This window comes from Corvus cornix, chromosome 3 (genome assembly GCF_000738735.6).
Source record: "Corvus cornix cornix isolate S_Up_H32 chromosome 3, ASM73873v5, whole genome shotgun sequence".
Lineage (NCBI taxonomy): Eukaryota > Metazoa > Chordata > Aves > Passeriformes > Corvidae > Corvus > Corvus cornix.
The window spans coordinates 89,585,660-89,725,529 of record NC_047056.1 but is presented as its reverse complement, the minus strand read 5'-3'; the positions used below and the strand labels follow the sequence as shown (position 1 = coordinate 89,725,529).

The 139,870-nt window shown below is 38.3% G+C and overlaps 1 protein-coding gene and 1 long non-coding RNA gene across 2 annotated transcripts; both read left to right on the top strand.

The window, feature by feature from the left end:
• The first annotated feature begins 18,622 nt into the window (after positions 1 to 18,622).
• Positions 18,623 to 121,181, top strand: PRIM2 (DNA primase subunit 2). The gene is made up of 14 exons (XM_039569462.1): positions 18,623 to 18,773; positions 24,770 to 26,471; positions 27,175 to 27,278; positions 27,588 to 27,667; positions 32,238 to 32,358; positions 48,625 to 48,720; positions 49,571 to 49,708; positions 82,497 to 82,564; positions 86,062 to 86,134; positions 87,114 to 87,299; positions 106,832 to 106,958; positions 107,804 to 107,886; positions 115,629 to 115,697; positions 120,587 to 121,181. The coding sequence occupies exons 2-14, from the start codon at positions 25,967 to 25,969 to the stop codon at positions 120,812 to 120,814; spliced, it is 1,878 nt and encodes a 625-aa protein (XP_039425396.1). The 5' UTR covers positions 18,623 to 18,773; positions 24,770 to 25,966; the 3' UTR covers positions 120,815 to 121,181.
• A 12,836-nt stretch (positions 121,182 to 134,017) lies between these two features.
• On the top strand, positions 134,018 to 137,169 carry LOC109144730. The gene is made up of 3 exons (XR_002045649.2): positions 134,018 to 134,125; positions 134,524 to 134,782; positions 136,480 to 137,169. It is a non-coding gene; the product is annotated as an uncharacterized LOC109144730 (long non-coding RNA).
• Positions 137,170 to 139,870: the final 2,701 nt, after the last annotated feature.

Below are 139,870 nucleotides of genomic sequence, written 5' to 3'. Positions count from 1 at the left end.
TGAGACAACTTCCTCCCTTCTAGTTTGTCTTCCCCTTAGAGACCCCCAAAAGATCATGCTAATCCCTCTTGCCATAGCATTTTATCAAGGTTTCCTATTCAGACAGTTTTCTGTACATTATCCTGTGATTACTTCCAAGGGATGTAGCCTGTATTTTTTTCTTTTTTCTTTTTTTTTGCAGGTGCAGAACGGTACAGTTAGCTATAGTGAAATTATTATGTTTGACTGCAAGGCAAATCAATGGATCTGTAACAGGAAAGTACTGCCAACCTTTAATAAAGCCATCTGTTAACAGCAAGCTTTACATGAGTAACGCAGTTCTTGGTGCTCGAGGCACGAGCTCTGGCGTGCCCCAGGTCAGAGCGAGTCCAGCTGCGTTCTTCTGTGCATCGCTGAAGCGACTTCGGCACCAGGAAAAGAGCTGCTGGCTGGGCTGGCTAGCTGGCTTCTCGGCAGAGGGAACACGGCAGGAGCCGATGGGATCGGCTCACGTTAGCTCGGAGACAAAGGAAGAGAGAGGCTGTTCGGGTCTGGCTTCTAACAGATTTATTGTTAGAAGTTCCGCAACCCGAACAAGCTGGAATCCGATGGGATGGGATGAGATGGGATAGTGATGGGATGGCTCTTCGGAGCCTTGTTCTCAGTTTTGCAGGGAATTTGAAAACCCCGGTGGAAGGGGAAAACAACCAATGAGTTACAAGCCAGGGGTGGATACACTGTAACAAGAACCACTCGGGGTGGGGGGAACCAGAGGTTGGAGTTACAACAGAACCAATGAACAACCAAATAACCGGGAATTTTCCCGAACCGGGGGAGGTGGCTTGGACCCGGGCTCCGCCCAGGGGGTGTGGCTTAGGCTTCTGAGCCGCCCCCTGAGTCTGCCTCTTCGGGAAACTCCATCCAGGGGAAGGGCTGGGATTGATTGGCATCTCACTGCCCCAGCCCTACAGTGGGCTGGGTCACCCCAACACATGAGTATCATGTATGTCTGATTAATCAATAGAAATGTTAAATAATCTCTCACAGCGAGTCCTTGGGAGTCCCATTGGTGCTGAAGGTAGTTGATGAGAACTGTCTTAATGATGATAAGAAGATGATATGACTTAGATAGTCATATTTTTTTATTAATAACTAATTCCTTTATTAAATTTTTGTGGGCTATATAGGCCCTGCTGAAGTATTTTGGAGAACACAGTGCTTGCTATGGTCAAGCAAACTATTGGCTTATTTTTAGTTCATTTTCAGGGAATGTTGTTGATTGGAACATTGCATCTGAATTTCTAGAGTCTGGACTGATAGAAGTAAGTTTCAAGTTCATGGTGTTACATATAGGCGCCAGTGTTCACCTAAAACTATGTAAGAGAGGCTATATGCATTTTAGGTATACTGAGGACTTACAGCTTGCCTGGAAATCAGTGGAGCTGAAGAATCTCAGTAACCTAGAAAACTTTATGTGTATATGTACTTACATGCACACACGCACTACATATATATATATATATATATATATACACACCTAGTACTGCAACCCTCAGCCATAGGGAGGAGGAGAGAAGATCCAGCAGGCAGGAATTGTGCAGCAAGATTGATTTATTTAATTATTTTACAAACTCTTTTATAGACTTTTTTCTTCATAGTCTAATTGCACAAAGGATCAGCCACCCCCTGGGTGGATTGGCCAAAATCCTAAAACATCCATTGTCAAAATAGTTTTCTACTGTACCATAAACATAGTTCTACAAGGTCACAGGTGTTCATGGTTTACAGAACTTCTGCTATTATCTTCCGTGAGGGAGAAAAGTATCTCATGGCTTAGAAAGCGGCAGGAAAATTCCTTGCTAACAGAAATATTGTATCCACATGTACCTTACAGTATGTGTGTTGAGGATGAGATCAAATGCAAAGAAAAATCTAAATGTAAAAAAATAAATATATTGGCAATGGGAAACCCACTGATGCAGTGTTATAGTGTTGAGCTCTGCAGTGTTACAAATGAGTGTTTGAGATCCCTTAAAAAATCTTTGGCAAGGGTATGAGGAGAAGACAGGTTTGATATTAAGCGACAAAGCGCAACAAATTCATTGGCACGATTCACTCTATTACTTACAGGACATTTAAGGCACAACAAGGGAAAACAAGCAACAACAAAACCAAACAAAACCCAGGCATTCAAAACAGAAATGAACCAAGAACTATCTAGGTGTGTGTGTGGGGGGAGTGTGTTTTGGTGCCTGTGACAAAAGACAGTGAGGCCAAGGACAAAAAGGAATACAGCCTAAAACCTTAACAGCACTCAAACTTAACAGTACTTTAACTTAACTTATACCTTAAGCCTAACAATTTAACATAGGAAAAACAATTATACCTAACTTAACATATAACTTAAACTTAATTTGTAACTTAACCTTGTAGGAGCCCAGAGTACCGAGAGGATTTCTCTGCCTGTTTTTAAGTGTTCTTACACTCCTGAACAACACTGTTTTTACCTCCAACCTTGGGAAAAAATTACCAACAGTCAGACAGGAACTAGAAAATACAGTGGTGTGAATTAGGTGATAGACTATTAGGTAAGATTGTCACAGGGTGAAAAATTTAGAGGTTTTGGGCTTCTCTTTGTAGTAAATAGATAAGAGTAAAAAATATCAAAATGGAGGATTGTTGTTGTTCTCTAAACCTTCTTCTCCTTCTTCTACTCCTCCATGTTCTGCAGTAAAAGTAGTTTGGAGTGATTGGATAGAGAATTCCGCAGTTCCTGCCCATGTTACTGAATAATTGGTAGGAAAATGAAAATAATATACATTTTTAGTAACCATTGGTTAAATTATCTTTAAAAGGCTGTGTAAATCTTGATAATTAGAGCCTTCACTCCTGCTTTCTGTGCTCTATGCTGTACCTGGGTCATGCTAGTGGCTCTGTTCCTCTGATAAGACTTAATAAACAACTATCCGTCAGCATTGAAATTCAAGGAAAAGTCGTGGTTTATCTTTGAAACTCCTTGCAAGGACTTTTAGAAAATTCTCTCCCATCAGGAGGGATTTGATTTATGGCACGGTTCAGTGTCAAACCTTAACAATTTAACAGAGGATTAACACTTAACAGCCTTTAACCTGACTTGTAACTTCGAAGTTATGCTTAGCAAGTCAGCAGAACAACACTTAGCTTATCACTTACATTTAACAACTTAGCAAAAGAACATTTAGCAGCATTTACGTAAGTTTATAACTTAACCTTACTTACGGGCCCAGCTTACTTAGGTATCCAAAGTACTTAAACATCTAAGAAAGCAGTATTTCTCTCAGATTTGCTACAGCATATGCGCAGGGGCACGCACACAGACAGAAATAGTCAGTGCAAGCAAGGTACCTGTGAAAAACTCCCCTTGGAGGTCAGTGAAATACTTTGAATGCCTTTGCGTCTACTGAGAGGTGAAGGATCGGGCCTTGAGGAGTGAGGGTATCGGCCCAGGACACGTCATTTTTCAGTGGTCCTCCAAGTATAGCAAACCTGAGGGTTTGCTGGCTCTGAGAGGCGTCCCGCTCAGAGGGAGATTGCTGGGCCCGCTGCAGCCCAGGAGAGCTCAAAGGGCCCCGTTTTGGACTGCTGTTTATAGGATCCCAAGAGAGTGGGCTTTAGTCGTAACAATGTTTCATCCTGGCCACAGTTTGGGTCGGCACTTTCTTTGAAAGGCTGAGAATAGCAATGTTATGCCATTCAGGCAAAAAAAGATTCTCCAAGTCTGGTCAAAAAGAAAACAGGAGCTTGTTAGACAACAGCAGTTCCTGGGAGCAAGACAGTGTTTCTGATAAGCTCAGGAAGAGCTGAGCCCAGGTGGTTTCAAGGCCAAAGCCTAACAAGCATTTCTCACATCACACTGCAGCCTGGAAAGGAGGAGGGGGGAATGCACCACCACATGCAAGTGTTTTTTTCTTACCTTCTTGTGTGTCCCTTTGCCACGCGAGCTCCCTTTTATTTAATTTAATTACAGATAAACAGTCGTCTTCTGATTGGTCTCCAGGGCCTCTGCTAATTTTGTAACACACAAAATTTGTCTCAAGCATTCCATGCGTGTGATTGTTTTCAATCACAGTAAGACACACACTCAAATGGTGGATTTTCTACCAAGATAGTTTGCTCACGGCATCCTCAGCAAACACACAAATTAGAAAGGCCTTTAGGGCTAATATGCTCTTGTTCTGATCTTTGTTAGGATTTGCCAGGTGTTTGGCACCATTCCCACAGTGTTCACATGTTGACTTAAAAATTTTATGAAAGTGTGGGTTTTTACTTCTGTGTATTTTGTGAATAAAAATTTTGACAGCATTTCTGGGAAGACTTAAATAGATAAAATAGAAATAAGGAAGGTTACAATAATCCTGTGAAATCAAAAATTCAATTAACTGTTTCCTTAAAACTGTGAAATGTCTAATAGAGAAAAAAAAAGGAAATAGCAGCAGCAATCATTACTGTGGTGAAATTAGACTGCTGTTCAACAGGAGGTCTAAGAATGTCAGAGGAAAGAAGACAAACACTTTCAGTGCTTTTGTCTTGAGAACTTGTTATGAAAATACATACGACGAATTAAAACAAAGCTGCCCAGAGACCTAGGCTATGAAGAGTTTTTCTTGCTATCCAGTGTCATCTGTAAGGTCTGTTCAGACTTTGTGCAGAACTTTATTTTAATCCTTATGTTGAATTAGAGGACAGTGTTCTCATTAAGTATAAAACCTTCCTAATGTTAAACCAGTGCAATTCAGGAAGTGGAATCACCAGAATGCAGTAAGCTATAGTTGAGATTGTTCTCAGAGGCAATTATGGGTTTTGCAAAGATAGTCATTTCCTTCTGTTGTTCATAGTTACACTGTCATTCATCAACATTTAGTTTCCCCCACATTTTTCAAGTTCCCTTTTAAGTCACTGTAGGCTTTATAGGAAATAAATGATTTGAGAAATACCTTGCGTGACCTTATCTATTTTGTGGTCCAGTCTTTACAGCCAGTAAGATGCACCTACCAGTGTAATAGCAGTTGAAACTTGCAGTGGCAGGAATCAAAACACATATGCATGTGGATCCCTGTAGCTAGGCATGTAATATATTTGCCTGGTTGCCATGTCCGTATTACTTGAGAAAATTTTCAGGGACTAGAATAATTCATAATCGTCACATTAGTAAAAGTCGGAAAATCAGTTTTGTGTACAATGAGTCATGTGTCCAAACTATTGTTGAAGTAAGTTAATGTCTCATGTAAGACTGATATAACCTTATTTTAAATATACTCTATTAGATAGAAGGTGTAAATTTACTGTATTAAGTGGTCAACATCTCTGTATCCTTATTTTTGGAAGCATTAGTTCTCCACATTATGAGTCTTGCATTCTGGTGGGTGTCTTTGCAGGCACTTGCTGCTGGAAAGCAGTTTAAATGTGGAACACCACATTAGGGGCATTTATCCTGGACACCTTTGTAAGTATATTTACAAAAAGTAACAGAATCTGTTCTATGAAAATAGAACCTCGCTTATTTCCCTCTTTACACAAACATCAATAAAACTGTTTAAGCCTAAATGAAGATGGCAGAAAAAGATACTCTCCAAGAGTGAAGCTGGATATTTTGCATTAGAGCAATCAGAAAACTCTCAGGCATAATTGTCAAGAAAACCATCACAAGGATAATAGGTCAATTTGCTTTGAAATCGATAGAATTTTCCTTTCATTCACATGGAATTAAACTGAATAAATCTGCTGCAAACAAAACTTTGTATTTGATTTAAGTACTGACAAATAAGTGCCAATTTTGTTATCTTACTGTGTAAAAAACAATGTTAAAATAATGTTGATATTTTTATATAAGGCTACAATTCCTTCACTCCTTCCTTCCTCCTTTCTTTCCTTCTTCCTTCCTTCCTTCCTTCCTTCCCTCCTTCCCTCCCTCCTGCACTTGTGGCTGACAATATAAAAGTTCTTTCTGGGCTCTGCCTCAACACTTTCTAGTGAAGATCTATTTTCTCTGAAATTCCTTTAAACACTATTTATTAGAACACTGCAATCTGGAGCTGGAGTGTGTTAATTCATGTGAGGACAACTTTAAATCACAATTAGACAGTTCTTCCCCCACACTGTATGGCCTGACCAAAGCACACCCCATATAGTCTTACTTCTGAGCCTCTCATGTGGGGTGAGGATGAGGTGGCCTCACTGGATTATGTTCTCTTGTTGGAGCTACTGGAGCAGGGACTCAAAAGCCACAGGGGGAACTTGTTGATACTTTGCTTGGAAAACTGAAGCATGGATGTTTTTGGGAAGCAGAATAGAGGGAGGAGAGCTAGAGAACATATCTTGGCTGCATGTAGTTTAGTCAAATGCTTTGCCAGATGGTTGGGGTACGTATATAGTAAGCCTCCAATTAATAAGGGGAAATTATTTGGGACTAAAAGTGCAGATTGTAACAACTGACAAAATGCAAAAGTATGCAAAGTTGTTAATTGTACTATAAAAATAGCATAACAACTTGTTTTCTTAGATTTTACTTAGCATTTTAATCAAGAATGGCTAAAATTTTCATGTCCCCTGTGAAGGAGCCAAATGTCAATAGAAAAGTAGTAATTTAGTAATAGATTAATAAATATACTGAGAGTCCTGAGAGTAGTGATGAGTCTTTCCATGCCTACACAGTTATTTCTGTTGTTCTCAACATATTATGTGCTATATCTTAAAATTCTATAGGCTTGTTTTAAATAACTGCTGAAAAGAGTAGCAATTATGAGTTATTTGACTAAAGATGTTGATTTGTACATCCCAGTAGCTGCGTACTCCATAATGCTGTGGTTTTTTACATTTGCCTTCTAGTAACTAGATTTTTTTGGAATTTTTTGTTTGTGTTTGTACAACATGATTTATGTGTATTGAAGTTGGTCTATATGTTTAATAATAAATGAATTTTCATAAGGAAATAATTTGCTGTGGGAATGCATTAGTTAAGATATCACTTGGTCAAACTTTGTCTCTCTGCCCAAGTAATCTGAATTGTGTTTTTACCAATATACTGGGAGGACGTACAGGAGGGATAAAAGATACAAGTTGAATCAGTCAGAAGAGAAATGTGAACTAGATTCAAGTTTTCCAAATTATAGCTCTAAGCACTGGGCAAGTAAGCGTAAAGAACTGCCAAGATGCTGCCTCATGCTTTGTGTGAGGTTGGAAGGTCACCAGATGATGACTGCTGGGGCACATGGTGCTCAGTCTTCTTGTCTAACTGTCCTTGGGGGCTGACAGCTTATATAACATGATGACAAGAGTGGGCTGTGGTGTGAGAACTTAACTCTTCACCCTTGCACTATGTAAGTTTTTAGCACATTTTCTGTTTCTTTATCACCAGATTGGCTTTTGCCTTCTGACTGTATCACCATATTCTGTATAAGAAGCCATGCCCATCACTGCCCCTTGGCTTCTAATTTGCTCTTGCTGTGCTGCCCATGAAGCTGGCAGGGTTTTAGCTGTGCACGGCTGGTTGAGGACCCTCAACATCCTATAGAGTAGGGCAGATGACTAGAGTTTGGCATCACAGACCTCATCTTTGAAATAATCTTAGAGCCCTTCAAGGACACATATCACCTCAGAAATGAAAGAAAATATGTACATAGATAGGTAATTAGAATACAAGGTCTATGCTATTACGTGCCATTATCTTTTTTTGTCTACTCCCTTCTTGGTAGCACATATTCAAAAAAACTCTCATAAACATGTTAAGAGAGTTAGATGTTGTGAGTTAAGACCCTGTCCAGCTGCCATATGACTGGAATCCAAGGTTTTCCTGGTCCTGGGTTTGAGTGCTCAAAAATTCGACCTTTATATGAAAGACCGCTGAAGGCAGTTGATTTTTTTAATCCTGCATAAATCATGACACTTTAAAATAGGAATTAGTTTTGGTGCCTAAAGCCATTAAAATAGACCCATACAAGAGAAAATGTTTTAGGTACACCTCTTTCCTTGCCATTTGTGCTTGCCTTGTTCAACCATCTCACTGTGATAGCTGCTCCCATCTGGACTGGGGAGTGTTGCTCTCAGTGTAGCTCTGGATCATTTAATATATAAGATTAGGCAAACACTAAAGTTTGTTTGTGACCTTGATCTTAGAAAAGTTTGGACAGAAAAAGATGAAAGATGGAGGCCCAAGAGAAACTTTGCAGCAGGGCTCTGTGCGCACACTCAGCCCCACGCAACACACTCACCCCCCCTACCAGTGAGATGGGGGAGAGAACCAGAAGAGTAAAAGTGAAAAGACTCATGAATTGAGTTAAAGACAGTTTAACAGGGAAGGCAAAAGCCACACACATAAGCAAAGCAAAGCAAGGAATTCATTGATCACTTCCCATGTTCAGGCAGGTGTTCAGTTATCTCTAGGAAAGCATGTATGACTCGGGAAAACAGACGCCGTGACCCTGAATGTCCCCCCTTCCTCCTTCTTCCCCCAGCTTTATATGCTGAGCATGACACCGTATGGTATGGAATATCCCTTTGGTCAGTTGGGGCCAGCTGTCCTGGCTGTATTCAATCCCAGCTCCTCGTATACCCGCAGCCTCTTGCTGGCAGGGCAGTACGAGAAGCAGAAAAGGCCTCGCTGTGCAAGCACTGCTCAGCAATAGCAAAATATCCCTGTGTTATCAAGCCTGTGTTCAGCAGAAATCCAAAACACAAACCCATATTAACTACTGTGAAAAAATTTAACTCTATCCCAGCCAAAACCAGGACACCTCATTACTACAAATCCTGGGAGATCTCACCAGGTATTTTCTAAAATGCCTGGTGGAGTCAGCTATATAACTTAAACTTTTGAAGGAAAATAGATATTGATAAAATTGATGTCAACTAAAATATCCCTGACAATAGGGGGAAATTACTGCATAGCTGTACCCTGCAGGGCACAGTAACTAGGCAGAGCACTACAGCTTGCCTTGCAGAAGGAACAGCAGTCTGCAGCTGCTGTCAGCAGAGGGATTGACTTTCCCTGCCAGTGGCTCATTGAAATTGATACAGCTCACACTTCACCTCCGAGCTGCGCTGTGAATCTCTGAACTCCTGCTAAATAAGCAGACCATAGCTTCAGAGGTAGCAGTTACTAATATGGGGAAACCCACCATTGACTGACTTGTAAAAATAATTTGGGCTGAAAAAAGTAATCCCACTCTGATATCATTTGGGTTATAAATTGTATTTAGCCAAGCATATGGTTATTTTGCTAGATTAGAGATAAGATTTATTTTGAAAATGTGAAGGTTTGTACATGAGGATATTACCAGATCCAAATTCCAAGTCCATTCCTCTTAACAGTACTGCTCATTTGGGGATACACTGTGCTTCCTGTTTCTAAGTCCACAGGAACACAAATTGTGCTGTCAGAAAGTGAAAAGAACCTGTTCTTTGAGCCCAAGTTTATTCTGAGACCCCCCTCACATACTAAACCTTTTCTTCTGACACAATATCCATTACAAAAGGTGTGTGTCCTATAGGGACCCAGCAATAAAATAAAAGCCTTGTATTTGTTCCCCCCTCCATTCCATACACTCTCACTCCCAGAACGTCCTGAGACTTGATTTCCTTAAGGATTACTTTTCAAGCTTTCCTCCTCATAGGAAGGCTAATGAAACTCCTTAATTCCTGGAGAGGTTAGTGGAAGCTAAACAGGGACCCAGAACTGACATATATTCCTCCAAGTGTGGCCTCACCAGTGCTGAGTAGGGGAAAGATCACCGCCCTACCTAACAGCAGCATTCCTCCATCCTAGTTCAGGATAACAGTAGTCACCCTTGTGGCATGGACACATTGCTGGCTCGTGATGAACCTCATGCCCACCAGGACACTGAGGTCCTTCTATCCAAAAGTGCTTCCCACCTGGGTGGCCCCAGCAGGTACAGATGCTTGTTGTTACAGAATCACAGAATGTTCTGAGTTGGAAGGGATCATTGAGCCCAGCTCTTAAGTGAATGGCCCATACAGGCAGTGAACCCACAACCTTGGTGTTATTAGCACCGTGCTCTCACCAGCTGAGCTAATCTCAAGGGCCTGGTGCCTGGGGTTGTTCTTCCCACGGTACAGGACTTTGCAATTTTCTTTTTTGAGCTTCATGATGTTCCTGTCATAAGAAACATTGAAATAAAATAAATTTCTTATAAATAAGAAACAATTTAGATAACAAAATATTACAGCTGAAGGATGTTTTTGTATTTCTGTCTTGCTTGAACAGAGCACCTGTGCCTAAGTCATTCCTGATAGACATTTATCTTGGTTTTAATAAGCTCCAGTAATGAAAACTTGGCAATTTCTCCCAGGCACTTCTTCACCCAGGGAAGGTTTTTCCTGATGTCTACCCTGAAATTTTCCTTGCTCTTATCATTTCTTTTCCTTCATGATGGTTTTTGAAAATCATCAGGTTGCCCCTCTCCCCTACCAGTCTTCCCTTTACTAAACAACCCCACTTGATTACATATTTTTGATTTTGGATCTTTGATTATTCTTGTTGTTACACTCTCCAATTTTTTTGTATCCCTCTTAAATGTGATGACCAGCTGTAAAACCAGATTTGTGGCCTCAGTTGTGGTCTGGGCTTTTGGTGATGATGGCTCCTACTGAAATTTCACACCCCAGCCCCCTCCCCCTCCAAAACAAACCCACAAAGGAAACTGAAATATCTTGACCTGAACAGCCACGCAAAAGACTCTGTGCTTACCAACTTCATTTAACTTTAAAACTAGCACTGCAAAAGACAGGGACCTGGGCTTTGATTTAGAATAGAAAATTTCAAGTTTTCTTCCTACATCTCTGAAATAATGCCTCAGTTGTGGAGGTGCATCCCTCCTCCTTTCCAGGCTGCTCTGTGACCTTAGGAATTCTCATTAGGCCTCGGTCTTGATTAATGACTCTTGGGCAGTTAAGCTCCCCCTGAGCCTATCAGAAACACTGTCTGTTCCCAGAACTTCTGTTGCCTTAGAAACTTCTGTTTTGTAACAGATAGCCTTGGAACATGATTTTGTCTGAATCATAGCCCAAGTGGAACAGTATTAGTGTTACTGAGGAAAGTTCAGTAATTACCATCTTGGATAGTAATTGCAGCCAGGACGGAGATTGACAGATAATTACAGCCAAACCTTTTGTCACCCTATAAACTGCAGTCCTGAGTGAGGCCCTTTGAGTTTCCCTAGGCTGCAGCATCTCCCTCTGAGTGGGATGCTTCTCAGAGCTTGCCAACTCTCAAGTTCAAGATGATTGGGGAATCATTGCTGAAAGCTGATGATGGAGCCTTGTTAACAGAGCCTGGACTAGTAATACCCATCCCCAACTCTTTTATTATTTGAGGTATTTCACCAAACTTGAGGAGAATTTTTAACAGGTACCTTTGTACATAATTGTTGTGTGTGTGTGTATGAATGGAGGTAAATACCTTATAGCAAGTTTAGTGTGAATGTTGCCATCTCCAATTTGTAGTTAAGCTACTGCTGTGATTATTGTAAATCCTATTGAATCATTCATTGTTAGTGAATTACTAAGGGTTGATAAACCCTTTATAGATAAGCTGTTGACCAAGTCTGAGGTGAAGTTTGGACTCAACCACACCTAGGCTCCATCAGGAGTTTAGAAAGTAAGGGGTCAACTCTGAGCCTTGTGTCTCAGTGGGAGGATCTCCCTTACCCTCTTGCGCTTTTGTGACCCTGGTCTCCATGTAAATTGATCCTAATACAATTTTCCTTTGTGTACTTCATTTATATAGTAAGTAATAGAGTGAAACTTGCCACCAAGTTTTAAGTCATGCTTTTACAAATTTATATTACACTTGATTTTGCTAATACCTTTGATAGTATTCTTTAAGTGACCTAAACCACTCATTCACATCAGCTAACTGTGATTTCAAGCTGGGTCTATGTAATGCCATTTCTTTGCAGTCCACTGCAGGGAACTTTGTAAGTACACTGCCTAACAGCAGAGGTGGGCATCCATTTAAAATTTGCTCATTTTGACTACCTCTGTACTCAGCAGAAAGAGGGAGGACTCCTGGAAGGTGATTCATCTTGGGATAGTGTAAGTATCAAAAATACACTGGCAATCTTTTGCTCTCTGAGACCATTCTCCCTCTGCAGTAAACAATGAGGCAGCCAAGTAAATTAGCTTAAATTAGACTTGGCCTTTAGGTGGTTAAATTGGCTGAGTGAACGTAACTAGCAACACCATTCTGTTGTGGAACTTCTCGTTACTAATGCAAAAAAAAAAATTCATGCAAAAGGTGACCTCATGAAATATTATCCTGCTGACTGCTTTGTCAGTATAACTGAACAAAAATGCTTGTTAAAACAAAATAGACATGGCTGTGGGCTATCTACTCAATAAACTGTACACACACATTGCAGCTGGTGACCTGTGGTGAATCTGCTGAAAATGCCAAGGGTCAAATTGCTGCAGTACAAGCAAACTGAGTGGTAGGAATTGGCTGAGTTTACAGAGATTAAAACAGCACATTGAAAAAGATTTGCCTCAATCAGGTATCTGCAACACAGACTCATAAAGGTGCAATTTCTCCCAGTTTACATAGTCATCACCAGTGTTTTATACAACACATATTCCATGGATTTGATTGTTCAGTAAGGACTAGTTTAAGAGTCCAGCAGGTTTCAGCAATAAGTGCACATCAGTTGTTATGGTCCCTATTTTGAGTTGGATTGTTTGGGCATGTTGTCCATACCCCGTGATCAAGCATGACAAGCCCAACTTACAGGTATTAAGTGAATGCTTATTGACTCACAAGTCAGCTTGGATTTAATGACTTCTGAGGTTAAGGATATACTCACTGCTCCAGATATGGCACCCAGGGTTGTTGCTGCCCAGCCAGGCATCAGTCACGATGGGGAGGGCAGGCTGTCCCACGGCTCCCTGCAATGGATGCCCAGGGCTGCTGAGCTGCCATCTGCCACCAGCTCCACTGACATTCATGGCACTGATGACATGACCAAGAAGCTCCTGAATAGTCCCTGGGCCAAGGAGCCTTCCTCTCTGTTTCAATTCAGGATTATATACCTTCCTGTGCCAATGTTTTCCCTCTTGAGTCCTTGAGCTGCTAATAATCCTGGCACACCATACCTAGAATATTTATTTTCCTTTTTTCTCTGGGCACTCAGCTCATTTTCTGCAGTCTGAGCAGAGGCTGCGCAGCCATGGTCTCAGAGGATCCTTAGTGCACAGACTGCTAAAGCCCTGGAGATGAGGGAAGTAGGCAGCAGAGTACAGAAAGAAAGAGACAGGCTTCACTGAACAGGATATACATTATTGAGGTGACAGGAGTGAATTTGGAAAGGGCATCAGATGTCATTTTTTCAGGGCATGAACCAGCTAAACAGTAAATTTGGGAAGAAACTGTCCTTATCCATCAGTTCTTCCATGACTGCTTACCTCGTGGTTTCTGTGGAAATTTCCTTTGCATCATCTGGAACCAATCACTGTCAAAACCAGATCACATTAAGTAGGTGCTTGGGCTGCTCTTGTATTTGCAGCTCCTGCACTTTGTGCAGATACAGATATCTGTGTGAAAAGAAAACCCACCTGTGCTCTGCATTGCCCTGATGTTAGTGAACAGACAGGGGTAGAAAGTGATTGTAAAAGACGGATCAATGGCTACTAATCTTTTTTGTCAAGTTGTTCAGTATTTCATTTTTCAACACTACAGATGGAAAACAACCCACTTTTTCTTCATTTGTAGAATGAAATACCTGTTCCCATATTTATGTCACATTCTTATATAACTGATGTCCTTGGTGATGATGGCAATGAGAGAATATTGGCACTTTAATCCAACGTCCTAGTTATGGGGTAGTGCATGGTGGTCCTCTTGCTTGCTTTAGATTTATTTCAGTGCCAAGGCTCTTTGTCTCATGACTGGTTATCGGTCTCCTTAGCATTAGTAGGAGTTATTTATTATATTTTATATTTATTATGTTGACTTTGCCTTTAGAGCTTGTCTCTCTTGCATTTGAAAAATAGACAAAACTGATTTCTCTCCTAAAACATCACATAGCTCAAACTTTTTTTGAAAGAAAAATGTCAAGAGGACATGTTTTTGTTACTTAGAAAAAGGACTCAGTCATTAAATGCTTTCCTTCCTGTGTGAATTTGTAGTACTTAAAGCTGCCTTCAAGGTAGAATAATTACAGTGATGCAAAAATGTTGCCTATGAAAGCCAACTGACTGGATCAAGTTAACCTTGACTCACATCCAGGGAGCCCCCTTATTTCTCATTTAGAGAATTTCAGAACCATTTGATCCTCTTTATTTTTATGTGACTTCTCACTTTCCTCTTTGCCTCCCTACAATCAGAAGATATTATTTATTATTTTTATATTCATATAAGAGTAATGAAGGAAATGCCTTCATGAAAATTGGGGAAGACTTTTCCTAGGAAACCTGGAAAATTCTAGGCTAACATATACAGGTGGTGCTAAGGACTAAAATTCCTGTGTACTTTTCTACTTTCTTGAGCACTGCCTTCAGAGCAGCAGCATCTGCACTATTCTGAGATAGCTGGGACATCTGGATATCTTGGATGAAACTCCTAAAGAGTTGCAGACAGGCAAATTAAGGAAATAAAAGAGGATAAACTGTTCAGAAGCTCTATACAACTGAGTTCTGATAGTCATAATTCTTAAGGACCTTACAATAAACTACCTTCTCTAAGATATAAGAGAACTGAGAAAGAAATATCATGACAAAAAGTCTTATTTTTTATCAGAAACAATGTGCTGTAATTTGCAAGATAGGCACCATATTAGCTTACCAGCATTGTCCCCATTCCATGTGACATTTTGTGGTGAAGACAGGGACCCACTATTTGAGTGGCAAATGCTGTCCGTGTGGTTGATATCTGCTGGCTGCCTTTGCAGGCTGTTGCAAATACAACAGCAGCGGCAGAATTTTCTGTTTGAATGGGCAGCTGGTAATGGTAAATTTCAATTAGTATCTATAGATAAACATCTTGGAGATGGTAAACATTCAACATGCCTTAAAACTGACAGTTGAAGTAGAAGAAAGAGACCTAGATGTATGTTCACCCAGGGGCAAGACTGAAATGATCTGTCACTTTTGATAGCCACCACTTAACTACGCAGCGTGCAGGCTGTGCTCACACGTACTGGGATCTTCAGGCAGTGAGGAAGATAAGGAGGACCTAGGAGACACAAATGGGGAAGAAGGTGAGGCTGTGTGTGAAATGGAGCAGAGGTGTGTGAACTGTAGGCAAGCTAGGGGAAAGAAAAAATGGTGATCCATAAAAAACCTGAATATAGAATGGATGCCGTACTTCTAATGGTATAGAGAGTTTAGGAATTATTCCAAGTCCCAGATACTTCAGGGAGATCTTTTTTATCCAGTGACCTGTTCCTGCAGACTGAGTGGGTCACTCTGTATTCCCATCTGGAACAAAGCTACTCAGAAATCCAATCCTCTACACCCCAGCAGACACTGCTAGCTTAATAGCTACACAGAGCTGAAATGAATAGTTTTGTAACATCTGTGTGGAGTAATGGGGACAGAGAGGAACGGGTAACATGACTTGTTATTTTTTCTCCTCTGTTTTTAGTTTATTTAAATTCTCAAGTCAATCTGAAACCCCAGAAATAGTGTTATAAACACCTGTAACAAATACAAGACACACTATTTTGTCAGGTTTACTCTCCTGAAATTTTGGGCTACTTAGTTACAATTATAATTGCAAGGAATAAGCCAAAAACAGATAAGAAACTGGTCAACCACACCAGATTTTAATATGAGCTGAAACTGTTTTAGATACCGTACTGCTGGCAAAATTTCAGCCTGAATGTGAGTGTTGCCTGAAAATGTTCTTTCAGCTGACTGTCAAAGGCTTTTGCTGTTTGAAATGAGAATCTCGGTGTCTGATAGATTTTTTTTTCAGAAATTTCAGTCCTGACTTTTTTTGTGGCTCCTGTTGTACTGTTGTTTTCATCCTGGCCTATGTGTCTGTAGTTCAAAATTGTAATAGCTTGTCTGTACTATTTCTTTTGCTTTAAATGTTCATCTTCATGAATATTATGTAAAAAAAATGAAAAATGCTTAATTTTATTTCAAAACTTTCAGGAATTATTAAAGTGTAAAGAAATTAAAATATGTAAATGATTTACAATTGGGTCCTTTCTTTCAGTCTTGGCAACAAGATTAGGTGACAAATATCCCCTGTAACACTGAGGTTCTTACTTTAATCTGTGAAGAACTTATAAGTAACTCATTATTAGTATGGCAAAAAAAGATAAAAATTACGATAAAAATTATTTTTAAGACGTTAATTTTATAAAATCTGCTTTAAATTCACTATTTAGTTTGGCAGTATTCTGTAAGGACATTTAAATGCCATTTGCCTCAAAATTATGTATTGTTTAAAGGTTAGAACATCAGTGTTTCGGATGTTGGTGAAGCAAGCCTCATAATACAGTCTGGCAATTAAAATATCACCAACCAGGAACAGTTTTGTGCTTCTTAAGCTTCAACCACTGTAAATGCATGCAATAAGAAATAACAAAGCTTTGCCTCCCAGGGTCAGGATGCAGGTTTTTTTGCAATATTAGTCACAGAACTGATGGCCTATCAAAATATTTTTGGTGCATTTTGAGCTGTTGATGCCACACCGTCTTTCAGACATGCCGGTTTGTGCGTGTATAATTAATTGCTTCTCCAAGAGCGTGGCTCTTGCATGCCACTGCAATACTAGCAACAACAAGAAGGAAGAAAGATAATTTGCTGCCTTTATACAAATGTTCTCAGCCAAAAATGTATCCAGCATATATAAAGTCTATTCCTTTACTTTTTTGTAAAAAAGCCAGTTTCAGATAGTTGAAGAAATCTGAGTAAGTCAGCTCTAGTCAGGCTTGAGTAGTAAGCACAGCTGGACTCCAGACACTGACTCACTCTCCAATTACCACTAGCCAGATTTTTTTCCAACAGGATCTTTTCTGCCAATAAATCTTCCAGCTTCCCATAATGTACTGTTAGGCTGAGATCATGTCAATGTAGACAGAAAAACTAAATCTATGTTCACATTCATAAGGAGGAAAATAAGGCAAGAAATTTGGAACTAACTAGCACCAATAAAAGCAAAAGAACAACTGGAAAACATACAGACAACTTTGGAACTTCTTTGTACAGATCACTGCGGAAATATTCTGCCTCTGTGTTTACTGGGCCTGCCTACTGTAAGTCTTCTGTTGCAAGCAGGAGAGGAAAGCAATTTATACTTAAGAAAGACTACTTAAAAGCAACAAGACAATAAAATTTTACTTTGTAACATGTTACAGCCTGACTGCAGGAAAAAAACCCTTACATTTTGGTAAATATAAGGAAAACAAATAGGGGTCTCTACCAACCCCAGTCTTGCTATCGTATGTGGATAAATAATTACTGATCTGAAGGGCTGTTTGCAATGTCTTGCTGCAAATTTCAGATGTATGTTCCATGTTCTTGTGACCACAGCACAAGAACTTTACTAAGTTTTGGCACAACCAGATCTTCCTTTTACTTCAAGTTTTTCTCCAGAAAATCTGGATTGGAGTTTAACTGAAAGATCCCAAGATCCACTCTTTCCTGAACCAGATATTTTAGACCAATTTTAATTGTATGGGTCCATACAGTGGATGAATTCTATGACCTGTTGTATATAGGAAATTTAAATATATTTCCTTCTGGTTATAAAGCCTAATTAAAAAAAAAAAAACAAAGCAGAAAAATTAAATCATAGACCATATTCTACTTTTTCTAATTGTGTGGTCAGTCTCTTTCTGTAGACCACAAGTAAGCACCTTACAGTCAATCTGTCATCATTAGAGCACAACTTAAAATAGACACTGATGGAAAATGATCTGTCAATCACAAAAACAACATAGAAATTGTACTGTTGAATTTCCAGAGCTATCTCATTTTGAAGTAGTTTTTACAGATATCCAAAGATACTAGCCAACTGTCTTCTCAGTCCTAAGCAGCATGGAAAAGAAAATCTCAAAGTAAAACTGTGGCTGACAAACAGGCTAGTAGAGAGTCCCAACAACCAAACCAAATTGATATAAAAATTTGGTTGGTCTAGCAAAATCTCAGCCAGACATTTTTTTCAGTTTGTTCGAAGATCAAAAATATCAGGAAGAATGAGTTCCTGGTCTTTTCTTTGGCTGCTAGTGAAAACTCATCAATATTCAGACTATTACCCTTGAACTTTGAAGAGTCTGTCATAGCAACCTTAAAAAAAGAAGTTAGTGAATCCAACTTCAGTTTACTGAGGGAGACAGAAACCTTATGAGGCAATGCATATATTTTTACACCAAACTCAGGAAAATGCTCAATAAAAATCACTGAAGTAAAACATTATGAAGAAGGATAAATGCAATGAGAAATTAGGCTAGTCTTTTGCCTCCAACACCAATAATTTGTAAGAGAAAATGTATTTTTAATTATCTAAAATGTCATTACCCTCTCTCTCTGCTTTTTACACATAACATAATTGAATGTTCAGAAAAGCCCTTTTTTGTCTGATGAGTTCCTTTGGATTTCAGTACTGTCAGGAGACAGCGTCGGGAAGGTGTCGCTGTTGCCTACTTAGCATATGCCTACATTTGGAGGGGCAGAAGGCTGGGAGATGGGAGGTCGTCTTCTCCTCCTCAGACACTGTAAACTCCTTGGATAGCTAGGCTGAGGTGGAGCCATAGTGAAGAACAGGGTCTAGATCACTTCATCTGCAGCTGCTGAAGGTGAGTGCCTGGAGATGCAGAATCAGCTGGTTAGTAAGTGTGATGCTGATGAAAAGAAGTGTGGGAAGAAATAGGACTGGCTGTGGGGCCGTGAGGGAGGGCAAGAAGTGGACTGTGGTGGTGTGATCCAGGACACCAGGCTGCTGGCATTACTACTCTCACTCTGACTACTGTATTACTGCTGCCTGCAAGTGAGGGATGCCTGCACATGCTTGGAACTGGGCGGTCTGGGCAGGCAGTAACCCAAGTGCTGCCTATGCAGAAGACAAAGCAGGAGAAGGAAATATGGGGAGACACACACACACACACACACACGCACACACATATGGATGGGACCAGAGTGGAAATGAGCTTCATGAGTTCCTGGGGCCCAGAAACTGTCAGAGTGGACTGAGTTGTGCTAAGTGAACTGGAATGGGCAGATGGGGTGACTTAGGAGCTAAGGATGGCAGTGTAACCAGCATACTTCTGAGGACACCTGTGTCTGTCTCTCTCTTTTTGAGACTGCCTGCTCTGTACTCCCCTCCTACAGCTTGGGCTTTCTCAGTGCCCTGTGTAGAGTTTGTAGGCTGCCATGGGTATACAAAGCAAAAACCAAGATACCCAGAGGCCTGTTGATAAATTAACACTCTTGTCTGTTCCCTGAGAGTATCATCTGTTCAATTCTGCAGGGTGATGAGATTAGATGGCGTTGGATGAGAAGGTGCAACACCACACATACTCAAGATGCAGTATACAGTTTCATAGCTGCCATAATTTTTACTCATATTTAACTGTATACAGTTCATTGAGAAGGCAAAACTGCAGGCACTTAAGTATGTAATACCATCCAGGTACCCATGTAAGTTACAGGTCCCTAAAAATTAAATATGTATAAAGATAACGTAGCCACTGTTGAAAGCATTTGTAACACTATATGCTATCTGCTACTATATACTATCTGCTACTCCATGCATCAATACCACCTAAAATACAAAGTATACCAGCTGGATTCATTTAGATAGATTGTGATCCACCCTTGCTGTTTAGCTGTTACCAGATTTGTTATAAAAATATCAAGTCTTCAATATATCTAATAGAATTGTGGTTTTTAAAGCAATATGTTGCTAATAGCTGTGCAACTGATAAACTTGGTTTTCTAATTGGAAATATAAACATATTAAACCCTTGTACTTAGTGTGGCTAAACTGTAGGCAGTTTTAATGGTTATTCAAAAGTTATTAGGATGAGTCTCAGCTTCTGAAACTTGTTATGCAAACGTGCCATGTAGTTTTCAAAATAACAATGTGTGTACCAGATTTCTGCATATTCATGTAGGTGAGCTGAAGAAAGACTGCCAAGATACTGGTGCCAATAGTTATACTAGCTCTGTAGTCTGAAAATAAATCAACAGTTTTACCAGCAAGCCCTGAATTTTAAGGAGCATTACAGTAGGAATTGATTTCCACAGTGCTGGTGGATGGGGTTGGGGTTTTATATTCTGAGGCTATATTCTGCTTCTGGTGAAACCAGTGCAGTTTTAGACAATACTTAATGGGGAGAAGAGCCTTAACTGGAACTTTTCCTAGTCAGTTTTACATCTTTAGCTCAAGTTCCACAAAGTTCCAGCCAAAGGAAATTACAGAGCATGACAAAAGTAACACAAAGGCAAAATAATATGAACTAAGACAAAGTAATATATTTAGTTTACAGTAGGAAGGTGGCTCAAGAATTGGCTGGTATGTTTATTAATCATCTTCATCTCATATGTCTTGCTTAGGCGACTTTCAATTAATTGGAATTTTGCTTACATAAGTAATGTAAGTTATCTCTAACTCCTTATGCTGGAATCTATTCCTAATGGGGAAGAGGACCTCGTATTATATGCAAGGGAGACTTCTTTCCCCTAATTTGCAAAAATATTTAAGTTTCCACTCCTGAACATCACTCATATTTGAAAAAAGACCACAAACCCTATACCCACAGATCAAGCAAGTAAAAAAGCCAAACAAATTTGAGGGAAAACAAATCAGCTATGTAGGCACCTAAATTTAGGCAGTCTAGATGTCCTTTCGGCCTGCAGGATACCTACCTCTTTCCAAGTATTCTCTGGAACACTATTCCCTTTAAAAGAAGAGTTTAAAAGGTAGGTGCAGGTTTAGTGGCTAGATTAGGCAGACTAAATCCCACCCCAATGTTTATTTTGGGGGGTTTCACTTGCAATGATGGAAGTGCTCTGAGTAAGTCTAACATGAAGCTTTCTTAGCAATTGGAATGAGGCTGGCTACTTACAGTTAGGTTGGAATTTTGCAGACTGTTTTACAAAGTGGCTGAGTATTTGAACACTCAGTATGTGTCAGGACTGAACAGGACATTTTTTCATCATCAAGTCATGGGCTTAAACCAGGAAGTCTTCCTGGCCACGTCTCTATTATAAAATACCCCTAATCAAACACCAAAAAGGCTGAACAAAATCCTTCAACTGAAGTGGGTTTCTTTTAAGTGAGACAGAATAATATTTAAAATTTTTCAGACAATAAGAGATTTTCCTTGTAAAAATATTATAAACTTTGTTTTTTTGTATTATTCTGAATCCTGACAAATAATTCTTTACCTGATTAAAAAAAAGTTAAAAATCCTAATTACATAGCTATGTCTAGTTCTTATGTTGGATAGCAATACTTTTGGGGTTAATGAAATGTTTCAATTACCTACAGATTACTTGATACGAAAACATCCTATTCTTCACTGCTATACAGGTAGAAATTTGATTATTCTCAGGAGAGTATTAGAAATGCAGTAAATCCTAAATGTTATATGTCACAAAAGCATTTTCTTCTTGTAAATTAGTTTAGTGGTAATAAAAATCCAAGAAAAGAAAACATCAGTATCCCTTCAAATAGACAGACTTTGAAAAACTTCTATGTGTGTTTCAGAAGCTCACAATTTAATTATGATAAAGATAGACATACTAGAAAGAAGAAGAAGGAGATCCTTATGCAGCAGATTAAATTAAGTCTACAAATGAATTCTAATTTCTTGGTCCTGATTCTGAATATTTCAAACCTTCCCGTCTGTTTGGAGACAATGGAGTGGTGGCTGAGCTCAAGCTGTATTTATGCTGACTGGCCAGCATGTTTCTGTTAATTGTCTTGTTGCTGCTGCTCCACACACAAAAAAGATCGAGTTCTGTTTTTCTTTTTCATGGTAGAAATATGAATCTGCCTCTCTTTTCTTTACTCAGATCTAATTTCTCAGATATATGAGTGCATCTTATCTTTGATACTTCAACCCCTCTCTTTAACATTGCTTCAATGCTCAAAAGTTACCAGAGGAAGATTAACAAGAGAAAACAAAAAGTCAACTCCTCCTCTCCCCCAAGCCCCAGCATGGCAAACAAAATTATTTCAAGTACATGGAGCATCTTATAAGGAAATACAAAGATAACATCCTTTTGAAAAAAGCCTAGTGCAGGGACAGTGCAGATTTTGCCTCTATATGTACCCTGAAAAATTATATTATATATAAAATGATATATATATATTATATAAAATTAAGGAATCAAAAATATTATATATAACAGAAGAAAAATGCAATGAAAGTATTTGCTGCAGCAGCCTAAACATACTGAAGAAGATGCATGCAGCGAGAGGCAGAGGTGAATGACAGACCTGCCTGTCAGGATAAATTTAAGGAGATTGTACAGATGTATCTAGATTTTCTCTGCCTCTGCACTAGAGTCTTGGACAGAGGATTTGGGGAATAAATCTAGGATTTGTGAGGCATATGTAAGTGGAGCCAGAGAGATTCAGAGTGTCCCAAGGGATGTGACTATGTAACTCTCCACTTAAATAAATTAATGCTGAGAGCATATTCCAGCTAAAGCAGCCCTCTGAACTTCTCTTCACTGCATGATTCATGCTTTACTCACTTCAGAACCCGAGGAATTTAAAGGCCAGCTCAGAATATTTACCCTGCTATTTATAGTAAGTACAGAGGTATCTGTGCATTGTGGTCAGAACTGAAATCCAGGTGTAACCTGGATGTCAAACATTTAAAGAAGTAATAAAAAAAATGGAGAACTGTGAAACAGAAAAAATAAATAGGAATTGGGCTAGGAATTACACAAAGATATTACAAGAAAAGATTTCTGAAAAAGTCAGATCAGTAAAGGAATAGAGTTAGACAAGGGGAAAATATGTAAATAAATATTTCGAACAAACAAAAGTTAAAAAATTATTCAAGAAGAACATTTTAAGAGGTGAAAACACTAAAACTCCAAGATATTAATACAATATATTTGAAGATAGAATTATATGATAAGTCAATCAGGCTGATGATACATGCAGTAAGTAAGATTGTCAGTTAACAATAAGAGCTGAAAAGGGAGCCCAAAGCAGAGAAGGGACATTTTGTGCTAATCATTGCCATCCATACAGATCCAAACATCCCAGACATGAGGGATGAAAGGGGTTTGAAAGAGAGACTACATATAAGCATCACCACATTTACCCTTTTATTAGTAGATGTAGTTAAACAAATAGAGAACAACTGGGCTCTGGCAGATTAGCGTTAGGCACTCTGCTAGTTAATATAACAAAAGTGGGAGTAACAACTCTGCAATGATACACATTTAGTGCAAACAAGGATTTTGTGTGTGTGTGTTGTGTATCTGTGTTGACACAGGCAGGCAGCTGGAACAAGCACAAAACCACAGTTAAAATGCAGAGGGTAAATTTATTGCCTTACCTCGCTAACTGGAAGATCCCAAGGCAACACCCTGGCAGAGACACACAAGCAGAAAGGCAAGCACTGTTAGGCTCAGTCCATCTGAGTGGAAAGGCAGGCCTGCTGCTTGCACCTATTTATCAAGGGTCCGTGCATTTGTAGTTTACCAACGTGCTGTGATCTCCTCTGGGGTTTTTTTATGATCTCTGAGCTTTGACCCTCTCTCTCCCAAAACCAAGGAGCTGAAGCATGTCCATGAGAGTGCCTCCAAGTCTCTCAAAACACCGTTATCTATTCACAGAAATGCTTCTCAAAACAGAGTATAAACAGCCATAGGGGCTCCCCACACTTTTATTCTCCACACCCTGACATTCCCAGATGCAAGGTCACTTGAGTGAATCTACCATCCTCCTCCTCCTCCTTTCCCTTCTTCCACTTTTAACCCTTTCCTCCCAAAAGTGCGTAAATTAAGTAGCAGAACAGTTTGGGGTGAATTGCTGAATTTGACTGTTTGCATGGCATGATGGGGACAGTTGACAGCTGAGCATATGGATGTTGTTGTAAAACATTTGTGAGGTGGGTTGTTACAACATCAATTATTCTCTTAAAAAGTGCTTAAAAAATCAGCCCCCAGTGGTAGTGTTACTGTGGGAGTAGTGAAAATATATTTAGAAAAAAGTAACCAAAATATAGTGAGAAATATTACCATCTGTAGGTTTCAACAGATGCATCAGGAAGAAAGTTTGAGTTTTGAATTTTGGGGGGGTTTCACTTGTCTATTTTCTTTTCCCAAGAAAATTATTTTTGTGTGAAAGGGTAAGGTCTTGCATCGTAAGTTTTATTTAAGTCTAGTAATACACTAATTAAGTCTAGTAACAGAGATGTTAATTTTGATTCTTAATTTCTGCTGAATTATTTTTATGTATCACTTTTTGCAATGCTGTTAGTGTCACCAGTAAACTGAATTTTAAAAAACCAAACAAACAGGGTAGATCTTCACCTAACTACAGACAATCTGGGGTTTAGTATTCAGCAAGAAAGGAAAAAAACCCTAGAAGTAAAACAAACAAAAGAAAACAGATGTATACATAGCTGCTGACCTGTCAAAAATCAGCAGGACGTGGCTCAGTGGAATTAGTGACGGACAGCAAACTGCACACCGTGGTTTCCAAAGGTGTGGTGCTGCTTATGTGCCAAAACCTAAAACATGAGCAGAAATTAAAATGAAAAGTAACTCTGGTGTCTGCTGTGCTCCTCAGCATTGTCACACTTCTCCCCCTCTGGTCCAGGCTGGATACAGCACTCCAAGCAAATGTGGGAACTCTGATGGAAGTCCTTGACCTGCCCTGGACAGTGCATTGCCAGTCTCTGTAAGATCTCAAGAGTGTTAACACACTGGTCAAAGCCAAAAACTCCGCCTTCTTGCAAATATTAGGAGGATTTTGGCGGAGGCACTCCTTACTCCTAAGCAGCTCATGCTGCAGCCAGGTGGTGAAGGGAAGAAATTGTGTGGGATGAGCAGTGGGTATTTGAAAAAAAACGTTGCTTCGGGTTAAAGTTTTTTTAGTATATATAAAAAGATATGAACTTGATTTCGGTTAAATATTACAAAAATATGAATGCATAAAAATATATCAATAGCATGTTTTCCCCTGGAAAATTACAGAGGTGTCCTGGAGAATGAAACTTGACTTTCTATCCTGCTAAAACGTTCAGGTATTGCAGTGGCAGAGGTTTGGCTCAGGCCAAAGAGGAGATGCCATAGTTTGAGAATTAGCACGAGCATAGGATTATGCACTGTAGGCAGTTTGGATGTGGCCACCTTGTGTTTGAAGGTGGAGTGGATTATCCCGCCTCAGGTGAGCTCAGCACCACGTTTAATCTGCTAGTACAGAGGCAGGCTGCAGTTCCAGGCCGGCTTCCAGGGCAGTGTTTGTTAAAGCTGCAGTCAGATCTCTCGGGAATGTCCCAGGTGTTGCCCACAAACACGGGACTAGTGCGTGTCCTGATCCATAATCCTTTTGTTGCTCTTAAGAACTTGCCAGCCTAAACTACTGATTTTCCTCACTTTTGTTGGCACAAACTGTATGCCAGTTCTGATTTCCCAGACCTTTACGGTCCGAACTTCTTGCAAGATCATTAACCAACTTCTTGGGTAGGGGAAAATTAGCAAGTAAGTGGCATTTTGTGGCAGGGGCATAAAACAACATAACCCCAGATGCAGCAAAATGGCCAACACAGCGGCAAAAATAGCAAGTCCTGCAGTTCTCTTGGAAAAATGACAAAATTATAAAACTGTAAAACAGTGTAGAACATGACGGTCCCGAAAGCGCCCGTGCCAGGTGTGGACACCTGCCAGCATCTCCCTGCCCGCGCTGGGACCGCCATGCCGGGTGTGGGCACTGCCAGCATCTCCCTGCCCGCGCTGGGACCGCCATGCCGGGTGTGGGCACTGCCAGCACCTCCCGGCCCGCCCCGGGGCCGCCATGCCGGGTGTGGGCACTGCCAGCACCTCCCGGCCCGCCCCGGGGCCGCCATGCCGGGTGTGGGCACTGCCAGCACCTCCCTGCCCGCGCTGGGACCGCCATGCCGGGTGTGGGCACTGCCAGCATGGCCCCGCCCAGATCGCGGCAGCAGCCAATGGCCGATCAGGAGGCGTGGCCATGTGCGGAAGTAGGCGGGGCCGGCGGAGCGCGGGAAGCTGGGGTGCGGGGCCAGGCGGGCACAGGTCGGGGTCCGGCCGGGCCGTGTTGGGCGGTGTCGGTCGGTCGGTCGGTCGGTCGGTCGGTCGGTCGGTCGGTCGGTCGCGTGCCAGAGGCAGTCCCGGGGCGCGGGAGATGGAGTTCTCCAGCCGAGCGAGGCAGAAGCATACGCGGCTGGCTGGAGACCGGCGGGAGCAGTACCCTCACAGCCTACAGTTTTACTTGGAGCCCCCCACGGAAAGCATCTCCCTGCTGGAGTTTGAGAGCTTTGCCATCGACCGCCTGAAGCGTGAGTAGCGTCTCTCCCTCCCTCCCTCCCTCCCTCCGTCCTTCCACTTCCCTCCTCCTCCCCCCTCTCCCCTTTCCCTTCTCCTTCCTCCCGTCCCTTCTCTAGCTCGATGCCTTGGATCCTTCCTGTCATGGCTGTGTGTATTTCTGGCGGGCCTGGATGTTCTGCTCCCCTGACATAAACGGGAGCTGGGCTGGCTGTTCGTGCTGCCATGAGCTCCCGCTAAGGGAAAACGCGTTGCTTTGGGCGTTTCGGAGAGCTGAGAGAGATTTTACAATGAGGGTTCATTGTAGCTGTCGGGACTGTGTAGTTTGGTTTACACCGGGGGTTTTTATGAGCACGTTTCACTTTCTGTAGATGTTGTGACATATTTGATGGCTCAGGACTACATTTCAGATCGTTGTGCCTGGCAGCCAGAGCTTCCCCTGAAGTCCTGAAAACTGCTGGATCCAAGTTTCCGTTAGAGTTGAAACCGATGTTCTGAGACTGATCCATCAGTTAGCTGTCTCCCTTTCCTTGTTGGCAGTATGGATCCCAGAACTGGGCCAGCTGTTCAGGACTCACAGGCTGCACTTCATCCTCCATATTTCTCACCTTTTTGCTCCTCATACCACTAGAAGCAATTCCTGTGCCCTTTCCCAAGCCGTGAGAAATCGATTTCAGCATGTTGTCTCTAACATGGACCTTTTCTTTTTTTGCCCAGTGCTCAAAGTAGTTGAAAATCTTGGTGTGAGCTATGTAAGAGGTACTGATTTATACAAAACCAAGCTGGAGGCTGAGTTCCGGAAACTGAAGTTTCCCTACAGAGTAAGTAAAGATCAAAACATGGAACTCTCTTGCACTTTACTTTCTTTACGCCATTCAACAATGATGACTAAGAATAGAGGTGATGAAATGCTATTTCTAGAACTGCAGTTCGGTCATTTTGTCAGAGGTGTATTTTTTCTTTGAAGGTATATAATTCTTTCTTTAGGGTAACCCCCTTCCTCAATAAGTTTGCATTTTTTGTCTAAAAGATGAGTATTAATACACTGTTGAAGACCAATGGTAAATTGATTGTAAATTTTTAATCTGGGAGAGATTATTTCTCCAAAATAATAAGAATATGTTCTATAGGCTTTGGCTGAGGATGATTATGAGGCAAGAAGAAAAGATCATATCTCCCATTTCATACTGCGCCTTGCTTACTGCCAGTCGTAAGTACTTTTTGGATTATGCTGTACTCTTATTATTAATTTTAAATGTATACGGATACTGCAGTGCTTTATTATAGACATTACAGATGCTTTAGAGTTGCATGGCTACTAAAAAGAAGTAGGCTCAAAGAGGGGTTTTTTTGCTAGGAATCTGATTTCGACTGTGATGGAAAGGGATATGTGGAATCAGAATTAATATCTGGATTTTGTAATAACTTAAAAATTTTAGAAACTTTTGGCTTTTAAACACACAGCATTGATTTGAGTCTCGTGATATGTTTTTTTTTTTTTAATGAAAGCACATCAGTATTAAGAGTTTGTCAGTCATTTGCAGTGATTGATAACATAGTTTAACTTCTGTATATGCTAACTGTTGATAACTGACCAAAGACCTGACTATTCAAACAGGCTTTTTATTACTGTATAGAAAGCACTGTTTCTGACGGACTAAAAATGCCATCTGAGTTTGAGGTTTCCTCTACTGCCTCTGTTTTTTGTCCAAAGTCATTGCTGTGGCTGGTTACACTGCATTTTTTTGTTATGTGAAATTTCAAGCAAAAAGTTGATCCTGTAAAATGCATTGGTTTTGTTTCCCGTGTAGTTTTTGGATGAAATTAGAGGTTGTCAGTTCTTTGTTTGCAAGTAGTTTTGTTACACATTGGTGTGAAGTCTTTACTCCTTATCACTGCAGTTTTTCTAGAATTAAAACTGGCAGATATGAAGTGTGTGCTGTTTTGAACCGTTAATTCAATTGCACTTAAGACTGCAATACAGTTCATTTTAATTAGGTGAATGTGGTAGAATGCATATTATGATACTGTGATAGCTGACATGACTGAAATGCTGCTATGGATACAGACTTGTAAGCAAAACAGACAGGGAAGGTGAGCAGGAGAGATTGTGGTCTAAGCCAGGATATGGAGCTGGAATGGATGGGGCTTTTCTTTGAAATGGCTTTGGATTCCTGCTGCAGACCATCTGATCGGAGTAGGAAATAGCAGAGGCCTCAAAAGCCTGCCTCCAGATGGATGAAACCTTGCCATGACAGGCCCTGGGTGACTTTTAAACACCCTGAAATTTTCTAGATCATTCATGTCCCATCCTGTTGACCTTTCAAAAGACATCTGGGCTGTGCTGAAAACACAAAAGTTTGTCAATGTGTGTGATCAATGAGCCTGCTAGATCCATGATGCATGTACAATGGGGAACGGGTTGTGGATGTGGAGATCAATACCAGCCTTCACTGCAGTGACTCTGATAGTGTAGCTTGGAATCCTGAAAGTAGGGAGCAGATTGAATAACAAAATTGCAACTGAAATCCCTTCTGTATTCTACATGTATAATTTGTGATTGTGTTTAACAAGTGAAATATTGCCTTCTTTCTAGTGCCCATGTTTGTTGTATTTTTATAAACTCCCTTAATCATACTAGTCCTGGTGATTTTCACAAGAAAATATCTTGCTTTACCTGTATTGTAAGTTTAGCAAAACCCCCTAAAAGGTAGTATCCTCAAGTAGTCTGGGGACTAAAAGGCCCCTGAAAACGTAGTGTTTTGTATTAGCGGCATTTTGAATAATCAGTTTGTCTTAATTCCAAAGCCAAAACTTTACTTTAAACATCTAGTTGTTATTTAGATTGTTTAGACCATTACTTTTTTCGTGGGAGATGAGACGCGTTGAGGGTGTTGGTAGTGACACATTTGATGAAAATTCTGCTCTTGTGGAAGGTAGAATTGTCTGATGGTGAGAATCTGACCTGGAATTCAAGAGGTTTCTATTTTTTGGTTGGTCTGTGACTTCAGGAAAATGAGTTTGGGTCAAATTTACAGAAGGCAACACAAGTCACCTAGCAAAAGCCTGAAGGTTAGGTATTGGGCTCAGGAGTGAAATTCCTGAGGCTTTGTCCACTGAACTGAGCAGGGAGGAAGACACTTGTAAATTGACAGTGGGTGGCAGGCTTGAGTGAAAAGCTGCCTCAGTCAGAAATAACCAAGGAGGGACTTGGCTAAACATCTGCCTTTGTCAGTGATGTGATCTTTACCTGCTCTACTTGTCTATAATGGCTCTAGAATCTCCTAGAATTAATGATAGATGCAAGTGCTTACTTTTTCCTCTGCAAGCTGTGTTTTTAAAAGAAGATGCTTGTGTCTTTTATCAGAGGTTATTTGAAGTTCTTGCTTAGTAAATATATTGGAGATACTGTTCAAACCCTGTGTTTCAGGGAAGTATCTTAAAAATAAGCAGGGCAGAAGTGGGCAGCTTTTTGAAGGTGAACCACTGTGCAGAAATGAATACAAGCTATTTTGGGCCACAGAATCAGCAGGAAAGAGCCTGGCTTTGTAATCTAGGGGGAAAGACCTCTTTAGATGGAGGAGAGGTCTTGGGTAGATCCTTGGGGCACCCTTTAAACAACTTGCAAATGCCATTTTGTGTTCCTGTTTATATATACTTGCTGATTTTGATAAAGCAGCTTTTAGTCAGTTTCCGATAGCACTTTTCTTCGAAAAGGTGGATTTAGTACTCACTCATAAAATGGAAAATAGCATTCTAAGAACTATGAGGTGAGCCTGTACCCAGTGTTCTTTATTTTCTCGAAAAGCAACTACTTTGGGGATATTTATATCGTCTGCAATTGGCCTGTTCTCAAAAAGATAAAATTGGGAGGCAAATAGAATATACTGTACTTCAAGTTTCTGTCATACTAGGTCAGAAAAATAAGGTTGGCACAAATCATTGGGTTAATTAAAGAAAGTTGTTAAGGTAGGAGTGACTGAAAAAAATGCACTTAAATAGACATAACTGCAAACTAGGTTGAATTCAGTTCCTGTGGCAGCTGTGTGTACATGTGTGTGCATTTTCCTGTGATAGTGCTTTTTTCAGTTTTCAGTTGGCCAACAGTGCCACCCAGGGGTACAAGTCAATATCGATTTTTCTTTTCTAGTCTGTCGTAGTCCTCACTTGTAAATTGGATTGTTTTGATTTGATTTTCGTATGATCTGAAGTGACCAGGTCCACCATTCTGGTCAGTTAAATTTGTAAGATACCAAAGAAGTGGTTGCCTTTCCAGGGAGTCCTGCTGGGTGATTACCCAATCTCAGCAGACATCCCTCCAGGGCAGGGGCTGGGCATACCCCACATATAAGAGATAAAGTAATATTTTCTTGTTATGGTAACTTAAATGGGTAGGTGGGATTATAGCCTTTGATCTGCTTTCCTGAAGAAAAGGAACAGACTGGCTGGTCTCCAAAGCAGTTGTACATAATCGTGTTTGTGGTTTGCTTGGTTTTTGTGTGTGTGTGTGTGGTGGTGTTGTTTTGTTTGGTTGGTTTTCCCCTAGGAAAACAAATGCAGTGTAAATCTAGGAAAACAGAAAAAATTGACACATCCCAGGATTTTACTACTGTCCAAGATGGCCACAGAAGAGCTGCAACAGATCAGTCATTAAAGCATTAACTTCCATTTTAAGTTGCACAGATTATTATTACATCCCAAGCACTGAAACTGTCCACAGGATTATATTTTACAAAGCGCATTAACAGCCTTTCCATCTGGAATTACTGTGAAAAATAATTACTTTTCTTCAAGCCGTATTTCAAGCAGAGGTTTTGTCACAAAACCACAAACAACTCTGTTGTGATTCACACATTCCCTTATGGGAAAAGATGCTTAAATATTGTAAAGAGAACATATAAGAGTGCAGTATTTCTGTGCTCTGTGAATTCCAGTGGCAGTGGCCCACAGGGTAGCTCTCAGAGTACAGTTTAAGAGAGTGCCCTGTGGTAGTGAGAATGCATTATTTGCATTCTGTGCTTGCACATACAGGGTGGCTTTTGGTACTGGCACTCTGGTACCTACTTGCTGTAGCTTTGAGTAATGTGCTGCTGCCTGGGAATCTGAGCACTAGGATGTGAAGAGTTACATGAGTGCTTAGAGTACTTGGATTGGCTTCAGTGTTGTTTTATTCTGTCTTCTGACTCCTGTTTCTGTGTTCCTGTTTGTTCTCCTGTTCACCTGCAGTTGGTAAACCCCTTTTTCTCTTTGTCAAGAGTTAGATGTGCTATTTGTGTTCCTCACCCAATTTCATTGCCATATATTTTCCTTTTGCCTGTTTCCAGTCTGTTTGTTGCCTAGAACAGAGTGCACTATTGTCATACTATCTGAGATGTATGCGTGTTTCTTCAGCTAGAGATACACCAAAAGTGAGAATTAAAAGAAGTAGCCTTCAAAATATATTTGCCTCATCACATTAATTGTGACATTAATTGTACAATGAAGAAATATTGTGCCATGTTGTAGAAAAAAGCTGTCCTTTAAATACCAAGAGAGCATGTTAACTACAATTGAATATTTTTATCCAAAAAGTAAAAAGTATTGTCTCTCCACAAGTCTTTTCTGATTGAGTGTGCATTACTGAAGCTTTCCTGCTTTCACTTCCAAGCTTCTCAGTTTGTGAGTCACATGCCAAAGTCAGCATCACTGATGTGTTCACTGGGTTTGAGGTCTAGTTTCCAAGCAAAGAAATAATGCGTATTCAGAAAATGTATTTTTTTTTTTTACTATTTTTATTGCAGTGAGGATCTCAGGCGATGGTTTCTTCAACAAGAAATGGATCTCTTCCGATATCGCTTCAATGAACTAACTGAAAATTTAAGGCAGAAATTCCTGGAACATGTTAACTTATCATTTGAAGGTGTAAGTATGTTCTGTATTTATGTTGCACATGCCTGTTGTTTTTTAAAATTCTCATTAAGATAGTTTTAGCAATTGTGTTTGAAAAATAGTGCAGTTACGGTTTTAAAAAAACCCAACCACACAGAACTTCTGAATTTGGAGAATAGTGTGCATGAGGACTGAGTGATAAAATTGATTGAGTGAAAAACAAGAGAAGCTCAGTCTGCTTCAGTCTACAAACACAAGTGAAAAAAGATGTGATTACACAGGTAAGTTAAGGCTTACAAAAGCTGATAGGTATTTTTGAATCAAAATTTCGGGTGGATTAGATCATAGGTCAAAGAATGGTTTGGGTTGGAAGGGACCTTAAAGATCATCTAGTTCCAAATCTGTCTTGGTTTGAAAGACAGGTGTCTGCTAAGGAAGGCAGGGGCCTCCCTTGGAATGGAAAATCCAACCCCCTTCCCTCCAAATTATTATTATAATTTTGAAAGTAAGGGGCTCTCAGGTAAAGATATGAGAAATAGGAATAACAGTTCGTTGCTGGTATATATAACAAGGCAATAATACAGAAACACTGGCTTAAATTGCCGGAGTCAGGATACAACCTGACACGCTGCCGGCTGGGGTGGTGGTAGCAGTCTGATTAAGTGGTGGCTGAAGTCCTGTTTGAAGTGATAGATGTGGTTCTGTTGAAGGGGTGATCCTGTAGAAGGGTCTGGTCTTCCTCAGAAGGTCCAGTGGTAGTTATCTAGCTCTTGTCGTCTGGGAATCCAGTAGGTAAGGCTGACTGTGGTGTTCCAAACCTCAGATTATATCCAGGATGGAATGCTTGGTTGCTCCCCCTGGGTGGGGCATGTCACACTGGGATGATGTAACTTTGAGTCATGCAGTGAAGCTGGATGGCCCATTGACAGAAGATATCTCTCCAGAGGGAGTTATCAGGGATGTGTCACAAAACAGATAAAGAACCCTGCCCCACCTGGTTTTAACGGATGATGATAGAATACATACTTTTGGTTACATTTTACATTGTAACCTAAGACAAACTCCCTGCCATGGGCAGAGACACTGTCCGGTAGACGAGGTTGCTCCGAGTCCCATCGAACCTCGCCTTGAGCACTTCCAGCAATGGGACATCCATGACTCCTCTGGGCAGCCTATTCTAGAACATCACTGCCCTCACAGTAAAGAATTTTGTCCTAATCTAAACCTACTCTCCTTCAATTTGAAGCCATTCCCCCTTGTCCTGTGACCACATGGCCCTTGTGAAAAGTCCCTCTCCATCTTGTAGGCTCCCTTCAAGTACTGGAGGCCACAATTAGGTCACCCCAAAGCCTTCTCTTTTCCAGGCTGAGCAATCCCAATTCTCCCAGCCTTTCCTAATACAAGAAGTGTTCTGTCCCTTTAATCATCTTGGTGGCCCTCCTCTGCACTCATTCCAACAGGTCCATGTCCTTCCTGTGCTGAGGACCCCAGAGCTGGATGCAGCACAGCAGATGGGGTCTCACTAGAGTGGAGTAGAGGGGCAGAATCACAGAACTGTTAGGGTTGGAAGGGACCTCTGGAGATCATCCAGTCCAACCCCCCTCCCAAGTCAGGGTCACCTAGAGCAGGTTACATGGGAACACGTCCAGGTGGATTTTGAATGTCTCCAGAGAGGGAGACTCCACAACCTCCCTTGGCAGCCTGTTCCAGTGCTCTGCCACCCTCAGCATAAAGAAGTTCTTCCTCATGTGGAGTTGAAACTTCCTGCATTTTAGTTTATGGCCATCAGTCCCGTCCCTTGCCCTGCTGGCCACTATACTTTTGATGCAGCCCAGGATACAGTTGGATTTCTGGACTATGAGTGCGCATGGCCGGTTCATGCCCAGCGTCTCCTCCACCAGCACCCTCCGAGTCCGTCTCGGCAGAGCTGCTCTTGATCTGTTCATCCCCCAACCTGGATTGATACCAGGGATTGCCCTGATCCAGGTGCAGAACCTTGCACTTGTTAAACTTTGTGAGATTCCCATGGGCCACTTCTGGAGATTGTCCAGATCCCTCTGGATGCTGTCCTGTTGTTCAGGTGTGTCAACAGCACCACTCAGCTCAGTGTCATCTGCAGACTTGCTGAGGGTGCATTCAATCTCTTCACCTATGTCGTTAATGAAGATATTAAATAACACTGGTCCCAGTCCTGAGGGACACCACTTGTCACTCATGTTCATCAGGACTCTGAGTCATTAAGCACTACCCTCTGCATGTAGATGTCCAACCAATTCCTGTAGGTACAAAAATGCTGTTAGTGAGGATCTTCTTGTTATTTTTCTAAGTCCGTGAGAGACTTTTCTCTCTCACAGAAGAGGTAGCAGGGAATGTAAACAACCAAGCCACCTGCAACCTTGGAAAGTCTTGTTTATGGTATAGTAGAAAATATTTTGATAATGGATGTTTTAGGATTTTGGCCAATCACCCCCAAGGGGTGGCTGGTCCTTTGTCCAATTAGACTATGAAGAAAAAAGTCTATAAAAGAGTTTGTAAAATAATTAAATAAATCAATCTTGCTGCACAATTCCTGCCTGCTGGATCTTCTTCTCCTCCTCCTCCCTATAGCTGCGGGACACGGTGATATACCGTAGGAACCAGGCCTGCGGTAATAAATTCCTTATCCATCTAATGGTTCTCTCATTACATCCAATTCTCTCCAGTTTGGAGAGACAGATCTTGTGGACTGTGTCAAAGGCTTTACAGAAATGCAGATAAATGTCATCTGTAGCCCCTCCCTTGTCTGCTGATGTAGTCACTCCATCATGGAAGGCCACTAGTTTGGTCAGGCAGGACTTGCCCTTGGTGAAGCCATGCTGGCTGTCCCAAATCACCTTCCTGTTAGCCATGTGCCTTAGCACAGCTTCTAGGAGGATCTCTTCCATGATCTTTCAAGGCACAGAGGTGAGGCTGACTCATTGGTAGTTCACAGGGTTTTCTCTAAGCTTTTTAAAGGTGGGTACAATGTTTGCCTTCTTCCATTCACTTGGGACTTCTGACTGCCATGACTTTTCAAATATCAGGGGGAGTGGTGTGGCAACTACATCATTCAATTCTCTCAGGACTCTGGGATGCATCTTACGTCCCTAGTTTGTGTTCTTCAGATAAGAACAGTCTGTGTTCTTCATGTAAAGTCTTATCTGCCTTGTCTGGCCATCTCGGCCAAATAACACTCATGTTAAAATTACCTTGCTTTCTTGGTGAATTGTGTGGTAATTCACCCTAAATGTTTCAGTAATAAGAAAGCAATGGCTGTGTTTGATCCTTACGTCAATTGTATGTGCAATTTGTTCTCATCACATTATTGACTTCAGTTGAAAAATAATTGTGGCCAAAATATGTCTTTGTTCATAAACTTTGCTCTAGGACCTTTACAATCTACTAACTACTTTTAAGACGTGGCTTTTTGCTATAGAAACTGTAGCAAACTACAGTGACCTGGGGACTTTGTACATTGTTCCATTTGTGAACACTGACATCTGGAAAACTATGTGGAAATGGAAAATAAGTGCATTCAATGAATGCTTATGATAACTGTTCAGGACATACTTAAAATTTAATAATTCAATTATGAAAATCCTGTATGGATTGCTCAAAAATGTAGCTTTCTGTGTTATTGTCTCCATGGGGACACATGGTTTACATGTTTGTGCATGCCAAAAACCATTTTGATTCTTCTTGTTTGTGCATATTATATGAGTTACTGGAGCTATAGGTGTATAACCAAGATCATGATTTAGCTTAAATAATGAAAAACTAAAGGCTGGTGTTAAATACAGTAGCTACAAATTGTGGTTAAGGACTTACTTATAATTTTAAGAGAAATGATGTACAATTAAATAAGTTTCATTCTAACATAGACTTTATACATGCACATACATGTAAATTATCCTATTTTCTTTTAATAGCTAATTTGATTTTTGCCCGTTAAATACATGCTATGGAGAATGCAGAATATAAGTTGTCCAAAATTCTGTAAATGCTCTAATTTCACAATTGTTGCTTTCTCATTAGAAGTTAGATTCAAAACTTTTTCCCTTTTGACTTAAACTCATTCTGTTTCTTTTGACAAGTGATGAAAAACCTTGAAAATGCAAAATCTGTTTAGACAACTGTTGTTGGTGTTTTAGGGATATTACAAAAGAGTTCCTGCTGTTATGTACTGCTTTGTTTGTCTGAGTGGATTAAAGGAAAATGTCTAATGCAGTGTCTGCATTAATGATTTTAACAATATTTCGCACTGCAGCTATGAACTGTTTCTTTAGGAAACTCCAGCTTTTGCCCATAGCTCTCATTGTAAACTTGAGTTAATAAAAATTAATGTGCAATCATCACTCTACTGAAAAAGCCTTTCTCTTAAAATACTGCTTATTAGAAGAACTTAAATATTCTAAGATATGTGGCTGACATACATTATATGTTGCTGGATTGAAATATCTGGGATCAGTGCATGTTGGTAAAATAGGATTTGTATGTTAAGAGTAACAGAGGCTTTCCTGTGTCATTGAGAGACTTATTAGAAATGCCATTCTCTGGTTCAACAGACCTTTCAGTGAGAGGTGTGTTTGTGGAGCTGTATTTCTGTTGCTTATTCCCCAGCCTCATATTCTTCTGTCACGGTTTCAGCATTCAGGCTTGTATGGATAAATTAATGTTTGCAGGTTGCTGGAAATAGCTAGGAGTAGGGCTTGGTTCTGTGCTACTGAATGTGCCTTCAATATGTCAAAATGATTAAGAAGGTATTACTTTCTTACTCCTGTTGAGGCAACAAAGCATCATTTCATTGAAAATCTACTTCCCTGCTTCTGCTTCCACCCCCTGCTTCCAGTTCTCATGGGAATTTAGGCAAAACTAATCCTTCCTTGCACTATCATGTATAAAACATTTGAATATTACTAAGGAATTCCATATGTATATGAAACAGGTCTAAATGCTATGGAGCTATGTAGAGGCCACTACGAAAGTAAGGGCACTCTAAAAGCAGTATTCTTTTTCTCAATGTTCTATTTGTAAAAGGCTTTAAGAAGAAAATTAGGATGAACTATTCTTTTTATGCTTCTCTGTTAGAAGTTACAATGTTTTTATGCCTTACTGTGGCATGAAACAAGATAGAAATCAAACTTCATGCTCTACCAATTAGAAAAGGGGATGGTCTTCAGAAACAGGAAGGAAGTTCTGATGTTACAATCCATTTTCTATATGGGTAAATGAATATTATGGAACTTTCAATTGCTTATGATGCACTAAGAAACTTCTAGTTAAATTTCTTCAAAGACAAGAGAGGTGCCTTGCATTTTCTAGATAATTTTTCTGGTTTCAGAACTGTAATCTGAGAAAGGCCAGAGCTGCTAAAGCTTGACCTTGACGTAGTCTGGTGTAGCAATGTTAACAATTTTAAGAACCACTATAAGAAGTGATTCTCAGTATTTATTAAAAGAACTGGTCAGCTCTTTTGTGGGGAGCAGGAATAATTGGATTGCCTTGTACAGTTTTGTCACAGTTGTCTTCATTTACAGTGCTGACAAAGTGAACCTAAAATTGAGAATTCAGTAACTGTCACCTCTCACCTTCTCGTGTTTGTCTACATGCATGAGGAAGTGAGACTTATATAATATTCTGCAGGGGATTTTCAGACTAATTTCTGAGATTTTGTAAATTATGCATTGAGAATTATTGCTTTATAGAATCAAGAAATCTTTGATCCCACCAATGGATAATACTTAAGAAGTTGTTAAGATCTTTATATATTTAAGATCTTTGAATACTTAATAAAATGATCTTGTTTAGCAAATTTTTGAAAGAAAGAAGTTGTTAGCAACTAGAAGGAAAAAATACCAGATTTGAAAGGTTTTTTTTTAATATGAAGGTCAACTGTAGAGAGTTTGATATGATAGTAGCTCTGATCTCATGATTAAATAAATTTTTAATCAAGAGCTTTCTGAAATTAAAAACAGAAATGAAATTTAATGAAAACTAATGTTTTAATTTTTATAATAGGATTTCCTATGTCATGTGGCTGACATTTGTATTGCTGAAGGAGCAAAATATGTGGCACAGGGCTTATTAAAATTAGTAAATTCCTGCTCTGGGGAGTTTTACCTGATGATGAAGATGCCCTTCACTTGAAAAAGGAAGGCTATAAACTTCATGGTACTCAAGATAAACATGATGATTTCAGTATGGTGAAATGTCTGAACATGTATAGGATTATTCCAATTCAAAATTTTTACCATGTTTGTGATTAAAAAATAAGCCTCTCTACTGTGGATACAATATTGCTGCTAGCAAGAATTTTATTGCTTCTTTCTAAGCCCGTGGGATACTTTTCTCTCTCACGGAAGATAATGGCAGAACTTCTATAAACGATGAACACCTGTGACCTTGTAGAACTGTGTTTATAGTACAGTAGAAAAATTTTGACAATGGATGTTTAGGATTTTAGCCAATCCACCCAGGGGGTGGCTGATCCTTTGTCCAATTAGACTATGAAGGAAAAAGTCTATAAAAGAGTGTAAAATAATTAAATAAATCAATCTTGCTGCACAATTCTTGCCTGTTGGATCTCTCCTCTCCTCCCTATGGCTGCGGGATACAGTAATACTCTACATTTAGTATAAATCATGGAAATTTGAAGGTTAGGTAAGTTCTTCCTTGGAAAGTTTTTACAAAGCTGGTACTGGATTAAGTTAGTCCATCTTTAGTATTCTGTAAGAATACTAAAGTATTTAGTATTCTGGGACCTGGATTTCTTGGAAAAAAAAATGAAACTTGATTTGAGTTTGTATTTGAGACACTTTTTGAACTACTAACATATAGATTGCATTTTAATCACTTGTAGGAATAGCTTTGGCCAGTCTCTTCTCTGACAAGTGTGGAAGATGGCTGGACTGGTGCTGCCCAGCCTAGTGGAACATTGCTTTGGTGCTCAAAATTTTACAGTAGTCTGGAATATTGTTGTTTACACCTACCAATTTATGCCAGCATGAGGAAGGGGTAGAGTGCATGGTATTGAATAAAATGTCGAGAAAGGAAGAGGGTAGAAGGAAAGCAAGAATAAATCTCTGCTTTAAGAGTATTTTCCCCTGATACATGGATTGGTTTTTTATCATAGTAAAAGGAGGATAATGGAATAGTTCTGAAGGTATTTCAGAATGTTTTTAGTCTGTTCTACACTTTAGGTATTAAAAAAAAAAAGGGAAGAGAAAAGGTTTTTAAGGGACAGTACTCCCCTCATCCAGATAAATATGGAAGCTTTTTATGTATGGCATGTAATTTTCAGCACTCATGGCCTATTAAATAATCCAGGTGCAAAGTCAGTCACGTAGGGAGCATCGGAAACCCTTAAGCAGCACTCAAGAGGAGTAAATGCTGACATTTAAGGTGACAGAGCCCATCAAAGATAATATGCAAACACAGGTGTGCAGTTGAGATTTACATCAATTTAGGATATTAAAGTATTAAAATCTTACTATAAATGAGTAATTACATCAATGATGCCTGACAGTTTCTGGCAGTAAAAGGTGCTAACAGATTTAAAGATATTTAAAGGGAAATTTGTGAATATTTTAAATATTAAAGTCATTGAAGAAAATATTTTAATCTCAAAGTAAGTTGTTCAGTATATGAAGGAATTATATAAAATAAATGGTTTTACCGGTAAGTGATACTTGGGCTTCAACTACAAAGTTGCTCTTGACATGGTCAGAAATAGCTCCTTTGAAGCCCTTAATCTGAGTTTCAGCCTTTTGTCTGCTTTGCCTTGCATAATTTTAACTCTCCAAGACCTGCCACTTGTTCTTAGACATCAAATGGAAGATCTGTCCTTTCAGCATCTGCAGCTGTAGGTCTGTGATACGTCTTGTTTTGATTTGGAAGATATAATGAGCTTATGGGTCCTTTCCACTTGGTTCTTCTGAAAACTTGCCACAAAACCTGTTCACCTTAACCAGTCACACTTTGTCTCTCCCTGGGGTTGGTCCTAGGGTCTCTTCTGCTCAGGTGGACAAAAATGTTCTGTGGTTGTGTTCAAAGTGCTGTGTGTGGTAGTTTTTTTTTTTGTGGTTTTTTTTTTTGGTTTTGTTTTTGGTTTTGGTTTTTTTTTCCTTGAACACTTTCAACAGCATTTTGAAAATGACAGTCATTTCACTTGCCTTGTCTGTGAAAATGTCACAGCTCTGCTTGCAACGTTCCCTGCAACTCTATATTCAAGTCTCACAGCGGTGGTCATCATTCTGCTGCTTTACTTTCCTTTTAATCTTTTTAAACTAATGTCAAACCTAACATATTTCTTCTTGTTCTATCCACTAGTTGAGAAAGATAGGGCTTTTTTCCTGTTTTTTTGTTTGTTTTTCCCTTCTCTTTGTATTTGCCTTCTATCTGTCATCATGCTTTCTTGTTTCTTCTTTTAGCCTTTCTATGTGTGGTGTTTTGTCATTTCTGTGAGTGCCCTTTGCCATTTTTACAGCCTTCAATTTTAGATCAGATTTTCTTCCCTGATCCCATTCTCTAGAGCTCTTACAGTGCCCTCAGCTTCATGGTATTTCAATATGTGATCTGCTCCTCTTTTAATGTACAGGTTAGGAACTGAAGTATTAAATTTTAGTTTGATTGTAGAATTTGGCTTAAGTCATCCTTCTGTTTTGAGTTCAATTCTTCCATGCATGACTTTTCCAATGGGTTTTGAACCCCGGTTATAGAAGATTCAGTGGAACTGTTTGGAACTGTTTGGTCATTTGCATGTGAAAGTGTCTTTTGGTGACTTCAAGGGCATTTGACAGAATATGACACCTGCTTTTTTCTGTGCCCCTGAGGTCTGCTGCACTGTGATAAAGGCAGTGAAATCAGCTTAACACAGTTGGGTTTTTTTGACAGTCACAGGTGGATTGCTGCTTGTCTTGTGTTTTTTCCTAAGTACTACTGGATGCTTTGATTTGTTGCTGTACCTTTCCAGCAATCAAACTTACATACTGGAATATGGAGTGGAGTAGAATGCAAAATTTTATCCTAAATTTATTTTTTGGTGATATTGTGGTCATCATTTTGGCTGTTCTGGTTTCTTTATGACTGTTTGTACCTCTTTGTTGCTTCCAGAAGAAATGAAAATTAATAGTTATTATCATGTCTTAATCTGTGGTGTAAGGGTGTTGTATAATTGGATTTATATTTCCTGCAATGCTTCTGTTCACTATTATCTTTCTGCATTGTGCAAAAGAAATAAACTTCTAAGCATGGTGTATTTAATCTTGAATACATCTGTGTTGCTGTTTCCACTCCACAGAGCAGAAAAAAAAGTCATGTTTAAATTGAACTTTCTTACCTCTGAATAGCCTCTTGAAATTTAAAAAATATTATGACCTTTTAAATAACTTCTAGTTTAGATGAGTTATTTTTTGGGTAACAGCCAGTTATTGCAGAATCAGATGTCCTAATTTGTAGGTGCTGTTATAAAGCACATTATTTTAATAAATGCTTTGGATCACAGTAATAGGGAAGGAATGGCAGATGGGAATAGTCAGCTGGGGGAGCTAAAGGTCTTTAGTGCATCTGCAGACATTCGAGCGAAAGGAATAAGAAGTGCAAAATAAAATGGAAAGAGCAAAATGCATTAGCGATGGAATTTTTTTCCACAGTAGCTCTTTGATGATGCAGTTGAAGTGCTTTTTTTAGCTGCTTTAAGCACTAGAAATTAAACTTCTTTAATTTCCATTTTTATGATCAGAGTAGTCTTATGAGAGACTTTCTGATATCACTATTATGCTTTCTTCAAAAACATTTATCTTGGTAGTGGGGCAGTTGTAGAAATATTTGTAGTTCAGCTTCTTGAAAAATGCTTTATGACTGCCTTTATTTGGTACAGAAGATCCTAAAGTCAGATGTGGATTAATGAGAATGGGGACTAGTTTTTGTCCCTATTAAGGACAGATATGTTTGAAAGAATACTCAATATCATGTCTAGCCACTGAAGGGCTGTGACTATAATTATCTACTTTGGAACCAGATGTTTAAACCAGAATATTCTTCTGATACAGTTTATGGCTTTTCATTTCAGGGGCATCAAACAGTATTTCTTCCTTTCCCAAACAGGATGGGGAAAATGCTTAAAAGTAGAAACTGTCTGGAGTCTGTATTACTGTGTGGAAACTTACGCCAAGCTAAGACAATAACTATGCAAGTAGGCTATGGTTTGCATTTGCTAAGGAAATGGTTCTGAATTGTATCTTACTTTTCTGCTACTTAGATCTTGTTTTTGTCCCTTTGCTTGAAAACTGGTGATGCTTGTCTTACAGGTGACAGCAAAGGTCATAAGTGATGCATGCCTAAGTGGGAAACGGGCCTTACTGCCAAAATAAGCTAAAAATGTGTATCCTGTCATTTAACTCCATGCTTCAAGTTGTAACAGAAACAAAATTGTATGTGGAAAGGTTTAGGAGTAGGGTGGTTTTTTAAGTGCTAGATTTTGTTAAGACACTGAAACGTGTACTATTAGTGCTTTAAAAAATGTAGTGAGTTACTCTCATCCAAAAGTAATTGGGTTGATTGCCAAGCAGCCTGGGTATTGTAGTGAGCTAACATTTTGAGGGACAGGTAGATGGGATGAGGTTTGATTAAAACATTTAAGCTTAAAATCAGTGGTAATATTCTCTCACACTTTTAAAATTTTTTTTAAAAAAAATTTCTTTTTTTTATGCACTGACAGGATGTATGGGTCTCTTTGTTTACTCTTCTCTAATGGATCCTTGAACTGTAAGCATGACTCTTAGTTATGGAGAAAACTGATGCATTTTGCTGCAGTAATTCTAGTTGCATGTATTTGTTTGCACATATGGTATCGGTGATATTCTATAAAACTGCAGAATTGAGTAATAGATGTGATTAAAGAATATATAGCTACTGGGGATGTCCTCTTTCACCTTCATAAACATAATGAACAACAGTTTGTAAATGATGCAAAATGCTAATTAAAAGTTTTAATTTGGCAATCATCTCAGTTTGATTAGAAACAGATGCTGATTATCTGCAGAAATCTAAATAGACCCTTAGAAGGTCTTTTTTATTGCTTAAAATTGACTTGTGGAACGAAGTCTAACTGCACCACAAAATGTACAGTTACTTATGCCCCTTTAGTGGACTGGGGCACTATGATTCTTACTAAATGGCTTTGTGTGTTTCATCATTTGAGTTAAATAGGAACTTTACAGTCCACTGTAAGGCTGAATCCTTCTGTACTAGGTACTATGTATGTTCTTTCTGTTTTGAAGTACATTCTCTAACTGCTTTGAAAAAAGTTATGTGCTTTGAAATAAAATTGAAAAAAAGGCTGCAGTAAAGATATGATGAATAAAAATATTCTTCCTCTTAATCTAGCTGACAGCTACTAGACAACATTTGCTATACAGTCTGAATCCTGAGGCAGATGTTCTGCTGTAACTCTGGATTTCTAAAGTAAAACTAAAGTGGCAGCTGTGCCAAAATTGTAGTGGAAAATAGGCTCTTCAGCTTAAGGTAGAAGTGGGAAGGGGACCCACGCTGCTTGTGTGATAATGTGCTATAGCACTCAGTAGCTGACCAGGTCATACTTGACTGCCATTTGTGTAAAGGCTTGGAAAGGGTGAAAAGCATAGAAAATCCTAACTTCATCCTAATAGATTTTCGGTTCTTAGCAGTTGGTAATTTTGGATTCTTGGAAGAAACTTAGTATAGACAACCATCAAGTGTCTCCTCTTTTTTCTATATATTCTAGATATACTTTTGGGGAACGAGAAGAGAGAAAATTGGGAAATCAGTAGTGTATTTTTAAAAATGATACCCATATGTTGTCCAAGAAGAAAATATGTTCTTTGAATAATCAAGGTGTTAAGTTCTTTTGTAGTGGTTGAAGTTAATAATGTTCGTAAAATGAATTTATTTTTTACATAGCAGTGAATGCAGTAGCTTTGGAGATGTTTGTATTGATCCTTAATACAGCAGCATAAAAGCTGATAGGATGGTTTCTGCAGGATGTAATTACTCTGCAAGTAGAATTTACTAGCTGCCATTTTGGACATAAACTTCAGAAAATGGTCTGCCGACTTTGGAACACTCTTCCCTGCTAATCTTGGGATTCAGTCTAGAGAAACATTTGCTAACAAGTTTCTTTTTAGTTCTACTTCTATACTTCTAGGTAATTCTGTAGTAATTGTTTTGTTCAGCTTTCCTTTTAATGGATATAGGGAAATTCTTGTCAGGAATGTAGGAGACTGAACCTGTCATTGAGTTTCTCTGTGATTATGGTAACCCTGAGTTAGCCAAATAGTGTGGAAGAAAACATAAAATGTTCTTTCTGTGCCCACTCTTGACTTAAGAAAAAGCCCAAACAATATTTCAATTCAGGGATAAGAATAGATAATAATTCCAAGTGCTGCCCTTTATATTTTTAGGTATGCCAGCAAGCTGAACTTGAGCTAAAATATAAACTTGTAGTACTATGGAAGATAAAATCTTGTTCTTAATTAATTTGTGCTTGGCCACAGTGAAATTGATAATCATCAGGTTTGTGAATGACAGATTTACAAGCCTCTGGAGTGTTTTCTTTAAGGCTCTTCATCCTTTTAATTGGTAGGAGAGCTGGGAATGGTGTCCTTTACTAATCAAGCTAGTATTCATTAACTGGCTGATTACGCTTCAAATTTATATTCTCAAATTTAATGGTATCTAGGTTAATACTTTGGTATTCTAGTGCTAGCTTAGTTTGTAGTGTGATGTGTGACAATGGAGAAGATTGATTAGGAAATGATTGTTTATTCTGCTTCATGCCTAAAGTTGCAATTTAGCAAAGTATTGATTGACACTGCCTGGTTTTGGGAAGGGTGTTGTGCCACTTGAGTACATGGTGCTCTGTGACTTACAGCAAATTTTAGGAAGTTCACTTTCTAAGGACACCAGTGGCATGTGCACATAAATACCTGAAGCTGAGTCTTGGAAAAGGAAAGGACTTGTGCATGGAGTTCTTCTTGCTCCTTACTGGGAGACTTAGAAATAGTGAAACTAGGTGGTTGCACATGTATAGCAGTATAATGTATGCATGCATCTTTATCTCTTCATTAAAACAGAGTAGGGATATCAAATTTATTTTGAAGTTTTTGGACTACCTCACTGACTGTGTTTGTTTAACCAAGCCCTGCATATTAAATTATTCATATTTTAATCTAAATTTATGTGTCTTTGTGTTTCCAGGACAGTTCTGTGATTAAAAATCAATGAATAAACTGCACATAGGAAGCAAGAAAACCAGAAATAATGCAACTTGTCCTGAGTACTTGCTTTTTTCCCTTCCTCTTTTTTTCTATCTTTATTTTTCCTAAGTCTCAGAAACTTACAATGAACAGCTGAATTGTTTCAAGCTGTGCTACCTGACCCACTGTCACTGAAAAGGGAAGATCCTTTTCCTGGTGTTCTTTGCTTGTGCAAAGCAAAGTCTGACATGGTGATAAGCAGCTTACTAAACTGGCTACAAACGAGCAAGACAAAACTAGTGAGTTGTTTTCTGTGAGGTGAGTTTAATCAGTTCTGTGTGGGAGGTCAGATGATCACCACGTGAGACCCTCAGAAGAACTGTATGTTTTGTTTTGGTTTTTTAAAAATATTTTGGGCAACACAGTATTTTATCTGGTGAAGATCACTGAGTTCTGTCAGAAGTTAAGCAGCGTGTTTATCTTTCCAGTCTTGATTAGAATCCTAAAAGCTGTATTTAAGTGTATCTAATTTTTTAATGATTACTGGAATGCATTTTTGCAGGTGCTATTTTAAGATGAAATTGTTAAATATACAAACTGTAGTATTCTTATTTAAATAATTAAAAAACCCAAAAACAACAGTAAAAATAAGCTTTTCTAGCTTCTGTGAACCAAGAAAAATTGGGATACATCTTTCATGATGCTCTGAATGCAGAGGTTCAGGCATGGCCTAACTGAAAGCTGGAGTCTGACTTTAGACTATGAGGAGCATATTTCTTTGCATTGCATCTTCAGTCAATTTTATGTGAAAATGGTGAAATCAGTAATGCCGATGGAAGGTTATTTTTCATGTTTCAGTCTTTAGGGAAGCCAATTTTATTTTTGAATGCATTCTTGAGTAATTTCCCAGCTCTAGTTGGGGGCTAGGATTATTCTTGTTTCTTCTTCCTCTTTCTCTCTATTAGCTGAGAACATGAAGGCAATGTGAATTTAGTGTAAAGGCAAGGAGCAAAGTGTTTCTAGGGCTGCTGAATGTTTGCCTAACCTATAAGAGACTTGAGGCTCTAAGAAGTAAATTATTTTACAGCTTTATGTATTTTATTTATTTATATAATAAATAGTGGTTTGATTAATATTTGTTTATTTAAAAAATATATTATATATAATGCTATTGTGTATTTCCTCTCTCTTCGAAGCTACATTCTTCTGCCTTGCTGGCATCTTTATTATTTTTTAAGGCTGGTTTTCCTGAGAGAGTACTACAGATTACATCAAGATGCAGACGGGGTAACCATAAGCCTTCTCAACATTGCTGCCTTGGCCATTTTGTATGCATATATCAAATCACTGTTTTTCACTAAGCTACTCCTTCAACTTTGAAATTAAAGGGTCCTTCCTATGACTTCCAATGACTACGACTTGTTTTGTTTTCTTGGGTTTTTCAACTGGGAAGGCAAAAATCTTGTTTAAATGTCCATTTAACTGCATATCGGCATTGGTCAACAAATTAGATATTCTGTCCCATTCAGAGAAGAAACCTGCTTAAGCACATCCCTTCCCATGGAGAGAAAAGTCACTGGGTGACTTTATCTTGCATTTGGAGTCTGCTCATCTATTGCATTTGATGGCCTGGGACTGGTTCCTGATTAGTCTCTAAAAGCTACCTTGACTGCAATCTTATATCAGCTCACTGTAGGTATTGGAGCACACATCCAGTTTATGGAGAGCAGTGTCACACGTGTTATGCTTTGGTGACATTGCTGTCCATCTACATTTTTGAGAAGGTATTCTGCGTTCCTTAACACTTTAATTCCTTTCAGTCAGGGACTACTCCCATTACACTTCATCAAGAACGTGTTATGCAAATGCGTGCAGTTTTAGGTGCAGTAGTATAAGAAAGATAAAAAGTTACTAGAGAGTGTTCAAAGGAGGGCTAGTGAGGGTGGTGAAAGGTCTGGAGGGGAAGCCGTATGAGGAGTGGCTGAGGTCACTTGGTCTGTTCAGCCTGGAGAAGAGGAGGGGAGACCTCATTGCAGTTACACCTTCCTCATGAGGGGAAGCACAGGGGCAGACACTGATCTCCTCTCTGTGGTGACCAGTGACAAGACCTGAGGGAATGGCCTGAATCTGTGTTGGGGGCGTTTAGGTTGGATACCAGGAAAAGGTTTTTCACCCAGAGGATGGTTGGGCACTGGAACAGGCTCCCCAGGGCAGTGGTCACAGCACCAAGCCTGACAGAGCTCAAGAAGCGTTTGGACAATGCTCTCAGGCATGTGGCGTCTCTTGGGGCTGTCCTGTGCAGGGCCAGGAGTTGGACTCCGTGATCCTGATGGGTCCCTTCCAACGCAGCATATTCTGTGATTCTGTGATGTGAATTTATGTGTATGCACTATTTAAGATTTTTAATAGGAAATGTAACATTGTGTTTTTAAAATACTTCGAGTTGTTAAATTAGAGCATTGCTGCTTACTTGTTTCAAGAGCTGCAAAAGCACTAACACTTAGAGGACAATAAATATACCATTGTTCTCACTGCTTAGAAAAGTGAAGTTAAATTCCTGAATATAAGGTTGGATATAGTTTTGTTAAATCTGTATTAAATGTATTTAAAAATAAGCTGAAACTGTTTTTTTTTTTTTGTTAAAAATCTGACAAAGTTGTTTAAGTCCTTACTAACTGCCATTTAGTCATCTTGCTTTGTTTTAATGCGTATCTAGAGACAAGCAAGGATTGTCACAAGTTTTATTTTAGAGAGGTTGACTTCTAAAAAGTGTGTTTTACAGTTCTTGTTAATGCTTAAAATTATTGTAGTTTAAAATCTGCTCTTCTACTTCAGAGGGAAGGTCGCTTAACACTGTTGACCTCTAGTGTTTTGCTGGTTTCTGCGTGATTAATTATTAGTGATTGCTTGCTGAATATGTACTTCTTTTTCTGTTTTCAACTAAACCGATGATATTACAGGTTAAGTAATATTTTAACTCATGGTAATAAAATAAAAAAGCCTTATCCTAAAGTATTTAAACAGTTTTAAAACAAATTCTTAATTTTAGATTGGTGAAGACCTGAAAAATGAATTGGCTGATGAGCTGTGTGCATCAACCCCTGGCTTTAATATGTCTAAAGTAAAAGAACAAATGTTCTATAAGGTAAGTAAAAATTGCTGAGTCCCACAGATCTGCATTCATTCTCTCTCAGTTACATGCAGAGTTACTAATTTTAATTTTACCTAATACTAACAGTTAATCCAAGTATCTAAAAGACTAATGAGAGTTCCTCTACTTCATGTGAGTATAAAGGTGGAGGCAGGGACTGGGAAAATGAAGGAAGCTTCAAACTCCTAATAATGTCTTTTGTCCTCTTCTGCCATCCCTGACTTTTGCCACAAAAATGATCTTAAGTTTTAATATTTCCCACACAAATGACTTAATTTACCTGGCTGTCAGATTGTTCAGGATGGAGATATTCTCAAACATCTATTGCTGAAATTAGGTTTGGTCTGATTGTATTAGTCTAAAATTTATTTTGCAAGAGAGCAAGGGGAGAGAAGAAAATTTCTCATGTGGCCCACTATTTCTTTGGAGTAAATTTGGACAGGTTCCAGATCTGTTTACAAAACCTTTTGTATGTTGCTTACATGAATCAAGTATTTCAAGATGTCTGAAACAGAAGGCCAACAGAAACCCATTTTCAAATATTGAATCAGTAAGTGATGCAAAATCATACAATTGGGTCAGTAATCTGACACAAACTTTAAAGTAGCTTTTTGTGCCTAGTTGCATGACTTTTTGTAAGCAAGCAGTATTTTCCCACCAAAATAATGATCAGCTATTCCTAAGTCAACATTTAATTTCACAGTCTTTGAGTTTTGTCTGGAGACAGTGTTAAAAGGCAGAGAATGACTTAAAGCTTTACTGGCCCGTCTTAAATCTTAGGGCTGTAAACATTGTTACTGCATTATTTTGCTATTCCACAATGTGGGTTTTTCTTCTTTCTCAGGTTGGACTTGCAGATGCTGTGGATTTATTTAGAGCCAGAAGAGTATTTATTAAAGATGGCTTTGCCTATGTGCCATTAAAGGAGATTGATGTGATTGTTTTGAATAATTATAGAACAAAATTGTCTAAAGCACTGGCGGTAAGTCAGATAAAGTCTGATTTTTACAACTCTTGTTGTACTGTTTGGTGATGCTCTTGGACAATTAGCCTTTTTGGTTTTTAAATTGATATGCTTCCATCTGGAGAATACCAGAAACCTTACTACAAGTACTGGCAGCACTAAAAAAGTTCATTGTGAGCTGAATGTACATTAATTTTAAGTGGTGTGCATTCTAAAGAAATTTGTGCTAGAGGATTTTAAAATTTGTTTCTCACAGAGATAGTAACAACTCTTTCAATGAACATGTTACCCCTATGCACACAACTGTTTTTTCTACTCGTATCTATCTTTTCTCCCACAGCATTTTGCAACAGTTTTTTGTTGGAACGGGTAAAATAGTTGTGGGTTTTTTTCTCTTTTTTCTGTTAGTAAGAACTGAGATTAGCTCATTTGGTTAGGGCATGGTGCTAGTAATGTCAAGGTCATGAGTTCAATCTCTGTACAGGTCACCCGCTTAAGAGTTGGACTTGATGGTCCTTTTGGATCCCTTTTAACTCAGAATATCCTGTGAACTGAAATGAGGATAAGCCAGAAGATGTCACACAAAGCTAAAGTTTTTGTTGTATGAGTATGTGGGGTATCACATCTAGTTAGGACCTCGATGGCAAACACTGTATGTGAATGGCCTTTTGTTAGTAATTCAGTGACCAACTCAGGAATTGCATTTTTACAGTATGAGACTCTTCACAGGGCTTAAAGGTGGGTGATCATGCCTAATGCATGAAATTTTAGTCCTAGAAAATGCAGCATTGAATCACATGAAGGCAGTTTGCATTGCTTTTTAAAAATATTTTCAAAGCCTTGTATTGTTATGTTACATTGATACCAAGGTAACCACAAACATTTAGTAAACCAACAATGGGAAGTAAAAATGCTTTCCTTTAACAAATTAGAAAATGAGCATACTGGAATCTTACCAATTTTGAATATAACTGGAATCTGTGGAATTGTTTAATGTACAGTGGAAATTGTGATAGTCTAATGTGAACATTTCCATTAGAAGTCTTTAATACAACTGCAGCTAGAGATATCTGTATTTGAGTTGATGCATAATGTTCTTGCTGAAAGCTGATAACACTTGTGTAGGATTTAAAAAAAAAAGAATGTATTCTGCAGAAATGTGGCTAAATATGCAGATTATCTGCATCTATTCAAAATACTTTTGAGAAGCTTTGTGGACTTCTGGAATTTGTGTCTTTTGTGAATAGCTGAGAAGTCTGAAAAACAGTAAGAACTGCAATGAGTAGTCGCTGACTCCTTAGTTCGAACAGAAATCTGAGAACACACACACTATCTTACATATTATTCATTTCACCTGGATTACTTTCTTAAAGCCAATAGCTGCTTTATAGGAAAGAAGTGCTTCTTTATGTTGAACTTTGTAGTCATGGCTTAGAAATTTGAACACTCACGACCTAGGAAAACTATCTTCTACAGAACTGCTGTATGTTATTGCAGTGCTTCAGGTTTGCATTAGTCTTTTAGTATATAAGCTTTGTTTATTAAAGTTCACCATGTTTTCTAGGTAAGGAATAAAAGATTAGTGATTTCTCTCCTATTCCAAAGCTCCTAATTGAACTTGGGAACTTCGCGGGGGGGGGGGGGTGTTGATTGCTAATTTAGTTTGACAAACTGTATTTAGTAAACTGTTTCAGCTAATTTTAGCCAGCCAGCACAGTGCACTGCTGAGAGATGCGAGGAATATTATTAATTTGAGTCTTTGGAAATAAAGGCCAAAGTTCCAGCATGTTTTACAGAGGTCAGTCTAATGTTAACTCTGTTACACCAGAGGCTTAACTGAAGTGTGGTACTTGGTAGCTGGCTACTTAGTGTAGTTTTCACTGAAACAAAACCATAAACATCAATTACATTTCAGTGAAACTGTAAGACTACAGTTCTAAAGAAAGGATTGTGTATATATAAATCCAGAGGATAATCTTAACAATTTCCTCAGCCATATCTGGACTGAAGAGGCAGAAGTCAGGACACAGTAGCACAATTCCAGTATTGTTTGTGAAAAGTAGTTGTAGAAATACTATTTGATCTGGGCCCAAGCTCTGCAAGTACAGCTGGTTTAGCTGTGCTTGTGTAGGACATGGATGCTGTTTTGCATCTGCTGCAAAGGACAACTCAGGCAACAGAAATGTGTTTCATTTTAGGCACTCTGGCAATATAGAGGTCTTCATGACTTTGAACAGAAGTTGTGCATCATGGCCAGACTTAATTAAGAAGTAATAAAGCCTTGAACATCATCACATGTTTTGTTATTTAATTTGTCTCTTAATGAATTACCACTTTGGTAAGCGTTACTTGTGTGTTCTTTTGGGAGTATGTTCTGGTGGTTTTGCAGCATCTGGCTATTTACACTCTTCTCAGCACTTTCTAGTGAACAGTCCTTGTATTAGAATTTGAGAATTAAAGACTGTAATGGTGCAATAATCTGAATGCTATTTCTAAAGAAGGGGTTTGTAAAATAAGGTTAAAAAATTGTATCTCCTGTTGGATATTTTCACTTCACTGGGTTAAAAATTGTCTGGATGGCCAGGCCCCAACTGTGGTGGTGAATGGGGTCATATCCAGTTGGTGTCTGGTCACTAGTGGTGCTCCCCAGGGCTCAGTATTGGGCCCAGTCCTGTTTAACATTGTTATTGGTGATCTAGATGAGGGAATTGAGTGTATTCTTAGTGAATTCATGAATGGCACCAAGTTGGATTGGAGTGTGATCTGCTGGAGTGTAGGAAGGCTCTGCAGAGGAATCTGGACAGGCTGGGTTGATGGGCAGAGATGAGTGGTCTGAGGTTTAACAAAGCCAACTGGCACATCCTATACCTGGGTCACAACAACCCCAGGCAGTGCCACAGTCGGGGGGCAGAGTGGCTGGAAAGCTGCCCTATGGAAAAGGACCTGGGGGTGCTGTTTGACAGCCAGCTGAACATGATCCAGCGTGTGTCCAGGTGGCCAAAAAGGTCAATGACATCCTGGCCTGGATCAGCAGTAGTGTGGCCAGCAGGACCAGGGCAGTGATTATCCTGTACTCAGCACTGGTGAGGCCACACCTCAAGTCCTGTGTCCAGTTCTGGGCCCCTCAATTCAAGAAGGACATTGAGGGGCTGGAGGGTGTCCAGAGAAGGGCAACAGAGCTGGTGAAGGGTCTGGAGCACAAGTCCTGTGAGGAATGGCTGAGGGAGCTGGGGTTGTTTAACTTGAAGAAAGGGAAGCTCAGGGGAAACCTTTATCGTTCTCTACAGCTTCCTGAAAGGAGGTTGTAGCAAGGTGGGGGTCGGTCTCTGCTTCCAGGCAGTTAGTGACAGGATGAGAAGACATAGCCTCAAGCTGGACCAGGGGAGGTTCAGGCTGGACAGCAGGAGGAGTTTCTTCACAGAAGGTGTGATTAGATATTGGAATGGGCTACCCAGGGAGGTTGTGGAGTCACTGTCCCTGGAGGTGTTTAAGGAAAGACTTGAATGTGGCACTCGGTGCCATGGTCTGTTTGACGGGATGGTGTTTGGTCATAGGGTGGACTTAATGATCTCACAGGTGTTTTGTAACCTAATTGATTCTGTGATTCTGTGACTTTGGGCAATACTTCTGGTTTTGACAGTCTGCTGTATACTTCTATGAGAAAATACCCTGATTATAGATATTGGAAAGATGGTTTTTCAAGCATGTAGTTTCTTTCAGCTCTTGTTAGAGGTGCAGTTCTTCAATGTTAAAGCAGCATCGTTTTCCAGTATGGATTGTTTGTGCAGTATTATTGATTATTTGTACTTGATCCATGTTTTTCTTCGTGGAGCTTATTTGGTACTACAAGTAGTCACATGCACAGGTTTTTGGAAGAAATTATGCTTATGCAGGAGTGATACTATGATGAAGGTCTGCCCCGTGTTTTCCGAGGTGCTCTGAAATTGTACACCTTATGGGAATGTGCTTGTACTAAAGATGCTCTTCCTGGATCTCCAAAACATTCAATAATTTGGGTGGTTGCCTAGCCTTGTTACATTGCTCGCTACATTGCAGATGTATGTCACCATCCTGCATGTTAGAGTGATTCTAGTTGGGCTTGTAAGGGAGGAATAGAATGAGAGTGAATTGATGTATTGACACCGAGCTTTGGGAGAACAGTAAATAATTCATAGCACTGACTTTTAAAAAAAGTTTTATGTTGACACTGGCAGAAATTCAGTTCGGTCAGTTATGCTTTAATCACTTACTAGTCAAGCCCATGAAGCACTCACATGTTCTCTTTCATCATTTAAAAACAAGCTTGACATCCCAACTGTGGCTATTTCTTGAGGCTTTATAAAAAGGGGAGTTGATATTAGTCAGGCCCTCTTGGCAGTTCCAAGTACAACTGAAGACGTTAATTTTATGTGCAAAATCAATACTGCAAAGGCCTTCTTTATATATTCTCTGACCCATTTGATAGTAAATAATTTCCTTGTGCCATTAATGATGATTAAACTTTAGAAAGCTTAAACATTTTCTGTGACATGTGAGCTGTAGTGTTAGCTCTACAACTGTTTTATAACTTAACACAATTTAAATTCATAGAAGTTTGCTTAATGTTTTATACATGAGGGTTTCACTGTTTACGCTAACATACAAAATTATGGATATCATGTTTGAGAAAAGGAAAGTAGTTTTAAATTTTGATTTTTAAAAAAAAAAATCAGAAGATTAAGCTTAATGTCATGGCTCAGACCCACAGACCCATATCAGAGCTGTATTGGACTCAGTACTGCACAAAACAGGATTGCTCCAGAGAAATCTACAGTAGGACAAAAGGGGGAGAAGATGGAAGAAGCAGCTGACACATAGATACAGGACAGAAGGAGGCACCAACACTGAAGCAGGTGGAGAGCTCCTGAAGGAACTGCAGCCTGTGGAAAACCAATGCTTAAGCATTTTTTTTTCCTGAAGGACTGCATCCCATGGGAGAAAACCCATTCCAGAGCAGGGGGAACTGTGAGCAGGCAGGAGCTGTGGCGAGGAGCTGTTCTGGACCGATCACAGCTGCCCCTGCTGTCCATGTCCTGCTGCTCAGGGTGGGAGGTGTGAGAATCTTGGGTGAAGGAGCATAGTGCAGCTGATGAGAGAGGGAAGCAAAGGTGTAGTCTTTTTTGTCTTTGCTCCTCACTACCTGAGTCTAACTGGCAGTAAATTATATGAATTTCCCCCACGTTGAATCTGTTTCGCTTGCAGTGGTAATTGTTTATCAATCTCCCTGTCTTTATCAGCATCTGGGTGGGAGTTTGGCCATTAGGTTGGGGTGAGTTATCTATGGCTGTTCTTCTCATATTTTGTCATGAGGCTTGTAGTTCTGCTGAGGTTGGATGCTGGAGGAAAGGAGGCTCAGCACTCTGGTTCCAGCTCACACAGTCATGTTAACTTCTGTGTTTCCTGGGCTCTTCCTCTGAAAGAGCTCCCCAATAAATTCAAGATGTGGGGATCTTAGATACTGAAAAACCTGACTCTGACTGGGATGCCTCCAGTAGTGTTTGAATCAAATAAGTTGAATCATTGTCATTTTACCTTAATGAACATTACATTCAGAAAATGCTTTGTCCTAAAGTTTTAGTGCTTTTTGAACAATACATGTTAAAGCCATAAGCTGATGCTTGAGAATGTGTAAATATTCCTGCTGTGTGAGTGCTTTTGTGGTGTGTTGAAGAGTTTACTTTACAAAGACTTGTAATCACCTAGGCTGGCATAACTGAGCCATAGATTTCTCATACTTGTATTTAAATCCTGCCCCTTTTTTTGCCTAGCAATTGAAGTAATAACTTGGCTGGTCTCCGAATTACTGCAAAAAAGTTGCTTTTTGTGAAAACACTTTGTCAGAAAATTATATAAGATCTTAACTGTTTGCAAATTAAAATATAACTCAGAAATAGCACTAATTGGTGCCATAAGAAATTGATTCTAATATTAATACATACAATCTTAAAAGAACCTTTTTCTTCCTAATTTAATACCTGCACTTTTTTACTTTGAAATATGATCTTGTGTAATCTGACAAAATGTCTACACATAAACCACTACAAGGACCCATTGCAAAAGGAAGACCTCACTGGTGTTTTCTAATTTTGTATATTTTTTCTTGATTATTTTCCTGATTTGGCATGTAATCTTCTAAATAATTAGAAATGGGGATCAAGTAAGTTGCATTACTAATATTTGTAATGATTTGTCTTTTAAAATGAAATATTAGTCAAATAAATATGCTATTTTGGTTGATTTATGCTGTATGTACAAAGAACCTTCTAATTCAGGAAAAGTATCGGTATACATAGCACCATCTGTGAAACATTTTCTTCCTAAAACACCTATGTTTTAAAGCAGTGGAGCAGAAGGCTTTATGTGGTGGCATTAATGTTGAGAAAGTATGATTGATGATGGTCTTGTCACTTGAAATTCATTTCAGGTGTTGTGTTCCCAGTGTTAACTTAAAGTAATTCACTGTAACGTAAATGGATGATTTTTGTAATATGCACATACAAGGTTAGTAAGGTAATAACTTTGGCAGTGTAAGGTAAAATGTGATTACAGTGACTTTGTCCTCTGAATCTCTCAGGTAAAGTTTGCAGTGAGAATTTTGCAGAGAAGCAGCTGGTCTTCATTTCTGAGTACTACACAGTCATTGGCTAAGGCACAGGTCATCTGAATAAAATGGTGATATTTTGAGTGGGAGAATTGATATTAAGGGAAATTATTTAGAGAGTGTGTGTGTCAAGAGAAGACTGAAGCTTGTATGTGGAATTGTTCCTGGACTTCTCTTTGTGGGTTTTTTTTGGCCATTGTCCCATTGCTCTCTGTTTTCTAAAATACTTCCTAACATCCTTCAGTGTTTTATCTCCTCTACTAATTGAAGTACATGTGTTCCTTCTAGAGACCACACAGGTTGGTAGCATAAAGTAATTATGAATAATGTTAGGAGGCTAAATGAAATTGGACTGTATTTGACTGTGTGTTTTTTCTTTCTATTTCTTCTCTTGGCTCCTCGTATCTTTTGTACAGTGCATAAGATTTTGTTAAGCACTACATTTGCAGCATAAACAACTGCTGTGATCTCTACGTGGTTGTCTCTGGTTTGATTTGTGTGAAAATGCTTCAATCTTCAAATCCACATCCATATTTCTTGATAGTCAAGCTAACAAAATAAGATTTGGAGTATTTGGAGCATGTGGAAGGCTTGCTTAATTTAAGTTAGTTGTTCCCCAAATTTAAAAAAAAAATTGGAATTGAATATATTAGTTGCAAGTACAGTTTTATTTCTATGTTGTGTGATAGATGTGATAACCTGGAAACTCATCAGTTAATATGACACCTGTTAAATGTTACTTATTAATATGCTGGTAACAGTAATTTGAGAATGATCCACTTTAGTCAGTGAGAAAGAACTATAATGTCATATGCAGTTGGTGAGTAAACAAAAGTCTGTATCTTAGGATGACACTGTGTTACAAATTTGCATTTTTCCTGATTATTTTCTTATGGCAGCCTGTGACCCACAGCCAGTTGCTTTGTGATAGCTGTAGTAGTATCCATCTGGAGTTAATTTCATCCACTATACTCTGGCTTAGCAAGTTTATGGAGCAGGCAAAAAGAAGTGGGTTGAATCACTAAAAATTGTGATGACTACCTCTCCAATTACATGATTTTTTTTTCACACATTTTGCAATGAAATATAGAGAATGGCTGTTCTCCTGAGTAAAGTGTTATAATATCCTAATGTACATTGCACATGTGACATTATCATGTTCATTGCCATTCCTATTAATGATAAAGATCGGCTGACCTTTGGGGAAGGACTGAATCTTAAATCCTTTTTTCAGTCAGAAGGAAAAATGGGAAATGACTGTCGGCAGATCAAAATCAGAACTGAAATAAATTGAACACCTGGTAGTCATATCAGGTCTTGGTAGATTAATGTAGAGAATCTTTTTAGAGGTTGGAGCGCTCCTTTAAGCTGTGAATGTCAGAGTATGCACAAGTTTTATCTCAGCAGTGCCTTTGCCAAGATGTGTTTAAAAGAAATTCTACTGTAAAACTGATTTTAAAAAAGCCCCCTAATTTTACTGATTACACGACTCAAGTGTTTTGAACTCTTTTTTAAGAAAAAAGTAACAATAGGCTTTTTGAAGTTACTGAATATTTATTTTCAAACTTTTAAATATAGATGAAGTGAGTATTTTTAGAAATGCTAGGCACTGTCAGTATTGCTGCAGCTGATTTCTGGGTGGTGTCATTGTATGACTTTCCATTTTACTGCAGTTTCCCAAAGGATATTTCATCTGTTAATGTATTGTTGTGTCAATTTGCATACCTATGATAGAGAGGAAGTTTTTTTTCTAGTTCTTGTAAATGAAGATTATTTGTCAGAGTAACTTTTTCCTAGTAATAGGAAAGCAGGGTATGTTACAGAGGCAGTATATATGAAATTTTTTACAATAAAATTTTTTACAATAGAGTTTTTGCAATAAAATCACACCCTGCTGTCTTATGAACAGTCTGTACAGGCTATCACTAGAATTCTTGGAGTACTGTCTTCCTGAAATGTTAGAAACATGATTTAATTAGGCTGCAAATATGAGCTAGAGTAGTTAAACTTGGCTGTAGTAGCATTGGGCCTGTTGGTGAACCCTGCACCCCTCTTTCCCAGCTGTGACTTCATTTTGCACCTCTGGATTGAAAAGAAGCAGGTCCTTATTTGGATAATGACTTGGATTATATGGACAATAATCTCCAGGGAGGCATCAGGTGCCTCTGCATTGCCTGTGCTCTGCTGTCAGGCTCCTACTGGATCATCACTTCCCTTCTAGTGGCCAACGACTTACCTGCCTCAGGAGAGTACTGCTGTATCCCTGAATATTTTGACTGCAGGGATGTTTTAAAGTAGGGAAATCAGTGGCTTATGCTCAACGGATTCTGGATGGTCGGTTGATTTGGGGTTACTTTTGATTGGATTTCCTGTTGGATTATTCCATAGATCCTATGTGAGTTATGTATGTTTGATAGTGTCAACATACATAAATATTTTTTATGTTCTCATTGTCTGACGATATCTCATCTGTCTGAGGGAGGAGGCAGTAAAATATAGATATTTTGTTGTAAAAATGGATTTTGGAAGGTGATGATGTATTTGTAAGTCTCCAGTTCCATGTGAAATTTTGTAAAATCTTGCATGTGCTCAGTAAATTTTTGCAGGGACCCTGAATTAGGTGTCCAGTGTCTGAGTTGTAGAAAGGCAGAAAATAAGGTGAAGTATCTGGGAAAAACAGACCAATGAAGATACTCAGTTTCAATTTACATGTAGCTTTGAAAGATCTTTTTAGCTGTAACTTTTTTCTGTACTTATGTAAACAAATTCCTTTTTGTGTAAATACTAGTACTTTTTTGTTTGTAAGGATTGATGTTTAATTTAAATAATCTGTAGTCTTGAACAAATACCAGAAAGCAAAGGTCTTTTTATTACCATCTGTCACAAGTTAAGCAAAATGACATGGTTTATTAATGACTGCAGCCTTTGTTTATATATGTACACATGAAAAAAAAAGGATTAAATTTGGATGTACTGCTTAGAGCTTTTTAAGTAATAGAAAAGCCCATGAGTTTTCCCTGTTATTTTCACAGTTATGATGCCAAAGTGAGGTGAAGGTTGTTCTGTTACCAGATTTCTTAATCCCAAACATTATTTATATTTCTTTTTACTCCATCATTTTGATTTATAGACATTAAAAATAAATTTTAAAAATGTGGAAATCCCAACACACTGCCCTCCACCCTCTCTCTTTAAAACTGAAGTGTGAATCAGGAAAATCCTCTTTGGGGATGGTGGAAATGTAGAATTATTTTTTTTCAAAGTGAGTAGAATGCCACCAGTTGTCAAAGTGAATGAATAAAACTATTAATCACTTCTTACTCCAGATGACAGGCTTTTAAAGTAATTTTTGGAAGAGTTAAGTCTCCCACGCACTATTGTAGAATGCTAGGCATGTGGTACCCCTTGGTGACAGAAAGCAAATATCTGTTTTTCAATAAAAGTTGATGATATCTCATATTGCATGAGCAAGTAAGTAAAAGAAATGTAATAGGAGGATGTAAACGAAAAAATAAGAGCTATGAATTAATTTAGGACATATTTAAATTTAAAACCAGTCTCTTATCTGTCTCACACAACACATTTTGCTGTTAGATATTTTAATAAGTGTGATTTCAAAGGCAAATTACACTATTTCTTTTGAATTATGCTTCTAAACTTTACTGGAATTCTTTCTCTAGATTGTTTCTACTGAACAAATGAAAATATTGGGGTAATCTGCTTTTAAATTTGGTGTGTTCTCTGGTGTTCCTGTATAAAAAACAAAAGGCTTTGGAGAGCAGGCATCTTGATGCCTGTAGTTACCTTCTCTTTCTTCCCTCTCAGTACTTTTATCACTCATAGTACAGCTAGCCAGTTTTAGACTAACCAGTTTTAAATAGCAAGTCCAGTTGGACTTTTGATCTTCAGTTATTTCAGGAGGAATGAAGAGGAGAGTGTAGTGGATCATCTGGTGATGTGCTTTTGCCAAAATTTAGGCTGGGGAATAATCCCTGACTTTCATTATTAGTTCCCTTTCTAGGTGAAAACTATTAGACACTTCTATTCATCTATGTATTTTTCTTATGTCGTAGGATAATGCTGTTAGAGCCTGCAAGAAGAACAGAGATGGTTGAACTAATAATTAGAGAGGCAATAATAAAAAATTCTTCTAAGCTGCATGTTTTTCAAACCAGCACTATGTTTAGACCTGTGACTTTTGGAATTTATAATGGTTCCAAGATAATGGGTAATTCTTGTGACATGAAGTACTTGGTTCCTAAAAGAGTTGGATTTTTTCGTGGGTGGATGTGGGATACTCGAATTCAGTTGTTACAAGGGAGAATACCTCGTACAGAGCGTGAGCATAAACCTGTGCTCTGCTGCTGAGGGATTAAGAAGTAGATGTGGAGTAGTGGAGAACGAAAGCTCCTGGCCTGCTCGGCACAGGGTGCTCTGCCAGCACTGTTGGCAAATCTGTGCAGAAGCTGTAAGAGGGTCATTGTGAGCACTTTGTTCAGGTGGACAACTTTTCCCCAGGCATGAATGTTTATGAACAGGAGAAGGATATGAGATATTTGAAAAAAAGAAATCAATTTTATTTTCTTATATAACATCCTTTGCTTTTGTGACAGTGTCTAGAAGCCACAGAGAACCTCTCAGGAAAAGAAGCAGCTGTTGTTTTTGTGTGTATTGTGTTTTTTTTTTTTTATTTTTAAGACATGATTCACCATAGAAATGTAATACTTTGTGTAGCAGATGGTAACATACTCTTATCTGACAAGTGATTACTCTGAGCTCAGGATTAGTTCTTCAACTTTTCTCCTTAAATTTTTTTTTTTCTGAGTGTTGGGTAGCATTATTGAAATCTAAGTCACAGTCACCAAGGATTTCCTTGGCCACTGATGTGTGTTTCTTCAGCCACTTAAATAGCATAGCAAAAGCAACCACAATGGGATTGTGTGATGCTGTTGTTTAAACTTCTAGTACAAACATTGCAGTTTGGATTTAGTGTAGTTCACATCTAAGCAAACAGTAGGCTCTATGTATGCCAGCAAAGTGCCCTGGCAGCAGAGAAGATTAACAGTACCTTGGGCTGTATCAGCAGAAGTGTAGTAGGTAGGTAGAGAGAAGGAATTACCCCTTTACTTTACACTTATTAGACCACATCTAGAATATTACCTCTAGTTTGGGGCTGTTGTTAATGGATGATGTGGGTTTAAATAAGTCCCTGCCTTTTGCCCAGGCCTCTGGCAGCAGGCAGTCCCATTATTGAGGTGGCCAGCACCCCAAGACCCACTCTCATTCGCAAGTTCTTTAATAATGGCTGATTGGGTGTATTATAGAATGAATTATTCATTAACAGACACAAAACGAACAGACATAAGACTTAAAACAGACTGTTACTACACAGAGATAAGACAAAAGGGAACACTAGTATATTATACATCTGGGGTTAAAGGTACCATGAAATTTACGGCTAGGAAAGAAATAATATAACTTAGGATCCAATGTTTCTTACCATCCAAATCCTGATGGAGCACACATTGAAATCCTTTCCCTCAATTCCCAGGAAAGTAACTATGGAATCTGCATCTAGGCTCTGTGGAGAAGTCTCACACGCTTTCAGGGCATGTGGGTAGAAGGCTTCTCAGGCTGTCTGTAGGAGACTTCTGTCTCTGTGGTAATTGTGTGGGCTTTTATAGACAAAAGAACCATGTCTTTTGGTCAAGAATATTTATTTTTCTTTCATCTCTTCCCACATTTGCTTTGCAGACTAAGATGTTGATTCTTAGCTAGGGGCCTGAGCCCTTTTGGTGCCAGAGATGACTCCATGCTGGGCCTGTGACCCGCCTGGGTCATCTCTTGCGTATGCAGCAACCATCTGTGGTAGAGAGGGGGTAGACACGTCCTGCCACAGGGGACTTGCAGCACAAGAAAGATGTTGATAAACTGGGGCAAGTTTAGTAAAATTCTACCCTCTGTTTTCTGCCTGTCCTCACTTCCGAAGTTGAACCTACTGCTTACCAGATTTTCAGCTCTTTTCCAGAAGAGCTGTTCTCCAGTGAGTTGGCCATCATCCTGTACCATTTTGTCATAGGTACAGGACTTCTCAGTTGTGCTTGGTGAATTTCAATTACAATTAGTCACCTAAATTTCTCCCGCAGCCAAGGAATATGGGTAGCACAACACGGGCCTGAAACCCAGGCTACACACACAGAGTAGCACAGTCCAGGCTTGGATTAGTGAGGTTTACTGTAAATGGAATCCTTAGCTACTTGCTTTATACAGTGAGCAGTGATCTGGTGAGCATCACTACAACCTTCCAACAGCTTTTCAGCCATTTAACTTAACCTGGACTATAAAGTTACAACGTAGATACAGGGAGCCTGTATCAAAAGTCTTGTCAAAGCCAAGGCAAATGACATCCACTGTTCCTTACCCACAGATCTACTTGTTTTTGTCACAGAAGGCAGCCAGGTTGGTTAAAAACAAATGAATTATTAACTGCATTTCAAGAATACTAAGCTCTGTGACTTTCCCAGGGTCTGAAGTGAGACTGTCTGGCCTGTTGTTCCCCACTCATCCTTACTGTTCCTTCAGAAGATGAATGGAGGACTTGCCTTTAAGTCATCAGGAGCCTCTCCTGATTAATTAGAGTGGCCTTCCAGCAATGGTGGAGAGTGGGTTCATAACTTCAGCTCTCAGTACCCTAAGGTACATCCCATCAAGTTTCACAGACTTGCATGAGAGGACATTTCTTGGTAGATCCCTTACTCAATCCTTTTTGACTACTAGGTAGTTCTTTGCTTCCTTAAATAATCTTTATAAAGCGTAAATGTCTGGAAATTTATCAGTAAAGATGAGAGAAAAACGTGAAGGTTAGAATTGCTCTCAAACTTGCATTTGTCTTTAATTTGTGGCATTACTCTTAGAAGCTAAAATACTTAAGATCTAATTGATTTCTGTTTACTTTTGGAAATTTGGAAAGTCAATATGTAATACTCCTTTTTTTGTTTACTGTGTCCTGTCACTTAGCAAACATAATTAAACTATGCACTTTTAATATTACTTGGAAATTGCTATATCAGTTGTATTTCAGTGACTGCATAATTGGACTCAAAAGTTTCCTATATTTGCAGGATTCAAAAGGCAAAGTGTGGGAATTTCAAAATACTGTTGGGTAATTCTGCCAGTTTTCAAGTTAGATTTTTTTGTCTCCTGAAGTCTTTATTCAGCTCTTAAAGTGAGCTCTGTGAATGCTTTGTTTTCTGTGTTGGGCTCGAATTCAAGGAAACTTTCAGGAAAGCAAGCTCAGACTAAATACTTAAAATCAAATGCTTTGTTTGAACTTTCTCTCCAGGCTGCTGCAGTTCCACAACTTACATCATGTGGATGTAAGTTGGACGTTTTGCCCACCGAGTGTGGAGCTTGGAGTGGCTTTATCAGTTTCGTGTTTTGTGAGCTGACTGTTTATAAGCTACGGTGGCAGTTTTAGTTCTGGCCAGCACACGGGTGATGCGGTGAGCTCTGGGAGCCTGCCCCTGCGCCTAGCTGGCTTAGGCTGCAGCTGCCGGAGCGTTTTTCCTGCGGGGCGGCCGTGCCCGGGAGCTCCGTGGGGCGAGGCTGTGGCTGCACCTCCCGGGCGCGGCCGGCGGAGGGCGCGGCGGGAGCGCCCAACGGGAGCGCGGGGAGCGCGATCCCGCAGCCTCCGCTATGGATAGCGACGTCCGCTATGGATAGCGACGTCCTCTGTGGAGGACACGGGACGTGGGGTTCAGCTCTTGATGCTGAAGCAACTTGTGTTGTGTTCGGACTAGTGCAGAATGTATGTAAATGAGGTTGGTTTTATTCCCTTGGTATGCACCATATGCAAATAAGCATTTCACAAAATGTCATTAATTTTTGCTTCTGTGATTAATTTACCTGTATCTGTCAGCATGAACTAATAAGCAAAAGTTAAGAAATAATCAACACTTAAAAATTCTGTTGATGTCTTTAGCAGAATACTCCTGTCATTCACTGGGAATCTGCATGTCATTCACAGTTAGTAGGCTTCTGTGTATTTGTGATCTGTAGCTCCATCTTTAACATCTGCTGCATTCAAAATTTTCAGTGTCTTAGGTAATATTTCGTTTTGTCCATGATGTTAACACTATACAGGTTAATCTTTCAGTCGTTACACTTCATTCCATAAGATTTAGCATCAACTAAGTATCTGACCATAAAAGAGCAATTACCTTTTTCTTTTTAATTATTGTTGAGACTGCTTACCATTGATTTCTATGGTCAATTCCTTGTTCTTATTTTCTTTCCTTAGTGTCTTAATTTTCTTCCTGATGTCATTGTATTCTTACTAAATGGGCATATGTTCCTTTTTAAATAATCTATGTCAAAAGCTTTTTATCATCTTTAAAAGATGAGGGATTCTTTCTCTCTGAATGTTTTTTTACCAACTACGCTGATTTTGGAAAATAATGCTATTTGGATTTGCCAAAAAACCAGAAAACTGTTACTAATTAACTGGCTACTCATTTGGTTTGAAAACTGTTTCTGTTTGCCTGTCTTTTCAGCTTTTTGAGGTCATTACTTGAGCATTTCCCCTCAAGTCCTCTATAACCTGAAATACTGCAGATGTATCGTCATCAGTGGACAGCTAGCTGTAAGAGTCATCCTGTGTTTAGAGCTTTGTTTTTTGCCCTGATGTGGTTATATTCATCAGTATTCTAGTATAAGATCTTTGTGTGTGTTTGATTTTTTTCTTGCAAATATTGTGTATTGGATCTCTGTAGATTCCATTTTACCAGCTGGATATTTAGAGTGTTGTCCTGCATTTGATACTGTAAGAAGAGCACAGCCTATTGCTGGTACTCTGGAGCTACAGTAACACAGGGGTTCAGTCCCAAATTTTTATTCTTGTCAGCACTGCTATGAAATTGCGTGTCAGGTTCCTTGTAGAAAAGATGTGTTTCAGGTTTTAGCTAATATCTCAAGGTTATGTCTAAAACTTTTCAAGGAGAGGATGTAGCATCTTACAATCGTATTCCTCCCAGATTTGTGTTCTAGTTGAATTCTCTTCATTGTCAGATCTAGCTTATGTTGAATTGTGAGTTCCCTGCCTGGCAACAAATCCAATTCTGCAGCAAGCTTAAAAAAACCAAACCACAATTCTACTATAGGCTACAATAAAAGTAAATAAACAAACAATGTTACTCTTTGTAAAGCCATAGCCTTAAAAAATAGTTATGCTAGGTGGTAACTGTGCAGCTCACTGCAGAGATAACAGAATTAGTGACGTGGCTCTATTACCTTCCACACCATATCTGTGTTACGCCAAGCTATGACTGATAACTCTGAGAAGTAGATGAAAGTACAGAGGCAGAGTACCGTGTTAACATAATGCTTTTATCCTTAGGATTTGTGGTGGTATCTCTAGTGAAAGCTCTGTGTGTTTAGCACAAGTGGAGGCAAGTATATTCTGAAAATCATTCTACATATCGTGGCTTTTCTGCATGTGAACTTAAATATAGTGCAAACATAGTTCAGGTGTGCTTCTACTTCAGCTCACATCTACCTATTTAAATGACAGTATAAATTTAGGTTGTCTCACACATTAGGAGCAATCTGAAACCCTGTTACTGTCAATGTTCTAGCTGGTAAACCAGTGAAGAAGTAGAGCCTTGAGTAAAAAAATGTATCAGTTTGGAATGCTTCTGCAGTTGTCTGCTCTTGCAGCAAGATAAAGCAATAAAATAGCTTTGAAAAATATTTGACACGTTTTCTGACATAGTTTGTCTGTAAGCAGTGATTCCTATGTAGCTCAGTTTTGCTGTTTTCCTCCTGTAAAAATGTTTCCTTCTGCAGTTTGCAATGGTCTTTCTCAAAATAATAAAAGTAATAAGAGGCATAGTACTTCCTGAGTAGTAGAGATCTGACTTTATAAATCCTAAGCCGGTTGGTGATACCTTCATGATAAAAATTCTTTTCTGTGTTTTTCCTGGACTTGCAATTTTAAGCCTTGTTTGTGAAGTTTCAGTCAGAATAGCAGTGGTATATACACTTGTGTACGGTGTTGAATTGAAAATATAGTTTAATCAACTCTTATGATCTGGTTATGCAGCATTCCCCACAAATGTTGTTGGTTGTTTTTTTGGTGGGTTTGTTTGTGTACTTGGTTAACCATTAGCACTGCGTGAAAAACAGTTGGATTTTTATTGAAAACACATATGGGAATTGACAGAATCTTGTTTCTGAGTATTTGGTTATATGCAGAAATGAAGCATGCTATTTCAAACATCTTTGCTGTGTTTTTCAAAAAGAACTAGAGATGTTTTTAGGTTTTGAAATGTAACATTTGAGTTAAGAAATGATGTTTTATGGAGACTGTCTTGGTTTTTATTTTAAATTTTGTTGCACCTAGACATGACTGTTCAGCTTGTACAACTTGTGTTCTATCACCTGTTTCTGCCCAGAAGCCCTGATGGAATTCTGTGACTTTCCTTGTGTGTTGCTTTTGATCTCTCTGATCTCTTTTGCTCTCTTCGATGCTTCTTTGGTGCAAGGCTGGCATATCTTACTATCCAGTGGTATTTCCATAGTGGTGATATTCTTGAAAAATGTTGATCTGACCCATGTTAGCTTGACACTGTTCAAAAGTGCGCTAGCAATTGTCACCTCAAGAGCAAGGCAAGTGCTTCTATACAGTATCACTTTGTGCTGTAGATAAAGGGGGACTGGTTTGGTGGAAACTGTTATCCTTGTCTTTATCCAAGTTTCAGACTCAGGCAAACAAAATTATATGGTTCATGCACACATTGCCTTCTTCATCTGGAGCACTTTACAGATACGATATTCAGTGAAGAGCAACTGAAGTGGCAATGGATGTCAGAGACAGAGTTGAAGTGGCTCTTTCTGAAAAGAAGAGGTATTTGGCCTTACTTGGCAGAAAACAACCTCTTGCTGGATGTTACAAAAGAGCTGATTATCTTTAATACTGCTTCACTGGTAGTAAGTTTTCTGTACTTTTTGTTTTTATATAGATTATTTCATTGAAAAATATAGCAAAAGATAAATCAATTGGCTAATAAAAACAAAAAGTACAATTGAAAACCTGCATGACAATTTAGTATGTCTTTTTGAGCATATGGTTAAGAACATTGCAATCTCTTAAAACAATGCACACTGTTTTTGATTTACTCTCTTAATTTTCCATTCCACCTATACCACTTGATAGGGCTGGGTAATGAAATTGGGAATACAGGAGTGAAACTGAGCCTGGGAAGAAGAGGAGCGTCAAAGAAAGGTTGTGTTTTGGTTTTTTGTCTTTGTTTCCCACCATCCAGATCTATTTTAATTGTCAGTACATTAACTTTTCCCTAGGTTGAGTCTCTTTTGCCCATAATGGGAATTGATAAGTGATCCATGGACTTGTAGATCTATTTTCTCCCAACTTCCTGTTGAGGAGGGGGAGTATGCCAATGGCTGGGTGGGAGTTTGGCCCTTAGCTAAGGTCTACCCACCAAATGCTTCTATGACCAGCTCTCACATTCTGTGATGAAAAGTGAGTCACATCAAACAACTCTCCTGTCAAGCTGTGACCGGTGCCATGGATGCTGAACAGGGCACTCCCAGCAAGGGTCAGGTCTTCGCTTGGTGGCTTGGCTTCTATGCATAGTGGTTCCCTCTTGGGGTCAGTCTTTTGCAGTGTTGAATGTTCATGGGTTAGTCACCTCATTCAGGGCTATTATTTTTTATTTATTTGTTGCATTCTAATTTAGACACTTGGCATAAGCTGTCAGTGGCCTCCTTGGTGATGTTGTCTTTTTGACCTTCTCTGTATCTAAAGCCAACCTGCTGTTGATACCTGAGGTGCTGTCATTGTTCTGCATTTTGGCCCAAGTGTTGCAAGAAAGTAAAACTCTTATGAGTTCATCCATTCTTGTTTTTGTCCTGCCCATACCTAAACCATCAGAAGGAGGCAGATGTTGTCTTTTGGACAAGCTTACACCAGTCATCTGTGCTTTCCTCATTTTAGCAGTGTATACTGGTATCATCGGAAGAGCTAGAGCTGGACAAATGTAGTCAAAAGTCTTATTTTCTGAGCGATACCCTTGGACAATACACAGTTGTTTCTGTCACTTGTTGAAGGCATTAGGGACAGAAGGTTTGAATAAAGGAAAATAAAGATGTTTTGTTGCATGTGTTCTTCTATTTTGACTTAGTGAGTTGACCTTAAAGAGAAGAGATAGTATTTTAGACAAATAATTTCTCCTTTAACTTTGCTTTCTAAAACAATGTTCTATATAGGCTGAGGGGTGACTGTAATTGCGCTGGCATTTTGTGGAAACTGTTTTCTGCTTTTTCCTAACCCTTTCCATTATCTCTTGCACATAGATGAAAACAATACGATTTTCCCAACCTCGGTAACCTTATAGCCCCAGATAATTTTTCTCTTGCTTGAGTATTCTGTACAGGCTTAGTCATGCTGAAGTCATGTGTTAGTGTGAAAAGAAGCTAATTTTCTTATACAAAATGGACAGTGGGCTTCCACATGATTTTCAGTAACAATGAGAGAAAATGTCATAAAAAGCAAAATTAAAAAACTGTGTAGGTTTGGAATCTGTGTTTTGATGGTCATAGGGATGATGTGATATGTTGACTGCTGTAGGGAGTATGCTTAGTAGGACTTGTGAGCACTATTTCAATAAGTATCGAATGTATATATATAAAAAAGTGTCACTCAGTTTCACCTGGTCACAGTTTAGTGAGGGCTTTGGAGCCGTTTTGGTGTCCAAGGGTTATGCCAAACCAATCTGCAAAAGAATTAGTAAGCTGTCATTAGCAAGTGATTTTTTAATTTTTATTTGCTGTTGCTGTGTTGATAAACTACTTGAACATGACTGATATGATATGTATTTGGATCTAGTAACTTCTAAGTTTTAATTGTATATTGATCTTATTTTTGTACTGTATTTAACAATGGCTTTGCTGAGCTATGTAGAAAGTAGCTTTTTAGGTTACCTTCCTCTACACAGGTTATTTTCTGTTATGAAAGAATGCTGCAAGTAGTTGTGAGCAGCTTAGAGATCCTTTAGGGCTTTATAATTACTCAGCAGCCATGGTGAAACAGATTTGATGCTAGCAGCAAGAGTTCCTTGGCTAATATAAATACTTGAACTACTGATTACAGCCTCTGATCCTCTGCCAGTAGTAATTACATCCTCTATTTCTCCGCCCCGAGGGTGCTGAACTGCTGTAACTTAGGAGAAACCAAACTTCTGCTGTCTGTTGCCAGACGCTTGGCCAATACCATTGTATATTTTCATGGCTCCCAATGGATCATAAACTGTGGTTTGAAGAATGTTAGAATGATACGAGGCTACAAAGGATATTTGCTGACAGGTTTTGCCTAACAATATGTTGTTCTTGCTTCAGAAAATGAATACCAGATTTGTTCAAATACTAATGCTTGGAGAGTACATTCTTCATAAAAACTCTTTTTTAGTACCTCCTATATTTGAAGACATTATTGTAAAGTAGCCTACCTTATCTTCTGAAATGCAGTTGCAGTACCTGATTTACCATTTATTTGGGTTGGTTATTCCTTTACACATTCATCTGGCTTCACACAACTTACATCTTTTAATCCTGTACTTTTGGTTGCTATGGTTCCATAGTCTTTTTCAACTCTTGTGCTGCAGTTATGTATATTCATTTATTCAGGGTCTCATTATTTCATCAGTCATCTCACAGTAAGTCAGATGTATTACCTAATAGGAGCAGCTTCCAGAGATCCTTCCAGATGACCAGTAGTCAGAAAAAAATACAGGCTTATTGAGAACCATGAGAGATATGGTTCTAGTACTATTGCTAATATCCCATTCTTGAAATCTGTTCTTGAAAACTAGTCCATACACCTCAGTAAGTAGTTAATTGTTATCTATTTGTCTGCTTATCTTTTCAGTTACGTTGCTAGTTGAGCAGGGGGCTGGTTTCCTGCAATTATTTTGGTGTTTGAATACAAACTGAAAATTCTCTTATAATTGACATAACACATTTTCCTTGTAGAGTCTCTACTGTTCTGTTTTTTGTAGTGTTTTGATTTCCGAGAGATGATTATGTCTCTCACCCAATATTTTACTGTGAAATTTATTAGGACTTAGTGTCTTACAGGTTTTATCTCTCTATTAAGTGTGGTAAGATTGCCTAAGATGGGCAAAAATTATTAATTCTAACACTTAAAGATGAGTGTAGATAGTAGGATCACTCTAACCTCAGCTTATTTGTTGATGGACCATTGAGGAAGCAGCTCAAAGCCTTGCGGGAAACAAGATTGTCATGTGTGTCATGGAAAAGAGCAAACTCATTATGGGATATTTGAGGAGACTTGTGGGATCGTGTGTAAGTGGTTATGGATCATCTAGCAGAAGAGCCAATGGCAGGAAAAGGGAATGAAAGAAATCTATGATAATTAGGCTTCTGCTCAGTGTCTTATCACTGCAGTAATAGCTTAATAAAAAAATCTGTATTAAACATTATTCCTAATTATTTTCCTGGTTGAGCTTGTTCTCTGTTTTCTGTGCGTGTAGTGCTAGCAACCTTCAATCCCATGGAGCTGGTGAGTAGTTTCAGAAGGCTGAGAGCCAGAGCCCGTAGGTCTGGGGGCAAGATACTGGAGAGAGCAGAGGGTTTGGGAGTTGGTGCTGGAGTGTCTGGTGTCCAAGATGTCCAGAGGGAGAGTGAGGGCTCGAGAGGCAGCCTCTGAGGAGACCACAGTTTGTGGCCAGCTACGAGAGGCTTATATGCCTGAAATCAGCCAACACATGTGAACAACGCAGCCCATGTTGTGTGGTTTGTCTGTGCATGTGCTGTTTGTGTGCATGTGGTGCCTATTTTTGTGTTTGTGGAGTTCTTGAGGTGGCCAGCAGCATCTGTACAGTGTGTGTGTGTGAGGAATACATGGTCAGCCTGGCTGGGGTCAGGGGCTGGCAGCAGTCTGGCTGCCAGGGGCTGGGAAGGAGAACATCCCTGGGCCTTGAAGCCACCAGCTTCAAGCTTCACTTCAGCGGCTTGCTGTGTGCACTTTGCTCTGAAAGGCACTGAGCCACAGGCCTTAATATGGGTCAAATGGAGGTCCCACTTACATGGTTAAGTTCTAAGGCAGCAAAATTTATGTTTTATAAATAAGTAGCTTTTTTTGAAGGCCTGGTTTTCTGCTTCATGAAATTTACTCCTGGGGGAAGTGTTCTTATGTCAGAGTGTATTTGTTTATTCAGAAGTAAAATATTTGTAATAATTGTAAATACAAGTAATCAACATTTAAAAGAAAGAACATTTTAAGGAAATCAGAGCACTGCATGTTGTTGGAGTTGCTAGTAGTTCTCCTTAATTGAATGTCCTTTTCTGTTTTGGAAAGCAAATATTTAAACATTAACTCTTACTCGTGTTTGGGAAGTGTCATTGCTGTTACTGGCAGCGGAGAGTTGAGATGAAGTAAAATGTTGGAAAATGATGATAATTAGGCTCAGATTAATGCTGGATTTTAACAGTATGGAATTTGAGTGCCTGTCATGTTTTTAGCTCTACTCACTAAAGATAAGAATGTAATCACTGATACTTGAACATATGGGAAACTGGGGTTTAAAGGCTGGCAAGATTTGATTTTGCTTCTTAAAAAAAGTTAATGAATATTGTAAAATATGCACAACTGAGCAGAAGTATTCCAAATACCTTTTTACTTTTAAAAGATGGATATTTTTCTAAGTTTTAGCAACAAACGATTAGTTTCAAGCAGTACCACATACTGAGAGAATAAAACAATTGAAATTCAAATGCTGCCTTCTGAGTTTTGGAAGTAAGAGATTGCTGTCATCCAGGCTGTCATAATAAAATGTTTTCTATGTTGTTTGTTACGAAAGATCAGGTATGGAATTCCTAAGGGTTATTTAAACTTATTTGAAATTGTATGGTAAATTTGTCAAGGGAAAAAAGTAACTATATGGAGATTTGAGAAGGTCATTAAACACAGAAAAATGGTTTGCAATAGTATTCTTTTTCCTTAGATGTTAGTGTCTCTATCTTAGTGTTTAAGGGCTGAATAAGAACACAGCCTTGATTAGTGTTGACTTCAGTAAGTAATCTTGGTCCCTAAGAACAAGTGGTTTTAAGATGTTTTGTTAATAATTTTTCCCTGAAAGATATCTGAGAGTAAAATGATCTTGTTTCCAAAAAACCTCCCTTCATTTCATCCTCCTGCAAAAGGACTTGACAATCTTGTTAGAACTTGTCAGAATAATCATGAGTAGTTTTTAAAATTTCCCTACATTGCAGATGAAAATGTGGACTTCGGAGGCTGGTTAGAGAATGGAAGCTCTTGTATGCACAACAGGAAGGCTAGTAGTTCAGAAATACTTGGTACTGTTTTATGGGCTGTATTATGTATTTTGTATTTGATTTTCAGCAGATTACCCAGGGAGATTGCAGAGTCTCCATCCTTGGAGATATTCAAAACCTGCCTGGGCAGTCCTGGTCAAACAGCTCTAGATGACGTTCAGAGGTGCTTTCAAACCTCGGCCACATTGTGAATCACAGTTGTTGAAAACCAAATACACAGTACATAATACAGTGTTCCTTGATGTTCAGATGGGATCTCCTGCATTTCAGTCTGTTGTCCATGTTTCATCTGGTCCTGTCACTGGTCACCCATGGAAAGACCCTGGCTCTGTTCTCTTTCCACCCTCCCTTCATTGGTAGAATCCTCCAGAGCCTTTCTGCCTCCATGCTGAACAGTCCCAACTCTCCCAGTCTTTCCTCATAACAGGTGCTCCAGTCCCTTCATCTTCATGGCCCTATGCTGGTCTTCCTCTGGTGTGTCCATCTCTATTGTACTGGGGAGCCCAGAACTGGACAGATAATCAATTCCCGGTAGTAAAATCCTATTACTGCTAAAATTTAAATATCTCTTCTGAAGTTCTGTAATAAAACTGATTTATAGTAACTGATTTTTATACAGTAGCAGACATTTGTTTCCTGTAGTGGATAGGGCTTTAGTAATAGGGTTTGTAAAGATAAAATACATAGCAGTTTTTAACTGAAGGTTTTTATGATGGCCTACATTGATGAAGCCCTGTAGTAGTAATGATGAGTATGTAAAATGAGCTTTTCATCAAGTGTATTGGATGGGTATATAGAGAGTTGCTTCTTCTTTTTTTGACTATATAGTCTTCATCATCAGAGAACTTCTGCTAGTGTGGTTGTTCTTAAAGCAGTTTTGGAACACAATGCTAGACTGATGAAGTTTGTGTTGGGAAACACCTACCATGGTTTGTGACCATGACTTTGAGGGTCTTTAAATAATAATCTTTCATACGTTCTATCCAATTGCTTCTTGTGTGATATTGACTAGTAGCTTCTACCAAGAAGAGATTTTATGAAGAGATTTTGGCTTTCTTAATTTCCTTCTCACGAATGAGGAGCGAGGTGCGGGATGTGCGTGTGAAACTTTAAAATCATAACATTAAGACCATGGGGAAATCACTGCTGTCTGAGTTACCTTCTCCCACTTCAGTAATGCTCCATGGATGCAAGTTAATTAAGGCATCACTGTATAGCTGAACTGAGGAGCACATTCCAGGTTACTTTGGAGTAATGGAATCACCATTTAGTCTCTGGGAGAAGGACTGGAAAAGCAACAAATTTCTGTTCATAAATAATGCCAGAGAAAGAAACAGAAGATCTGCATGCAGCCAAAGAATAGTAAGGAGTAATGAAGAGATGAAGAACTGTTTGCAAGAATCAGAAGTTCATAGTGAAATAAAGTGGAATAAAAGAAGCGATTTCATTTTCCATGCTTGCTGCGAAGGCGAGTGTTCCAGTACACTGTTTGTTTGGTTTGAAAATTACTAGGTATCTGGAAGTTGATAAAAAGGACTGAGGACTAAATGAAAAGTTGACAAGGCTCTCTGTAAAGGCCAAGTCAGTGGTGAAACAGTTGATAAAATCACTGAAGAACCTTTACAACTATGGGAAGCAATACTATTTAACAGAAGATTTGGATTTTGCTGACAAGGTAGCTTCTTAAATGTCTGTTTCAATCTACATATAATTAAAGCCTGAAACACACTATACACTATTGTAAGAAAGATGGAATCAATAACTTATTTTTGGGGGAAAATATCTAATGAGCATCTTCATAACTGTCAACTTCAGCTTTATTTTAGTATGCAAAAAAGTACAAGAGATGAGTTCATTTACATGCTGTCACCCTCACATGCAAGTGAAATGATTATATGCACAAGTAGTAATGCTGCAAAACCCAGCAACAGTTTGCTTAGCAATTAAACAAGGTTTAATTATTGAAAAATTTTGCTTTAAAGACTAAGTATGAGACTCCAATCCAGATGTTATTTATACCTCAGTGTGAATATGAAAGCCTAGACATTTCCAAATAGAAAAAAGAAATCAATTACTTTCAGAAGCAAGTGCCTCAGGAAAACATTAATTATTATTCTGAGTGCATTTGACAAATGCTGAGCTGAAATTAGTGGAGTTTGGTTTCTTCAGAGTTCTTAAAGTATTAGGTAAATATCTAGGACAAGCAAGGACACTTTTCATAACTCTTAATTTCTTTCTTCTTTAATGGAAAGTTTTTCCTTTGGTAGCTTGACTTAACTGGCAAAATGAAAGAAGACATTGTATATGTAATATTTATAATTTAGAATATATATCTTACAACATAATTTATATTTAATTATACTAGTATATAGGTTTTAAATTTTCAGATACAGCATCTAAGCAACATTGATAACTATTGTGCCCTGCCTTTTAGAGTCCGAAAAGAAAATGACAGTGCTAATAATATAATTTTAATTCCTTTTTTTGTTTGTTTTTTAAATAAGTTAGTTGCTGCCTTTGATTTGCTTTCCTTAAACATAAAAGGCCACTTTGTGTTCTGTGTGATTTTCTTTTGGCTGGCTTGTGTTACTGTGAAGGGGGGGGGGGGTGTGTGTGTGTGTGAGAGGAGTTGGTGGGGAGTTTTACGTAGTTAAACAACAAAACAAAAGCAAACCCACAAAACCATCTTCAGCCTTATATTGACACTTATACCATCCACTACAGATTCAAGAGTGAAATTTTTTCCTGTGCTTGAGAAATGTCAGAATTGTTACATTTATACTGGAAGCCCAGTAATGCTAGTCTGTATTATTTATTTCCTTTAGTCTGATGCCAGGAAGATTTTTGCCTTTTCTTTTATACCTCTGTTATACCCCTGTTATACCTTTTTACAGCTTCTGTATTCCTAGTGCTTTTTGCCTACATTCTTGGACTTGTTTGTTAAGCTAAGAGACTAAACATTTTAGAAGCTTCATAGCTAGGGATCAGTGTGCCCCAGACCCCAAGGTCCTCTCCAGAACACATTCTGTAAACCAAGACAGAACCGTCCAGGGGAAGGTTCCTTGGGGAGGGGGGCTCACTTGAGCCTCTCATTGGGGAATCTTTGATAGATATGCTAATTAGTAAAGCCTATAATGTTATACCCAATGTTGGGGGAGGATTAGGATAGACACGAGAGGAGAGACACAGAGACACAGGGAAAGACTCGGTGGGGTACATCTTGATGCATATGACCTGGACGTGTACACCTAAGGATCCTTAAGAATAAATACCAAGGTAAAATCCCTTTTCCCCTTCTAACCGTGTATGCCTCTTGATTTTAAGACCAGGAAAAGGCATCAAGTCCATAAATTTGGTGGTACTAGATGGAAATAATCAGAATGCTTGATGTATTAAATTATATTGATCCATTTAAAAAAAGGTTTGATAATGTCAAAAGCATTTTTTGCATAGTTTTGTTAGTTTTGAAGAATGTTATTTGCTGTTATATAGGTTGTGTGTTAACAATTGTTGTGGAATAGATGTAACATTAATTTTTTGGTGTAGTTTTTATTGAGCATATTTCAGTGTAAGTGCTGCTGAAATAACTTTTAATAACTGAAGAAGCCTTGGCAAAAATTACTTATTAATTTTATACAATGCTTGAGATATGTAAGATGCTGTGAAAGGTTGAACTCCAGCTTTTTTCAAAATAAAATTGATCAGTGTTAAAATGTCAACTGTCTAGGTACAGCAGCATACTGGCATGCAAACACTGCTTTCTTATTTCAGGTTCCCCAGCTGCATAACATTTGCATTGTGACATTTTGTAACAACATTAGCACTATAGCTGATGTTTCACAATCAATCGGTTTTTGTTGGTATGAGACAGCCTGCAACTTAGTTGGATGCTGAAGGTGTTTCTCTGGAATGTAATTAACTTGAATTCTTGGGTTCTGGCAGTATCTGCATCTCATAACTTCTTTGTGCAAAATCACATAAACCGTGTAATATCATTCTGAAATGTCTTTTAAAAAAATAAATAAAGGCAAACCAAAGTAATATTAAGGCTTTCTCAGAAGTACAAAACCTTTCTAGACATTGTATCTGAAATTTAATCTAAAGGAAATGTCTTGGTGCCTGGTGCATTAAAATGCCTTACTGGAGAATTCATATCCTTTAAAACTGCATTTTAGAGAATAGCCAGCTAAAATTCAGGTTTCATTGAAAATGAAGTTGTTTTAAAGTTTTAGAGCTTCTTTTCATGAACAATGATTCTAATCAGAGAGAAATGCATTAAGGAGTCTTTTGTGACTATTACTTCCTCTATTTAGGCTTAATAAAATGTACACGAAAACTACTTTTTGTGGCTGAAAGCAGATTGCTGCAGGAAAGAGACTTTATGTGAGTGATTTGTGTGTGAAATGTCATTGTATAGTAGAGTTCCCCTTTTTATATAAAAGCATGGCCTTGGTTAAATGTTTTGAGAAACAATTATAGTTGGACTCTATGTAAGTGGAACTGAGACTTAAAGGCCTGTTATTTATCATAATCTTGCTGGATATTTGCGCAGTTCATGTTCAAGACCAGGCTGGATGGGGCTCTGGTTTACTGGAAGGTGTCACTGCCCATGACAGAGGGTTTGGAACTAGATGAGCTTTATGGTCCCTTCCAACCCAAACCACCCTATGATTCTATGTTGATCTTATAAATATGTAAAGAGTACTCTGATGTGTGTAGTGTATCTATAACAATATAGTGATTATTATGATACAATCTTTACTGAGTAGAACTAAAATCTTTCTACAGCATTATTTTAAACCTGTTCCATAGCTTAAAATGAGGAGAGGAAAGCTTCCCAAAGGCTTTTGTAGCATCTCCTGAAGATTGGTTTTTTTTTTTTGATCAAACGGATACTCCAGAAGGATAGCTGTTGTAATGCTAGGTTTAGTTTAGCAAGCTGCAGCTTTCCCTGAGAGCTCAGCGGAGCTGCTTAGGGCAGTGCGACCATTGTCACCCTCCCGTAGTCCATTTCGGACAATTCTGCGGTTTTGCTCTGGCAGCTGTCAGCTTTACAACCAGTGATGATGAAGGAGGCGAGAAGGGTCTCTCCATAAGAGTTTAAGAGGATCTAGTAATAGCTACATCTCATCCCAGCGATCCCCAGAGGCAGAGAGACCTCGTGATCCGGGCGCAGGGGGGTTTTGTCAGATCGCAGGGGCGGTACATGGGCGGAGTTGGGGTACAGGAACCAATAGGGAGAGCCCGAGGGAATGGCCAGGGCTAGGGGCAAGGAACAGTGGGGAACAATCTGGGATAGGAAAAGCAACGGGTAAACAGATTCCCACAGATAAACTAGCTTATGGAAAAACCTAATCTAGATAAACTAGGGTTATGGAAAAAAATTCAGAATTAAGGTAAAGACTTTCACAGAAAATGTCTTACTGTCTTCTCTTGTTTCTCGGTTATTCCCAGTGGAGGGGGAAAGCTGGGATCTGTAATTCTGACTCTCAGATATGTCATAGCTACAGTGTTGTCAATTAAAAAAAAATACGTATGGTTTGGTTACATAAGATTTGATATTCTGTTAGATTGGTTACATTTAGAAAACATCTTAAAATGCTGGCCAAACAGATCTTTAAATAAAGTTTAATGAATTAGTGGGAACAAGTGTTGTGTCTTTTAATGTTAAATAGCTATCGCTAAAGGTTATATATATATAACCTTTAGCGAGATATATATCTATGTATATATACATAGATATCTATGTATAGATAGCTCTATATATATATATATATATATGTATACCTATCTCTTTCAAAAAGCTCAAGAAAAAGGCACTTTACCTGAAGTGGTGTTGGATTAGCAGAGCAGAAAGTAACTTTATTTCATTCCACAAAAGATAATTTTTAATTGTATACCATTCCTTTAGAGGTGTTGCAGGTGCTACCATGATGTCATATTTTACTCATATCTTTGTTTCCATTTAGCTTTTACCTTCTTTCCCTCTTGCACTTTGCTACTGTGAGGGCTCATACTCAACTGAGTGATGCATTTAATGGGAACAAATAGACTATAGTGCATTTTTTTGGGCACAGATAGGTCAGGCAGTAAGTTGTGAACAGGCCCTGCAGAGAGACCTTGACAAATTAGAGGGCTGGGCAATCACCAACCATATGAAGTTTAACAAGGGAAAGCGACAGATTCTGCACCTGGGATTGGGTAGCCCTAGTTGTGTGCACAGACTGGGGAATGAGAGGCTGGAGAGCAGCGCTGTGCAAAGGGACCTGGGGGTCCTGGATGATGGAAAGACAAATATGAGTGAGCAGTGCCCTGGCAGCCAGGAGGGCCAACCCTGTCCTGGGGGGCATCAGGCACAGCATCGCCAGCTGGGCAAGGGAGGGGATTGTCCTGCTCTGCTCTGCCCTGGGGCAGCCTCACCTTGAATATTGTGTGCAGTTTTAGGTGCCACAATATAAGACAGATATTAAGTACTGTTAGAAAGTGTCCAAAGGAGGCCACAAGGATGGTGAAGGGCCTTGAGGGGAAGCTGTATGAGGAGTGGCTGAGGTCACTTGGTCTGTTCAGCCTGGAGAAGAGGAGACTGAGGGGAGACCTCATTGCGGTCCTCAGCATCCTCGTGAGAGGAAGTCGAGGGGCAGACACTGATCTCTTCAGTCTTGTGACCAGTGAGAGGAGTGAAATGAGGTAAAAACAGTTTATTACACGAGAAAGGAAACCAAAACAAAAAACCCCACAAGCAATGCTTACCAGCAGCAGACTGATGTCCAGCCAGGTCTTGAGCAATGGGAGCTCTGGAAAAATTACCCCTCAGTCTTATTGCTGAACTTGAGGTTATAAGGTCACCATCTCAGTTTAGCTCTGTCTGTGTGTCCTTGTCTGCTGCTCACTCTGCCCCCTCCTCTGATGATCCAGGCCTCAGGACTTGAATTATCTTAAGTCAGCAGTGTTTTATGTTCTCTGTAAATTGAACTGCTTCAACATGATTAAAGTTTGGAGCTATGCTCTTTATTTGACAACATTTTGATATCTTTCATATATCTAAAATATCAAATGTCATCTTTTTGCCTTTTTTTCCCTGGTATGATGATTTTTATGTTGAGTACCATATAGAGGTGAAGGCAAGGCTGTGCTTGCAGGAATTTGTCTATGTTTTATTTCAGAGTGGTTGAAAAAAGTCTTCAAAGTCTCAATTTGGAATGTGTGATAGGGATCATCTTCTAGAAAAATGCTGTTGAGAAAGCTCCTAAAATTCTTAGCTGTTTAAAAACACTAGTGTTAATTTACCATGACCTTTGTAAAAGCTGCTTTTATTTACACTCTGGCTCTGTTAGAAAAAACATAAGGTTATAAGGAGAAACTTTATACTTGAAAATGCTACCTTTTATTTTTATAATCCAGGCAAGCTGAAGGAAAATGTGCTCTTTCAATTAAAGTTGTTCAAATATTTTGATGAGGTCTCCTCAACTATGTTTAAGGAAAGCTATCCTGGGTGTTAGATAGAAAAGAGCAGTGTTACGAGGATTCCGCATCTTCCAGAAAATAAACATTTGAAATAACTGGACAGAGTGTTTGTTCTAAGATTTGAAAAGTGTTAGATCTTATTTTCACAACACTATGGTGTGTAGAGAACATTACCTTGTCCAGGCAACATAATAGAGGAAAATGGGGAGTCATTTTGCTCCTAAGATTTGCAGATTCAGAAAAATATTGGCCATGTGGATTCTCCTTTGACTTCAAGGGATTATGTTTTTCTGCCCTTTAATGGTGGATCCTGAAACAGCCAGCACAGACCACCTCTTCCATATTCTTCATTGCGATGTCAAGTAAAATCTTCGTTAAAGATCACTAGGTCTTGGTTCTGCCTCAATTACTACAAGTCTCCTAAATGAGTTTTAAACCAGTGTTTCTGTTAATTGATAGTGTTTACACAGAAACGTACTTTATTGTATATATAACTTTGATAATAATGTTGATACTTTTTCAGGTTTTGAATGTTACCTTTTTTTTTTTTGCTGCTTACATCACTGTCCAGTCAGACTTTCATAAACGTCCTGTCATAAATGCATTGTTTTTTTCTGCTTAAATGCAATATTTCAAGTACTGCATAGAGAAAAATACCATATGCTTGTGTTATGTAAAATTGTATCTGTATTTGAGTGTGCACACAAATACTGTTTTCTGTATCTCTTAAGTAATTAATGGAAAAAGAAGGAGATGGTATTTCGGGTGATTCAGTCTTTGTTCTGATAACTTGTGGAGTAACTTGGTGTTTAGAAGGCTTCCACGTTCTTTTCAGAATTAGTTTCTGATTTTCTGGTTGTGTTAAAAACAAAATTAGAGGGTTACTTTATAGGGGACATGAATATAGAACAATCCTTATATCGGCCTTTAAAACTCAGTGGTCGGAAAATGAGGGTTTTTTTTAATTAAAAAAAACCTTCTGAGTAAATGCAGGGTTTACTGAAGTTCTAGTATATCATATGCATCTCAATCTAGCTCCATAAAACAAGGGAATGTGGATCATGCTTTATTGCTGAGATAGCTGCCTTTTTTAAAAGGAAGATGAATGGGTTGCTGAGAGTGCCAGGTTAACCTTTCCTGCAGCAGTCAGATTGGATGAGTACATTTGGGTTACCTGGGACTGAGAAGAACCACATTGTGAGACAGTGATTGCTGCAGTCCAGGGCTCCCTCAGCAGCAGAAATGGCCCCTTCCTCCTTTGCTGCTGTCCCTGTGTTCAGTAGCTTCAACTTCCCTTAGCAGACAGCTGCTTCAAACCTCCTCTCATTTAGCTGGGGCATGGTATTGCGAGCTTGAGGTGCAAGTTTCAAATTTGATTCTAGTCCGACTTCTGCCTAGCAGCAAAGGTTATGGAATGGATGTAATGAATGGGGGGGTCTTTCAGGAATTACATATTTTTAATGCATTTTATTTTTGAGTTACTTGTAAAATACTTAAGTACTTGATGCTTATTTATACAGTGTGAAATATCTCAAAATTTCTAATTTGTTCATAGTTAGTTTTCAAAATACAGCCACAGAATCATGAAATGCATGTTATGTTCAATATTTTGTTAGATGTATGTCAGAATGATCAACAGTGCTATGTTTGTAGCTTTTATAGGTGAAGGTAGCTACCTTATATACAGATACTAAGCAAATTTAATACATATGTTTTTCCAATTATTTTAGTTAATACACCAGTTAATTAGTTCTCCACAATAGTGTGACATGTATTTGTTGATCTATAGATTGCTAGGTTTATTTATGCAGAAAAATTGAATGTTTTAACTAGTCATATGAGTTATAAGAAAAAAAAAAGTGTTTATTTTAAAACAACCAAATTTCAAAACAGGTTATGCCCATTTAAAAAAAACTGTACACAGAGGCATGTTTATATAAGTCCCATGGTGCTAGATACTGTGTAAATTTTGTATAATGTGGCTTCATGTATTATATTTACACTTGTAGAAGGCTGTCTAGGCACAATATGACTTCTAGTTCAAATACGTTTGGAAAACATACACCACTTTCAATGAAGTCTTGCTATTTAATTCTAATAGCATTGTAATTTTAGAAAAATTATTTTTCACTCTTTGTTAACTTGTGAATATTTCTGCTAGCTTCAGATTCTGGAAGGCTGTGCTTCATTATTTTTAATAGGAGAAATTACGTCTTACCCAATGTTGTATAAAGTTGTAACAACACAGTGTGACTTCTAACATAATCCTGCCTTGTGTTACCAAGTTTTTTAAGCTAATATTTTATTGATTGTACTCCTTTTTTCTTCCAGCTGACAGCACGATCACTACCTTCCATACAGTCTGATGAGAGACTTCAACCTCTGCTTAGTCATCTCAGGTAGTATGAAGTGAAAACATGAGTGTGTTCCTTCATGCAGATTAAAGTAATTGTTTTGGTAGAATGCCTTAGGTACAGGTTTTTTACAGACCTCACCTGTGTGATTGGCTTTGACTGGAAAAAAAACCCCAAAAGTAACCCTTCAACTTAATTCCCTTTGTAAATGACGTGGAACATAATTTATAGAACTAGTGTTGCTTCTAAGTAACAAAAAATAGTTGTAGCTTTTATAAAGTTTTTTTTTTCAATAGCAAGTGCAAGGTTATTAAGCTTCTTTATGAACAAAACAGATTCCAAATTACAGTGCTCAGAGCATGGGCCTTCCTTGTTGCAAATATTCTATGCTCTCTGCTCTTTTTGGGAGATTTTGCTGTCATTGATGAATGGAGTACTAATTTGTTTTTTTAATGGACCTAAGTAGATTGCTGAAAGTGTGAACCATTAGAATAAATAATATGCCTCCCTCTTAGTAGTATGAGTGTGTGTGTGCAGATATATATGTGTATGCGTGTGTATAGATATGTATGTAAGCTTTCTACTTTATTTTTAGGAAAGGCTAAGCATAGGTCTCTTTCTTACATACATGATTGCTTTTTATCACTTTATATGGGAGACTTTTCCTACTATGGTAGTATGCAAAAGGACAAGGTCCATACAATTAGAGCGAGCTGGTTTAGAATCGTGGAATAATTTAACTTGAAGTGAACCTCTTGAGATGATTTAATCTAGCCCATGCTTAATGCAGATCTGGTTAGATCAGGTTGCTCAGGTGTTTATTTTTGTCGAATTTTTAATGTCTTTAAGGATAGAAATTTACTTAAATATTGGATGTCAGTAACGAATGCTGTTTTTGAACACATACAGCTTAGCATTAAGATCATTGAAATGATGTTGGGTTAATTAAAAATGGAAGTGTTGAGGCTCTGTCATGGCAGTACTGCATGGGGAATTGGGATGCAGATCTAGTTTGCTAGATCATGCTCCTTATTTTCTATGGTGCTGTACTGCTTGAGCTATCTGTTCCCAAAACCTGACATTTTATTTTGATTTTTAAAAATCTCATAATTTTTATTATATAGGAAGAGTTTTATGTTTTGTTGTTTTTAGTGTAAATCAGAATAGAAAAAATAGCTTTCATGGTATCTCTGCTTATTTACATACGATTAAACTTTGTTCAAGAGCAAGGAATGAAAACAAGGATTGCAGTGTTATTGTTACTGTTACATAGCTGGGGATACTTCTGAATGCCAATAACATTCCATGATTTTATTACCCTACATCTTACTGGGACTGTAAAAAATGCAGCTCAGTGGTATACCTTTCTCCATTTGAAGATCAAGAGCAATTAAGTTAGCTTTTCATAAACTGTGCTCTCTAGGAGTAATCACTAAGAAATTGAAAATTTCTTTTGATATATACTCTGCATCTATGTAAGTGGAACAGTCCTCGAGTATCTCACAGTAATCAGTCCTGTCTGTGCTTTTTTTTAAATATGGAAAAAGGAAAGGTTCCCAAAAAAGCTACTTTAACAGGGATACTGTACCCCACATTTATGCTAACTGGTATTTCTTGTACATTCTTATGTTACCTTGCGTATGTATGTTATACAACTGGTAAATCACTTCCATTTGCTTTTGTGAAAATTGAGGGACTGTTTCTGGTTTGTCACCAACTGAAAAAATTATACAAATGCTTCCAAGTTGCCTTTTTTGGAAGTTTTTTAAAATGAACAGAATATATCAGATCTTGCAATTTGAAAAGCAGCCTCTGGCAGTGAACAGACAGGTGACCAAATACGTCATCTTTGTTATTTATTTCTGTGAATCTGTGATTCCTTTTGCTTCATCTTGCTCTTGAGAAAGGAGAATATTAGCTAGTTGTAGACTTTCTTCTACCTTCATTATCTGAATATGTAGAGCAGTATTTTACTTTTGGCATATGTCAATAGACCTCTGTCAGGGAAGCAAAAGCTTAGAAATTAATGAAAAGGTCTTACAATTGATGGTTATAGAGCATTGTTTAGTTGTTAATGCCCCACACATGCTTTGGCATCTATTCATGTTTGCTTGTGACTTACAAATTAGCAAGTCCTCTGAAAAGGTGATTTTACTGTGGATTATGTCTTCATAGATATTTTAACCCATGCCCATTATTTTTTTTAAAGGAAATATATTTTGCAACTAGTTTTAGACTAAATATGTATTTTTTCTGTTACTTAGTACTCTTTTTATTCTATTCTGTTTCGTTGGTGCTTTCTAGTACCATTTGTACTGGACCAAAAAAAAAGAAAACATTTTTAGTAATAATGTTAAAGTATTTGATGCAAGATTGTGTTTAGGGATTTCACATGCTCACAGTAGGCTAAAAGAGATTTAACTTGCTGAAACTAACAAAAGAGATGGAAACTTAATATCTAAATGTGTGAGAAGAACACTTGTGCAGCTCCTGCTTTTTATGGAGTGTACAGGCTTGTTAACACTCTACTGTTTAAAATACTCAGCAGGAGTAATTTCAGATGGACAAAACCCGTTGTATGTAATCCCATCATCCTGCTGTAGGACTGGGTCTATATGTGAACTGTAGGGAGAAGCTGAGTTGACTTAGTTTAGTCTGGTGAAAAAGAAGCTTCAGGTAGCAACCTACAACTGTTTGAAGGACAAACTACTGTGGGGAAAAATTAAAAACTCAAAAACTGAAGAGTAACAGTAAGTCTGGGATGGCCTTTCCTGCATTACTGACATATCAATACAGTTTAAGTCCTAGCCAGAGTAGCACAGGAATTTATTTACATGTGCTGTCTCATCTTTCACTCATACTGCAAAGAAGCTACCTTTGAAAGCTGAGCTAAGTTCAGGTAACCCTACACTACAGCAGAGACAGTCACACAGACATTGTCACCCAAGTAATTTCAAATCAAATACAAGCATCTAATGCCCAGCTTTTACTTTTAAATATTGAGACTTCTTGAATGAAGATATATGCAGGGCTGCAGAACAGGCCTGGGGAAATGCTTACACCAGAACCCAACCAAACTCAAAAGTTGACAGTACAGTATTACAGGCAATAAAGTAAACAGGGACTTTGGATACAGATTATTGGTCCAAAAAGCAGGTTGTAAAGTGCGGGTCAGCACAAATTTCTTTGTCCAAGAGGGATTTTGTAACTAATTTACAAGGATCATATCTTAAGTCTTTTGAAGGCATGCAGAGTTTAACTCCAGAAAAAACCACATTTTGCTAAATTACAATACCAAGTGCTACACTTTATTCTGTGTATTCCTGTATGACCCCTCACTTCTCCTTTCTGATAAAGGGAGAGAGGGTTTCTTTGCTGTATTTGCTCTAATGTTGGCTTTTTGAGTCCTAGTTACTTGGTTTCGTGTTTTTGCCTGATATGAAATATTTGCAGCCCACAACTGATAAATTATTTTCTTTCTAAATTTGTAAACTTAAAAATATTTTGGAACTGCTTTAAATGATGTTTGCTTTGTTTTTCAGCCATTCTTATGTTGGCCCAGATTACAGCATCCAAAAGAACACTGGAAAAATTTCTCTAGAGCAAATCGATGCTGTAAGTTGTGTTTCTGGAGTTATATAGGATGTTGGAGTTATATAGGATGTTGAAGTATAACTTCTTAAATTCAAGTACTGTATGTACAAACAAAATAGAAAGACTTTATCTTCTTTTTATTCATATTGGCTTTGTAACTGTTGAATGAAACAGCATTAAAGTTCAAAATGGAGCAGAATTAACTGAGAATGCATCTAATCAGGATTCAGACTCAGAGTGAAGTTCACTCAGAGTGAAATGCTTAATTTGCTGTTTAATTTTGTGTACTTTCACAAATATCTAACGTAATTATAAGCAGAATTTAACAAAATTTTCTTATTTAACAATCTTGCAAACTATGATGTTTAGTTTATGATTGTGTTGCAGTATTAGTCTTTTCAATGCTGTTTTTTGATTTTTGACTTACAGGAGGGGTTTTGAAAACAAGGAAGTAAATAAAATGGAAGTAAAACATGGGATGTAAAACACCATGCATGAATTGTATAGAGACGATTAAAAACATAACTCCTTTATCTGAATTTTAGGAATTGTGTGTTTTCAGTGTCCATCTTAACCATGATAGTGTTTCTCTGGCAGTGAATGAAAATCCCCTCCCCTTCCCCAGTCCCCCAAAACTCTATCAAAGGCTGCTTCGCCATTCCAGATGCTAAAATAAAGCAGAGTCAAGAAATATTGTAATGCAAGTGTGGATATATTTTTCCTGATAGCAATTAAACCTGTGTTACTTTGTAGCTGGAGGCAATCTGATACTGCCACCTGTATTACTCTGTCCTCTGGATTTTGTTCTTGAGATGGTTATTGAATTGGATAGTTTATGGACTCACTTGTGTTATGAATTCAGTCCCAAGGCTCTCTGTACATGCATCTTTTCTTCCAGCCATTGGCATTTTCAAATGGAGCTAATTAATAATCACAGTAAACATATATCCTACAAATTAAATGATCAGTATGGCTTAAACAGAAATTCTTCTCTTGTCAGCTCTCTGTGAAGTCATTCCCTCTCTGCATGCGGCAGTTGCACAGAGCCCTCCGGGACAGCCACCACCTCCGTCACGGAGGCCGGATGCAGTACGGACTCTTCCTAAAAGGCATTGGCCTGACTCTGGAGCAGGCACTGGAATTTTGGAAGAAAGAATTTATCAGAGGAAAAGTGGATGCAGATAAGGTAATTCAACTAATGAAAGTATCTCAAACTTACCTCAATATGTGAATGTGGAGATGTAGTTAATGCGTACATTGTGCTACAGATTTAAGTAGGTGCTTTTTGAAGGAGATAATTGGGCAAAAGGTACAGTAATGTATTTTAAAGGTGGGAAGTTTTTTTTTTGCTCTCTTTGCTTGTGATTTTAGTCATTTTGTTGGGTATTCACCTGAACTATGGGTAAAAAAGGCAAGCCATAAAGAGGCTTTTTATAGATGAAGACTAGAAAAACCGTCCTACTAGGAAACAAGTGTCCTTTACAAAATACAGGTACTATGTAACTAAATTAATTCACAAGTGACCAAAACCAGTACTATCTGAAAGAAAAGGTTAGCCTTTTTTGTTGTTTATTAAAAAAATACTAATTGGACAGCGCTGTGTGAAGTAGTCTTGCCTCAGCAAATTTACAGTTGAAGAATGAAAGAAGCAGCTGGGGACAGAAGTCAGAAGAATATGTTCAAGGAAACAGTGAGAAATACTATTCAGTGCAATGGGAGGTATAACTGATATGTTAGTCATTAGTCTCACTCTTGCCAATATTTTTGAGAGTGTTGTGGGTGAGGAAGATGTAATGTCTAATTTTTGGAGGACTGTGAACTGCTCCTTATCTTGAACAGCTCAGGTACAATGAAGAAGGCTTCCTCTCTCATCCTTCTCTGCCTGGCCTGTGGTATGTGTTAGAGCACAGTTTCAGACCATATCTCAGTTTTGGGTGGAGTGTGATACTTCATATTTAATATTGTGAGATCTCAGCCTTCTGGAGTACTGTGAAATATTTTGGAGTGCTTGGTAGACAATCTTTTGTTACCTCAGGTTCTCTGGGCCATGGCTATTTATACAAGATACAGGGCAAAAAATAAAGTCAGCTAAAATGAATTCTGGTAGGTATGCCTCTTTCAAGACCCAGAAGATAGATCAACATGTCTGCAAATTTTTTGGGAAGGAGAAAGGGGTTTAAAGCTATGAATTGGATAAGAATCTAAACCTCTGTTTATCTAGTTTCTTAAGTGTGATACGATTTAAAAGGAGATAGGTAGTTTATTTAAAAAAAAACCCCTCAAAAATGCATTTTTTTCCAAAGGTCTTAAGAACATCTCTGAAGAGTGGCAATACATTTTGAAGTGGAATGCCAATTGATTACTAGTTGTATTGGGTTTATGTGGCCAGGTTTTGGTAGTGGATGGGGCTACAGGGTTAGGTTCTGCAAGAAGCTGCCAGAAGCTTCCCCCATTGTCCAACAGAGCCAATGCCAGCTGGCTCCAAGAGGGACCTGCTGCTGGCCAGGGCTGAGCCCATCAGGAGTGCTGGGTAGTACCTCTGGAATAAGATGTTCAAGAAAGGGGGGGAAAACAACACCTTCACAATAGCAGCTTCAGCCAGAGAGAGGAGAGTGAGAATACGTGAGAGCAACACAGCTCTGCAGACACCAAGGTCAGTGCAAAAGGAGGAGGAGGAGGTGCACCAGGTGTCGGAGCTGAGATTCCCCTGCAGCCCATGGTGCAGCCCATGGTGAGGCAGCTGTGCCCCTGCAGCCCATGGAGGACCAAGGTGGAAAAGAGATCCTCCTGCAGCCCATGGAGGACCTCATGCCAGAGCAGAGGGATGCCTGAAACAGGCTATGACCCAGTAGGGAGCCCATGCTGGAACAGGCTCCTGGCAGGACCTGTGGCCCCATGGAGAGAGAAGCCCACACTGGAGCAGGTTTGCTGGCAGGATTTGTGACCCCACAGGGACTCACACTGGAGCAGGCTGTTCCTGAAGGACTGCTCACCATGGAAGAGACTATATTGGAGCAATTTGTGAAGAACTGCAGCCTGTGGGAAGATTCAACATTGGAGAAGTTCATGGAGGACTGTTTCCTGTGGGAGGGAGTCCACTCTGGAGCAGGGGAAGAGTAAGGAGTCCTCCCCCGGAAAATGAAGGAGCGGCAGAAATGTGTGGTGAACTCCCATTTCCTGTCTGCCTGCACCACCTGTGGAAAGAGGTAGCGAAAACCAGAAGTCAAACCTGGAAGTCAGGAGGGATGAGGGGAAGGTGTTTTAAGATTTATTTTTATTTCTCATTTCCCTCCTCTGATTTGATTGGTAAGAAATTAGTGTTCCCAAGTCGAGTCTGTTTCGCCTGTGACAGTAACTGGTGGCTGATCCCTCCCTGTCATTATCTTGACCCATGAGTCCTTTGTTGTATTTTCTCTCCCCAGCCCACCTGAGGAGGGGAGTGAGAGAGAGACTTGGGTGGGCACCTGACATCCAATAAGGGTCAACTCACAAGACTAATTGAATTCAGGAAAATCCAGAATTTTCAGTTGCCATATCTTGTGCTTAAAGGAACTGAAAGAATAAAAACAAGCTATTACAGTATAACAGTAGCAGTATAAAGACAGACATTTGTTATTTCTGTTTTCAAAAAATATTGGGAGAACACATCTGATTCCACCTACTTGTGCTTTGACCAAATATGTACATGCACATGTATGAAGACATGTATGCACCTTGGATCCTCTTTTCAATCACAGGGTTATGACTTCCTACTATAGCATCTCTGTTGATAGGCCCTAGAAAGAAATGAAGTTTTATCATCCTGTGTTTAGCTTCAAGAGTTAGAAAGCATATTGTGAATCAAACAAGGAGTTTGGTTACTGCATTTTTCACAAGGAAGCTGTTACTTCCATGTAATTTTGGTCCTTTTCAAGTTCTAGATAACCAGCTTCAAACTGGGATAAAAAAGAAAACTAATTTTTCATGCCTCTAACTGAGGCTGGTGGCCCGTGATTTTTCACAGTAGTGTCATACAATGTTTAATGTCCTGAAAAAAGGAAGATTAATACAATTCTTATTGCTATTTTCTTCATTTGACATTTTTATTTTCTGGCATTCATGCCATTGTTCCTTTCCTGTAGAGTGGAGATAATTAATTACACTGTTTCATTTTACTGGAGCATTGTGAAGATATATGCATGATACTTCGTAAAGATTAAGGTTAATGATGTATTACCTACTGACCCTTTTATTGCAAAGAGGGAGTGTTCAATTTGCTGGAAATTGTTATGATTTCAAAATTGTTTGTTCATTTTTGTCTTTAATAGCTGCAACATCTATGCCAATTCTCAGTCCTAAGAATTCTTGGCACACAACTTGAGCCTTCAGCAGGAAGGAAGTTACCATGAGCACATTAGCAGCGAACTGGCTAAGCACGGTCTCCAGGCTGAGCATAGGCACATGGACAATTTGCACCAAAAAGAACTCCTCCTGTGCTCCGAGTAACTGATTCATGCATACCTTAGGGCTTACTGACAAAAACACTGTAGAAAGTTTTAAAGAAATTATATTTTACCTTTAGAGAGGAATCTGTGAAGTATGAATGAGGTGTGAAACCATGTAGTCAGTGGGAAAAAAAATCAAGTAACACCTACAAAGAAAGTGCTGAAACTGGTGGAGATGCTCTCTTGGTGGGCTGGGGGGGGAGTGGTCATGTATTGGCTTGTTCACAACAAGGTCAAATGCAGAATGGAAAATAAAACATTATCTAATTTAGGCACTGCAATTAAAATTACTCTGCAAATTGCTAGGTTAAGAGTGCCTAAATGGTAAATTGTTGTTGTTCAGATGAAAGGATCAGCTGCCAAATAGGAGTAGATGCATTACTTCTGACTGAATGGTTGTGCCAGTTGGCTTTATAACTTCAGTGTTATTTTAAGACCGTTTTGTTTTTTCTATAAATTGTAATCTTACTCTAAACAGACACTGATTCTCATAGAATCTTTCACTATTCTTGCTTAAAAAGTAGCTCCTGACCCTGTCAAAAAAAAAAGGGAGGGGAAAGATGTATCTCCAGTGTGATTTAAAAATACACAATGGTAATAAGATGACAAGATAAATTACATAATTAGAGTACGGATTGAAAAATGCTTTCATAGTTATAAATAAAGTCCTCTAACAGAGATCATTGAAGTGGAAATTGTTACTGTTTTCAGATACTTTTGTATGATTAGCCTGTGAACGTGAAAAGGAGGAGTTGAAAAATAATGCAGTGTTTTGAACAAAAGAAAGAAGGAATGCAGAATCAGTTTCTTTAAGGTGTTATTCAGTTACATGTTTAGTTAATAGCCTGGATCTGAGGTTTTGATACAGACAGAAGGCTTTAAGGTAGCCCATCACTTTTTGCTTTCCTTTGCTACATATACTTGTGATACATGTTCTTTTTCTTAGCAGTAATAGATGTATGGTGGTACAAAATGCCCTCTTCTAGTACTCTGATTTTTTACCTTTTTGTGCAGAAGTAACAGTTGCTAGTTACACACTTCTGTGTTGAAAAGTAATTCCTTTGGTACTGCAGTTTGATATTGCACTAGTTTTTATTATTGTTGCATATGCTGTTGAAAGCACATCTTAAAACTGTGCAGGAGTGTGGGGGTTTATTTATTTATTCAGTAACTCTCCAAAACTGAAGTATTACTATATTTACCAAATTTTCCTTGTGACAAAATAACTTTCCTGTCCTTGTGACTTCTTGCAGAAAGTGAGACATGGCTCTTTAGTCCATGTTCTAGGACTCTTCCCTCAGAGACATGGTGGCACTCAGGCTAGCAAAGCCTCTTACTCATCCCGAGTCAGTCTTCCAGATTAATTCACTATAGTTTCATAGGGCATGTGGTTTTCTATCATGGCTGATCACCAATGGGAAGGAGCAGGTTGTTTTCTAGTTGTCGGAGTATGCCTCTTCATCCCTTCCTGCTAGTGGAGGTCCTCACGACAGATGTTTCACTGGAAGAAGGAAAAGGAAAGTTTACTCAAATTCAACCTTGCTCAGAGTCTGTTGTTGGTAAAGAAGCAAACCCTTAAGATTGAAGCTTTTGAAATTCAGGAGATTATTAATATATTATGTTTCTTCCACACATGGTGATCCTGTGGAAGCTGAGTACAGATAATGTGACAGCCATATAGTGCATCAATATGCAAAGGAATATGTCTCTGACTCTGTTAAAAAAACATTCCAATGAGATAGTTCCAGTGACTTTATTTTCCTGGCTTTTTGATTTCTTTTCCAAATGATCTTAGGAGATTCTTGAGTCTGGATTCAAGAGTGAGCCTTTACCTTGATTGCAAACAGCTGGTGATGAATGTTTCTACCAAGGCCAAACAGAAATTCCATGACTAGGGACCTCCTGAGGTCCTTTCCAGCCTGAATTACCCCGTGATTCTGCAAACTGGGCTGAATCCAGGTAGAAGCACATGTTTGTGAGAGCGAGCCGCTAGAGGGAGACAAGATAGTACGGAATAAACAAATGTAATGTATAGATGTAAATTAGAAGTGTTTATGCTCTAATGCTTTGTAAGTCTATGCAATTATATTTTTTACAAAGCCCTGTGTATCTAAAGTAAAATAGAAGTAGGCACTTGGCAATCTTCAGGTCAGTGCTTTTAAGCACATACAACTATGCCCAGTGCAATTTATAATGCATGGATGATGTGGTGGTTCTTTAAAACAACCTCCACCTGCTCAAATCCTCATGAATATTTTCTCTGTCAGTCAGTTGGTTACGTTCGGTTTTGGTATTTTACTGTCTCATTTCTTAGAGATTTGAGGGTGGTTTTGCTCTTAGATTTATTTTTTTTCTTACTTGGCCCCTTTATATTGGGTATTGCTGTCTACTATTTTAGGAACATTTCGATTAATAAATCAGAAAAGGATCTTTATTCTGTTACATTTTTAATTATAATTCTCTAATTTAATGTTATCTGCTATTCTTATTCTTGAATTATTTAAACTTAACAAATCTGCAGGCTAGAGTGACATTTTGGACAGCAAACCACAATATTTAACATCTAAGAGATAAAGAAAAAATTGAAATTCCTCTGTTAAAATTTCATTTAAAAAAAAAATTACATCAGTAGTACTGTAATGTAAATAGGTGGCCAGGTTTGAATTCTCCTGAGATGTATAAAGACTAAAACAGAACTTCAAGAAAATGTTGTTTTCTCTTCTAGGACATATGAAACAAAATTGTAATAAAAGTGCAGCATATAGTAGCAGTAAGATCTTATTTCCTGAATTCTGTAGCAGTGGAGGACTATGTCATGGTAACAAAACGTTGATATAGTAAAGAATATTGTTGTTGCTTTCATTGGTTATCAGGGGTCAAGATATTCACATTATTGATTAAATTGTATTTTTGTGTTAAACTTACCATAAAATCAAAAAGATCTTTTCCTTCCACCAATGATTGTAAAAATTAGCTTCAGTAGAACCACTTACTATCTGTATTTGTCTTGGACAATTTGGAATTTATGATTTCATACTCTAGTTATAGTGAAATATAACAAGTGAGTCTTAAAGATTTTGAGTGAATAATTTTTGTTGTGTTTTGGCAAAATTGCATTACATTCATAAAATTATTATATGTTGAATATGTTATACTTACGTAGTAGAAAGTAAAAACACTGTTATGGTATGTTTCAAAATGTGTTTTGTATTCTACAAAGTTAGCTCTTGAAATTTCTTTAATAGCAGGCTAAAAGTGATTTAATTGTCAGAAGAAACAAGAAAATGCATTTTTCATTTGCACAACTCATTTTTATTCCCAAACGTACTGTTTAATTTGCATTAAACCTTTTCTTTTAATGCAAGTTCAAAGAAAAATATAGTAATGTGCAATTGTTAGGGGTGTTTCAAGACAGTAGGTGGTCCAAGGCTTACATCCTAGGCATGTAGCTTGAAGTAAAAATTAATATTTAATTTGAATTTTAACCCCAAAGGCTAAAGAAAAGCGCCAGGTAAAGAAAAGAAGGACAAGTCTATGAAATCAGAGTATTTGTGCACAACTGTGAAGTGATTCAACCAAGATGTTGAGTTATATGTTGAGATGGTTGTTAGGAACTGAACAGCCTCTGAGACAGTGATACACTGAACACGAAGTTAAAACGTTAGTCATGTTAGTTTCCAGAAATCAGCTTAATATCAGTGAGTCAAACATCAGGAGATCTACTCCTTTCGTACAACTTCCTCAGTGTTTTATTTTCCACACAAATTGAAGCCTGGAGGAGAACAGGTGTGTTGTTCAAATGGGACATAACTGTTTTTGAAGGTGATATTCACATGAAGACAGGTGGCTCCTGAGATCAATTAGCTGCCTTGATCTTGGCTGAAGAGAATAGTCTGGAGGCCCTTTTGTATTTTAATAAGCAATATGCAGAAGAGGCGTTTTGAGTGAATTTGTTTCATAGTAAAAATTTATACAACTAGGCATGAGAATGAAAAGCATGACTTCAAGCTATAAATGCATGGATTGCTGGTGTTACATTTGAGTCGAGCTGAATTAGTAGTATTCTTGTTGGTTGTATCTGGAAAAAGATTTTGTTTTATTTTCCTTTGGCTGTAGTAGTTTACTAATAAGCAGTGAGGAGCTAGATGTAAATAACTGAAAATCCTGAGAACTTATGTTGTGGGCAGCTATTTTTCTTCACCATTTGGTTCCATATGAATGGTTGGAGCTGAGCCTGACAACTATGATTTTCTTGCAAAACCTCTGTGATCTGGCCATTAAGTTTAGAATCATAGAAACATAATATCCTTCTTTAGCTGAATGGAAATAAGCTTCAATGGCCATTAAAATTAGGTTGGTTTTGGCTTTATGGCTATCACAGTATGTGTGCTAAGTCTGTGCAAGATTCTTGCTGTCATATATTGTTACTTAAAGTTGTGTTTTGTAGGTGGGAATTTGTCCTTTGTGTCCTTCATGTCTTGTGTGTGCTGTGCATATTTGCTTGTGCTTGCTAGCATTCTTTTCCCTTCTCTTGTGGAGTGCTTCAGAATTTTGAAAGATCATCTGAGTTCTGTTGGTGTTACTGACACACTGATCTGCATGGTTTGCTTTTGTCAATTTGTTTTGTGTGCCTATTGACTACAGCAGTAGGAAGGATTCTGGAATGGATTCTGGAACAGAGAGGACTGAGAAAGCACGCTCACAGGGGTTGCATTTGATTGTATGCCAAGAAGGAGGGTACTTAGGGACATGGCTTAGTGGTGGATTTGGCAGTGCTAGGTTTACGGTTGGACTCAATCTTAAAGGTCTTTTCTAACATAAATGATTCTATCTTTCTGTGATCGTACTTGAATAACTTCTTGCAGAATCCTGTTAAATTCTGCCAAATCATAGGAAGGAACTGGGATAAGATTCCTTACTTGCTGTATCAAAAGTAGAGATGATTAGCAATGCCTGTAAAGATATAACCATGGCTAGAGGGAAGTCCCTATTAGCATTGTCAGTGTTACTTGTGTTTAGTCTTGTGTACACAGTGATTCTAGAAAGACTGCAGAAAATTAGCTCATCTAATCAGAGCTAGAGATAGCTGTGTGCTTCCTGTTTAATTAGGCATCGTGAGATCAAATCAAAATTGTTTAAAGTTGTTTGCATCAGATAATGATTTTTATTAGGACTTAGATATAAATAATAGTATGAAATTGCTGTCATTAAAATAACATGCCATGTTGCATTTGTGGATGTTGCTGCCTGGTATGATTTATAGTACAAGTTTTACAAAGCAGTTGGTACCATTTCTGCTTTCTTGATGGATAAAAAATTCTGACTTTGCTGCAAAGAGATTTACCAGTAACATCTACATTGTTCACAGTCCTCACACAAATATGTGCAAGTTTGTAGGTATTGCTGCTCTAACCTCTTCACTAAACAAAAAATACAGACTTGTTCTGTGGCTGTTTCTCTCGTATAGTTTGTTTTACTTTTGGTTCCAAATTAAATAAACTTTTGGTTCCAAATTAAATAAACAATACACATCATAATTCCAGTTGACAAATAAGAAGTCAGATGGTGAAAAATGAGATGTGAATATAAGATTAGGTGTTCCACTTATTTAAGGAAAGTAAGATGAAAGTAATTTTCTTTTCACCATTTCTGCCCATGTGCTATATATGTAACCATCACTGAAAAGGTACTGTTAACTTACAGCTTAATGTAAACAGAAATATATAAATAAACATGCAGATCCCTTCCAATGGTAGATGCTGCACCAGTTCCTTTTGTCAGGGGAATAATCTGTAACTTCACTTGGTACTGTTTGCCTTCAGTTTGTATTATAATTTGCTTTTTGACTGACACATTGGAAGTTATGAGCACTAGAAGGAATAAAAACAAAGGAAACCCTTACTTTTTTACCTTTTACTTGTAAGAATTTATTTTACTTTAAACAATGTTGCCTGACCTTTTAAACCCAAGGTGCTTACAGGTTTGTCCGTGAAGTTCAGGATGCTAAGGAGGAAGTGTCTTTGGGACATAATTATGTTTTAATTATGCCCTGTAGCTAATGTAGATGCATATTAAACTCAACCATATTTCTGTGTATTTCCCTCTGAAACTTCCTTTTCTCAAGCCTTAACTTAAAAATCGGTATATCAGTGTCTCTTAGAGTTATCTAAGCTTAGGAATATTGACAAAAATCTGTTCCACTTTCATTTTATAACTTTTTTTCATAAGACAGTATTTTTGTTACAGAAACTTCTAATTAAAGAACGACTAGTTTTTGCATAATAGATTCAAAGTCTTAAAGCAGTATTTCTTAAATGAAATGGACCTGGTATAAACCCATTATTTTTTGCTATATTTTTGTTTCATGGGTGTTATTCCAATGGACCCCAACTGAAGATGAGGTACTAGAAAACATTGAAGAGTATTAGACTGTGTAATATACTTGAAGGCTAGAGTGTGCACTTAAATATTTGAGGAATCACAGTAATACGTGATGGTAAAAATGTGTGCTCTTTCACTCCAAACTCAATCCCTTTTCCGGTTTTCCCAATTATCCTAGTTAAAGCTGAAACTCTGCAGTCTTTGTTGTGATGCCCAAGTTATGGTGGCATTTGCCTATGATTATGCAGTTTAAAGTGCTTTAATTTGTTCAGCATTTTTTACCCTGTTAAAAATGTATGATTTTCAGTTTTCATCTTCTGAATTACATTAAAAGGGAGCATTTTGGGCCATTTTTTAGCCTGTAACATGTCTTAGGGATAGAGAAGGGCTCTAGCTATAATCTCTCTTCCAGGACATTAACAGTGATGGCATAGTTTTAGTGATGTTTAACTGTGCTAGCTACCATAAAAAGAAACAGGATCACTTTTTGTAGTTGTTACATATTAGACACAGAAATCTGTATTTAATAATCTAATGTATGAGCTGGTTGTGATATGGTTCTTGCAGTGAAGAGAGTGAAAGCAATAATTATCTTTCCTGTACTGAAACTAATTTAGATCAGAATCTGCTCTCTTATGGCTTGCTTTATTCTCAGCAACACACACTGCTGTTGATATTCCATGATGTAGTGTCTTTTTAGAACTGCATGTATAAAAATGAATATTGAAGCCAGACCTTTAATTTTCTAAGATTCGTTTTGTAGTTTTGAACCACTTGTCAGTCTTGCACTTCATTATCAGTGTAGATGGACTGTACTTGTCAGAAGAGGTTTCTGTTTTATTGGCCCTCACAGCAGCAGCAAGAAAGTCATTCCATGACATTTTAAGAAAAGTAATAGATGGATTTGCCTATCTGGCTGATACATTTCTAAGTTTAGGGATTTTGAAGTATCTGAGTGTTGCTAAATATAGAGCTTTTAGCAGACTCTTTTGAATACCTTCTTAACCATGCAGCTGCCTCTAACCATCTGCTGCACACACCACTGGTAATGTATTTAAGCTCTTTGGCTATTTACCCCAAGTTCTGAGACAGGTTAGAGGTTTTTGAGATGCAAATCTTTTCATCCGTATCTTTTTACTACCTTCCAGGACAAGCTGAATGACACAGCAGGTCTCTTCCAGTTGTGTTCCTGTTCTTTTTGAACAGAAAAGTTTTGATAGAAATTTTTTTAATCTTGGTACTCTTAGTTGAAATAATACTTTAAAATTATTTTATCAAACATTCAGGTATCCTGTAATTGTATAAACTGTTTTCAAAAACAAGCCCCATAATTCTGAATACTTTCGTTTGATAATGTCCATGTAGTTTGTGTAACATCATATACATGTTATATTCAGTCTATATTCAGCCAGTAAATCGTGGCTGTATTTCATATTCAGTCATCCAGAAAAGCAGCATGTTGTATCAAATGTGCTGATATATCACAATAGGCACGATGTAAATAAAAATGTACTTTTGCTTTCAGAATTGATTTAACATTCTGCCTCATGTCTTTGAGATCAGTTGAATCTCATGAATAAAGACAGAACAGCTCTTCATACATTATTTGTTCTATGTGCAATTCATGTTTTGCAAGTTTAATATATTGATTTAGGAAAAGGAAATGACTATGATAGGGCTTAAGTATTTCAACATTACAGATGTTACTACTTCTTGAAAGAAAGTTGGATTCTGATTTTGTATGAAATGTACAATGCTATTTAGCTGTGAAACTGAATTCCACATAATGTGGTATGTGCTAAACTTTCACTGCTCCCTGCATCCCTTATGTCCACTCACAAAGGAGAAAAACAAGATGTCCCCCAAATATGGTTTATTTGTGGGCTTTTTGGGGATTTGGAGTTTTTTGTTAGTTTGTTTTCTGTTTCCCTGTTTTTCTTTTGGTCACCTGCTGTACATGTGGGAGTGGAAGCATGTGGTCTTTATGGCAAGTTTTGCTGTTTAAATTCCAATTTATTTTCTTTTTCTATTTCATCTACTTAATGGAGTTGAATTTGGGGCATGAGAATTGGGGCAATACTAGTGAATTATAACAAACTTTTTAAAAAAGCCCACAATTACAGTAGTTGGGCTCCCTGTGCTTTTTTTACCACAGTTATTTCCCTGTTTTTAGAAGTTTACAGGAGGCACTAAAAATGAGATGTGTGTTACTTCTTCTGAGACAGTTCAGAGCAGTCTGGTAGTAGAGCTTCTTTATTCTTCTGTTCCCATTTTCCCTGCAGTCAAGTCATCTTTTCGTAAAAAAAAAAAAAAGATAGGAAAATAGTCTTGTGTATTTTTGAAACAAGCTTTCTTTTGTTGAGTGCAGAAAAGCTCTTGTCAAAATTGCAGTCTAGAGTTGAAATATGTCTTGATTATAGTGAACTTTGCATAAGACAGAATATAAATTGTTCTTTATATGTAAGCAGTTCTTTTTATTATGACAGCAAGGGCTGATACCTGGTTTTCTGAACTTCTGTTTGATCATTATCTTAAAATGAGATTTTGTCTTTTATTGTCCTGTTAATAAATAAAAAAATCTGGTCTTATAGCAGAGCTTTTAGAGAGTATGCCAGTGATCTTGAGCCAAACGATGCTGTTAGGAGAGCTCCAATATCTAGTTTACTCTATGTTCAAATGGGTTGACAAACCTCAAGTATCCATGTACTGTTTTGTGTTTTATTGCCTTGCTTTTGTCATTCTTTTATGACTGCCTCAAAAAAGTTAGGTGTGTATGTTTCTAGAGTAGACATAAGGAATACTTATCAGCCTGAGGAAATTTATTCATTACTCTGTCTCCTTGTAATTTTATTTTAAGAATTATTTGATTTTTTTTTTCTAATGATCAATTTATCTAGAAAATAAATCAATTTGTTTTAATCTACACTTATACTGAGGATTTGCTGACATCCTGAAACATGTGATTGGGACTTAATATCCTTTTGTTCTGTCATTGATCCTTGTCCAAGAGGTTTAACCATATCAGTAAAAGGCAGGGTTTTTTTCCACAGTTGTATCAAATGTTGATAACTTTCTCACTTTGGTTGAAAGGATGTTTTTCAGTCTAAGTCACTGAATCTCTTTGAGTGATGTGGCCACATTTAAAAACCTGAGGCTTAGGGTAAAATTCAAATAAAAACTATAGAACATCATATGAGAGCATTCTTGTTTAGGGAATTGATAGAGCTTGAATAAGCAGTAGGAAATTAGTTGTTGGACTTTGGGCCCCTTGCCAGTCTTCATCCATCTTCTCTGTGAATCTGTAATACACAGTGCTGTGGTATACATAAGAGTATGGATTTCTCTCAGTTTTGATACAGACATACTGAATTTCTTTTCTCCTTGATATACATTCTCTTTACACTAGGATTATAAGCTGCCATTATGACCAATAGAAATCTAGCCCTTATAGTCAATAGTGTCTAGAGAATGATTTATTTAATGAGCCTCCAGGGCAAATGGAATTGCTCCCCAGACTCCTCTGATTGCATTGACCGCCACTGATAATAATGGCAGATGTCTGGATTTAGATGTCTGGAGCGGAATCTTATTTCTGCAGATGCAGTGAGTTACTATTCTACTTCTGTTTAACTTTCATAGGCATCAAAATAAAAATAGAGAGAGGACCCCTGTCGTCCCCCCTCCCCAGATCACAATCTCCCCCCCCAACAAGCCACTAACTGTCCTTTTGGTTCTTCCTCCCAGCTTGTGGTTCACCTCCTCACTGGCAGAGCATGGGGAACTGAGAAGTCCTTGACTCAGAGTAAGCACTAATTATAAACAACCAAAATATCAGTGTGTTAACAACATCATTCTCATACTAAATCCAAAACATAGCACTGTACCAGCTACTCAAAAGAGAATTAACTTTATCCCAACTGAAACATCAGAATAATTTAGATACAGAAAGAAATATTGCAGTTTTGAAGTAGGTAATAAAATCGTTTGTAGGTGACCAGGCATGTGCCTAAGAAAAATCAAGTTGTTACAGAGATGGCTTTAAGATGTGTTATGCTGATAATTTGATGCAGTGTCTTGAGGCAGAAGACAGCCTGCTGCGGTTTATGTTTTACTTTTCCTGGTTCAAAGTCTTGGTGCATGTAAATGTGTGAAGAAATTGTGTACATAAATTGTATATTTAGCTAAATTATACTAAGGCAAGCTTAGACTGCTGTAAATAGAAGCCTGTGGTATCAGATTTTTGCTAGTTCATCAGCCACACACTTTATGCTCATATGGGTAGTATACAAGGTGTTTGATACCAAAAAATTCTGGTTTTCTTATAGCAGATGAAACCATCTCCAGGGCTAAGTGGTTCTTGCCTCATGTAGTTTGGAAATCCTGGAACTGGAGGGGAAAAGGTTTTTTATATTGCTGTGAATTGGTCTGTGCTGACTGCTACACAATGTAGTAGTTTTCCAGTTCGGTTTTAGGTGATGTCTCTGATCTGTACTTTTGAGGTAGAAATTGGGCTACAGGACGGTAATTTAGGACAAATTTTTGTTGTTGGCAGATAGAGAAGCATTTATTTGTGCTCCTAAATACAACTGTGCTTGCAAAAAGGTAATCTTAAATTGAGGTTATTTTAAGAATGAGCTTAAAGAAAGAAAAGTTGCTTGGAAAAAGATACGCCAACTAAGCAGTGTCAACAGTAATGATTAGAGTGACTGCTTAGGAAATGGATGAAAAAGAGAACCAATTATTTCAGCAGATACATGACTGTGTGTGATAAATTTATAAATTTGAAGCTGTTATCTATACAGGCTCAACAATTTTAGACAGGAAATTACCCAATGACTGTTTAAAAAAAAGAGGTGTTAAGCCATTACTTCTTTGAATTTTGCAGACTTGAAAATAATCAGGTGGTCAGCCAAGAAGCCAGACAAAGTTTGTGTGCCATTTTTCTTAGTTGATAGACTACAAATAAATAAATTTCCCAGTACTGTAAGGAATAGATGCATAAAATCTTACATGAATATATAAAAGTAGTTTTAACTGAAACATGAAAGTTTTGTGGAAGTATGGACCTGAACATACAGGGCTTGCAAGACCTGTCAGCAAATTATTTTCTATCCTAATATGCATGCTGAATATCAGATTTGATAACAAATTTTATGGGGCACCTATTTCTATTTACAGATACTAATCTGCAAATATGGCAAGTGATACAAGGAAGGTAATGGTCAATGATGACATGATGCCCATTGTTCAGTGGCTGGAGTGCCTGGGGAATGTCATTTCTTGTAGTTCTCTTTTGAAAGTATATTCTGTTATATCAAACTGATAATTACGTGGCAGACATGACCCATGCTTTCCTGCTTTGTCCACTGAAAACTTTCCTTCAAAGGAGAACATACACCTGCCAAATGGTCCCTTTGAGGTACATCCTCATTCCACGTCTAAAGATCTTGTATGCATTTATATGATCAGAACTTGTTGAAAATACGTTTTCCTGAAGTTCCTATCTGGAACATGGTAATCTGGTATTAGGCTATACCAGCTGCAAATTTACAGCTTTTAGATATCTGTATCTATATCTATCCCTTTTTATTTACACTATAATTTGTAACTTGTATATCTTCTAGTGAAGTGTATCTAGTATAGTACGTGTGTCTTAACTAACATTTATTAGGCAAATTAATCTGCAGTACCCTGATATTCTTGTGAATGTACCACATAAAAGCAAAATATAAGTTCTTTGCTACAGTACACTTACCTATACCAAGTGAACTGTCTCCCAAGCCTCCTTGATTCTGGCTTTGGACTACAGGTTTTGTCCCACTTGTCAGTACTAAGCGCTTTGTTTCTTATAGGGAGAAGTTGTCTTAAGAAAGCCTCAGTGTCACCAGGATAGCCGGTATCATCTTTAGTATATTCAGTATCATACAGTGGACATATCAGTTTATTACAACAAACACTGGTGCATAAAACCTCAAAACCACCCACCTGTCTGGTCTGAAGTGCTCTGCTGATGATGTCACGAGCATCCTACAGCCATGCCTAAAGGAAAGAGAAGTCCTTAAAAACTTTGTCTTCAGTGATCAGGTTAAAGCTTGGAGAGTTGACTGGCAGTTTTTTGAAACAGAAATTGACACTGCTGCTAATGCCTAGACTTGCACGTTCCAAGATCCGAGTGACAATTTTTGATAGGGCTGCCTTTGCCTCAGCTTCTTGGCTTCAGTGTGAATCAGTTCATTGCTTAAACGAGACATATTTCTTAATCTCCTTCTCCCTTGCCAAAGCCGTGGCCCATTCACCTCACACATAAATTATAAATGAGTTGCAGATTTTATAAAGCTCAGAGAGTTAAATAGAGGCAAAGTAAGTGAGATAGTCCTGATGTGGGCTTACAGTTAAAAACTTGCAGAGAATCCTTGCTGTCAAGTGTGACCAGCAGTAGGTAATCTCAATAATGTAATGGTCTTGCTTCAGTATTACTGTTTCATAGTAACTTTGGCAGTTTCTGTTGATAGTTAGCACAGACTATGGTGGGATGTGTAGAGCATGCCCAGATTTTTGATGAATCATTTTTTGGTTTTGTATTCTTTAGTTTCATCTCAGTGAAAACTGTCATGCAGAGTACAATGGAAATGTACTTGCTCCTGCAGCTTCGTTACTGTTTAGCAACTTCATACCTGGGTTCAGTAAGACCCTCAAAAGTTCTTATAAAAATCACCAAAAATTTTTGGTGATTTTTCAAATCACTTAATTTGAGTCTGACCTTTTACAGGTTGTTGCCATAATGCCCTTTTGGTAGATTGCAGTTAGAATAGATGGTAATAGTAGTTTTAAGCTGTTTCTCTAAAATAGTTTAAAACCAAGCAATTTATAAGAAGTTAGAATGACCCTGCAAACACCTACATGCATGATATGTACTGTGTATAATTTATTTTTTTCGAGGAACTTAAATTGAGCCACTTCAATTTGAGGTGTTAGAATAAACAGGAAGGAACAGATCACTCTGCCTTCTTGTTTCTGCAGATTTCAAACATGTCTAATTTTACCTTGGTGATTTTTCTAGCAAAAGGGGTTGCTTCTTGTGTTTTTTTTCCTTTATGCACATCCTAGAGTAATGATATTAGGAAAGAACGAGGCAGACCATGGAGTTCATTCCCCAGTGTACAAAGAAGGTTGTTCTGCAGGATGTGTTTTCTATAATGAAATGCCGCAGTTCATGGTTTCTTCCTGCTGAGGATGACCACGCAGCCTGTCAGATATCGGCCGTGCTAAAATCCCGTTTCTGTGATCAATGATAAGAAAAGCTGAATCACAAGGATGAGAGAGCTCTCAGTGAAGCATGTAACTGCACATGTGCCAACTTGCACCACGTAGCTGTGTTATTCTCTGCCATCTGCCACTGCAAAAACTCTTGGGAACCAAACAGGATTACAAGAAAGCAATGAGAAAAGATGCAGCCTGTCCCAAGGCCGTGTTGTGTTATTATGTAGCTGTTGTTTCTGTTTACTGCAAGAGCTGCTTCTCAGCATAAAGTACTGAGTTAAGTACTAAAAGTAATTTCTGTGGGCATTAAGGCAAGTGATGTGAAAAGTACAGCTCAAGATTTTAGTATACATAACTGTTAAAGAGGGGTGTTAATTTTCTAGGAAACTAAGCAGTGCATCCTGAAGCGATCACAATTTGCTTTACCCTTGAAAAAAAAAAATTTAGTGTAACTTAATTGTTTGCTCAAACATCCTTTGTTAAGAAGATGGAAATGTGCTTTAATTCATCTTTTGAAAAGGAGGAAAAATTCCAGAGCTTTTGGGTAGAAGAATAGGTGGCTACAGGATCACAGATTCCATCTTCAGTTTAACAGGTTCATGCAGAGATTGGAAATTAAAATGCACACGTCTTTGTATTTGATCTTTGCTGTTTTTCAGGATAACCAAACCACTTGCTGCTCCAACAGGGGCAGCAGCAGGACTTGGCCAGCAGCTGCTGGGGCCCTGCGAAGGGGTGGGGAGCTGTTCCCTGGCCTTTCCGAGTGTGTGCACACACCTAGAGAGTTCTCTCTAATGATGAGTTGGTAAGCCCAACTCTGTTGCTAGAAAAAGTAGTGTTTATTTGCTATTCAACCAACCAGTTCTTTTATCTCCTGAGCAGAAAGGTTGGCTAGATAGGAAGGAGTATTCCCACCCGCTTGATCCTGCCTGTGGCTATGCTAGAAAACAAAATGCTGTTGTCTCTCTTTGCTGCTTCCCTTTCCTGCTTTTTAAAAAGTCTTTTAAAGTAGAGTAAAGTCACTTTGCCAAGTGCACAGTATGGATTAATTAGTCAATGTTTGTTCAGAGCTTTGGATGTCTTAAGCCTTATTAGGGTTAAGTGCTGAATTTTAGTCTTCTTTGTGCATTGACTTGGTTATGAGCAGCATCTTGATGGATAAGTTTTTTTTTACTGTTTGAGTCAGGTGCAATTTAGGATTTTATTCTCAAAGTTTGTGTATATTTTTATACACATTTATCACGTATATTTGCATATTATGTTACAGAGTTTCAAGTGACTATATTTTCAAAAACATTGAAGTGTTTTATATGAAGAAAAATACATTTTTGTTTCTATTTTGTTTTTGTCATCTTTAGTCCAGTCAGGAGATTTCATAGGTATATGAATATTCTGAAGTACTATTTGGACATCCACAGGCCAAATAGGGAACTGCTTTTATCGGTAGAAATGAGAATATCCTTGCAGTAGTAGTGTTAGCAGTTGTATGTTTGAATGATTCTTCTCAATATATTACGTTGTCTTCTATTAGGAAAATACCAGAGTCAGAGTAAAAAATTAATTTAAAGTGGTTTTTGAGAAGAAAATTTAAATTCTTATGGGAATTGTCTGTACTTAGATGTAGAATTTAAGATTAATGCTATAATTTTGAATTGAGCAAGAGCAGAGTTTTTCCTTTTACGTACTGTCATAGCTCTTTTTTGAGGCAAAGAGAGACCAAAGAGGTGTAATTATAAATATGATGTTTCATTATTTTATCATATTTGTGGTTTTTAGAACTGGAAGTATGGTATTTGAACAAATGTTCCTTGATGTCTTATTGTAGCTAATGCAATTTAATGGAATCTGTATATTAAGTAATCTGATTCTACTATGGGTCACCTCTTACCATGTAAAAAAATGATGTGAAGTCATGTAATTGAATGGTCTCCATAGGACTTATCTAAAATGATATATTGATAGCTTTGTGCTCAGCTGTCAAGATAAATGTTTGACTACATCTATATTACTTCAGAAGATTTCATTTTATTGGAGGAGTTGATAGTCTATTGGTAGACAAAAGAGAAAATCTTTTTTTATACAAGCAAAGTATACTTAATTTTAGAATTTGAAGAATTGAACTTCGGTGCTGAAGCAAAGTATAGGTGTAGCATTATACATTGGAAGAACAAGAATGTGAACCTGAGTAAAGAAATCTGTATTTCTATTTTTTTTTCCCTGATCAGGCAATCAATGTATGGACATTTGTGAAAGATTTTAAATTACCATGTTTTCTCCATTTAATAATATTGTGGGGTTCAAAATTTTCCTCTTTATATCATCTTATCTTTAAAGCCATTACAGAATCAGCTGAAAAGACCTTAAATCAATGCAGTTACTCACTTCTCTTGTGATGTGTCTGTAAAACATGTATATGTACAAATTCAAGTTCATGTAATATAAACTCCAAAGCTAGCAGCAAGCAAATAGGTTTTCATTTTCCTCAGTTTGAGTATGTTTGGAAAATATATTTTGTTATTCAGCATTTCTATTTGCAGAGCAGATAAAATTACTGACCCAATGTGTACGAATTTATTCTTCTGTTTTTATTCAGTTTGACAAAGGATATGCTTACAGCATTCGCCACAACTATGGGAAAGAAGGAAAGAGGACTGATTATACCCCATACAGCTGCATGAAGATTATCATGTCCAATCCACCAAGTCAAGGGGATTATCATGGTGAGTTCCTTAAGGGGAAAAACCCCAAGTGTTTACAAACATCAGAATCCTTTGGCTAGAGAAGTTATTCCCTCCTGTAGTCTCTTAAATTATGTATTTAATTTCCAGACCACAGTGGTCTTGAATTGTTCTCTTTAGATCAGACTTGATAACTGCTGTTTTTATATTCATTGTGTCATGCAGTTCAAGGAGACTTTAAATGTGCAGATGCTTTAAGAAATGACCAGGTAGAGGTGTTCTGAAATATGGATCAATTGTACAGGAAGTCTGAAGTTTGCTAGGGTATTTTAAAAGCTCCTACAGCTGTATGACTAAACATGGGAAACCTGTGCTGGCTTCACTGTTATGCTAGTACTAAGTCATTCATTCAGTTGTGTCTCAAAACTCACTCTGGGACAAAAAACTTCTGCCGTTACTCAGGTGGTGGAACTTTCTAAGGTACTTATAAAGGGATATTTTTACAATGGACTATGCTTTTAAAGACCAGTTGTCTCTCATTACTTTTATTTTCTTGAGTTTTTTCCACAGCTATTAAATGTACCAATGCTATCATTGTTAGTAAGGAACTAACTTAAACACTTTTCCTGTCAGTGAATGAGAATTGTGGCCTGTTTATGGTGGGATATTTTATGTGACTCTTGAGCCTGTGGTGCCCTGATAACTCTGCAGTAGAGTAATTATTTAAAGAAAAAAAAAGTAAGCAATTGTACACATGGGTAATTAACTTTCCTATTAATAAGCTGTTAGGCAATTAGGAACAGCTTAGCTGGTCTCTTGAGTGCCTTACTGCACTAACTCCTGAGTAAACAGCCTTGTTTGTGAGCTTGCTTATTTTTTACTGTCAGGGTGCCCATTCCGCCACAGTGATCCTGAGCTACTGAAGCAAAAGCTGCAGTCATACAAGATCCCTCCCAGTGGAATAACTCAGGTAAGGCATATTTTGCTTGACACTTTCATTAATAAGGCACTGCTTTTCAATTTTACTTTCTCGTCATGTCGGAGTACCATATGCAATTTGTCAGTGTGTATTGTGAAATATTTCTTCTTATAAAAGGTTTATACCAGAATTTTGGCTTTCTGGCTGCAGTGCTCCCACTGATATGATGATTATAGTCACCACCTTCTATTGTTTAATATTATGAGTAGGTTTATTACTATAGTGGATACGATGCAGAATTTTTTTATATGTTGTTTTACTGCACTGTGATTAGAAAAGAAGTTTAAATGAATCTGTGAGTGTTTTAGTGAATTTATTTTATTCGTGCAGTGACTTGTGGATGACTACTGTGTAGTCAGTACACAAATGTAATTCTTTTCTATAAGAAACTTCTAAAACCCATACATTCCTCATTAACTGTTGTGCTAACTTCCTCTGAACAACAAAAGCACATAAAACACTGAATGAAATTAAGCAGAAATTTTTATCATCTTTTAAAAAATGGAAACTTAAATTGAAAATCTATCTTACATAGCAAAAACAATGTAGGAATTGGTACTTTCAGATGTGTCCTGAAGAACTGTGACTCCCACTGCTTGCTCTAGCAAGAGCTTAAGGTAGTAAGAGGTTGTCGTCATTTTCATTGAAGGAAGATGTACTGGTGATATTTAAGCTGAGACCAACGAGTTCTGTGTATTAACTGTCTGGAACCTGCTTGAGATCCATAGGAAAAACCTGCTTTAAGTTGTTGTCTTTAGTTCATATGGAATGTCACCACTACTTGTCAGGCAGCAACAAACTATTGCACTAGATAGAAAAGAATGTGTAAGTTCCACTTAAAGGACTCTCCCTTGGAAGGATTAATTAAGATACAAATTAAAAGAGAATAGTTTTAAAGACTTTATTGTTCACTGATAGTAATTCTTGACAAATTCTTGAAATACCCATGTTTTTCCCTAGGAATGTTTTTCCTTTTTTCTTTTTTTCCCCCTATTTTCTCCTGGTTTATATCAGTAAGCATCTATATATCTGACAAGCCCTAGAGATACTATCCTTTGGCTTTTTTTCCTTATATATGCATCAAGAATTGATGCTGGTCTGGGATTTTTATCCTGCTAATCATTGGAAAGATTGGTGAGGATTTACTAGCTTAGATGCCTTGCTATATGTGTGGGTTGGATTTAGTAGAGGTTTTTTCTTCAGCGAATTTGCACACTAAGGCAGTATCTTTATATTTAATGTAGTTCCTTATTTAATGTGAATTGTGATTTTATTTCTGTGTATGTGTTTAGGGTTTTTTGTTTGTTTTTCTTTTGCAAAGTAGAATTCGGATTCACTCGGAGTCTTATCTTTTCTTATCAAAAGCGACTAAGAAAAACTGTCTCCATAAACATCTTCTTTGCTCAGAAATGGATGTTGTCCTGTCCATGACTTTGACGTGGTTTAAGTGTGATTAGGATAAAGGGCTCTTCAGTGTCCACTCCTAGTGTTAAACCAAAAAACCCATGAAACAATACACCCTCCATGCAAACCTAATAAAAAGAAAATAAAATGTTGGCTATACCTGGGTTCTCAGAAATTAATCAGACAGTCTTTGAGATAGCCAGTAGAAGAGGAATAAAATTAGTTCCCATCTGTCTCCAAGTTGTCATTATTGCTGCCCCTCCTTGTTGCTCTGTTTGCATGGTCCAGTAATGTTTGTGTGACTAATAATAGTTCAGGATCCTTCAGTCCAGACCGTGGCTTTTAGTAGTCTTCTCTGATGCTGATGACAGTTGCTGAGTATCAGAAATGGTTTTTTTCCTTTAGCTCTGTGAATAGATGTTAGGGGTGGATGGTTTACTAATCTTTCAGTGCTATCATGTAACTACATTTCTAGTAGCTTGATCTCAAGATTGACATTCCCTCAAACCATACCCTTTGACTCTTAGACTTTCTGTTAACTCCAGGTCCAACAAGAGCTCCCTTACAAACTGGTAGATACCTGTTTTTAATGAATGGTTCAGAGCTTGACCTTTCAGCTATGTATTTTAATAAATGGTATGTTTTTTCTGGGGCTCGGGACCTCTTATGCTTGTTCCTTGCTCTGTTTCAAAATCTTTGGGATGATGCATAATTTTTGCATAATAGAAACATCTATTTTGAACTTAGCTATGCACTTATGAATTGGTCCCCCACTGGGATTTTCATATTTTGGTTTAGAGTACTCACATGTCTTCCCTTCAAGCCCATAAACAAGCTGCTTCCTTGTCTTTGAAGCTTTTTCCTCACAGCTATTATATGAGCCACAGTGTGGGATAGTGTCCAGCCCTAAGGCTGTGGTTTTACCCAAGATGCTCAGTTTTATAGTGGTGTTCTCAGCCTTCTGTTTCTAGGGCCGTCCATACTCTTGACATGCACCCTTTCCTTTAAGGTTCATAAGAATTCCTGAGTTTTTCCAATACAGGTAAAGCATTTGATCGGTGTGTGGTAAGAACAAACCCCATCTTTAAGGGCTTTTCGCAGGATTAGGGGCGAAAAGGGAAAGCTGGACCTTCTGATGATGGTACAGAGCAAATACTGCCAGACCTCACGTGACTTAAGTAGCCAGTCTGAGCATTAGACTGCTTCATTGCATTCATTTTGTAGTAATGACAAAAGTGATCAAAGCATTTGAATATGTGAATCTGCTTGCTGTGAAGTATCTGGATCCAACCTGTTGTTCCAGTCTAGATTTCTGAGGCTGTATCTTGTCTGGGATTGTATCTGCTGAAGTAATTGTCTCAAAGTAATGCAGCATATGACTTAAAGGTCTTGCCTAGTTATCATAGTGCTTAAAGCAGAGATCTAATCCTTATGTTTATTCCAAGAACTGAATTATTTAACTTGTATTTATTTCACATTTTCCTTAGGCTAGTCTATATCTTTATTTGTGATAGTAGCTTTTCTGGTTTGTTTTAAAAATAGTTCTTGGAGAAAGAAGCATTAGCTGAGCATCTAATGTGTGAATGTGTAAGCATAGCATTTGAATTTACAGTATATAAGTTTTCATTTCTCTCTCTGGTATACTGCTAATTAGGTAAAATCGTAATGAAATCAGGTTTGATAACAGCTAATCCATTTGAAGACTATAAAGATTAAAGTAGATGTTAAGATATGTTTTTATATATGAGACACTGAACAAGTGCATGTAGTGACAGGACAAGGGGGAATGACTTCAAACTGAAAGAGAGGAGATTTAGATGAGATATAAGGAAGAATTCCTTTACTGTGAGGGTGGTGAGGCACTGGAACAGGTTGTCCAGAGAAGTTGTAGATATCCCATCCCTGGAAGTGTTTAAGGCCAGGTTGGATGGGACATTGAGCAATCTGGTCTAGTGAAAGGTGTCTCCATTCATGGCAGCTGGGTTGGAACTAGATGATCTTTAAGGTCCCTTCCAGCTCAAACCATTCTATGATTCTGTGATAAATACATCTGTTGTGGTGTTGTACTAAATGCACTGGAATGTATTGCCTGCACATCTCATATATAGGGAGATAGAAATGATAGGCTTTGAATTAGTTATTTCAAAATATCTATTATTTGTTTCAGAAAGTTTTCTTGGAGAAATTATCTTTTTCCCAAATCACGTCAATCACAATAGCAAAAGCAAAAAGTGGTAAAAATTTCTGGTTCTACAAACAGGAGAAACAGAGAGCCTAGACTAATTCTTTTTGCTTTTCTATTAGGAGTAAAAGCTTATGTAGGTGAACAGCAGATAACTTCAGAAGAAGGTTTGTTCTTTCAAGTAGAATTTTTCTCTTAATTTAAAAATCTTTTTCCTATAACTGGGTTAAATTTAAGGTTTTGAATAAGCCACTCACTGAACTTCTTCAACAGATTCAGTGTTTTGATAGGTTGGAGATTATTCACAGAGATGGAAATAAATAAGCCAGTCTGTCTTAGGCCTCTGATATGGCTATATGTTTCTATTAATGAAAAAAAATCCCATCAAAACACCGAACAAAAAACTGCCAAACCTGCAAAAAAACCCAGCCCAAGACCACCACAGTGAAAAAAAATCCTCACACTCTCCCTGTTGATCTAATATTTTAAAAGTTTTAGATTATTGCTGGCTGTAAAAATATTTTCCATTGCAGCTAAAGAAACTTTTCAGGGAAAGTTAGAAATTAGGCATACATAACTGAGTCTATAGTAGAAAGATTTTCATGATAAGTTAATTACACAATGTAAAAAACCCAAACCCAAACTGACTTTGAGTAAGTTAAAAATAACAGTGGATAATTATAGAGCCCAAACTATCCTGCTATGCAGCATCTTTACTTGGAGTGCTGAGGATCTATAAAAGCAGGTGGCTGCATACAGCTGCCAAACATCATCTCAGCCTCATTAGCAGTCAGTAGAGCAACATCAGAAAAGCAAGTTGCAGATGGCAGTGAAGAAAAAGGCACATAAGGACTAACAGGAAAAGTCCTTGAGTATGTACCTTTACTTACACAATAAAGCAATGCAGTGTAAATGTCTTAATGTATGTAGAGGCAAAAGATTGCTGCTGGGAATTAAGCTTTGAGTGGAGGTCTGTTTCTGGAAAATACTAGGGAAAAACAGCTGCAAGTTTGCTTTCCTTATGGACACAAATGTAGTAGAAAAGATAATATTTATTATGGATGGTAAATCTGTTTTATTTTAATAGAGGATTGTTAGTTTCTCTCACACAGGGGACTCCTTTCTAGCTGGGCTACATTCTCTTGCAGTGTTTAACCTTTTTTGTTTCCTCTCTTAGCAAATCGTTCCCTGATAAATCAAGTTCATCTACTAAAGCTAATAAAGCTACTAAATCTTCTTTAAATATGTTAAATGTGCCCCTTATTCCTCCTCCCTTTCATGTATGCAGAAGGTGAACCTGGTCCCCCATGACGTGGCCAGTTTAAACTTACAGATGTACTAACTATCAGGCTTACTCTTTATCTGCCTTGTGGCTGCCTCCTGGAATGAGTAGGAGCTGAATTATAACTGCTTTTTTTCTTTTCTTCTGGATGAGCAACAAATATTGGTCTGGCTTTTCTAGCCAACCACAACTTTTAATCAGCCTTTAGCTTTTTCATCTCTACTTGTCAAATTTCGCTGAAATTGGCCAACCATTCGAAGCTGGGGAGGTCACATGGTGTAAAGGAGCAGGAGTGAAATGATGGCTACCAGTACAATCACGTACGTTGATAAATATTACAAACTGGATGAAGCTCTCTGGAATGTTCTGGTGAGCATCTGGTCTCTGGAGCACTCTATCAATGTCAGGAAGAGAAGTAGCATGAACACCCAGTTACCAAAGTTCACTGGAGAATGCTGATATAGGTTCCTCTCACAGCAGTTCTCCAAGATATGTCTTCATAGCAGAACAGCAGAAAAATCTGTGTGGTCACTTAATAGTAGCCTGTAAGAGATCTGATAGGGATTTTCAAGGGAGTGGGACAGTAGTTCTGTGGTGAAACGACAGAGTAGCTGGGCAATGAAGACTGAGATGTTGTGAAATAACATGGCTGCTCTTTTAAGAATTAGAGGCCAGCTCTGATAACATGACCCTTATGGCTTTCATATGTCAGCAGCATCGACTCAATGAAGTCCTCGTCCCCACCTTAAAGGTGGGTAAAGTTTTTGCCAAGGATGAGCTTGATTTCCAAAAGTTTGCTCAGAACTGGAATTTATTTGTAAGTGCCCCTTTATTCTGTCATCATCTGTGTACTGTCAGTCAGCAATCCCTCATCTGGTATCTGCCACTTGAAGTTAACATTTTCCTGCTGAACTGTCAGAGAAGATAGCAGCAGCTCGATCTCTCATCCTCTCAGTTGTTGTGAATTAGTTAATTAAAAGCTAGCTTTGGTAATCCTTGTCTTTTCTGCTTTTCAGAGTAGTTGAACAATGGCATCATTGATACAAAAAGCATCTGTAACTGTGGTCTGCAATTCAAAAGTTAGACAAGATGTGGAATGTCTCCTAGACTCTTAACTGATCATCTCTTTCAAAAAGTTTCCTGAAGTTATAAGAGAGCCTTGGTGCTTTTAATCTTTTGGGGTTTATACTAAGAATTTGTGCATGCCTGAGTTTGTTTGCTCACTTAAGGTTCTGAGATTTAGAATGTATTTACACCTAAATTTAGAAAACTTTTTATTTATATAATTTTATTACTTGTAATCTTGATTAAACAAAGAAGAATTTTGAGAAAACCGTAAGTATTTATGAACTAGATTGAATTATCTGACTTATTTCAACTGGAAAATTAAGGTTAGACAGGCCTGAATGCTACAGAATATTATGAATGTTTCTTTTAACTAACCAACAGATGAATAGGTCTTCTGATAATTACTCCATATTAGGTGAAAAATACTTTTTAAGAAAGTATACACATATAACATGGTTATTAGCATTTTCTTCAAAATAAAGATACCTCTTTTGCATGGCATTGTATGGAACAAACAAGAAGGTGTAAGGCAATATGAAATGGAAGTGTTTAGAATAGATGAGTTTTTTCAATACTTAACTACTAATTTGTTCAGTCAATTTCAAGGAGAGAGGAGAAAAAACCCAGAAATATGTGTATGTACACAGATAGTGCCAGATTTCAGACTCCACTGCCTAGTTGCCCTTGGCCTTTCTCTTTTACCGAATGTTTAACAGGAGGTGGCAAGAGGGATAGAAATGTAATCAGTTGGGCTATTACAGAGAAATAATGGGACTAAGTACTTTCCTGGCACTGTGTTGCTGTTTTTATCCATTCAGCAAATGTAATTTATTTATATACCTGTCAATAAATACATGGCAGCATCCGATAATGAGTACAGCAGGGATTTAAGCTGTATATTGCTGTGTTTGACGCAAAGGTCAACCTTGGGAAATGGCTTGAAATTAACATTTCTTGAAAACTGTTTTTCCTTCCACTGAGGCTGTCTCTTAATTCCAGCAATTTTCTCTGTTTGATAAGCAGAGAGAGCATACATTTTGATTATATAAAGGAGGGAGGAGGTAATGAAACTTTAAAATATTTCAACCAGCATTGCATTCTGGTGATAAGAATGGGACTTTATGCAGCACAGAAGAGATTACCTGAAGTAGAATTGGAAAGCAAATTGTATTTACAAAAGATGGCATGATTTTCCTAATACGTGTTCAAAACAGCCTATTCACTCACATATTCTGCTGAGCTTGACTAGAAATAGCTTCATTTCAAAAAGGGCAAATCTGATTGAAAGTAAAAGCATTCCCCTCTCACAGATACTTGTCTAAAGGATTTGCATTAAATTTTCTTGATGGGAGCACAGTAGTATTTTACTGTGCATCTGCATGAACTGGTAATGTGGAAAATAAAAATACAAATCGTGTCCTTGATTGCTTCATGCTTCAACCACTTGAATTACTAGATTTATGTCTGCAATTATGGAAGAGATGTTGCAATATGATAGTTTGACAATAACTGTCACAATTATATTACCAAAATATAGATTCAACTTACTCTTGAAGTTAAGAGTATTGAAATTACATTTTAAGGGTCAGGCGTAACTTCTTGTGGTTTCATCTTGTTTTTAATATAGCCAGGGCATTTTTAAATGTTGTCAGCTATTAGAAGGATTCACAGATGTCATGTGCTGCAAATGTCCATGAGCTGTTGTACAAGGCTGTTAAGGAATTCCTTGTTGTTGAAAGTATCAATAAGATGTATGTGTGCTACTTGTGACTGTCATGTTCCTCTCCCTCCGTGTAGATCCTGGAGCTGGTGAAGGGCATGCATTACCAGCTGGCCTGTCAGAAGTACTTCGAGTTCACGCATGATGTGAGTAGCTACTATTCTTTGTTCAGCTGTTATCACCAACTTTGTCTTTGCAGAAGGCTTTGGAACTCAGGAGTGAAGCCCAGAGACTATTTTCTGTTTGCACATCCAGCATTAGCTGTTTTGCCTTGTTAGTTTTCTTTTCAGCAATTTGAAACATTCTCTTGCCATTTTCTGCATTTATATATTGATTGTATTAATACCCTCAACATTACAAGATGTAAAATGTTATGCTATCTTCCTGAAAAGGTCAATATTGCAGAATCTTATCTATTTCAAGTCATTTAGCTTTTTCAATATCCTGCTTTTAATCAAATTTGTAGGCTTTAACGCATTGTGCAAGTTTGATGTGTTTAGATACACCTTAAAAAATAAACAGAAAGAATCTAAAACCTCTTAACTTAATCTCCTAGCATTTGCATGGTTCTTATTGTTAATTTTTACTTGGTATTTTTTCACATTTGTTGTCACGTGGGATTATTTTTTTAAATCAAAATGAACATTTTCAGAGCTTTTCCATTTGCTTAATTGTAAGCAAAGTTATCTTACTGTTTTCTCCAAAAGATTTTAAGATAACAAATGGCCACACTCCATCTCCTGTGTAATTTCTTGGTTTAAAGAACCAGCTTTTCCAGGGGTTCAGGATTCCTTGTTGTAAAAAATACCAACCCAATGAAGCATAGCTGTTCTTATAGCTTTGTTCTCTTCACAAACCAAAAAATGTAAACATCCCTTTCAAACAGCAGACTATGGGACAGCCTTATGAAGGATATGGATGAGGATTAGATGCCCCACCCCAGAGGCAGTGACCACTGACTTTTTTGTTCTTACCAGTTTTCACAGTTGATCTAAGTGGAACTGGTTGTCTTCACATATTTTCAGCAGTCATATGTATGAATGTATAGCAAAGGCGTACCCTGAGCCTGTGTCCAGTGTTGTTTTGGCAGCTGTATTTTGAGAGGAACACTTTGTCTAACAGTCTTAGAAAATATGAGAACATTATTTATTAAAAATAATGACAATTTTAAATCTAGGTAACACTCGCCCTGTGTAAGCTCATGTCAGTAGAAATAATATTTACCCAGGATGACTACAGACCCCAAGGTCAACATTCATCAAAAGATAAATCAGTACTGCGCATTTTAGGAAAGCTGTCTTTCCATTCTTCTATAGGAAATTCCAGAAAAGCATTATTTTTTATCAATTTTGTGGTAATATAAATATCTGTCTTTGCTGCTTGCACTCAGAATTATCTTTCTGCTTTCCTCTTGATATTATTTCAATGAGAGAAAGCAGAATACACAGACACCAACTGTAGTTTGAATGGCACATGCTTATGATGGGAATTTTTTTTACAGAGTGTAGCTGCTCAACTTACCAGCCTGCTTGGACTGATTTGTCTATTCTACAATGATATGCTTTATTAATTTTTAATGTTTTTCTGTGGGGTGGTAAAAGATGTCTTGAAGCTAGTGACCTTTGTTTTCAATCAAACCTTTGCTTTCCTGTATATCACTAGCAGAGTTTTTCAGTGAAGGAAGTTTCAGAAGAATCAATTAGCATAACATTGATTGTTTCTTTGAGCAGGGGCACAATCTTATGTAAAATTTTCATGGAAATAATGGACTTGCTCACATGGAGAATTTTAACTTAAACTATGTAAAAATTTTACCAAGAAAGTGTTTGATAAATGTTGGGAAGAGCTGCTGGTGTTGCCTGCAAGTTATGGTGTGTATGTGGGTTAGATTGACTATGAATGACTTTGTAACAGAGACTTATTTTATTACTCTGAGTTCACAGGGTCAGCTTCAGTAGTCTAGTACTTGGCACTAAAACTATGCTAATACATGCAGCTGGACAAGAGTGAAAATGTTTAGATGTATTTTTTAGGGGGTGGGTGATGGGGGTTGTGTCCTTGCACTTCAGTGCTACTGGTTCAAATAGCACAGGCTAACAAAAAGCTGATGCTCTGTGTAACCTGGGCTTACTAACTTCAATCTACAGCTCTCCTGAACTTTGGTTTCACTGTTTCACAACCACAGAACAAAAGCAGACATCATTTGTGTGGTCCAGTGCATTGTCTTCAGGCAGGAACTAATAAACACGTAGGCAATTTGTTAACTCTTCAGTTAGTCTGAGAAAGGAAAGCTGTAGCACCATGATTGCTCCACGTGGTTTTTCTGTAATATCAGCTGTAGCATTATCAGCTGTCATTTTAAAAGTTCTTGGTTAAAACCTCAAGATGTTATAGCTGCAAAATTATTATTTCAGGATTTTCAAAACAGTATTTCCTATAGCAGGAATACTAAACTGGAGTTTGTATGAGAACCAGTTGTGCAAAATGTGCTGAATCCAAAAAAAGTCTTGTGTTAGTATGTTAGTATCACCTACTTAGATGGATTATACAGTTGTGTCTGAAGTGGCAGGTCTTTTTGCTTGTTTAAAAGATTAAAGTTTCAAAGCTTTTGCATGTTAAAAGCTTAAGCTTTTACTGCACAGAAAATACATTTTTCTTTGGGTATGGTGGATTCCAGATAGATTTACAGGTGTGAATTGGCAAAGCTGTTAGAGAAATCTACTTTCTCTATTTCTGGTAGTAAGTCTCAGCTAACTTACTGCTAAGTTAATGATGAGGCTTTTAAAATGAATGCGCTTTGATCTATATTACTTAAAAACATTGTAAAACTTAGGTAAAGTAGTATGATCAGTCTAATGTAGAAAAAACTTCCACTTTTGTGTTCAAATTTTTTGTGAATTCCCAGCCACAGCAGAATATTTTTATTCAGAGAAATGCTCACTGAACCCTGTTGAAAATTAGAGAACAGAATTGTTTTTATATCACTATATCACAAATGAAGATAATGAACAAATCTTCCCCTTTCTCTTTTTAGGCTCTCACAAAAAGGTGATGGTTTGAAGGGATGGAATTCTTTTAATTAGGAGTTGTCTAAGCTTCATCTGGTAGAGTTTTATTTTAGTAGCATTTAAGTTTGAAAAGGAAAAATGATACATGGAGTCATACAACAGTTTTAACTAACAAGCCGTAAATAGCTTTTAAGAACCTACAAATTAAAACCCACAAATACCATCAATCACCTCTGAAAACATGGTTGTAGGCTCCATTCATACAATGAGCTGCTTCTACAGCTTATTCCAGTCTGTTGGGGAGAGAAGAGTTTAGAATAAAATTAAGAGTTACAAAGTGACTCTTAAATTGGTCTGAAGACTGAGATTTTAAGGTTAAAAAACCCAGAGCTAATTAAGAGCTTCTACTAGGAAAGCCAGTTTTTCACTATATCACTTCTTTTTAAGTCTTTTTCATGTAAAGAAGTAATTTAGTTTCCATGTAATGAAAATTGGAGCATGGATGAAAGCTGGCTGGATGAAACTCATCCAGATAAGACTAAAATGAAATTCAGTGATGACTTTGGGTTAGGTTTTTTGGTTTTTTTCTTTATGCCTTGGAGTACCAAATTAGAGTGCTAGGACTGTTACTTACTTTTAAGGTTTTTCAAGCAAGGTCACTGACTACAGTTGCTAATTTGTGTCTGAATTAGATTTTGTTATCCATGTTGCCATTTTCTAATGGAGCTAAGCTAGGCAGTGGTAATGCATTTAATCAGGGTTCCATTTAGAGCACACATTGATCCTCTGCTTTATGATTATTCACAAGCATCTGAAATTTAAATTGATGGGGTTTGGCATATTAAATTAGCCACAGTATGTCCTCAGGAGACTCTGTGTGTGTGCAGAGTTGCTTATTATGCCTGAATTGGCTCCTCCCTTCCAGGGAAAAAGGAATATAGTGGGAGCAGAAATTTACTCGTATACGACTCTTAGTCTTTCATGGTTTGTTGTACCCCATGTTTGGTAAGTCTTCCAATGTATTTTAAGAGCAGTATTTTTCTAAAATGTTCCTGGAATATCCACATGAAGTGACAGGCAGATGAAAGGTGCAGGTTGCCTTGAATAGGAGGTGAAAGCACCTTTTAAAGTAAGCATTTCTAACTTCTGAGCCTCCCAAAAGACATACAAAGGTTATAACTGTGGTTTGTGGTGAATACGTCAGAATAGCTTCCTTTTAAAGCTGAAAGCTTTGTCGATTTGAAATATTTGATGAGCGTTAATTGAAAGTTCATCTGTCAAATAATTGCAAAGCTGAAAGAATGCACCTGCTAAGTAAAAGTAGTAATACGAATATGCTGCACCTTATGCTAGTGTTCTGTATTTTTTTCCACTGAAGACTAAATGTTCTGTGGTACTGGTTCTGCATCTAGAGTCAGGATGCTGATGGTGGCACTGATGGAGCAAAGATAAGCTTGATCTGTGGGGCTTCTGTCTTGGCCACTCCCTTGTAAATATTGCATTTGTGCCTACTGGGGAAACCAGGGAAAGAAGTGAAGCTCCCTGTTTCCATTTGCAGTTTCACACTGATACTTAAAGTCTAAATTTGTACTGTGCAGTTGCTACAACTCCTAGTAGTATTTTCCACTTTCATTTTCACTCTAGACCTGTCTCACTCCCTCTTTTGGGGGGAAAGTCCCTTTTAAGGTGTAGGTTCAATAGTCCTGCATCTCTAAAGAGATGCTGTTTTACTTACGTGTTTTTAGATGTTTTGGGGTGTTATTTTTCTTTACTGTAGTAAAGACAGTGTGAAATAATGTTTGAATAAGCCAAAGTTATTTTATTTCTACAATGAAGGAAGAAAAATCCTGATGAGACTAGATCTGTGTCATGCTAACATTTACTGAGATAGTATATACAAACTGATGCTTTTTTCTTCAACAAAATTGGAACTTATTAAATTGTCGATTAATTTCTTATTGAATATGAAAAAGATTATTTTTAGAAATAAATGTAATAACTTGGTGTTCCTTTCCTTTTATGTGCAGGTTGATGACATTGGGTTTTCTTTGAATCATCCTAATCAGTACTTTACGGAGAGTCAGAAGCTATTGAGTGGTGGTAGAGAACTGAAGAAGGAATTCAATAACTCAGGAAACTTTCAACAGAAAAATAATAGTCAGGAAAGCATAAATTCAAGTTCTACTCCCACCTCTTCAAATGCAACAGCTGATACAGAACTGGAAGGACTGGAAGCATACTTCACTGAAGACTAAGCAGCTGCATTACTTGTTTGTTATTTGTGTTATTTTTTCTTTCATTCTTTCCCTTCTTTAGCTGGATTTTGTCCCTATACTGAGGACTATGCACTTCACTGGAATACAGAAGCATTTAGTGCTTTGAATAGGTTGAAAAAAAGAAAGACCAATATAAAAGCTGTAATTGCATCCAGTATTTATTCTTACTGCTTTAGGAAGCTGTTTTATATGGTGTGTTTAAGGATGGGAGATGAAACTTCCCAATTATTAGGTAATTTTTGTCTGACTTACCTTTTTTGGTTTTTTTCAAAATGTTCAAATATTTTTACCTCCTTTTGGGTCAGTTTTCTATGTATCATCTTAATAAAAAAATTGCAAAGCAAAATTTTTTGTATTTTCTTTTTAGCTATATTGGGATGGTAATTAAGTAGGAGTTCTTATGATCAAAATTACCCTCTGGAGGAGTCTGTCTCTTCTATAGGAGGAGCTGAGGGAAATCAGCTTCTTAATTTGTACCTTGACACTAAATTTAGAGAGCTGGCTTTGATGCTTGGAAGAGAACATAATCAGAGTTTAGACACCTGTATGTAAGAAAGTAATAAAAAAAAGATATTCTACCAACTGACTCATATATTCCTTTTAAAGTTTCCTCAGTGTCAGAGTGTGGCTGGAGCCTCCTGTGTCCTGCTGAGTTAAACAGCCATCTGAATGAAGCTCTGGGTCACCTAACTTCCACCCATTCCCCCAAAGCCCAGGTCACCCAACACACAAACTGCTTTCAGTCCAGCAGCAACCATCATGCAGTGGGTGGGAGCTCCAAGCAGAGCTGGTATTTTCTACCATGCTGTTTGAGTACCCTCACAATGATTTAAAAGGCCTCAGTTTTATTTTACCTCGTGCTTAAGGAGTTCCAAGACAACATTATGCCCTTCCTGGAGACTGACCGTCCTACCAGTGCAGCCTGTAACCACATAAACAAAGTACTGTCATTGCCAGGGACTTGTACCAACTCTGTGAGGCCTTGGCATGAAGACTCATTGACCTCCATTTTTCTGAGCTTGCCTTGCCCCACCTGAAGCTTTGTTGTAGCTGTAACTTTGTCTCTCAAATGACAGGCTAGCTTTGTACAGTTGTGTGCTGTGCTGCCTATGTTTATATTGATTCTGATATATTTCTGTGGCTAATGGCTAGGAAGTAATAAGTAGTTATTTTGTATAGAATGAGTTCACCTATGATTTTAGATGCCAGACTCTCCATGGGTATAAACAAATCATCCAAGTTCCAAGCACTGATCCTTAAAAAAGTACAACCGAAAGTGTTGTGCGAAACAAGTTTCTAGGGATAAGAGAAGAAAGAACAAATATACAACACTATATATAAATAATTATTTGGCTGTAATGTGGAATTGCCAGACAATGAAGAAAGACCAGCAAGTACAATGTTTTTGGAAATGTGTTATATTACACAAGGTGGGTTCTAGAGAGAAGGAAGGTCCCCACCATCAGCATCCTGCAACTCCTGATGAGCAATGTGGGACCCTGACTATGTGATGTCGGTTTCAGGACCCCTAGGGGCCATGGAAAGGTGCATGCAGCACTAGAGAAAGAGGTAGACACAAGAAAGACCCAAGGGATAGACACAAGAAAGTGTGTGAGTAGCTAATAATATTATGTTAAATGTTTTGTTCATATTGTGTTAGAGGTTCTATTTTCTCTACAGTAATTGGATGATATAGACTATTAAGACTGTGACTGGACTAAAGACTCTTTGGTTACTGTTAAGAGTTTGGACTAACTGTAAATCTTTGGTTTCTTATATGTAGAGTGGATTCTTAAAGGGGCATAACTTGCACAGTGGTAGTGAAACAGCAGGCTTTAAAAATAACAGGTCATTTCTTGTTAGAAGAGGATTCACCAGGTTCACTGTTCCTTTTATCTTCCTTGAAGTATTCCTTACTTTATTTAGGGACTTTTCATGTGAACTACCAAACCTTTGACACCTTTGCATATCCTATATTCAAGGAGTTGTGGAGATCACCCTGTGCCTGGGTCCTGCCAGAGTGGTTGTCCTGAGCCCAAGGAACAAGGAGTAACAAACAGCCAAGGGCTTGGTTTCTCCTGCTGGTTAAGCTCTTGGCACCACCCCACCTGATGTGTGGAAGTCCATGGGTTGTAGTAGATGGTTAAAAACTTCAGGGTTTTGAAGTGTCTTTGGAAGTGGTAACTGTCCTCTGATTTTGCATTACTGAATACCTGAGTTTAAGGTGCCTCAGTGGACATTGTGGATTCTTTCAATAGAAGTGAAACTCTTTCAGACCTGCAATGAGATTTATGTTCCTAAGTGAAACAGCTGGGAGAAGAATGAAGTCATCAGGGTGGTGGGTGCAGGTGGTGTTTCCCACCGAAAGGAAAATGTAATTTCTGGTTCAGCCCTGATCCTGCTCACATCGACATTAAACTTCCAGCTCTTCCTTTCTGAGCTTTGCTTCAGCTTTGAAATCTATGTTGGGAATGGGTTGTTTGCACACATATTCTATAATGGATTGCTACATTAGAATAAACTTATTTTTAGAAATTCAAGCATAAAATTTTTTTTGAAAATAAGTCTTTGTTACAATGAAGAGAATATAACCACACAAATCCTCTGAATGAAAAATCTTAAACTGAAGTGCAAGAAACATAAAGGTATGGGGCAAAGCCTTTGGGCTTTATTGCTGTACTTCATTACTGTCTGTTTACATTACTTGATTAATAGTACTACAAATTGCTTTAAACGGTATTTGCTTTCCTTTTTTTCGTCAGGACAACTATAGCAGAAAAATGTACAGATTATAGCATACAGTTGCAAGTAACTAGCAAAGGATTGAAATTAATGCTTTTGTTGCTATTTGAAGAAAATGGCAATTTACTGTATTTCACACATTTTGACCATTTTGAATTTCCTTTGAAAGCTGAATATTTTGGAATTGATAATATGGAAAAATCCAAAAGAGAATCCTGCATTTGAGCTGTTGGACACCAAGGAGCTTTAAGCTCTTACTGCTTTGTGAATTCAGTAAGAATCACTTGTTTCATGATTATGGAGCTCTTTGAGACCAGAAAGGCAGAATCACTAGGAATATGTAAATAATTCATTTGAAAACATTTCCTGCCTTGTAGTAGCGCTATTAAAGTTATACTTAGAAGGATTCTGAAAACAAAAGAGACCCTGATAGAATTATGAAATAGTAAAAAATAGCAACAAACCCAATTGCCAAATAAACCAAAGCCCCACAAACTTCCAATTCCTATTTTACAAGTGGAAAAGAAAATGTTTCTGCACATTGCAGATGGATCTCTTTGCAAGACTCAACTCTTCTAAGTGGATCTTTAAAGTAAATTATTATATTTTGCTACTTGAATAAAAACAGGAGATGCACATCTACAGTTTGAGATTTTGCTGGAGAAGACACTTCAGTATTCTGTGTCAGTAAAGGAGATACTATTTGGTTGCATTTCTGAGGGGTTGCACTGTGCCAGAACATAGCCCTGTGCAGCAATCATACTGATATAGGAAGCAGATTTCTTTCCATCCAACATCTGATCTCAAATGTACCACAGTTCAGCTTGGAGATGGATGGTTCAAAAGGAATGCTGGCCCAAAGCTTGTGAAGTGCTAGCATTCAAAGACAGCGAAACAGTCTCTGACTTCAAAGCCTTTCAGGATCTAATGATGAAGAGAGCGTCACTGTCGGGTGTTCAGCAGAAGGAAGGGTGAGGAGCTCCCCAATAGAGTGTGACTAAAAGTGCTCTGCTGAGGTGAGGAGTGGTGCCCTGGCAAGGGGAATGGCAGGAGCAGCCACCACCGTCATGGCACCATAGGAGCCGATCCATGCAGCCACACGCCTGATGCTGAGCGTGCTGTGTTCCTTCTCTGCATGTTTTGGGAGGTTTACTTTGGACTAGTTTTTGTCTTATGCTATGGCTGGGGTGGTCATTATCAGGTAGAGGAATGTGCAGAATGTGCCTTTTGTGTGAATTTCTTCCAGAAGGGACCCAGTTTGCACACACTCAGACTGGTTGGCAGCATGAGCCAAAGCAGAGCAAATGGAGGTGACTGAGAGATTCCCCTGAAAATGGTGAACATCTCAGTCAGTCTTTAGCCCATGTAATTTATCCAGGTTTTAGCTGGAATAGAGTCAATTTTCTTCCTACAGCTGTTACGGTGCTGTGTTTTGGACTCAGTATGAGAACAGTGTTGATGACACACTGATGTTTTAATTGTTGCTGAGCAGGGTGTACTCTAAATCAAGGACTTTTCAATGTTCCATGCTCTGCCAGTGACCAGGTACACAAGAAGCCAGGGAGGGAGCACAGCCAGGACAGCTGACCCAAACTGGCCAAAAGGATATTCCATACTGCAGAATGTCATGGTTAGTGTATAAACTGAGGGGAGTTGGTTGAGAATCACCAATTGCTGCTCAGGGACAGGCTGAGCACCAGTCACTGTGTGGTGAGCAGTTGCATCACTTCTTTCTCTTGGGTGTTATTCCTCTCTCTCGTTTTCATTACTGTAATAATAATAATAATAATAATAATAATAATAATTTTTTAAAAAACTTTGTTTCGGTTACTAAACTGTTCTTATCTCAACCCATGAGGTGTTTGGGGATTTTTTTTTGCTTTGATTCTCACCCCTTCCCCAGCTCCCTCCCCAGGAGTTTGTGGTGTGTGTGAGCTTTCAGGTAAGCTTACTGATCGCAAACTATTACAGGTGCTTTCCTTGTTTTCCCCGAGTACATATCAGAAAAACAGCTGGAAAGATGTATTCAAGGTCTCAGTATTTGAGTGGTTCTTTTGGGCGTATTTCACATCATGATACTTCAGTTGTTACGTTTTTTTTAAAGCATATATAGCATATTCTAAAATCCATATCCATTTGAAGTCCTTTAAAAACCCATAGAAGAATCACTTTTTTTCATGCTTGTACTCTTGGTAATGGTATTACCTCAATATCAAAACTTCTACCTGTGGTATCTAGTTGACAGAAAGGAAAAAAAAGACTTTCACCCCTTAACACATTTGTTTGCTGAGATTTGTTTAAATCCCTCAAGTGCTGAAGGATTTACAGTGTTTGAATTGGACAAAGGTTATGATCAATGGCTGTAATTCAATCCCACAAGAAGCCGGAAGTGTTTATATAGGTAAATTGATTGAAAAACAGGTAGAAAAATGGTTGGGATACTGTCAAGAGTGAATTATAGCTGTGAAATACATAGGAATATATACCTAAATACTAACTTATTAACAGAGGAAGACTAACAGACTTTAGAAGTGGGTTAGGGTGGGTGAAAAGTAGATCAGTAGCTAGAGACTTGATGGTGAAATCAGTGTGTATCAGCTGAGGGAGAGCAGGACTTGGTGATTAGGATGGAAAAAAGTAAGATGTATGGGCTCTCAATTTCTCTTAGAATAAAAATTACAACCACAATGAAAGCATCATGAGAAGCTCTGTTTCTAGCCAAAATGAAAGTTTTCCGCCAAGTTGAAGATGTTTGGTCGCATAATCATCAACTTGAATTAAGATGGTTCATGAACATGGGATAATGAAAAAGACATCAGTATAATAGAAGATATGGCACAATGTTTATTTTTTTAGAAGAATATTGCACTCTACTCAGGATCAGAGTTGTATCATGGTAGGTGTTATGCAAACAGAAAGTCTCTGCCCTGCTCAATGGCCAGACTCATAAAGTGAACTTCACTTAAAATCAGTTTAGATCAGAAGTGTCTTTGTTCAAACTGAACCAGTCAAATGGATGCGTGCAGTACTGGATGAAATGTAATGGTCTCTGTTGCGCTGTTCAAAGTAGATGGCCTGGCTGGCCCCTTTGGCCATTAAAGTCTATGATGCGTGCATTTAATAACAATTTAATCTTCTAAGCTGAAAGTGTCCTTGGTTCAGGCAGCTGCTGTAGTGCTTTTGGGTGGAATATAGACGCAAACTAAGAGAGACAGAAGAGTCAGAAATGTGTGATTCAGCCACTCGGTGTTCAGGTCTTTGAAGTGTCAGTGGCTTGGCCAGCTACAGTTTTCAGAGAAATGGTTGACTGTAGAAAAATACCAGGAAACCTGCTGAATGACTTTGATGACTTTGATTCTAATTTGATTTTTGGTATTGGAGCATAATTAAAAATACGTAAAGTTCTTAACATGCTATAGGTAAAAACCAATAATAACTGCACTTACTATAAGACTTTGAATGGAAGAAAAGGAGAATCCTTGTCCACTGTGGCTTAGGAAGGATGCAAGGATTTTCTTACATTGTGTCTCTGTTAAATCAGGAGGCACTGTTGATGAGTGGTTTTATTTACAGTGATCAAATTTTTCTCTCTATTATGATATCTTAAGGAGTGGCTGTAAAACTTGCTTTTCCAGGACCTAGCATTAACAGAAATATAATTTTTTACAGTTGGGGAAACTTTTCACTTGGATTTAGGTATTCACCTGTGGTCTTACTTCTCAGTTTCATCACTACTTTAGTATGTCAAGAATAATGAGGAAAAATATCTGAATCAACATACAAATAAGAAAAATAAAAAAAATTCTTTAAATACGTGTTTCAAATGAGTTGCAGGGTGCGTGATCAGAGTTACAATAGTCAAATATGTTAGTAGTGCAGCCATAGTAATCTGGTGAGTGCAAGCATATGTGAGGAGTGCAGTACTCCTTTCCCAGTCTATTTCTACTTGGTGTGTTTAGAAATGAGCCTTAAAAAGTATATTTCTCCCTTTTTTACCATTCATTTAAAGGTTGTTATAATTTTGTTTTGTAAAGATTTCAAATTTATTATGCAGTGGAAAAATACATTGGAATGTCCTTTTTAAATTCATCACTGATATTCATGGATTTTCTGTCTCTTGCCTCTGTGTTTTGGCTTAAGCTCCCTCTCATGAGCTATGTAAAGCCTTACCTTGAAACCTCAGGATTTTGCAGTTTTGGATTAAAGAGTCCCAATTAATTCAATTTTTTTTCATGCATCACCTAGGAAAAAGTCCCTACACAATGGAAATTCCAAGGACCTTCATAGGTCACATGAAATAAACGCCTCCCTTTGCCTTTCTAAAATTCCCATCAAATGAAATGATAAGTGAAGAAATTAATTTTCTTCTAAACTTATCCAGGGGGGTGTAGCTACACTGGGGAGGTCTGATGACTATATTTATGCCAGTTCTAGAGGCAAAGCTTTTGATTTCTGAATTGTTTTGGAGCATATATAAATGACACTTCACTTCTGAGGGAAAGACAAACCAACATCGCTATCCTCATCAGAAATGAAAATAGTAGAATATTCAGCCTGCTGAACTGCTTCCAACCTGAAGGCCAAAGTGATCTGAAGCACAACCATCATGCTGGAATATCTAAATTGGCCGTCAAGCAAGTTTGATGGGATATTCACTCTTTTTAACTGCAATGTGTGCTCCCAGCATGGATCAAATTAGATGGCAGAGGAGAGACACTTGTTTCCGGTAGGTAGCTGAAAACTATTAAAGCTGGTTCGCCTGTGTGACACTTACTTAAGGGGCTTAAATACTTATTTTGGAGGGAAAAATCATATCTCTGTGTATGCCATCCAGCTGTATAACTGGTTCTGCTAAAGTGCTTCCTATAAATGGGTTTTATGTCTGAATAACAACAGCTGTATCCTAACAGACTTGTCATACTTTTGCAAGTAGTGTTCTTAGCACATGATTATTTCATAACATAAGTTCAATATTTATTAAATTGTCTATTGTGCAGATTTAGATCACTAAACCCAGTTCTCTGCAGTAATGCCAGCCACCAGCAATCTCAGTTCTCAGTTTAGATTCAGTTTAAGGTTGTTGGTAGTTGATCTTATTTTTCATCAAGTAGCAAACTCTAGAAATGCTTTTTTCCTAAATAGAATTTAATGCTGTTTCAAAAATTTCACTTGCACTCTTCAGCTGTAATGATTCAATATTTTGTGGTAATGTTAATAAGATTTGTTTAAAGAAAGTTTTAATTACATTTAAGCTGAAAAAATGCTGCATTTCTTAACTTGTCTGTTACTGAAGTTTTTTTAATTCAGTGGAGTTATTGCCAGCAAAGAAGTTTGTTCCTAATAAGTTACTTTTTTCCCCCTTCATGTTAGTAGACCTAAACCTGTGTGAGTCTTCCTCATTCAGAATGACTGCAATAATAATTTTCTCTAACAAAAATCACCTGAGGAACTTTCCGTGGCCTGAAACAATAAGGTCTTAAAACAGAAAGGAAAGTAGTGCTCCTGTATATAGTGTTATTCTTCCAGTTGTCATCTTCCTAATCACCATAACTATAGAGAACGTTTAATCACTAACAGCTGATGTTGTCCATAAATCTGGAAGAATTGTCTAAATAAGTGCATCCCAAGCTTTAGTAAGGACTATTTTTAACAGTTGTTGTTAAATTGAATTGACATTTTAAAGAAGTGAATAGAACCCTTTTACTGAGCAAGGTTTATACTGCAATTATGTCTCAACAGGGCTGAGATTCCTAGTATCAGACTAAACTGTTCTTCATTACTTTTTTCAGCTGAGGATAGGAATTTGGGCCTGACAGGCAGGTGGCCTCTACTGTGTGCATTGACCAGCTGCTTAGAAAACTCAGATCTCACATGCTGAATTCATGTGAGAATTCATTCACAAGTTGAATGCTCAGTTTATAGCTGCATAAGGAGAAAAGCAAGTTGATTTGGACTAAGGTTTTTAATACTGTGAACTAAAATGAAATGGTAGAAATATTCTAGAAGTATCTTATTTCCTTTCTCTACCAGTAAATTGAAGGTTGATGGCATTCCTTTAAAATCCAAATGTCTAAATACTTCATTTAAAATCAAACAAACACCACCAACACATGCTATTCCTGGGTACTTTTGAAGAGTCTTAATTTTCAACAGTTGCTGAATGACTGTTTTGGGAATGAAAAGTTGTCTCTTTTCTGTGCTCTAAGTAAATAAATGCATTTGTTGCATCTAATGTATCACAGTGTTAATGTCTTCATTGTTCACTGTGGTGAAAATCTTGCATGCAAGCCCTTGAATGGTGCTTAACCTAAATCTACTCACTGGAAGTGGTTTTATTTTTGCTTGTGTGGATAATTTTGTGGTGCCTCACTGAGCAGAATCTACAGCATGAATTAGCTGTATGGCCAAATTGTGGCTGCAGAGGGTAAATTATTAAATCCATGGGTTACTTTGCATGTTTGTTCCGCCAGGTGGAAGACCGAACTCTAATAATTAAAGATGTACTTCTGAACTAGTCTCAGTGGATGTTTGTAAGTGACTGGTAAAGTCTTGACTTCCCAATGTAAAGAAGGCTCCTGCTGGTCATCAGTCCTGCTTTGCTCATGATTCAGAACAGTTGTTAGCACTGAAAGCAGTCCAGCCTGGTCCTTGGGGTCACGGGGTGGCTTTGGAATAGAAAAGGGAGGGATAAAAGCATCAGCATGTTTGTTTTCTGCACGCATGGACTGGTTGTGCAGTAAATGGGACATGGGCTGTGGGTGCTGTGTGTCAACAGCCATCAGGTACCTAGAAAAACTGCAAGTCTTGCGGGTGACATCTGAGGGACTTTTTTTAATACTCATGGTTTTTAGAACATAAATACCTCAAAAAATTTCCCCAAACCATATAGATTTTCATTTCTATGAATGCACAGAATCACACTATCAGAAAAATTGTGACATTAAACCTGTCTGTAAACCAAAGAGTACAAAGTGATCATTTCAGGGCATGGTGTGGTTCCATTATCAGAGGAAAATGCTGCTGTTCCTATTCACTGTTACTAACAAGAGGGTGACTCAATCCTACAAGCATCTCCCTTTGGTAGGCAGGAGACCTTTTGTGTGCATGCGCTCTCTGAGCAGGTTTTCAGTTGAAAACACTCCCCAGATGGGGTTTTAATGTCAGGTTTGCTCTTAGAAACAGCTTTGGCTTAATGGAAACATTCAGGCAAACTTCGTTTTGCCATTGTCTCTTTTTGTTTGTTCTGTGTTCAACAAATTGGAAAGCGGGAAAATATGTACCAGGGACGTCTGAAGATCCGTCTGCTTCCTTCATCAGGCTGTGGGAACATGGAAGTTGCTAAAAGGATAATGAGCCACCTGAGTTGCAGCACTTTGGTCACTAGATGTAGAATGAAAGATTGCTTTTTCCAAGAGATCACTATTTCCATTCCTAATCTCCACTGCAATACTGAGGTGCTGTGTACTGTGGATTGCTGTCCTGTGACTTTAGAGCACCACAAAAATATGGAGTGTGACAAAACCAAGGCATCTTCCTCTGAAGGACAAACCCTGCTGAATTAATTTACTCTGCTGCTGCTACAACACACTTTTCCTATGGAAGATGTGTGCTGTAAGGGGCACATAGTGCAAAATGCAAAAAGGTGCAAATCAGAGAGCAGCTTCCATTACTAGTCCTAAAAATACATAGCAAAAAACATACTTCAAAATGATAAAGAAATGGTTGGAAGGATATAATAACATTATTACATGTATTGATTTCCAAAGGAGCTATTGCGTCAGGGTCTCACTGTTTGTGGTCTCATTGCATAAGAATATGGAAGACAGAACATTTTTTGTCCCTAACAGTTTATAGTTTAAATTATGAGATGATGTGATGAGTGAATGTAACAAATATGAGGGGAAGATGATAAAAATATAAAATGGAAAGGACTGTGACCAGAGATATTTTTATATTTATGTGTTGAATAAACTGAAGGTTTGAGGTGGGTTGTTAAAATAGATGTTGATTATGTCCATAGTCTCAGCTGGCCACTTGCCTATCCAATACGAGCTGGCAATTGGATACTGAGGAAGGATTTGAAATCAATGAATAAAAAGTAAGAAAATACATGAAATTAAATTATATGCAAATTAACCCTGAGATGAAGTCTGTGCCTCCCTTGCTGTCTGTGTTCTCTTGCTGTACACAAACTTTTTCAGGATCTTTGACAATGCAGAAGCTCTTGTATGAACAGGAGTTTTCACTTTCTGACTCAATTCTGGATTATTGATATGGCATTGCAATGATAACAAAAGGCACTGGAATGTGTCTGTTTCTCATATATGTCTATGAGAAGGGTGCTTTGGTGTCTGATAAGGCCTTTAGTCATGCTGTTCCTCTTCTCAGTGTTCAGAAAGCTTTACCTGTTCCTTTGCCTGGAACTTTTGGAGACAGAACAGTCCAGGTCTTGTTTCTGATGTTTTCCAAGTCTCTTTCATTCAGCTTTGTGATATTTTTCTCAGCTTATAATAGACATTTTTATTAGCCTGGTGTATTTTCCAAAGCAGGGTGTGGAAGCATTCATTTCCACCATGGAAGCACCTTGACATGCAGCAGCCCTGCCCAATGTCCAACATTAATGGCACATGCAGAAGGTTTATAGATTGCTCCAAAAGAAATGCTTTAGAGGCAGGTTTCTCTTGGCAGGCCTTTCAGCCACACCTTGTTCAAGGAAAGAAAAGTCCGCAGTAGCTGGCAATTGCAATTTGATATGAGTTAAAATACCTTGGCTTTGAGTGACACTGGGCTAACATATCATGAGATGACATTTCTGATTTGTCATTTCAGCCATGTTAGCTCTTAGGTGTCAGCTCATAATTATTTATAAAGATTATTTTAATGTGTTGGGGTTTAGTGCACTGAACTGCATTTATGAGTGATCACAAGGGCACCTAGAACCTGGATTTCTTTGCTTGTTTCAGTCCAAATAAAAATAAGTAAATGCACACAACCTAGTCATGGTACCTTCTGTTTTTAAAGACCTTTGGTTAGAGAGTAGCTCTGTAATTTAGGTGTGAAGTACTGGAGCTACTTGGAATCTCTCAATCCCAGCCCTAATTCTCATCGCATAGAATGGCAGTAACAAGCTTGATATATGTTTATTGCCTATTCTGTATATTGTTTTTTCTGATGGGTGTAGTGGTTTGGTCCAAAATACTCATTACTGTTTATCTTCTGTGAGATAAGAATTAGGAGAAATGCAAAGCAGGCACCAAACTTGAAAGAATATAAAGAAGTTTATTAACAGACCTAAAAGAAGGAAAAAAAAAAAATCATACCACCTTCAGAACTCTCCTCCTCCCCCCACCTTCCTCCCTTCTCCCACTGACAATGTAAAAAGACAACCCTTGAGATGTTCAGTCTGTTTACCACTTCCATAATAACCTTGTTCAGTCCATTTAGAAAGAGAAGTCTCTTCTTGCTCATGCTATGAAAACCTTATCACAACGAGACAGCCGCCCACTTCCAAATATTGTTCAGTCCATTTAGGAAGAGGAGTCTCTCTGCCTGCATGTGAGTCCCTTCCCCCGACTTGCAGCTTTTCCCGCAACTGCTTTCGAGGGTCCACTCTTGAAGTTTTTTGGGGTACAATTTTAAGGTTGAGACGTTCAGAAACAAAAACAGAGGCCCTTCTCCTTCCCTGGGAGCAAAGGGTCTTCATCATCTTCATTGTTAGGACTATCTCTGGGAGCATCTCTAGGAACTGAGGTTTTCTCCTTTCCCATTTGGAGCAAAAGTCCTCATCTGGTTCATCTCTCCCTGTCCAAAACTTCTCATGAAATTACTGCTGCGTCAGCATCTGCCTATCTCAGCGCAGGTGCTTTTGCTTACGAGTTGAACACTCCACCCCCCATATCTTCATGAAATTACAACGGGATACTCTGATATATCATAGCTTCACAACAGAATTTCAGCTTTAAGCATCTCCTCTCTCTCTTCCCTCAGGTTTTCAGCTCTTCACAGCAATAAAAGGGTTAATCTCACCTCGGCCTTGCAGCTTTGCAGCTGGAATGTTGAATTTTTCTTATCGCAGTGGAGAGGGGGGAGAGCCGAGCCGCTCCGGCTGCCCACGGCAAGGCAGTGGGGGGGTTCCATGGCTGGAACAGGTCCATGGCTTCAGGATGGCCGTGGCCCGTCCCGGCCTGGCCCAAGCAGGGCCTGGCTGGGCCTGCTGGTCCCCACATGGGGCCCGCAGCCACCTGTGCCAGCGCCGGAAACGAGAGAGAGCTTGGAGGGGGAGTTTGTCTATTCTTAAGTGTGGATCACAGAGGCGGTCACAACTTTAAGTGGCTTAGAGAATTGTCCATATTCAAACTGGCCAGCTGATAGGTTCTGTCAGGTCCCAGAGGAAGCTGTCAGCACCCCTTAGCAAGGACATCCCTTCCGGGACTATGCTTGCTAACCTATGACAATGGGCTAATCTTAAATTTTCATTGCTGTTGCTGCTGCTTTGTAGTCACTGAGCATTTTGAATTGAAATGAATTTTTGCTACCTGATGAAGCTGAGTGAGTCCTATATCTTTCTAATTCATACCTCATCCCTGGCAGCTGCAACTCATTGGATGCTTAGGAAAGGAAGGAAACAAGTGGGCAGTGATTGTTTTCTGGGTAGTCCGTGAATTTTAAAGCAGTTTTTTGAAGTAACTTATATTTTTTCCTTGGCATTCTTGTGTTTCCATGATGTGATTTTGATTACATGAAAAAATGTTTCTTTTTTTAAGCTGGGTGCCTGATCATATCATTATGTTGTATGATGAGAAACAACTGCTGTTACTTTCACCTTCTCAAAATAGCACGTTCTAGCTGTCCTTGTTTATCTGAACAGAAGTCTTACTGTGTTTGATATTTCTGCACACAGATGTTCTTCTGTGCATTTCATATTTCTTATTCTTGTGTCTTTTTAGTATGTGGTTTATTTCTACCCCGGACTTCAGGTTGTGTTTTCAGTCCCAGCGCTCCGGAGACTTGTTTGGTCACTGTTGCAGTGCAACTAATGAGTCTCACGGCACACCCAGAGGCACAAGTTCACCTCTCATGTTGAACCTGCATGAATGCTTCTGTGTGCCTGTTAATTTTGGCTGGGGGTAACCAAAGGTGGCTGGAGATGATGCAGAGAAAATTACTCTCCTGTGTTTTCTTAGCTCGAGAAACATCATCTGCCTGGTAAGCATCTGTATTTGAGACTGACCTGCTTGAATATTTATTAGGATTATATAGCTCAGTGATGTATCTAGGAGATCTAGCGGAAACAAGTAATTCTGCAACTAAGAGCTCACAACAGCATGTATTTTTTCTAATTTAAAATCTCATATTGTCTGGGATTTAACAATAAAGAAAACAAACATCTTGTAACTAGAATATATTTGTAGAAGGAGATAGTAAATTAAACAGATATAATAGGAAGGATTTTTCATGATATTGTTCTTCATAAAAAATCTAAGGCATTTTAACCTTTTTCATGCTTCCTGATAAATGCTGAGATTAATATAACTTCATTTTATGAAGTACAGTCTAGGTCACTACATGGAGCCCAGAGTGCTGTTTCAAACATTTCAAATAGCTTCTGCCTCAAGCAGAAGCTTCAGCTGTAGTAAGAAATGTAGCTCTAAATAGAAAGGCTCTATTTACAAAGATGTTTATTAATTAAAAAAAAAAAAAAAGAAGATAAAGGAGAGATGCATTCTGTCTTCACTTCTGGCTTTCAGGGAAGAATAAATATAAGGCATCTAGGCTCCTCTAAATTGCTAGATTTCCTCCCCCCCCCCCCCCCCCCCCCCCCCAGAAAATTGGTTGTAGGTGTGACAAACATGATTTATCATCCCTCTGGACTGCATACAGTTACTTGATTGATTTCAGTGTTGTGAAAGACAAAGCCAGCCCCATGTTTTATCATTGTACTCCTCTATGAGAGATCTTGAAGACTGGATGAAATACTCCAAATATAAAGTATTTTTATTATTATGGATTGATCAAAGAATAGGACTGCGTATACTTTGTAAACACTTCCTCTTGTTCCGAGCATCGCTGATCTCATAGTCTCTAAACACAGGTAGTTAAGGTTCATAAATGTCTTTGTATTTGAATGGTCTGTTTTGTATTCTAGTCTTGTGATTTTATAGCTGGAGTGAAACCCTGGCTTCAGCAAATTTCATATACTAGCTTATGTGCTGCACCAAATGATTTTGGATTGATGCCATAAAACGGATCTGTTTCATATTTTAAGAATTATTTTATAATCATAACTAACTGTTAACAATTTGTAATATACAAAATTACTACACAGACAAAAAAATCTATGAAAATAACTTTTGCTTGACAGATTTGGTTGACTAGGGAATAAGAGAACCCCTTTTTCTGTTAATTTCTCTTTCTACATGCAGCCTAATAATTAATGACAAATAGTTTTTCAATACTTGAAAATCCAAAATGTATACCTGGGTATTTTATTCATCTTTGACATAATGACAGAGCTGTCTTCCCCACTCTAGATATGTTCCTTTGTGTGAGGCTTAAGAGATGTGTTTGGAGTGAAACAGCCAGCATATTCTGTTCCCTTTCAAGCCCTAGTTTTTATTTCCAGAGGTACCAGTCAAATACATTCAGGAAACTTCATGATGAACACTTGAAACATGTTCAAAACAGTACTCTGATCAATTATTTTCTGCCATTCCAGAATTGCTTTAAAGTAGAGAATTTTTTTTCAAGTTTAAAAAGTACTTTCAGGAAAAGAAGCTTGTTAGAGAAACAGAGTTGCATAAAGAAATTTATGACCCTTGAGCAGGCACCCAGTTGTTTGGCTTTTACCTTTTGTTTCTGATTTGGAATGGATATTTGAAGTATTTCTTTGTGTTTCTCTACAGGTAGATCAATAAGCAAATGCATTTGTTTTTGACAAATGACTGAAGAAGAAAGAAGAAAAATTCTGTTTCTGCAGTCACATTTGAGCTTTCAGTTCCAAGGACACAGCATCCAAGAGCCAACCAAAAAAAGTCAGAAAGGCAATTTATTTTATTTTTTTATTTTTTACTTTTCTCCTTGAAGTAATGCCTACACTGAAGGGATAGTGTTTCCATCATCCAGAAACCTCAGCCTTTGTGGGAAAGGGAGCATTTCCTCTGCCTGCTGAACAGTATAGAGGCTGGGAATTTACCTTGCCTTTGACTTGCATACTCTTGCATGCAGAGTCAGTCACTTGCTTTTCCTTTTCAGAGTAAGCATAGATGCTTATAATCTCTCCTCATTTGGAGGAAGTCAATTTTCTATTTTCAGAACATGGTTTATTTGCTCTCCACTGCTGATCAACATACAAAATCTCCAGTTCTCTGGCAGATGTTCTGTCTCTTGCCTCATCCCCTGAATTTGAGTTGCAGGGAGAGGTGCTCATTTGGGAGCTGTTCCATAGTAATTTCTTTTTGGGAAATGATAGGCTAGGAAACTGTGCTAAGGAGGACTGCTCAGGAGGTCACACACCAGTGGCAGTTGTCAGGACGCACTGTGAGCCACAGGTGGTGGCTGAATACAGCCAGAAATAAATGCTTTGTTACAATGCACTGTGGGTGAAGCTTAGTAATTCTTTGTTCTGGCATACCTATTTCTTATTAATGCACCACAAAATGGTATATCTTAGGTATGAACAGCAGTAAAAAGAGTCACTTAATATGATTTTTTATTTGCTTTACTCAAGATTTGAAAAATTAAAATACTATAGGGCCTGGAGGGAGAGAACAGTTTTATCTACCTGCATTACAAAAGGTTACAGAATGGTTTTCAGAGACAATAATGAAAAACTGAAGAGTCACATCTTCAGGATGTGCAAGCAGGTACAGTATCCAGCTTGCATGATAAAGGATTGTAAATAGGGACTAGCTGGGTAATCCTGCCTGAAAGAGAAGGCTCACATGCCATCAGAGGTAGGTAGAATAGGATTTTGCCTTAGTGAACTGGAAGATGATGGCAAGACCGGTAAGTTATGAGAAAAACATAGTCTTGCCTGCTTACCAGAAACTGCCACAGTTTAATGACAGACATGAGCCTAACGCCAAATATTTCCAGATTTACAAGCTGATTGCAAACCCCTCTCTCCATTTACAATGAAGTTTTGGCAGGGCTGAGCCTGTATCTGGACTTCTCTTGTATCCTTAGTGTGGTCTCCCACGAAATTGTGGAGAAGGGTGCAAATACCCAATTTGCAGTTTAATGCTCTGAAGAGGTACAGCTGCAGTAACAGATTTTGCTGTTGACACCATCTTTTTCTGCTCCACTAAACCCTTAATCTCTCTGTGATATGCCAGCAGTGGGCAGGGACACTTTTTTATGGGGACACCCTTATATGTTGGGACAAGAGTGAATTTATTCACTGATTTATTTTCCCCTCCTAATAAATGTATCAGATTCATGTTGGCCTAGCAGGCACTGCCCCACTGCTGCTCTTGGGGCTGTCCCACTGAACATCTCCTTTCTTGCCACGCAGAAATCATGCTGCAGAGCCTGGGACAGTTTATGTTCAATTTGAGATGTGGCCCTGAATTTCCCTGGTGATTTGTGGCAAGTTGTCTACCTTCCTCACCTGTGAGGTGGAGGGAACCATCACTCCTTACCCCAGTTCTGGCCCATTTGCATCAGTCTATACCACATGTGTTGTATCTCCTCCAGTGTAGCATGTGGAGAAGAGTGTCTCATCTGGTTTCTCCAAGCTTGCCTGCAATGACAATGAGCAATGATGAAAATTCTCTTTTCAGGCACATGATTTGTAAAGGTGTATTTTATCTGAGCAAAATCTTTGGATTATAATGGGAAAAAATATTTCAGGTAGCCTTCTCTAGCATACTGATGCTAAAAGTTCTGGGTGTTTGGGACACTCCTAGGTGCTAATTCTGTTGTGTTCTGGATTTCATGTTGATCCAGTGATGCTAGATTTCCATCTACCATTTGATACTACCTTCAAATCCTTGTGCTTCCAGCAGTGCACCTGGAACTGTTCCCACTCCTCTATCACAACATAACCTCTGCTTCAGCCTTCAGGGCTGGGTGTGGTCTGTGTGTAAGCGCTGCAGTACAGCATACATAAGGTAAAAAATGAAATCTTCCTTCTGACTGCATGGATGGTGCCAGGCTCCTCCAGCTTCGGGTTCACTCTTCTGTTCTGCTGTTTGCTATAATAGTCAGTTCAGATGCAGCCACAAAAAATCTGCCATGAGCAGCTCCATCCCACTCTTCAGAGTGTGAAAACCCCTATTTAAGTTATTTGCAGTGTCGTGGGTATCTAATTATTTTGAATGTTCTGTTTATGCGTGCTTGTGTTCCCTCCCAGTGCAGCTGGCATGGCTGTGTCTGAACTGACTATTACAGCAAACAGCAGAACTGAAGAGTGAACTCACATCAGGAGCAGCATCATCCATGCAGTCAGAAGGAACTGGAACACTGCTTCCAGCTCTGGGGTCCCCAGAACAGGGAGGGCATTGACCTGTTGGAGTGAGTCCAGAGGAGGCCACCAAGATGATCAGAGGCATGGAGCACCTCTCCTATGAGGAAAGGCTAATTGGGTGTGTTCAGCCTGGAAAAGAGAAGGCTTTGGGGTGACATAATTGTGGCCTTTGAATCTGAAGGGAACCTACAGGAAAGATGGAGAGGGACTTTTTAAAGGACACATAGTAACAGGACAATGGGGAATGGTTTCAAACTGAAAGAGAGCGGTTTAGATTAGATATTAGGGAGAAATTCTTTACTGTGAGGGTGGTGAGGCACTGGAACAGGTTGCCCAGAGAACTTGTTGATGCCCCATCCCTGGGAATGTTCAAGGCCTGGTTGGATGGATCTCTGAGCAACCCAATCCAGTGAAAGGTGTTCCAGTGCAACAGGTGTGTTGGAACTAGAAGATCTTTAAGGACCTTCTAACGCAGGGTATGTACCACATGGCATGATGTACCAGAACTTAAAATTGGTTAGCCTTGCTTCCCCCTGCCCAGTGAGCACTTGGTATGTTTTAGAGGTTTAATTTGGTTTGCATTTCTGTTTGGTGGCTCCTGAGTCCTGTAGATATGGCATCAGCTTGTCCCTTTTTCTCCTGTCATGCTGGACATCTGTTCTGCTCAGTGGGACAACAGAAGGATTAAAATGGATTAAAGCTGGGTAAGGTGCTAATAAGAAATACAGGAAAGAAGAAAATGTCACATATAACTCATTAAAAGGTGGGGTGGCAAGGAGGGAAACACAGCTGTATTTTTGTATGGAAATCCTGACAGGTCTATCAGT

What these genes read in the sequence shown, in the direction of transcription:
- PRIM2 (XM_039569462.1), top strand. Translation starts at nt 25,967, where the DNA reads ATGCCGGGTGTGGGCACTGCCAGCACCTCCCGGCCCGCCCCGGGGCCG. An exon ending in AAGAACAAATGTTCTATAAG is followed by an intron (nt 48,721 to 49,570) that starts GTAAGTAAAAAT and finishes CTTCTTTCTCAG; the next exon opens with GTTGGACTTGCAGATGCTGT. An exon ending in GAAAAGTGGATGCAGATAAG is followed by an intron (nt 87,300 to 106,831) that starts GTAATTCAACTA and finishes GTTTTTATTCAG; the next exon opens with TTTGACAAAGGATATGCTTA.